The sequence below is a fragment of the Lissotriton vulgaris genome, chromosome 5, assembly GCF_964263255.1.
Source record: "Lissotriton vulgaris chromosome 5, aLisVul1.2, whole genome shotgun sequence".
NCBI lineage: Eukaryota > Metazoa > Chordata > Amphibia > Caudata > Salamandridae > Lissotriton > Lissotriton vulgaris.
Genome location: NC_141693.1, coordinates 550,953,526 through 551,097,704, shown reverse-complemented (window position 1 = coordinate 551,097,704; position 144,179 = coordinate 550,953,526). Strand labels below are relative to the sequence as shown.

The following is a 144,179-nucleotide window of genomic DNA, read 5'->3' as shown; positions in this document are numbered from 1 at the left end:
CCATTTTATGGGATATTTCAGCAACTTTGGAATCAGTACCACCTTTTGATAATTCCTTAATACATTTTTCACTCTCCTCAACCACTTTAGCAAGCTCGATTGCTACTTTGAGAGTGGGGTTCTTTGCGGCCCACAAGCGTTCCTGGATCTTTCTATTATTAGCCTGTACAACTAATTGGTCCCTAATATGTTCATCTTCCATTTGGCCAAAGTTGCATTTAACAGACAATTCGCGTAGGCGAGCAACAAAGTCATCTATACTTTCACCCTCAAGTTGTTTGTTTTTATAAAATCTATAACGTTGAAGGATTAGGTTTTCCTCTCTTCCGAATCTGTTCTCCAGCCTGGCAATGGCTTCTTTGAATTCATCCAAAGGTTGTGAAGTGGCAGAAAGAACTTGGGGTAAGTATTTAAAAAGTCGTTGCCCTTCTTTTCCTAATGTGGTCATCAATAGTGCTTTCTTTCTCTTGGCAGAGAAACCTTCTCCATCCAGGGCTTCAATATAGTCATTAAACATAATGATCCAGTCCTCCCAAGGAGTGGAAGGATTGCCTGGTTCACTCAGGAATTGTGGAGGAAGGGCGACATTTATGGATTGTGCCATGATGGTCTTGAACTTAAAGAAAACTTATCACTGACCACGGAGCACTGTGAGTCTAATGTAACATGTAATTGCAAGAGAATAGCTAAGATGAGAATTGAATGCTGTGGTCACGAACTTTAAAATGGATTCAGCACCATACACAAAATTAACTTTTAACCTGCTTGCCAAAATTTGTTAAAACAATGAATGTCTCACAGTAAATAACGAGCTTACTTCTATTGCTTGCCTCCTTGAGTATTGAAGTCTTTGAGATCTATTCACGGAATCGCCTCAGCGTTAAACTTTTCAGCGTTAAAACAATAAATGTGTCGCAGCAAATAACGAGCTTACTTGTATTGCCTGTTTCCTTGAGTACTGAAGTCTTTAAGGTCCATACACGAAATCGTCTCAGTGTTGGACTGCCGAAGGTAAACACAGGTTAACACGAACAAAGATGGCCGCTTGCGTATGACGTCATGGAGGTCACGTTAATGACCTCGCGTAGGCAACGCGTAGCGTCCAGAAGTTCAGTGTTCCTGTGAGCGCGCACGACGCTCAGACACTGCTCACGCTCTTGACACTGCTCGCGCTCAGAGTTCCTCGCGAGGCAGTTGACATGGCAACAGAAAGAACAGCATACGCACCGTTGTTGTTAGGCTCCGTTGCTAAGTGACGCTGCTTACGGCAACTGAAGAGGAAAAGGCAAAGAAACGCTGAAATAAGACTTCGGATCTGGAAATCTCGACGTCAAACAGCTGCGGAAGAGGTAGTCGACGGAAATACAAACGCTGCAACTCGTGAGTTCGTTGGGGAACGGGTCACTGTTTTTCCAGTCTTTTCTTTATCTGCAAACGAAATTGGAATGGCCAGATGCTCCCGTCCAGAAGTCGCCAAAATGTAGTAAATAATAAGAAGACTCCACATCCAGGGAAGTAGCAGGTAAGCAGTTTATTGCAGCAGATAGAAAAGTAACAGGACCGTTTCCCATCTGGCCAGGAAGTAACTGACACAGAATGGAATCATTAATAGTGACACAGAGAGAACTATGTTAACAGTCTAGAAGGTTGGAGCCAGGACAGGCAGGGAAAGGACAGATAGGAATAAGCTATGTACAACAGCCTCCCAGAAAATGCGCAATCTGCGAGGGCTATTTCAAGCTCAACATCGGACTACATAGAAAGCGTTGTGTGCACAATACACTGCTGTGACGGCCGCTTGTGCACCAAGAGCTCCTTCCTGTAAGGGCCTCTCTTGAACAGACACCGGCTGCATGGGCCGCTTTTGAACTGAAGCACGATTTACAAAAAGGGGGTGGTGATGAACAGAGTGTCTGAGTTAAACAGACCACTCTTACCCAGTCCAAAGATCAGGGCTTGATCCATCACCGTTATTTATCTCACTGCCCCATCCCAGCTCAGAACCTGGCTATATGCAAATCAGTCTGTCCCTGGCCCAGTGCATCATGGGAACAGGGCAGACTAAACTACCAAGCCAATACTTCACCAGAAAGGAGACAAGCTACCGGGGACCGGTTTCTGGCATTTCAGCCTTCTTCGGCCCGGCTTGCTTGAATCCTGATGGAGCAGTGAGAAAGGGACTCATGTCTGAGCATACCCTGCCACACCTATAGTGGCCAAAAACGATTTACAAAAAGGGGGTGGTGATGAACAGAGTGTCTGAGTTAAACAGACCACTCTTACCCAGTCCAAAGATCAGGGCTTGATCCATCACCGTTATTTATCTCACTGCCCCATCCCAGCTCAGAACCTGGCTATATGCAAATCAGTCTGTCCCTGGCCCAGTGCATCATGGGAACAGGGCAGACTAAACTACCAAGCCAATTCTTCACCAGAAAGGAGACAAGCTACCGGGGACCGGTTTCTGGCATTTCAGCCTTCTTCGGCCCGGCTTGCTTGAATCCTGATGGAGCAGTGAGAAAGGGACTCATGTCTGAGCATACCCTGCCACACCTATAGTGGCCAAAAACGATTTACAAAAAGGGGGTGGTGATGAACAGAGTGTCTGAGTTAAACAGACCACTCTTACCCAGTCCAAAGATCAGGGCTTGATCCATCACCGTTATTTATCTCACTGCCCCATCCCAGCTCAGAACCTGGCTATATGCAAATCAGTCTGTCCCTGGCCCAGTGCATCATGGGAACAGGGCAGACTAAACTACCAAGCCAATTCTTCACCAGAAAGGAGACAAGCTACCGGGGACCGGTTTCTGGCATTTCAGCCTTCTTCGGCCCGGCTTGCTTGAATCCTGATGGAGCAGTGAGAAAGGGACTCATGTCTGAGCATACCCTGCCACACCTATAGTGGCCAAAAACGATTTACAAAAAGGGGGTGGTGATGAACAGAGTGTCTGAGTTAAACAGACCACTCTTACCCAGTCCAAAGATCAGGGCTTGATCCATCACCGTTATTTATCTCACTGCCCCATCCCAGCTCAGAACCTGGCTATATGCAAATCAGTCTGTCCCTGGCCCAGTGCATCATGGGAACAGGGCAGACTAAACTACCAAGCCAATTCTTCACCAGAAAGGAGACAAGCTACCGGGGACCGGTTTCTGGCATTTCAGCCTTCTTCGGCCCGGCTTGCTTGAATCCTGATGGAGCAGTGAGAAAGGGACTCATGTCTGAGCATACCCTGCCACACCTATAGTGGCCAAAAACGATTTACAAAAAGGGGGTGGTGATGAACAGAGTGTCTGAGTTAAACAGACCACTCTTACCCAGTCCAAAGATCAGGGCTTGATCCATCACCGTTATTTATCTCACTGCCCCATCCCAGCTCAGAACCTGGCTATATGCAAATCAGTCTGTCCCTGGCCCAGTGCATCATGGGAACAGGGCAGACTAAACTACCAAGCCAATTCTTCACCAGAAAGGAGACAAGCTACCGGGGACCGGTTTCTGGCATTTCAGCCTTCTTCGGCCCGGCTTGCTTGAATCCTGATGGAGCAGTGAGAAAGGGACTCATGTCTGAGCATACCCTGCCACACCTATAGTGGCCAAAAACGATTTACAAAAAGGGGGTGGTGATGAACAGAGTGTCTGAGTTAAACAGACCACTCTTACCCAGTCCAAAGATCAGGGCTTGATCCATCACCGTTATTTATCTCACTGCCCCATCCCAGCTCAGAACCTGGCTATATGCAAATCAGTCTGTCCCTGGCCCAGTGCATCATGGGAACAGGGCAGACTAAACTACCAAGCCAATTCTTCACCAGAAAGGAGACAAGCTACCGGGGACCGGTTTCTGGCATTTCAGCCTTCTTCGGCCCGGCTTGCTTGAATCCTGATGGAGCAGTGAGAAAGGGACTCATGTCTGAGCATACCCTGCCACACCTATAGTGGCCAAAAACGATTTACAAAAAGGGGGTGGTGATGAACAGAGTGTCTGAGTTAAACAGACCACTCTTACCCAGTCCAAAGATCAGGGCTTGATCCATCACCGTTATTTATCTCACTGCCCCATCCCAGCTCAGAACCTGGCTATATGCAAATCAGTCTGTCCCTGGCCCAGTGCATCATGGGAACAGGGCAGACTAAACTACCAAGCCAATTCTTCACCAGAAAGGAGACAAGCTACCGGGGACCGGTTTCTGGCATTTCAGCCTTCTTCGGCCCGGCTTGCTTGAATCCTGATGGAGCAGTGAGAAAGGGACTCATGTCTGAGCATACCCTGCCACACCTATAGTGGCCAAAAACGATTTACAAAAAGGGGGTGGTGATGAACAGAGTGTCTGAGTTAAACAGACCACTCTTACCCAGTCCAAAGATCAGGGCTTGATCCATCACCGTTATTTATCTCACTGCCCCATCCCAGCTCAGAACCTGGCTATATGCAAATCAGTCTGTCCCTGGCCCAGTGCATCATGGGAACAGGGCAGACTAAACTACCAAGCCAATTCTTCACCAGAAAGGAGACAAGCTACCGGGGACCGGTTTCTGGCATTTCAGCCTTCTTCGGCCCGGCTTGCTTGAATCCTGATGGAGCAGTGAGAAAGGGACTCATGTCTGAGCATACCCTGCCACACCTATAGTGGCCAAAAACGATTTACAAAAAGGGGGTGGTGATGAACAGAGTGTCTGAGTTAAACAGACCACTCTTACCCAGTCCAAAGATCAGGGCTTGAAACTGGGATGGTGCAGTGAGCTAAAAAACGGTGTTGGATCTAGCCCTGATCTCTTGACTGGGTGAGAGCTTTCTGTTTAATTCAGAGACTCTGTCCCTCACCACCCCTTGTTGTTAAATATTTTTGTCCACCCTAAGCGTGGAAGGGTATTCTCAGATGTGAGACCCTTGCTCATTGCACCATCAGGATTCAAGCAAACCGGGCCGAAGACGGCTGTAATGCCAGAAACCGGTCCCCGGGAGCTTGTTTCCTTCCCAGTGTAAGAATTGGCTTTTGTAGTTTGGTTTGCCCTGTTCCCATCATGCACTGGGACAGGAACAGACTAATTTGCATACAGCCAGGTTCTGAAACTGGGATGGTGCAGTGAGCTAAAAAACGGTGTTGGATCTAGCCCTGATCTCTTGACTGGGTGAGAGCTTTCTGTTTAATTCAGAGACTCTGTCCCTCACCACCCCTTGTTGTTAAATATTTTTGTCCACCCTAAGCGTGGAAGGGTATTCTCAGATGTGAGACCCTTGCTCATTGCACCATCAGGATTCAAGCAAACCGGGCCGAAGACGGCTGTAATGCCAGAAACCGGTCCCCGGGAGCTTGTTTCCTTCCCAGTGTAAGAATTGGCTTTTGTAGTTTGGTTTGCCCTGTTCCCATCATGCACTGGGACAGGAACAGACTAATTTGCATACAGCCAGGTTCTGAAACTGGGATGGTGCAGTGAGCTAAAAAACGGTGTTGGATCTAGCCCTGATCTCTTGACTGGGTGAGAGCTTTCTGTTTAATTCAGAGACTCTGTCCCTCACCACCCCTTGTTGTTAAATATTTTTGTCCACCCTAAGCGTGGAAGGGTATTCTCAGATGTGAGACCCTTGCTCATTGCACCATCAGGATTCAAGCAAACCGGGCCGAAGACGGCTGTAATGCCAGAAACCGGTCCCCGGGAGCTTGTTTCCTTCCCAGTGTAAGAATTGGCTTTTGTAGTTTGGTTTGCCCTGTTCCCATCATGCACTGGGACAGGAACAGACTAATTTGCATACAGCCAGGTTCTGAAACTGGGATGGTGCAGTGAGCTAAAAAACGGTGTTGGATCTAGCCCTGATCTCTTGACTGGGTGAGAGCTTTCTGTTTAATTCAGAGACTCTGTCCCTCACCACCCCTTGTTGTTAAATATTTTTGTCCACCCTAAGCGTGGAAGGGTATTCTCAGATGTGAGACCCTTGCTCATTGCACCATCAGGATTCAAGCAAACCGGGCCGAAGACGGCTGTAATGCCAGAAACCGGTCCCCGGGAGCTTGTTTCCTTCCCAGTGTAAGAATTGGCTTTTGTAGTTTGGTTTGCCCTGTTCCCATCATGCACTGGGACAGGAACAGACTAATTTGCATACAGCCAGGTTCTGAAACTGGGATGGTGCAGTGAGCTAAAAAACGGTGTTGGATCTAGCCCTGATCTCTTGACTGGGTGAGAGCTTTCTGTTTAATTCAGAGACTCTGTCCCTCACCACCCCTTGTTGTTAAATATTTTTGTCCACCCTAAGCGTGGAAGGGTATTCTCAGATGTGAGACCCTTGCTCATTGCACCATCAGGATTCAAGCAAACCGGGCCGAAGACGGCTGTAATGCCAGAAACCGGTCCCCGGGAGCTTGTTTCCTTCCCAGTGTAAGAATTGGCTTTTGTAGTTTGGTTTGCCCTGTTCCCATCATGCACTGGGACAGGAACAGACTAATTTGCATACAGCCAGGTTCTGAAACTGGGATGGTGCAGTGAGCTAAAAAACGGTGTTGGATCTAGCCCTGATCTCTTGACTGGGTGAGAGCTTTCTGTTTAATTCAGAGACTCTGTCCCTCACCACCCCTTGTTGTTAAATATTTTTGTCCACCCTAAGCGTGGAAGGGTATTCTCAGATGTGAGACCCTTGCTCATTGCACCATCAGGATTCAAGCAAACCGGGCCGAAGACGGCTGTAATGCCAGAAACCGGTCCCCGGGAGCTTGTTTCCTTCCCAGTGTAAGAATTGGCTTTTGTAGTTTGGTTTGCCCTGTTCCCATCATGCACTGGGACAGGAACAGACTAATTTGCATACAGCCAGGTTCTGAAACTGGGATGGTGCAGTGAGCTAAAAAACGGTGTTGGATCTAGCCCTGATCTCTTGACTGGGTGAGAGCTTTCTGTTTAATTCAGAGACTCTGTCCCTCACCACCCCTTGTTGTTAAATATTTTTGTCCACCCTAAGCGTGGAAGGGTATTCTCAGATGTGAGACCCTTGCTCATTGCACCATCAGGATTCAAGCAAACCGGGCCGAAGACGGCTGTAATGCCAGAAACCGGTCCCCGGGAGCTTGTTTCCTTCCCAGTGTAAGAATTGGCTTTTGTAGTTTGGTTTGCCCTGTTCCCATCATGCACTGGGACAGGAACAGACTAATTTGCATACAGCCAGGTTCTGAAACTGGGATGGTGCAGTGAGCTAAAAAACGGTGTTGGATCTAGCCCTGATCTCTTGACTGGGTGAGAGCTTTCTGTTTAATTCAGAGACTCTGTCCCTCACCACCCCTTGTTGTTAAATATATTTGAACTGAAGCACAGCAGTAGATAAATGGTCAAATGCAGGTTAGCTTTTTTACTGAATAATTTATTCTTAATAAAACGGGGCCTCTTTTCCCAGATCCTCGCTCCTTCCCGCTCCTTATGTTTCCCATCCCTCACTTCTTTAGCTTTCTCCAAAACCATGACGTCGCTCAGATTCAAGTCTGCCCATCATTTTTATCCATGCTCTGTTCCCTTCTCTTCTTCTTTCACAATTCCTAATCTTTCATGCCTTCCCTCTCTCACTAACTACTCTGGTCCTAGGATTTTCCTCTCCCATCCCTAACTCCCCATTAGTGCACCCCCTGCAGTCATTCCCACAATCTTTATTCACGCCCGCACCTCCCAATCTGTCTTCATGTATCTTTTCTCTCTACCTCACCAATCACAACATTCATACTCATCTCTTTACCTTGCTTCTCTGTTTCCCTTTCTCTCTGTCTCTGTCTCACCTCTCTACTACATTCTGCCTCTCTCTCTCGGTCTCACTCACATATCTTTCTATCCCATCTCTCCTTATTTCATCTAATCTCTTCTACCTCACTCCTCTTTACCTCTCGTTTACCCTCTTTCTACATCCCTATGCTCCTCACCTACAAAACCAGCCCTGCTTTAACTCACCTCTGTATACCTCACCACTCACAATACACTTATCAGTGCCACCTCTGTCTACTTGCCTTTTGAATCTTTATCAGTCTTCCACCTGTCTCTTTACCACTTTCTAGGCTTCTCTCTACCCCTGTAACAGTTCTCTGTAATTCAACATCTGCAGTTTCCATTACAGCTTGCCGTATCTCGCCCCATCTGCCTCACCTCTCTCTCAAACTCATCTCTCTGTGGCCCACCTCTCTATTTGTATCTCTTTCCACTTTGTTTGGAGATTGTGCACTTTTTGGATACTGGAACCTGATGGTGTGGTGTTGTTTGTTCTTTTTTTATTTATTAAACTCTTCTCTTTTTATTTAAGTTTTTAAAATTTTGCACAACCTATTAGAAAGACAGTGTCGTTCGAGGGACAACTATTCCAATATGGCACACAATAACAATCTGTAGGTTCCAGGCCACTGTAGTGTGTGTTGGTAGTAGTGCGCTTTGGTGGAACATCATTGAGGTATACTCTCGCCAGGATCAGAGGGTGGGTCTGGTGACCATGCCGTGAACGCCTGGAAAGGCCCCTTTACAATATAGGACTTTGTGCGAGATACCAGTAGCAGCTGCTGCCAAAAGTCAGTGTCCGTGATCATGTGTAAACTTCCTGCATGTAGCTAGAAACCGACCTCTGTAAAACACTCTATACCTGCAGATTTCAAAGTGCTACATAAAAGTGCAAAACAATAAATAAAGCCATACATAAAACTGCTAAGCAATAAATAAAATAGATGTTCGTTAACAGCAGGAATTGACCGATCCCTTCCCACACACACACACAACCCCACATGCACACACAACCCCACACACACACAGCCCCACACACACACACAACCCCACACACACACACAACCCCACACACACACACAACCCCACACTCACACACACAACCCCCCACACACACAACCCCCCACACACACAACCTCCCCCTACACACACCCCCACACACACAAACCCCCCCCACACACAACCCCACACACACACCCAGACCCCTCACACCCATACCCCTCACACACACCCACACACACAACCCCCCACACACACGCAACCCCACACACATATTTATTTATTTATTTATTTTTGCGATGTATACAGCGCGTACAATTGCCCGTAGGCGTCTCGGCGCTAGAAACTTTGAATGTATTCCCGAGGTTAGGCGGGTAACTATTCTTGATCAAACAGCCAGGTCTTTATCTTTCTGCGGAAATGCATCAGGGATGGGCTGTCTTTGATGGAAGCTGACATGGAGTTCCATAACCTGGGAGATGCCACAAAGAAGCGTCTATCGCCCCAGTTAACTGTTTTTGTTCATGGTATTTGAAGGATTTTAAGGTTGTTAGATCGGAGCGATCTTATGGAGGACTGGTATCTGAGATGGGATTTCAGGAAATGTGGACCACAGTTGTGCAGTGCTTTCTAGAGTATGCGCAGCGCTTTAAACTTGATCCTGTTTCGAATCTTGAGCCAATGCAGGTCTCTTATAGTATCAGAGATTGTTGAGAACTTTGGGATTCCAGACAAGAGGTGGGCTGCAGCATTCTGGATGTCCTGCATTTTGTTGGTCACTCTTGCTTGGGCGTTGATGAATAAGCCGTTACAATAGTCAAGAGATGACAGCACGAGGGCGCTTACCAGCGTCTTACCTGCTGAGGTTGGTAGAAACGGCATGGTTTTCTTGATCAGCCTAAGTTTGTGATGGGCTGTTGCTGCTATTTTATTTGAGTGGGCCATGAAATTTAATTTATCGTCAAAAATCACCCCCAGATTTCTGACGGTGATGGCTGGTGTAGGTGGTGTTCCGTGCATAGGGGGCCACCAGGTGTTTGACCATCCGGGGGAGAGATGTCCAAATATGACGACCTCCGTTTTTTTCAACATTTAACTTTAGGCAGTTAGAGGCCATCCACTCACCGATCGCCCGCATGCCCTCTTGGAAGTTTTCAGCTACCTTGTCTCCATTCCCGTTGATGGCCAACACAAGGTGGGTGTCATCCGCGTACGAGGTAAGGCTCATCCCATAGGCCTTGATGACAGAGGCCAGGTCCGACACGTAGATATTGAATAGTGTCGGACTAAGGGATGAGCCTTGGGGAACCCCACACAGTAGTGACAGCTTGTGCGATTGGAAGGGCCCTAGTGTGACCACCTGTGATCTACCGGCCAAGAAGGAGGAAAGCAGATTTCTAGCCATGTGGCGGATGCCCAGGTTTTCGGCACGGTCGACCAGGATCTTGTGGTCGAGCGTGTCGAAGGCCGCCGACAGATCGAGCAGTACGAGTATTGCTGTACCTCCCTGGTCCCGGATCACTCTTATGTCCTCTGTAGCTTTTATTAAGGCAGTTTCGGTTCCGTGGAACTTGCGGAAACCAAATTGGGTGTTGTCCAGTAGTTGATGTTTTTCTATGAACTCTGAGAGTTGTGAGTTCATAGCCTTTTCCACTACCTTGGCTAAAAAGGGTAGACTGGCTATGGGGCGGTAGTTTTTTGGTTGGTCCTTGTCCAGATTAGCTTTCTTAAGTAGGGGTTTGACCAAGGTGTTTTTAACCCCACACACATACAACCCCACACTTATACAACCCCAAACGCACACAACTACACACACAACCCCACACACACAACCCCCCACACACAATAACACACACACAGCCCCCCACACACACCACGCACACACATAACCCCTGCCACACGAACATAACCCCATACAAACACCCACACACACACTCCACACACACAACTCCCCCACCCCCACACACCCCCCCCCCACACACAACCCCCCCACACACAACCCCCCCACACACACAACCACCCCCACACACACAACCACCCCCACACACACAACCCCACACAAACACAACACCCCCCCACACACACAAACATCTATCTATCTATGCAGATCCTCCAGCATTTCGCGATTTCGCGATTCTCAAACTAATCGCGAAATCAGCTGAAAAGCACGATGGCCGCGATATTGAACATTTTGGCAGCGAAAATGGACTCCGGCAGGCAGCAAAAAAGATGGTGACACCTTATTGGCTGTACGCGCACACATCACTACGTGGCGCTGTACAGCCGTAATAGCCGCCTGTTCACTCCTGTTGCACGCCTGTACTGCATTAGTGGATTTAGATCCATGCGCTTTGGAAGATGAGGCGAGTCTCCGAGAAAGCCGGGCAGTGTTTGAATTTCAGCCTGAGAAAGTGCTCTTTCCATTTGTATAAATAATGCCACATTTCGGAATCTTTACGGAGAGCGCTGGGCTCGGTACATGTACAATTACAACTCTTCCTCCCCCAGGAAGCTGAGTACTTGAAAGTTCTGTGGGGGCGTCTCCTACCCACCTGCCACCGAGCTCCCTGCAACACTTTGCTCTCCCCTCGTCGCTTGCTGAAGTAAAACCGTGACTTCAGCAAGCGGTTCTTGCCTTCTCTTAACTTTCCTTCAGTCGTCCCCACATTAAATGGATGAAAAATAGGAAAGGAACATTTTGTTGGGAAGGTCATCTTTCTCGGGCATTTTCTGTTCCGTCGGCAGGTTCAGGAAGGAAGGGGGCGGGCGGGGGGGGGGATTTGGGGCGGAGGAAGGTTTGTTGGTCAGTGGTCCGTGGAGCCCTATGTCCTCCCCATCCAAGCTTGCTGAAGGAAAATCGAAACTTCAGCGCAGCTCTTACCTTTCCTTCATTCATTGCCTTGTGAAATGGATCCAAAAAAGAAAGAAACATTTTGTTGGAAATATTGTCTTTCTCTGAAATATTCTGTTCGAGCTGCAGCCTCGGGACGGCAGAGGTACATAAATAAAAGATACAATTCAATACATGGAAAATAACTGCATCCAACTAGACATAGTGTTCGCAAAGTGACCAGTATTTTCTATCACATTCAAAGACAATTAGTGCCACTTTACAGAGTGGGCCAGTTAATAGCGCGGTCGTTTATAACTCTTTCCTGTAACAGCATTGTTGTCGGGTGAGGAGATGATGTCTCCATGGCCAAGGGTGTCTCCAACATCTCCATGGTCCGGGGTGTCCGTGAAGTCTTCATGGTCAGTGGGGTCTCTGACGTCTCCATGGTCAGGGGCGTCTCTGGGGTCTTCCTGTGCTATTGTGCTTGACTGAGCCTATGCTCCTGGAATGTTACCACAAAGGAGAATATAGCAAATAAACTCTAATACAGTTAATAATGCCTATTGCATAGTTAAATACTCTGCTAAATCAGTTTGCATAGATTTAAGGCTGAAAAGGAATGATTAACAGTAAAATAAAGTGCCACAATAATGCCTCAAAATTTTCATTTTTGTGCTGCTAAATTTCCATTTTTGTGCCGCTAAATTTGCAAATCTATGCCGCTATATCCTGGGGGGGTCTGTCTATGGCCCTCACTCTATCTATCTTATCGCCCTCTCTCTGTCACCCTCACTCTATCTATCTATCGCCCCCACTCTATCTATCGCCCTCACTATCACCCTCACTCTATCTCTTGCCCCCACTCTATCTATCTATCGCCCTCACTCTATCTATCTATGTATCTATCTATCTATCGACCTCACTCTATCTATCGCCCTCACTCTATCTATCGCCCTCACTCTATCTATCTATCTATCTATCTATCTATCTATCTATCTATCTATCTATCTATCTATCTATCTATCTATCTATCTATCTATCTATCTATCACCCTCACTCTATCTATCTATCCATCTATCACCCTCACTCTATCTATTGCCCTCACTCTATCTATCGCCCTCACTCTATCTATCGCCCTCACTCTATCTACCTATCGCCCTCACTCTATCTATCGCCCTAAGTCTATCTATCGCCCTCACTCTGTCTATCACCCTCACTCTATCTATCGCCCTCACTCTATCTATCGCCCTCACTCTATCGCCCTCACTCTATCTATCACCCTCATTCTATCTATCGCCCTCACTCTAATGCCCTAAGCTGATCTATCTCCCTCACCCTATCTATCACCCTCACTCTATCTATCTATCACCCTCACTCTATCTATCTATTGCCCTCACTCACTCTATCACCCTCACTCACTCTATCACCCTCACTCACTCTATCTATCGCCATCACTCACTCTATCTATTGCCATCACTCACTCTACCGCCATCACTCTATCTATCGATCGCCCTCACTCTATCTGACTATGGATCGCCCTCACTCTATCTGTCTATCTATCGCCCTCACTCTATCTATCTATCGCTCGCCCTCTATCTATCTATCTATCTATCTATCTATCTATCTATCTATCTATCTATCTATCTATCTATCTATCTATCTATCTATCTATCTATCTATCTATCTATCTATCTATCTATCTATCTATCTACCTCACTCTATCTATCTCCCTCTATCTATCTATCTATCTATCTATCGGCCTCCCTCTATCTATCTGTCACCCTCCCTCTATCTATCTATCGCACCTCACTCTATCTATCTATAGCTTCACTCAGCACCACCACAGCATCAATCTGTGCAACCATTCAACAACTGGTTCAAATATGTTCTCTCAATGTTTCAAGCTTTATTACAAATGTCACAAAAAGATGTTATTATTTCACTTCTGTTTTGGGATTTTCGTCACAATAAAATACATTGAACATAATCTTCACAAAAGTCATTTATAAAAGTTTAAGCTATTGCCATTATAAATTACAATAACTTTCATTTAAGTATTAATTATTTAAAAAAATTAAAAGCCATTTTTATTTGTAATATCAATACATCTAAGTCACGTAAATACAACACATATTGCAGTACAGATGCTATAGGTGTCACATTTGCGAAAGTTAAAACTATTGGCATTGTCAATGAGAAAGCTATTAATTTCGCTATTTTCAAAACCAACACATTAATACAAAAAATTGTCATTTACAATACCAGTAGCTCAAACTTTCCTGATGCGAGACCTATTGCATTGCAAATGCTTGTTCATATAAGTTCTGTAGATTCTGTACTGGGAGGTGGGTAGATGAGGGTGTGCAGGTTACTCTGTGTGTATGTGTGCATACATGTGTGCGCACATATGTGCATGTGTATATATGTGCACATTTTTGTGTGCGCGCATGTGTGTGTATGTGCATGTTTGTGTGTATGGGTGCACATTGTGTGTGTGCATGTGTGTGTCTATGTGTGCACGAGAATATGTGCATTTGTGTGTATATGTGTGCAAGTGTGTGTGTGTGTGCTGCTATCCTTGCAGTACTATTTCATTGTGAGAGAAAACCTTGAACTGCTGATGACATATTGTTCCTGTCCTGTATCTGCTTGTGACACTCAAGAAACCTTTAATCTGTACGAAAATGCAAACTATTGGTTTTGCCATTGTTTTCTTTTCTTGGTGCGATTCAGATTGCAAGCTGCCCCTTTCAGAGCCTAGGAATTTTGCGGCACTCTAAACATATTTATTATAGGACAGAAGAAAAGACGTTATGTGAGCTGGGAAACGCCCTTCACCCTCCAACGTATGATAGATACCTCCTCGGATGTCAGGCCTCGCAGCAAAGGAGGGACGTGGACACATTTCCCGTGATTTTTATAGGTACCTTCAGCTACCAGCTTGTCGTTAGCAGCGCTAAAAATAAGAAAGACGTCTCCCCGTTTGAAGTTCCCAATGTTCGAGTTGCTTCCACTTCAGCAGAGTGTAACGTGCTGAAACTGCAACAACTACCAGCATGCAGCCCTGGCCCGCCTGTGCCATGTAAACTAGAACTGCCAGCAAAGGCCGTATACAGAGAGACTATTGGGTACCTTCAATGTGACTTAAAATGGCCTTTCTTTGCGCCTGTATAATTTCCCAAAAATGATAGAGTCTGCTGGATCTCCTTCTGGGAGTTAAAAGAAAAGAGGTTAATATGTCTCCCCGAATAAATGTTTAAACACTGGCCATAAAAGACCAAGAAACAAATGGCAACAGTTACCAGTGAAAGGTGGGCTGAAAATACTTGACACGCTGAAGTATGAACGAGTGTACTAAAAGGAAGTTAAAGGCATCGTTAAGGAGTTAAGCCGTGATCTGGATTTAAAATAAGAAATGTGTTGTGCAATATGTTTGCGATCCTGTCCACAAGAAACAATTTGGCCCAGCGCAACTTAACGGGACCTCTTCCCCTTTAATTAGTTTCAGTTTCAATTCCTCCATTAGAAGGTCTCAAACAGTTCATGAAAAACGTAAACCGGTGAAGCAAATGTTTTAGAATTCAACAGAAAAGTAAAATGTAATTATACTACACTGATGGGACTATGGTGATTAACAAAAAAATGTGAATCACAATAGAAATACAATAAAAAAATGTGCTACTTTAGTTTAACAGAAATCATTTAACAGACGTTAGCATAATTGTTAAACCCCAGCTCTTATAAAATCAAGCATTTGCAATGCAATAGGTCTCGCATTACTGATATTTTGAGGTATTGGCGTTGCAAATAATAATGTAATGCCAACAGGGCCGGACTGGCCATAGCGGGCACCGGGCGTTTTCCCGGTAGGCCGCTAGGATGGGGACCGGTTTTGGGCCCCTGGGGAGCCGTTTTTGTTACCGGGGGTCTGCAATATCGGCTCCCAGTAACAAAATCGGACGAAACCGGCCCTTGCAAACTGCTCAGCTGCACTCCCCCTCACCCCAGGGGGAGGCAGCTGAGCAGTTTGCCAGGGCCGGTTTCTGTTCCCAGTCCGGCCCTGAATGCCAATAGCTCATACTTTCAGTAATGTGAGACCTAGTGCATTGCAAATGCTTGTGTAGTGAGCCAGGAACCAGCAATGTATGTCTCAGTGCAGTTCCGCAAGCAAAGGTTCCTAGTGAGCAAGGCACCATCACTGATTGTCTAGTTGGAGTATTGCCAGCTTCTCCTAGAGGTCCCTAGTGAGCAAGGCACCAGCACTGCATGTCTAGGTGCAGTACCGCAAGCTGCACCTAGAGGTTCCTAGTGAGTAAGGCATCAGCACTGCTTGTCTAGGTGCAGTACTGCAAGCTGCTACTAGAGGTCCCTAGTGAGCATCATAAACGTTTGGTCACATATGGTACACGATTTAGAAAAGGGGGTGGTGATGAACAGAGTGTCTGAGTTAAGCAGACCACTCTTACCCAGTCCAAAGATCAGGGCTTGATCCATCACCGTTATTTATCTCACTGCCCCATCCCAGCTCAGAACCTGGCTATATGCAAATCAGTCTGTCCCTGGCCCAGTGCATCATGGGAACAGGGCAGACTAAACTAACTAATTTGCATACAGCCAGGTTCTGAAACTGGGATGGTGCAGTGAGCTAAAAAACGGTGTTGGATCTAGCCCTGATCTCTTGACTGGGTGAGAGCTTTCTGCTTAATTCAGAGACTCTGTCCCTCACCACCCCTTGTTGTAAATATTTTTGTCCACCCTAAGCGTGGAAGGGTATTCTCAGATGTGAGACCCTTGCTCATTGCACCATCAGGATTCAAGCAAACCGGGCCGAAGACGGCTGTAATGCCAGAAACCGGTCCCCGGGAGCTTGTTTCCTTCCCAGTGTAAGAATTGGCTTTTGTAGTTTGGTTTGCCCTGTTCCCATCATGCACTGGGACAGGAACAGACTAATTTGCATACAGCCAGGTTCTGAAACTGGGATGGTGCAGTGAGCTAAAAAATGGTGTTGGATCTAGCCCTGATCTCTTGACTGGGTGAGAGCTTTCTGCTTAATTCAGAGACTCTGTCCCTCACCACCCCTTGTTGTAAATACACATATGGTACAGGCCCTCCTGTAGAAGATATGTTAAATCCACCCTACCCATAATGCATTGCATGCAAGACAGCACCACGAGTACATTAAAATAGCTATATCCATATATACAATTAGTAGCTTTGAAATGTGACTAAAGAATTTTTATAATAATTCCGGATTAGGTTGTACTCTATTTGGAGCTGATGAAGGGAAATTTAAAGAAGGTCTAATATGAATGTGAGTATTGCTAGCTCGTAAAGTAACCACTGCCAACCTAGTTTAGGACCAAGTAAGTGTCCTGTCGGAAGCTTTAAGAAAATAGTGCCTTGAGGCTGTAATTAAAATCTAGGGCACAACAACACATGCAATACGGGGTGTCCTCATGGGAGGTTACAAGAAGAGACAAGGCAGTACTATGGAGGGACTACTATGTCTAATGACCAATGAAAAGCCACCATTTACAAAGAACAGGGACAGGAGCCAATTAAAAAGATGGGCGGAAAGTAGGCTGAGCTTTATGCCCATATCCACAATACAGCATGTCTTGAAGAGACAGCGCAAGTGCTGCCTAGGCAAGACATAAAAACAAAAGGTAGGCTTCATTTTGTGTATGTTTGTGCTCTTTGACACAAACCGACTGACTGCGTACTGCAAGAATATACCAGGTTAGACATCTAAAATATTCACAACAAGGAATACAGTGGATTAAAAAAAACCTGTAAAGTGAATTGTTTATAGTGTGGCAGCCGGAGGCAAGAGGAAAATGAGGAGCAAGCTGCCAGTTTCTCCAAAAAAAAGAACGGATGGGGCACAGCCGCTATAGTTTAAGCGTGCCGTCCTTGTAATAAATAAATAATATAGATTAAAAGGGGCAAGTTGCGAGGAAAATAAAGACGCGAAGCCGGTATAGTTAAAGCATGCCACTCTGCCAAAATAAAAAAAATTACGTTGATGAAAAAGTGCAAGCAATGCATGTCGTGCATGCAGTAGGAGAATTATTATTAAAGAAAATAGTGCTCACAGACTAAATAAGACATACCATGTAACAACAGAAGTAAAAGAGCCAGTCCTCTAAGGAGGTTACAAATGTAGACAAGGTGGTACTAAGGAGGGACTAACCAGCCCATTAACGAATCAGAAGCCTACATTTGGAAAGGACAATGACACAAGCCAATGAACCATTTGGGCGGAGAGTGGGTGGAGCATCAAGTCCATACCTGAATACAGCATGACTCGCAGAGCAGCGCATGTGCTTCCCAGGCTCAACCTATAAACTCTCTTCCTAAAAGTTTCAATGCATTTTGATTCCCTCTCTGGAGGCGCAGTAGGTGATGCATTTGGATTTGACTTATTAGTGGAGACCTACTAAGCTCTCAGGAGTTGGGTGGTAAGTCAAAAGGCCAGATCACCTGGGGCAGGCCTATGATGCCTAGCTACCAGGCAACTTGCTGATTGTGCTGAACATAACTTAGACCAAGTCACCATTAAAGTTTTCATCATGGCTCCAATAAAAGGCTGCAAGCACTCTAGTATTGCAGGTCCAGGCTGGAAGATCACTGTCAATAGGTTTGTTTTTGTCACTATAGCAGGTAGTTGTAGTATTAACACTTCTGCTTCTCTATGTACTACTAAGGAAAAGGAGTCACTCTCCTCAGTAATGGGGCCCCGGTGGGGAGTCCAGCACTGTTCCAGGAGACGTTTAAGGTCCATCTGCATTTTGCAGATCTAGGTAAAAGCCACCATCAGTATAGTGAGGGAGTAAAAAAGTTATTTGCCTCCTCATCAATGTGTTCGTCATCGGGGACATTTTAACACCCTTCAACTATGGCCAAATCAGATCCAAACAAGGCTTCCAACCTCCAGCCTGGTGTTGAGCCGAGGGAGAGGCTATGGAAGTAGGGATTCTCCAAAGGTAGAGGCTCCATCTTGGTGATCTCATAATACGACATAGACCTGGTGCAATTTAACTAAGTTCTGGATCTGACACGGACATTGGGACCAGATCTCGGGCTGGCGCCACTGAAACTTTGAGAGGAAGCAAGGGCCAGAGTCTGCAAGCAGCTGGGCTGATGTGCTATGGGGTCAATTGGCTCAAGGTCCGAACAATCTGACAAAAGTCCAACTAGAGGCCCCTGAGACTCCATAGTCAAGTCAAGTCATAAAATTTGTATAGCGCACTACATACCCAGAGGGTTTCAAGGCGCTTAGGAAGGCGAGGAGGATTATTTGTCAAATAACCACGTTTTAAGCTGCTTTCTGAACGCTAGGTGGTTCTGGGTGAGGCGAAGGTAAGCGGGGAGTGAGTTCCAAGTTTTAGCGGCCAGGTAAGAAAAGGATCTGCCTCCCATGGTGGTCTTGTTGATGCGAGGTACAGTGGCGAAGGCTTGGCTGGAAGAGCGAAGTTGGCGGGAGGGGGTGTAGAAGGACAGTCGAGAGTTGAGGCAATCTGGTCCGATGTCGTAGAGTGATTTGTGTGCGTGGGTAAGCAGTCGGAAAGTGATCCTCTTATTGACGGGTAGCCAGTGGAGGTCTTTAAGGTGACCAGAGATGTGTTCGTTGCGTGGGATGTCTAATATCAACCTGGCTGAGGCATTTTGGATTCGTTGTAGTTTCTTCTGGAGTTTGGCGGTGGTACCTGCGTAGAGGGTGTTTCCGTAGTCCAGTCGGCTCGTGACTAGAGCGTGGGTGACTGTTTTCCTTGTTTCGGAGGGGATCCAGCGAAATGTTTTTCTGAGCATGCGAAGAATGTTAAAGCAGGAAGAGGATACGGCGCTGACTTGTCTGTTCATTGAGAGTGAAGAATCCAGGATGACGCCAAGGTTCCGTGCGTGGTCTGTCGGGATGGGTGCTTTTCCGAGGGCTTCCGGCCACCAGGAGTCGTCCCATGCAGAGGGGGATGTACCTAAGATGAGGACTTCTGTTTTGTCTGAGTTCAGTTTCAGACGGCTTTGTTTCATCCATTCGGCGACTTCTTTCATTCCTTCGTGTAAGTTAGTTTTGGCGGTGCTGGGGTCCTTGGTGAGAGAAAGGATCAGTTGAGTGTCATCCGCGTAAGAGATGATGTTGAGGTTGTGTTGGCGGGCGATGGCCGCGAGGGGGCTCATGTATACGTTGAAGAGGGTGGGACTGAGTGAGGATCCTTGAGGTACGCCGCAGATGACTTCAGAGGCCTCGGACTTGAATGGTGGGAGGCGGACTCTCTGGGTTCTTCCGGTGAGGAACGAGGTGATCCAATCAAGTGCTTTTCCTTGGATTCCGATGTTATTGAGGCGTTGTAGAAGGGTGCTGTGGCAGACTGTGTCGAAGGCAGCGGAGAGGTCGAGGAGGATGAGGGCGACTGTGTCACCATTGTCCAGTAGAGTTCGAATGTCGTCTGTTGCTGCGATGAGGGCGGTCTCAGTGCTGTGTTTGGCTCGGAAGCCAGATTGTGAGGGGTCGAGGGATTTGTTGGCTTCGAGGAAGGCGGCGAGCTGGTTGTTGACGGCTTTCTCGATGACTTTGGCCGGGAATGGAAGAAGCGAGATGGGGCGGTAGTTTTTGTGTTCGGTGGGGTCTGCTGTTGGTTTTTTCAGAAGGGCGGTGAGTTCAGCGTGTTTCCAGTCTTCTGGGAAGGTGGCGGAGTTGAAGGAGCAGTTGATGACGTCTCGGAGGTGCGGTGCTATGACGGAGTCAGCTTTGTTGAAGATGTGGTGAGGGCATGGGTCTGTGGGGGATCCAGAGTGGATGGAATTCATCAGGCGGATGGTGTCCTCAGTGGAGATTGGGTTCCAGGCGTTAAGGGTGTTTACGGGGGGAAGATGGTCAGCTGATGGTAGGGTGGGTTGGCTTCCGGGTTGGTTGTCAAAGCTGTTGTGGATGTCAGCAATCTTGTTGTGGAAAAAAGAGGCTAGGGAGTCGCAGAGGGTTTGAGAGGGGGTGATGTCGTTGGAGTTGGCCGATGGGTTGGAGAATTCCTTGACGATGTTGAAAAGTTCCTTGCTGTTGTGGGCGTTGTTGTCAAGTCGATCCTTGAATGCTGTTTTCTTGGCTTTTCGGATCAGTTGGTGGTGAGTGCGGGTGGCGCTTTTGAAGGCGTCCTTGTTGCTGGTGGATGGGTCTTTTTTCCAGGCCTTTTCAAGGGAGCGGCATAGTTTCTTGGACTTCTTGAGATCATCGTTGAACCATGAGGCCTTCTTGTTGCCAAGTTTGTGTTGACGTTTTTTCAGTGGTGCTAAGGAGTCGGCGGTGTTGGATAACCAAAGGGTGAGGTTGGAGGCGGCTTCGTTGGCGTTAGAAGAGAGGGCTGGGGAGGTGCGAAGGAGCGATGCGGAGATCTGATCCGTGGTGATTTTGTTCCAGTTTCTTTGTAGGGTTGGTTGGAGGTGGATGATGGGTTTCGGCTTGTTGTAGGTGAAGTGAACGCAGCTGTGGTCAGTCCAGAGGAGATCCGTAGTGTGGCTGAAGGAGATATGGTTGCTGGAGGTGAAGATGGGGTCGAGTGTCCTAAAAATATGCCAATCAGATTCTGAATCATCATGAACAGTTGCAGCCTGGCCTCCCTGAAGGTCTATATTGTTGATTAGTCGACACAGCTTTGGAACTCTGGGAGTGGCAGCATCAGCCTTTGAATAAACTATGAGTCAGACAGTGACGTTGGATCCTTGGCGTGTTAACTTCACAACATGTCCCAATTGTGAGAGAGGCAAGACAGAGAAGAATCCCACTTGGACTAAATGCGCTAGTGCCATAATTTGTCCTAGGACTTCATCTTTGACTTGCCCAAGCACAGTGACTTGAAGTGAGACCAGGATCTGACGCTGAATAGGCGATGGATCAGGTCTGCTGTTTGGAGTGTGACCTAATTCGATTTTTGTACTCTGGGACATATCGTGGTAACGCTCTTGTGTCCCTCAAATACATTTGGGAACATTTTTTTTTTTATTTCACAAAAGTTTTTTATTGAGAGAGATTGGTAATGATATGAACAGAACATATAATAGCAGATAAAGTCCGTGGTACAAGTACATAATAAATCAAGAAAGCGATGAAGTAACATAATATGAAGTAACATAACATGTGAAGGGGAGAAAGTAAATAAATAAATAAAGAAAAGTGACAATTAAGCATCATATCCATACAACACGAAGGCTTATGTCAGCAGGCAGTTAGATCAGCCATACAGCACAGTAGGGTAAAACACGTCCATCAATTAACACATTGAGAAGTTGATTGCGAAATCAGAGTTTAGATGTCTCACGGAGGTTTGAAGAGATCAAAGTAAGCGTCAAGTGAGGCCCATAATTTCCTATGTTGTGGTCGCCAGGGGTGAGAAGCAAGGGCAATGGTATCGGCACCCCTGAGATTAGATACCCAGTTGAGCCAATGGGGGAAAGAGGCTTTGGCTGTGTTTTTCCAGTTGGTCGTTATGATTTTAACCGCCGCTGTCAGTAGAAGATCAAGTAGGGCTTTGTCATTTTCATTTAAAGTGACAGCTTTGGAAGAACCCATAACTAGAGTAGCAAATTCTTTCGGGAGAGAAACGTGCAGGGCTTTGTTAACAAAGTCAAATATCCTGTCCCAGTATGTGGCAACCCGGGGGCATTTAAATATTAGGTGTTTAAGGTCTCCTCCCAATTCCAAGCAGTTCCAGCAGGAGTCATTATCTTTGATGTTGTGCAGGAAAAGTCTCCTGGGGGTCCAAAAGGCTTTGTGTAGGAGCCAGAATTTAGTTTGGGACAGAGTCGGGCTAATTTTGTGTCTTGTGGTCGATTCCCAAATTCTGGACCACTCGCTTTCAGATGTGGGAGTGGAAGAATACGATTCCCAGTAAGATTGTAATGCAGAGACCAGGTTAGAATTCTGTGGTCTGATCATTTTGTACATTCTGGATACCTGATGGCCAAGTCTATTAAGGGTGGATAAAAGGCCAGGGAGTGACGGGGATGTGTTGCCCAAGTTTGCTTTGGTTAGAGCGACCTTAACTTGTAGAAAATAGTAGAAGTCAATATTCTCGAGTTGGAATCTTCCCTGTAAGTCCTTGAATGCGAGTGGTGTTTGGCCCTCATAAAGTTGGTGAGGGAAGTGTATTCCCATCCTGATCCAAGAAGGATTATACAGCGGTTTTCCTCTGTATGTTATAGTGTTATTCTGCCAGAGAGATTCCCATTTTGAATTGCGAAATTGATGGGGTAGAGATTTACTTATATGGAGGAGGGAGTTCTTAGTGTTTTTAAATATGATACTAGAGTCAATGTTGGGACGCACTTTAATGGTAAGGAGGGCGGAGGGGTCAAGCCCTTCCACTAGGGATTTTTCTACGTGTAACCACACGGGTGTGTAATCAGACTGTGGTGTGAGCCAAACCGCGCCTTGCCTAGCCAGGAAGGCGGTCTGGTAAAGTCTAAAGTCGGCCAGATTGACACCTCCTAAGGAATTATCGAGTTGTAGCTTTTTCATGCTGAGCCTGGCTTTTTTTCCCTGCCAGAGGAAGGAGGAAATCACCTTATCTAGTTTAGAGTGGAAAACATTTGGGAACATTTATTACATGACTTTGAGTTATTCTCAGACACCATAGGCAGACATTGAGGGGATACATGATTTACATTTTCTTCTCGCAGTAGCAGCAAAGTATGAGGCATGTCATTTGCGGTGGAAACAATTTCCTTGCATACAATCAGTAAAAAGAATTTGGCATCTGTAAAAATCTGACAACTGGAGCAGATGTCAGAGACTATGGAAAGAATGGAACTGATGTAAGAGCACCGATGCAGCCCTTTTATGCAGCTCTGCGCCATCACTTCCAGAGGTGGTGCAAGGTTGCAAAGGAGGATTATGGTGCAATATTTTTGAAAAATCCTAGATCCACTCTGGTGCCTAGTTATATTGAAAAGGTGAAGAATCTGCAATTAGAAGTATCAGTCAGAATGGTATTCCAGTGTCAGCTCCTCTGCTAAGGCGGAGAAGAGTCACACCACTGCTTTGAAACAGTGAAAGAAAGGAAAAACAAATTGATAATAACTTGATGTTATTATCATTTTATCTCATCCTGCTGTGGCAGCTTGGCGGGTGGGGCGGGCTTCTCTGCTCACAGACCAGGGCAGGTTGAGGAGTGGTGGGCACACTGAAGTTTGCATGACGCTTTGGCTTGCCCGAGAAGGCACTTAGCATTTTCTCCACCCAGGCTGCATTACACTCTGGGTGGAGAACATGCCCATGCCCCCAGTCCCCGTCTGAGCTCCGATCCATGGCGCTCAGACAAATCACAACACTGCGTTGTGATTGGTTCAGGGGAGCCTGGATGTGCTTCCTGTTCAGCGATTTGGGCCTGACATGGAGGAGAGATGACATGGGAAAGACGCGGCAGGAAGTAAGTGTATTTTTCCTATTAATCTTTTTTTAGAACCCCTTATCCCTCCAGCCCCTGCCACCTCATATCCGTGCCAGCCACCACTGAGGTATTCCCTTCCATAACAGCAATATATGGACTCATCTTTTGCAGACTGAAATGGTTTTCCAATCCCTGAGGGCTGATTTTAACTTTGCCGCATGCTTAGGAATTAACCTGTGCAGCATATTAATACTATTTATAGCAGCACTGGTTCGTCTCTGGCTACCACTAGCACTGGTGTTTGGGGTATTACTGACGCCACTTGCCTACTTGTACAAGGGAATAGGGCCCAGATGTATGAAGAGCCTGGGTGCAAAAAAGTTGTTGCAAATTGCTCAATGATATTTGCAACCATTTTGTAATTTTGCAATGTGACCTACAAACTAGTAGGTTGCTTTGTAAACTCTCTAATCACAGAGGTCAGAGATCGTACTGACTAATGAATATTAGACATGTCGCCATTTGTGACTTTCTATGATTGGCAACAAACAGAGGGATGGTGGCATGCAAGGAACAGCTGACCACCATCCTTGTATTTGCTTTCCCAGATGTGAACTTTATATTTAAAGCAGCCCATACTACTTGAAAGAACTGGTTCAACTTTCAAATAATATATATTTCCCATTTGGGAACACATTGAAGAAGAAAGCAGTGGTTCTCTGGACCACTGCCGGCATCCCCCCTACCGGGCTCGCTAACTATCGACTAATCAATGGTTTGCGACCTCAATTGCAGTAACAAACCATCAATACATTTCATTGCAAATTGCAGTTAGGAAATCAAAACAAGTCGATAAACCTATTTGCGAATTGTAAAGGCTTTACCGAATTGCAAAATGGGTTTAGTAGATAGCAAAAGGCCATTTGAATCACATGGTTTGCAACCATAAAATGGCATTGAACATCAGGCCCCAGGTTCTAAATGCATTTGTTAGCTTTACCAACAATGATGGATTCAACCCAGATCTGTGAGTGGGGTAAGTGTCTGAAAAGTTTCAGCGCTCCTTCCATCATCTCCTTGTGTTTGCTTTGTTTGCCCTAAGTTGGCAGGGTATGCCCAGATGAGGCTCCCTTGCTCAATTTGCCACTGGATTCAAGCTAGCCTGTCTGAAGAGGGGTGTTACCATGCAACCGGTCCCAGGATGCTTGTTTCTGGTCCACGGAAGTCTTGGCTTGGCAGTTCAGGCTGGACTGTTGCCATGAGGCACAGGGTCAAGCCTGATTTGCATATAGATGTGTCTGAACTGGGGTGGCGAAGGGAGCTAAAGAACGATGATGGATTCAACCCAGATCTGTGACTGGGGGTGAGGGTCTGAAAAGTTTCAGCGCTCCATCCATCATCTCCTTGTGTTTACCACATACTACATCACATATTATGTGCCATGAGTAATTAGACCCTGGGTATTTTTTTGTGGATTTCTGTATGGTCTAATCTGGTGGCAAGTTTTAATTGTGAAATTTTGCAGGATTGTATGAAGACTGAACTTCTCTTGAAGCCTTGAAAAAGGTATTGGTGAAATGTGCCCAAGCAAAACATGTCTGATGTGTCCTTTACCTCCAATATGCAAATAAAATAAAATGTATATTTGAAAAGTCTTTCAAATCTCATGTGGATCATCAACCCATTTATTTGGAGAGTTCAGGAACAGTTCTTTGCCTCTAATATACTAATACAGTGTGTAAGAGAATATCGTTTTCCCTGTCAGAAAATTCCAATTATCCTTAAACAGTAGTGTATCTCCAAATTTTGGTAGTGATCAATTGGTTGATTGTCGGTTTTCTGCTGGGCATCACGCTGGTGAAAGTTACATGTGAGGTTAAAGCACAGCCATCTCTAAATGTCTCCTGGCAGGATGTAGGTCGGGTATTATAGGAGAAGCCTAGCATTGCATCGCCACTATGTAATTGTTACCCAGCATTCTTGAGGATGAAGGGGGATGCTGGCCATCCCATTTTCCCCTCATTTTCACCACTTGCACCTCCCAAGCATGATAATCCCTCAGAACTGTTACAGCATGGGGGATGGGTTTAAAAGATGACAGCTATTGTAATACCCTCTCTCTCCCTAAGGTCTCCAACCATGACTGCCTTTACATTTTTGCTTGAAAATTCTTAAGCTGAACAAGCTTGATGTGGGAATTTCTACATGGATTGGATATGTAGCCCATGTTTTCCCTTGCCCTATGACCCCAACGCATTATGGGGCAGGGGGAGTTTCATTTGTATTAGATTCAACCTCTACTGTAGAGGGCTAGACAGCTTGAGTTCATGATCAATGTGGAGGAATGAAGAGGGAGTGCATTTTGGAAGCCTCTTTAGTGGTTTCCCACTCTATACCAGCATCGCGGGCCTGGAAATCTAATACTACACAAAAATACAATAATAAAACCACTAAATCCGTAGTGGAGGTCTCTCATGCTAAACATTACTTAACTTAGTCCGATACTGAGGGGGCCTCACTGGCTGTATGGGAAATAAATATTTAAATATACAGGGTCAGTGAATGCATTAATCATTCACAGAGGGTGCATCATTCACCCTATATCCATCATAGCCACAGAGTCTCTATGGCAAATGAGAACGGAGACTGACTTCAGTTGCATTAACTAAGGATTTGGGCAAGGTGATTCCTAGGTCACTTCTCGCATCTTCCTATGGATTAGTGCCAGCCAAGAAGTTGAATGAAGTGAGCAAAGCCTACGGGCTGGTATAGAGGCTAACTATCCCTCCCTGTTTCGTGAGCGCCTCAGAGACCTAGCTAGGCACACCAGATCAGCCACAGCCAGGCCCGGACTGGCCATAGCGGGCACCGGGCAATCCCCCGGTGCGCCGCATGGTTGGGGGCCGGTTTTGGGGCCCTGGGGGCCGTTTTTGTTACAGGGCCGTTTTTGCAGCGTAGCTGCAAAATCGGCTCTGTAACAAAATCGGGCGAAAAACGGCCCCAGTGGGGAGGGGGGGGGGGGGGGGGGGCGGCCGAGCACTTTGCCAGGGCCGGTTGTGGTTCCCAGTCCGGCCCTGGCCACAGCTCCCATTACTGGACAACATAGTGGAGCCCCACCAATCTACTCCCTTACCGGTCAGATAGGACATCCTAAACTGGTATCCCGCTATGAGTTACCTAGTTACTGAGATGCTGCTGAAAAGATCGAAGGATCAGGGTTGCCCCCAGGGCCAGACTGGCTACCGGGTGTTATGGACTGCTGCTGACCTAAGGGCAGATTTTGTTAATGGGGATCTACGTATACTGAACGAAATTTGTTTTGCTTTAATTATTTTGAAGTCCACGCAGGTCTTCATGAACGAAATCAGCTCCCACTGCAGTGAACTCTGCATCCAGCTCGGCAGAATTCCAAAACACCCGGTAGTCAGTCTGGCCCTGGTTGCCCCAATGGAATCGGCCCAGAATATAGTTGAGGCAGCCAAGCACTCTGCCAGCCCTTGCGTTCCAGTGTTCTGTCCTGCCTCAGAAGCTACCTTTTTCTATACTGAGCCTCTCCTGAGACTGCATCAAAGTCCTGCACTGTGGAACACATCAATTCAGTGACTTCTCACAATTCCAACTCTTTAAACATTTTCTTCTCAAGTACGTACAGTCACTCATAGGAACGCTCCTTCAATCACCCCAGGTTGAGATTTTGTCAAACTATGCACTCCCCCCTAAATGATCATAGACACACCTACCACATACATGGACGAACACTTCTGTGGAAGAAAACTGGTAACCTATCACCGTAACAAGGGTTTTCACAGAGAAGAGGCAAAAAAATAATCACTTTTTTGTAGCAAAAAAACGGTATAGCACATTTGTAAGGAAAAGAGAAGCAAACGTCAGGGACTATTTCTTACAATAATGTGTTTTACTGGTTGAATCATAAAGTGCCCAAACATTTGATCACTGTCTCAGAAAATCTGCTGGGCCTGCAGTGGTCATTCACATAACAGGCTTTGATTCCCACTATTGACTCTTCAGCAGGAATCAACCCTATTTCACGATTTCTCCAATGGCCAGTCTTCCTCACCACCATTTTGCAATTGATCAGTGTTCCTCTGAGCCCTTCTGGGAAGCTCGGAGCTGCGTTCTTCAGTATTTTTTATTTTGAACGCAGTTAGACATCTTTCTGTTTTTAGTAGATGATGATTTCCTCAGTGATGATGAAGGTGATCACGGTCTTCTTCAGGCGCATTCACCACCTGTGAGTACACTAACTCAGCCTGTGCAGCGGAAGCTTCACCATCGCCTTCGACAAATGGGTGGTACAAACTGTCCCGGTCTTCTTCTGCCTCCTCGGAAACCGACCTCAGGTGGGCGAAAGGATCTTCAGCTACAGAGGGGACAAAATGAGTGCTTTCTAAATAAACAATCTCAGCGCCACGGCGAGGAAAAGACACAAGGGGAAAAATGAAAAAGCCCAACTCGTAAGTACCCAGATTAGGGTCCTCTGATAGACCATGCATTCCTATTAGAACACTGGAATGTTGGGAGGTCTGTTGAAGACAATGAAGTGGCTAAGGGGCCAATAGTGGCTGCTATAGACCTACTGCTCCAACATCCTCTCTTTCACCCAGTCTATTTTAGAACATTCTGCCCTCAGAGGGGGATATGCTCTAATACTCTTATAGCCCTTCTGAGTCGGGCTATAACGACTGTTAATGGTCCTCTCGCTCGTTGATGACCCTCACTTTGGCTTCAACCTATAAATTGGCAAAAATTAACAGTTATAGCCCTCAGAAACAGCTATAATTTCTATAATAGAACCCCCAAAGTTCCGATGGTTATCTTCCCAAATGTGTACAAACATTACACTGGCCATCTGCTCTGCGATCCAGCCAGTAGAAAGGCAGGTCAGAGCATAATTAAAACAGCTGTTTAGAGAATGAAAAACGAAATGTTGCTTTTCTTTCTTCTGCGCTGTTTTTCTAGTTGTATATTGACAAGGAGAAAAGAGATTTATGGCAACCTGTTTATTTTTTTGCACTCCTTGAGTATTATAGAAACGTTAGAATCGTTCTGCATGTTTTTACTGTGCCTTTTCTTTAAAAAACTAACCTGTATTAAACTGCTACAAATATTTTTTTACAGCCAATATTTTACCGCTTTTTTGATGTTTAATTTTTTACCATATATTCCATTTTTATTCTTCATGTTTGCAAGCATGCTTTCTCTTTCATATAAAGGAGCTATGTGCCAACGTTTAGATTGGTTTTGGGGAAAGGTGACAGTGTGACCATTCATTATAGAGAATAAAGTACCCCTGCCGTAAATGATTAGGCTATTGCAAGTCACCTCGGAGTTCCATAACCTGGTTTACAGCCTTGTTTCTCTATATTTAGTTATGGACCTCCTCGTTGACTTGCAATATCCTTTTAATGTATGGCGAGGGGTACTTTAACCTCTTTATAATTTTTACTACCTTGCTGTTCAATCCCATTCTTGGTGACAAGTATTACTTGTGCGACTGAATTTCATACTGTAAACTCAAACCTGCTTTCATCTTAATGTGGATATATTCTATCAATGTCCAAGTCTAAAGCTCTCCATGTGGCCTGTGCTACAGAAAAAAACGAAATAAATAAAAGGTATGAGGTTCGGTGTTCCCTGGTTTTTGGGAGAAGAGGGAACCATATATTGCTGGCTATTTTATTCTCTGTCTCAAGTGAGAAACAGGCAGCTCTCATTTACATCCACCCTTGAGATAATCCTTCCCAATGTAAATGGTTGACAGCTGAGCTAGGACCAGGAGAGTGACTTGAGTGGTAATTCAAGGAGGACATTTTGAGATTCTCAGCTTGCTATGTTTGGTTTACTATACATTTACCATTAAAGGTACCCAAACTAACTGCTATTCGCCGGAGCCTATTTGTGGGTGCGGGACCAAAGGATGGTCTGAGGGTGGTTAGGCTTGCGCTAGCTTTGCACCTTTTCCCTTCCGCAGAGCATTGGCGAAGATCAGCATCTGAGGATCAATGTCGTAGGTGATTTCCGCATCCTCGGGGGGCTCGATCTGAATGTCTCCGGGGCCACTGGAACACAAAAAGCACACAGCGTAACACTAAGCATATTAGAACCAAAATATTTCGTAATTAAAAAAATGTAGGGGCATATTATCAAGGGGGTTTATCTCTGCTTTTTTGGCTTTAAAAGCCAAGAAAGCAGAGATAAAATTATCTCCCTATTACCTAGCTGTCGCTAACACCAGTTAGCGACAGCTAGTAGGAGATAGCGACCATCTTGGGCCCCACTTTGCATGTCAGTGATATTTATCACTAATGACATGCAAAGTGGGCGTTCCAAGATGTTACCGACTGGAAACAGTCGCTACCATCGCTATCTCCTATTATCAACTTTTAGAGATATTCGCGCTAAGCGTGAATATCTCCAAAAGCTAACACCTGCCCTGAGCAGTTCTTAGCCATGTTATCCAATGGGAGGTGGATAACATGGCTAAGAGCATTTGCTCGGTAATGCATGAATATCGCTGACTTTTCAGCGATATTAATGCCTTGCAGCCGATTTTTATCGCATTTGCGATAAACCTTGGTAATACCAAGGTTTATCTGCGATAAACATCACCGCAGCTCAGCGGTAACTTTTTGTCTCTAACCAAGCAATAGCGATAATTATCGTTATTGCTTGGTAATATGCCCCGTAATTTGCTCTCATAGGTTCTCCACAATAATCAGGTTTCGGTTTACGGTGCTCTGCTGAGCTTGCAAAATCTTGAGATTTATCAGTGAGTATGGCCAGGCCTCATAGACTTTGTGCGTGTTTTTTTCTGAGCAGATAAAGCTTTATTCCCTTTCTCAAATATGGTACCCACACCACATGAGGTGCCGCTGGTTCTGCAATATAAATGAGGACGCATTGAGGCAGCCATACAGACAACTCTGACACCAGAGCAGCTTGAAGGAAATAATGAATGTGGTCAGTTTTTAAGGCCAATGTTCAATTTTTATTAATGACAAAAATTAATGACAGCTGAGATTAAACCACTTTCTTCTTAGGTCTAGCTTTACAGAGCTTAGCTATTCCGATGACCTCATATAGTCAGTTCTTTCAAAAGTACTGTAAGAAAAAGTTTATATATAGAGTGGGCTTTGTGTCAGACCCCTTAACCAGTGGCTCTCTGTTGTTTTTCATGACCTACCATGTTTTTATTGCATGTCTCTGTCAAGCCCATGGCATCCCATACATGGTTACACAATCTTATTAATGTTTCCAGCAGGTTTTGGTAATGGGACAACAATTAGTTGTGTGTTACGCTGTTTAAGTGTCATAATGTGTAGCTTGAAACAAAGAGCCACTGTTTGTTCTTAGGTTTGTTCCCTTTGCTTACAAGCAGACATTTTAACCCCTTCCTTGTGGCCCTAATTCTCCCGCGGTGCGGGGATTTAATTACGGGGCGTAACCTCTTGCGTGTTTAGGACTACGCCACGCTGGTCGTGTGCTCAGGACGGCCGGGGGCCGTCCGAACTCTGCCCGCTAATTGATTCTTCCGCACAGGTGGGGAATTTGCGCTGCACTGCGGAATCGACGGCGTTCGGACGGCCCCCGGCCCTCCTGAGAACACGCCCAGTGTGATGAAGACACAAGGGGTTAACTGCTGATTTATATCCGTCATAAAGATATATTTCTATTACCTACTTGTTGTAGCTTATTTTTCTGGTTGCCATGATAAAATGCTGTTGGTTTAATGGCTTTTTCACAAGTAAAGATATGCACAAGCGCAGGGTCTCCTAGAGGTGCATTGGCAAATATAATGGGACTGGCTAATAAGTTACAATGCTAGCGAGAGACATTGGATTTGCGAATTCTTGTTTAACTTTGCCCCATAATGTCACTGTCTTATTTAGGAGGTATATTTTCCTTTTTCTAATTTTGCACCAAATTTACTACTGACAGTGATATTGTGTGTTTTAAGTAAGTATGTTTTACATTTTTCTAACTATATCTTAGATGTCACCTTTTTATTAAACGACGTGGTTGAAGGAACTCTTTATCCACTGACATGAGTGTACACGACCATAGATACTGAATGTATGTACTGTATACACCGTGCACTGAATATGTACAGACATGCTCCCTCACACAGTTCAACGTGATTGTTGTTTGGGCTCGCTACATACTATTCATATGTAAATGTCGCCAGACAAATGCTAATCTGTATATGCCACTATCACATATGTAAATGGTAATCTTGATACGAAAAGCAAATAAAGAAATGTAAACAAACAAAATGAGTGTACTCGACCATGAAAACAGAAATTTCTCTTAGCAGGTACTTGTATTATGTGATTGCTTTCTCACAAACTGCTAGAGGAATCGTCTGCTGACTGAGTGAGTTACTGCTGCAGCAGTCATGAAGCTGTGTGATCTGGTGCCTGACCATGTACACTGAACACTGAAGCGAAATGTAAACACAAGTAATCTGAAAATTGTCTTCTTTGAATTAGTCAACCAGTGCTGTACAGGAGTGTAGTGTTTGTGGGCTGTGACAGTGCAAAGGCATGTAGGGTATCAGTTTGACGGAAATTAAGAAAACAGAATTTACAACCTAGAGGCCCAGATTTAAGATTTTGCAATGGTGCAAAGTCACACATCGTGATGCAAAGTAGCAAAGTCTTGCAAGTGCATTTACTTTTCGAGTAAAAGGTATATTGCACCAAAAGGTGCCTTTTCTCTCTTATTTTGCGCTGATTTGCACCACTTTGCATCAAGGAGGCTTTACTTTGGTCTTACTTTGGCAAAGCCCAATCTACAAAGATAGACATATTGGGTTTGCAGCAAAGAGTAATTTTATTTTATTTATTTTATGCGATTTTATATATCCTCCTTGAAGGAAAAAATGTTTGACTTCTCCAAACATTCCACACATTGCATGTGTGCGGTGCTGCACAGCACACGTACAATGTGCAGAATGTAGTAGAATTTGTCTAGGTACAGAATTTTGTACTGGAAGAACAAATCGGATTCTAGACATGTATAAACTTCAGCACCATGGTTCAAGTGCGTGTGTATGTGTGGGCGCGAGTGTGTGTGTGCGCGCCAGTACAGAGGGTGACATTAGATATTTTAGGCATATTAAAAGAAAAAAAGTTGTTCTGTGAGTTACCAGCTAAGCCTGTTAATGGTGTCAGTCTCCAAGACTGAGAGGGTGCTCCTCAAACACCCAATCATTTTTGCGTTCATAAAAGCTTAGCGTCATTCTTACACTTTCACTAAAGCAAGAACTAGTGGCAGAATTTAAAAAAATTGGCAGAAATTGAGGGTGTTTTTTTGGTTGTTCTTCCTGGAAGGAAAGGCTTTCAATGAGAGAACCATACTGGATTACCAGCTGCCATTGATCACAGTATGGAAAGTATTACCAGTATGAGTAAAAGATCTCTTGTGTATGTCATTGTAACCCTTGTCTTCAGTGAATAACGTCTCCCAAACGCTACCCAGCACAAGTGTAAATATGCATATATCCAGTGCTTAATTTGTAAAAAAAGAAGTGCAGGTGCTGAAAATTTTGCCAAGGAGGCCACCGCTCACGTCTTCCTCCGGTGAGGCTGACTTTCAACACTCCCACTGCCTCAGTCTCTATCTTCTAACCTTGATCTGTTGTCTGTCCCCTAAGTCTTTGCTCTAAGAGTCTATCCTCTCTCCTCTCTTATTGTTTTCTATCACCTTTGTCACACCCTGTATTTCTGATTTGCCCTCTATTAATTTTAGCCCTGCCCTTTTTCCTCTTCACTTTTATCCATGTCCTGCTTTCTCTCCCCTCGATCTTGGCTCTTTATGATCACTCTTCTATAAGTGATTAGCTGTGTCTCCATTTTATCATTTGTCTACTTTGTTTCCTCTGTCCTCCACATTCTTTCATTCTATCTTCTCTCTTCTTAATGCTCTCTTCTTCACATCATGGCTGCTTTATCTTTGTATCGATTTGCTCTCCTTTTCTTCTACTTAGCTCTGTCTTATCTATCCTGTTGTTTTTCTCCTCTTTACTCCTGCTCTCTCTGTCATCTATAACACTGCTGCTGCCTGTGACGCCTGTCGTTAGCCTGTACATGTCCCTGCTATTTTGAACTCTGCGCTTTCCTGTTGTCTTTCCTAAAGGAGCGGAAGATGACGTGTTTTACTTTCTTACCTACACTGAGTGCAAAAATAAAATGTACACCAAATGAAAATGCTTTTTTGCATATATTAATCAGTGTGGTATGACTGGGTTTATTGCGGAACAGGCGGCTGCTTGAGCACAGCAGGTCATGTCACTGCTAGTGCTGCCTGCAGTATGTCCAGGTATGGCGACGGTATCGGCATCCACTGCCCAGCTTGCTGTGATCGTGCCTGCAACAGCACATGCATTGTCCCCAGCAGTAATGCTGCCAATGCCGGTAAGTATGGCTGTGGTGCCTACTGGACTCACTCACGCTCAGCAATTACCATGCTGGGGTGCAGCGCACAGATTCTACAGGTGACGCCATGGCACAGAAATCTTGTGTTGGGCCACAGCCCCATCGAGCACATTGAGGATAGCAGCAATGCAAGGCTGCCGGATATGCTAATCTCTGGCTACGCAACAAGTGGGAAGTCCACACTTACTTTATTGTATTCTTCCTCAAGCGCCCTCACTCCCAAGTTCCAAATGCGCTCTTGCAGCTTCCTTGCCTCAACTCTGTCATGAGCCAGCCCCCAGCTACAAATATTCAATGGGAGGTTTAGGCTCAGGCAGTGGCAGGGTGCAGCAGACTAGCGGAATAGAATGCAAGTGTAGCATAGGGTTGAGACCCAGGCCTTAATGGAATTTCAAGCTTGAAGTCTTTGAGGCACCCTAATTCATCTCTAAACACTTTAGGAAATTGCATCTTGATGCGTGACAACAACTCAACATTAGAATCAACTTGGACAGAGTTGACAAGCTCTTTAAGTATTATTGGATTGGGACCACTGGGATCCAACATTATGTGAAGATCACCCTGGTGGAACCAACTGATTATACTATCACCCTTCTGAGAAACATAGATTTTGCCAACAGTATAACGACTTTTATACTCAATACGTCCTGTAAAGCATCCCATAAGAGGAATAAGTTTACCTCCATAAGCTAACGGACGAATGTCAGCTCTAGCTAATTGAGTCTTTTTGGATATCTTACCCAAATAAAAACTTCTAGAAATAATAGTTATTTTGGCACCAGAGTCAAAAAGAACATCCGTTGACTCACCCTCAATTTCAATGGTGTCAATAGGACAGTTTCTTTGATCAGCTGTGGATGTGACTTGAACAATAACTTGTCCACAGACAAAATCTTCTTCTAGACATTCATCTTCAACAAATTTTACAGAAGTGGAAGGGGTTTTACTTTTGCATAACATTGAAAAATGACCCTTCTTTTTGCATTTTGAACAAACAGCATTAAAAGCAGGACATTTCGTGTCATTCGCATAATGACCAATTTTGTCGCACCTGAAACATTTGGGTACAAAAGGTTTCTTTTTAGAATTTGAAGGGATGGTAGACCCAGAAGGTTTTTGTGAGTCAGGTACAGTTTTCTTAATAACGTGAACAGAGGGTTGTTTGTCTTTATTCAAGGTGTCAACACACTTTAGAGAATGTTCAACTCTTTTGGCTAGTTGTAGAACCTCATCTAAAGATGGTTCATCTTTTAACCAAAGTTCATCTCGAACCTTTTCAATATTACAACCAAATAGAATACATGACATCATACAGTGTGAATCAGAGAGGATGCTACAGCATGCCATAGTTTGTCGATGGCTTCTTGGATTTGTGATCAGTGTGATGACTAGAAGAAAGTGGGGCGACATGACACCCCACTACGGACGCACAGCCATCGTTCATGCATAAAGATGCAACATTTGTTCTAATTTCGTCAAAAGGATTTTTATTTTCATTTGTTCATAGTTTGTTTAAAGATCATTTTTTTAGCCAGTCACTCGGTGGAGGTATACACCTGTTACAACGCAACTTTTACAACTACCTACTATTACAACGCAACTTTTACAACGCATACCATTACAACGCATTGCGCTGGGGGGCGCTCTAGGATAGGGAATAAGTATAATTTACTATCCAACACCTTCCCTAGTGTCCACGGGGACTGGAGTTAGAATAGTAAATTATACTTACCACTATCCAGCACCTCAAAGCGCTATGCGTTGTAATGGTATGCGTTGTAATGGTCGCGTTGTAATAGTAGGTAGTTGTAATGGTATGCGTTGTAACATGGTACATCCCTCGGTGGACGCTTATGTTTGCACAATCCTTAATGCTGAAGAGATGCCGACGCTGGCTTTACTCCGCAGCATGGAGTATAACATAAGTATTCCTCCTCACGTTGCTTTAAATACCCAATGCATTTCAGGCCTTTTTAGGCCCGTCGTAAGGGGGTATCTATAAACATTAAAAACATAGTCATTAGCTGTGTTTGTTACTCGGATTATGTTTGCCACATTAAGCACATTAATAAAATTAAAAACGTACATGTATATAACAGGAGTGTACCCCCTAATCAATGTAATGCCCTCTAATTTCCTAAGTGTGTTACCGGTCGTTTCTGTACCTGCGCTAGAATCCGTTAACTCATACAAATTCTCGTGATGTTATTCCCTCACCAGTTAATACATTCCCCACGTAATCCAAGTTCTCCCCTTATTATACAAGCCTCTATCAAAAGCGAGCCAATACCTTAAACATTCTGGTCACTGCTTATTGTCCTGTCCGGAACCCTTCTGATAACATAACTCACTTGTTTTATTTAAGGCACCTGTAGTGTTTACCCGCCCATTCTACTCTATCCAATTACCATCCGCTAGTTCAATCGTACTACACAACCCATAGTGCCCTGCGCCTTTTAACATAATCCATTTGTAAGTGCTACACATTCTCAAATGCTCCCGCAGTGTGATGACATCATCACTAACGTGGTGGTACACAATCATGCCTGCCTGGACAGGTGTATGCCGGCCTGCCTATGAACATTTACCAGCCAGTCACCATGCTGGGCACGGGATGTAAGGAAAACCCTCCAGAATGTAGCAGCACACCTTATGCTTAGTCCTTTGCAGCCATCCCTTGATGTAGTCTTTACAAAGAGAATGCTTAGAGACCAATGGCTCTTATACTCGAGATCGCAAGATCTGGACAATTTGAGTGTGAAGAAATTGGCCAATTGGGTAAAGAGTGCATGGGAAAAAGAAGCTTGGTTCCCATATTTGGATTTTCTGCTCAATAAATGGTTAAGACACGAAATTCTAAGTGTTTGTGTTGGTATTGATCCTTGGAAGACGGAAGGAAAAATAAAGACAGCATTGATCCAACCAGATGGTATCTGTAAATGTGGCCTAGGAGTAAGAAATTATACCTTGCATATATTGCTTGATTGCACACTGATTTTAGCCAGATACGGAAAGTAATTTAATTCCAATATTTTTAAAATATAAGGTGAATTCATGTGTTCAAGCAGTTTGTCTTCTTACAGATATGTCATCCTTAGATATTACAATTGCTTTGGGGACATTTTTGAAAGCAACAAAAGACTATGTAAGGAAGAAATTAAAGGAGGGTCATTGATTTTAAATTCTTTTAGAGCTCTCCCAATAATAAGAATTTTATGGATTTACATTCTTGGAAATGGTGTTAATTGAATTATCGTTGTCGTAGGGGGTTATATCCCCTGGTATTTCCTTTGTAGGTGAAACTGTTTATTACATTTTTATAGAATTGATAATGTTATCACTATGAGGATCCTAATCATGTTTTATGTATGGTTTAAAGACTTTGGTCTAAATAAACATCATTTTATCTCTCTCTCTCAGTCACCATGCAATGTATGTCATTCTTTTTATTTTAAATTGAACAATTAATATTGAGACCACCACCTGTAGGTTTAGAAATTGTAGCCCCGGCCCTGTGAAAGAAGTGAGGGTGCTGAACACCTGAAAGCACCTGCTCTAATTAAGCACTGCAAACATCTGTGTGGTGTGTCTAGGAGTTCTTGGACATATTCAGCTTTAGTGAAGAGGAGATGCGCCTGGTTCATATTGACAATACAAGGTTTGATATTACATATTTTCTTAGGGGAGGTGTCTGCGCTGAAGGTGAAGACGATTAGATATCAGAAGAAGGATTTGAGCTGCAGGGCAAGATCACTGGATATTTGAAGTGGGAATTTAGCTGGTGAAAGATATAAATGGATCTCTGAAAAGGGGGCTGAACTGCAGGAAAAGATCTGGGACTCTGAAGAGGGACCAGATCTGAAGGGAAAGATCACTTGATCTCTGAAGAGGCACCAGATCAGCAGAAAAAGATTGGTTGATCTCAGAAAATGGACATGAGCTGCAGGACAATATAACTGGATCTCTGAAAAAAGTCTCACCTGCAGCACACAATCTGCTTCTCTGCAAAGGGATCTTGTAAGAAATTGGATCATTGTTTGAAAAAATCACAACCATTGTCATGGTAACCCTCAAAGTCACTAAATTAAAAATGAGTTCAACCCTTTACTATGTATGGCACAGAGGCCATACAGGCTTAACTTAGAACAATGTGTAAAAGATGTTCTGCAATATTAAACAGTATTAAAGTCAAAATGGAAAACAATAAAAATCCCAAACCAAATTATGAAAATAGAGTAAGAATAAATAAACAACGTATCACAAAAAAACGTTAGGGGCGCCATAGTTATGAATTTTAAAGTTTTAAGTAGGAATAGTCCGAAGAACCGTAAAGTGTGGTTAGAAGTCAATGTTCGCGGTTGATCATGACCTAGTCGTAATTTGATTGCGGCCGCGAAGAGCGCGGGCTGCATACACCAACCTGCTTCATCCTAGTCAAAGATTTTACCTTCTGATTTAGCCCTTTAAGTCCTAAACCACCACAGGACTACACTTCAAAAGGAGAGTCTTCCAGCAACCAGAGCGTGGATAAGCAAGAATTGTCTCGCCATCCTGTTCCTATCCTTTCAAGTGTGTTCTCAGTTTTATATGCAAACCCAGCAGACTCGTCAAGCAAGATTTGACACTTCAACAGAATTTGGCTTTGTAATGTCAAACAGAATGTTCACAGCTACCACCCTTCTGCTGAGCTTTGAGCTCAAAGTAGTCATCCCTGCCCATTCAGGTGGACCTGTCAAACACAGGGACCTATTGTACAGCTCCTGGGAGGAATTTCCCACCTCATTCACACCTATTCAAATGCTAAATACTGGCTGGCTAGAAGTTGGTGAGCAAATACAAATTAGCTTCCAGGCACCTCAGGCAGGGAAAAGGTAACTTTCTAAAAGTTACTTTTATTTAATATTTATGACAAATCTGATGCCACCAATGAACTGGACTTTTAATTATGATTAAAAATAGTCCTTTAATTTTTTTTTAGCTAATCCCATTCATGAGATAGGGTATTAGGATTTTAATAGGTAGTCTGGTTTCCTGCATTGGACATCTAAGCCTGTCACAATGAAAAATAGCTTTTAGGTGCTTATCACTGTATGGGTAGGTTAACATTAAGCAGCTCATTATGATGTTGGTTGGAATTACTTCAATTTTACAACAACAAGGGGCCCCAAATTAGTCAGCAGGGACCTCGGGGAACATACTTTTTTCATGCAACATTGGTCCCATGCATACAAGAAAGTTGAAAGGAATAAAATATAGACAGAGTCAATCTATATTAAGAGTGACATGTCCAGCCGGACAGTGGTCTTTCAAAGTTTACTCAATTTACATGTAGTTATATCACACAGAATACCTTCCACAAGTCAGCCAGTGTGGAACACAAGCCTGTGCCCAGCACTTACAGAACGGGTACAGAAGTTGAAAATAGAGAGCAAAGAAGGGCTTTATAAGGCAAAACACGTTTTTCTGTCATAAATGCAATTGTACAGAATATTGCAACAAAGCACCTTTAAAACACATAGTAATCACGTTTTTGTTTTCGGTACTTAAAGGTCGACGGCGTTTCGGACCCCTAGTAAATCACGGGGACCATCATCAGGACATTTTCAGTGAAAGCCTTAACAATAATTTAGCCTCTAAATGCCTAGAAGGGGGAAAAAGGAAATATATACATTTAATTACATGGACTAAGATTTCCAGAACAAGTGACTTGAAGTGACCAGTGTGCGGCGCGACTGTTGAACCTAGTGGAGTTCAAGGACAATGGTGAAGAAAAAGTGGCTCGAACGAGCATGCAAGTGAGGAATGAGGTAGTGCAGCTGATTCCAAGCGTTGACGACAGGGAGTCGTGAATCACACTATGCGTGAGGTCATGCTGCTAACAACCCGCAGATGTAATGGCTAGTGGTGACTGGTGAGCCGTTCCGTTAAGGGGGCGGGAGGATTTCATGAAGATGTGGAAGGCTGGTAAAAATTGCAGAAGTACAGCTAAGACCGTGCGCAGTCGGCACTGAGGCGATTTCGTGAATTATGCGGAAGTACATACTGCTGTGAACCCAAGGGTGTGTGGACTAGTAGTGCCCCATGCATGAAAACGATCTCGGTGTAGTCATAAAATTCGCAGTTGATGAGTTGGTGACAGTGCGCATGAGCCAGAAAATAAAATGCTGTGAGGGATACCATTATTGTGCGCTTAACGAAAAATCACGGGGGAATCAGGGACCATGTGAGCGACGCGGAAGCAGGCGATAATTGCCGAAAGGATCGTGCTTACCAGTGATCCTCAATAGGAAACGGCGGTGGAGGGATGGAATTAGCGGGCGCCCTAAAAAAAGGAAGAATAATTAAGTGATCGGGCTTACGCGGGGGGAATTGGAAAGGAATAGAAACCGGAGTTCCGGTTCTTACCACAGTCATGCGGGGGGTGCCGCGGTACACAATGGTATCCGTCGGCGGCCAGGGAAACCTAAAAGGGAATCCTAGGCATTAAAACTAGCCAGAAGCCTTAAACAGAGAGGTTCGCCTGTTACTCAGTAATCAAACTTACCGGGTGAGTCGGTTGGTAATCTCGCTTCCTGGCGTGCTCATGAGAGAGTAGAGAACCACTGAATATGAGTTGTGCCGATTGGTCAAAGACCATGTGGTAGACTAGGGCATAATAATAGAAGACGGACTACACTCACCGGCCATGTTGGAGGAGTGAAGTGCCAAGTGAAGGAAAAAAATAGGAGACGGACTATGCTCAACGGCCATATTGGGGGAGTGAAGTGCCCAGGAAGAGTGCAAGTGACATGTATCAAGGGGATTACAGGAGTGCAAGTAAAACATTTAAACATTACAATAAACAAGAAAGCTGACTCGGAGCCTAAGGCTAGATCAAGGCAGTCCATTCATCCTGCAGGTTGAGACCTGAGTTAAGACTGTCAGTCTTCAAAATCCATTTGAGCTCCTCTCTGTTCAATAGGCGGGTGAGGTCACCACCCCTGGGCGAAACGGTGATCTGAGAAATTACAGTCCAGCGAATGTCATTCTCCGTGTGTCCCTTGTCCAGAAAATGTTCAACCAAAGGGGCATTTGGTGTTTTACAGCGAATACGACTCCGGTGTTGGGATATCCTCAGCTTGATTTTCTGTTTGGTTTGGCCCACATATATCTTAAAATGAGCACGCCAGGAAGCAAGATTACCATCCGACTCACCCGGTAAGTTTGATTACTGAGTAACAGGCGAACCTCTCTGTTTAAGGCTTCTGGCTAGTTGTAATACCTAGGATTCCCTTTTAGGTTTCCCTGGCCGCCGACGGATACCATCGAGTACCGCGGCACCCCCCGACTGACTGTGGTAAGAACCGGAACTCCGGTTTCTATTCCTTTCCAATTCCCCCGCGTAAGCCCGATCACTTAATTATTCTTCCTTTATTTAGGGCGCCCGCTAATTCCATCCCTCCACCGCCGTTTCCTATTGAGGATCACTGGTAAGCATGATCCTTTCGGCAATTATCGCCTGCTTCTGCGTCGCTCACATGGTCCCTGATTCCCTCGTGATTTTTCGTTAAGCGCACAATAATGGTATCTCTCACAGCATTTTATTTTCTGGCTTATGCGCACTGTCACCAACTCGTCAACTGCGAATTTTATGACTACACCAAGATCGTTTTCGTGCATGTGGCACTACTAGTCCACACACTCGTGGGTTCACAGCAGTATTCACTTCTGCATAATTCACGAAATCGCCTCAGTGCCGACTACGCACGGTCTTAGCTGTACTTCTGCAATTTTTACCAGCCTTCCACATCTTCATGAAATCCTCCCGCCCCCTTAACGGAACGGCTCACCAGTCACCACTAGCCATGGCATCTGCGGGTTGTTAGCAGCATGATCTCACGCATAGTGTGATTCACGACTCCCTGCCGTCAATGCTTGGAATCAGCTGCACTACCGCATTCCTCACTTGCATGCTCGTTCGAGCCACTTTTTCTTCACCATTGTCCTTGAACTCCACTAGGTTCAACAGTCGGGCCGCACACTGGTCACTTCAAGTCACTTGTTATGGAAATCTTAGTCCATGTAATTAAATGTATATATTTCCTTTTCCCCCCTTCTAGGCATTTTGAGGCTAAATTATTGTTAAGGCTTTCACTGAAAATGTCCTGATGATGGTCCCCGTGATTTACTAGGGGTCCGAAACGCCATCGACCTTTAAGTACCGAAAACAAAAACGTGATTACTATGTGTTTTAAAGGTGCTTTGTTGAAATATTCTGTACAATTGCATTTATGACAGAAACACGTGTTTTGCCTTATAAAGCCCTTCTTTGCTCTCTATATTCACCTTCTGTACCTGTTCTGTAAGTGCTGGGCACAGGCTTGTGTTCCACACTGGCTGACTTGTGGAAGGTACTCTGTGTGATATAACTACATGTAAATTGAGTAAACTTTGAAAGACCACTGTCCGGCTGGACATGTCACTCTTAATATAGATTGACTGTCTATATTTTATTCCTTTCAACTTTCTTGTATGCATGGGACCAATGTTGCATGAAAAAAGGTTGGAATTACTTCAGCCCAACACCAACTCAGTCATGGGACCGACCGACACCCGGTCTGTGGTACGACAGCCTTATTTCATTGGACCGAACACTGTTAAGTCGCATGGTCCGTTTCCTCAATGGGAGCTCATATTACACAAGCTCTCATTGAGGAAAGGAAGGTGCAGGGATTAACAGGGCCCTGCTGGGGACCCCCAAACATGCTTACTGCAGACCGGCATGGAAACCATGTCAGAAACCGTGATCGTAATCTCACAGGCAGAAAGACCCGCCCTTGAGATCACCTGACGGTTTCCGACTGGTGGACGGGCTCTCCGAACCCGTCGGAAGCCAGCCTGAATGACCGTCCGGTTTCCTTTCCAACTGCCTCCAACGTAATGAGATAGTCAGAAAGGAAAATGATTGGCCGATAACGATTAGGCCCTAAAGGCTCCGACCACAGGTCGGAGCCTATACAGGCTGTATGGTAATCGGCCCCTTAATGTCTAAATGCTCTACTTTTAGATACCCTGCCGTACGGGCTATGAGGCCTAAATAGGGATGACTTATAAATATAAAAAAGGAAGGTTTTGACATGTCAAATTGCAGTCATTAAATTACCCCAGCAAGGCTTCAGTGGTAGGCCTGAAGCCATGTTTTACACTGTTACTATAGTGGATGTCACAATAGGTGCTACAATTCGCTAGTGGCATTTAATTTAAAGGGCCTGGGAACATATGGTACCATATACTAGTAATTTATAGGTAAGTTAAATATACCACAGCCACTTTACTGCTAGGTTGGCAGGGTTAAAGTGCACAGAATTCTAACACCAGCAAAGATAATAGAAGTGTGTGAAATTAGTGTCATTTGCTTCCAAGTAATTTTGCAAAATTACAGCAAAATAATAAGAAATTACCCATTGTAAAGCGAAATGCAAAAAATACAGGGTGACCAAGCATGAAAGGTGAATTTCCTACACAGGCAGGCCCCAGGCAAGAGCTAGGTAGACCAATCATCCCTTAACCATGTTTAAAGGGAGAACACGGGCACTTGACCACTCAGTGGTGTAACACAAAATAATAAAGCCCACCTACAGAATGTGATAAGGGGCCCCTGAGTCTCCCATATCTCACATATATCAATTGACCTTGGGCTGAATAGGGCCTCCTTAAAGAGTTGGGACCCCCAGGAGGGCTGGGTTTCCCCCTTGCCTCAGGGGCTGCATGAGCCTGCATTGTGTCCTTGTTACTACTTGTTATTAGGGTTAAAGTGCACAGAGCTCTAATGCCAGCAAAAATATAGGATCTAGCAAAAGGTGAAAAATACGGTGTGACCACACCAAATAGGCGAACTTCCTACATACCTGAGGTGTAGGACTTAAGAAAGATGAGCTCCATGATAAGTTATTGGAGCTCTGAAGGCCAGATAATACCTGGTCTTAGAATGATGATACGAGGAGAAGGTATTAATTTCACCTTGTATTTTGTTCTTTCTATGTGTGCTGCATTCTGCAGCATACATAGAAAGAGCAAATCACCATGAATCATTGTTTATGTGAAGAAAGGTGTCCTTTCCTGCACATAAGCAATCGACCCTGCAGAGCAGTCACCTTTGCAACATGGCGCAAGGGTGCCTGCGCTAGGCAGCCTTTTCAGTGCAAGCACTAGGAGAAATGCAGGGGTACGCCATATTTTTGTAAATACTGCGCATCCCTGCGATCAGAGCTGCGCATTGCCAAATTTGGCTAACACCACGCTGAAGCATTTTTTTTACATATGTCCCGTAGTGTGATGCAGTGCATGCACAATGAAAGCCTGTGCTGGGTGTATGTGTGCTTGCATCACATACAATACATGAAGGGTGAAGTGTTGTGCAGCGTGCACATGGTGAGTCAGTATGTTGGCAGTGTATGTATTTCCAGAAAGCACTTCCTGGTACAATACAGAAAAGCTACAGTACTGAGCAGTGTGTGCAGACTGAATATGTGTGTGTGTCTATATTACCACACTACATGACGGTAAGAGTCCTGGACAATAAGTGTGCTATGAATAAACTCTGAGTACACATTCGCCTGCAATGGCACATCATATGCAGGGCAGTGGGTTTCATTTGTGGAAGCCTAGGTCTGTCTGGTGAAGGCATGAGGAGGAGAAGAATCCCCCCAGATAGATTTGTGTATTGCTGCATTCCTGTGAACTGGGTGGGACACATACTGGAGGAAAGTAAGAAGAGACTCCCTCTTTTTCATTTCAAAGGTTGCTCTTTGATTCAGTAATAGATCACAAGGGGCCTTGACACATCTCAGGAAGGAGATTGGGCTGATAAAGATATCATAACAAGTAGGGCTGAGAGCCTGGAATTAGCCTTTTGCTGCACAGATCAATGTGGTTGATATCCAGGTTGTGAACTCTTGTCACTCCCATGGGTTGTGCTTTGGGTCAGCCAGCTTCCGAGTCTTGCATGCTGTGACAGACATCCTTTCAAGGAAAAAGAAAAGTGCACACTTTAAAAGAAACATAACCCCACCATAAAACTTCAAAGACTCAGACCCTAAATCATATTTTGGTGTAGGCAAAAGGTGTATGAAAAGTTATGGTTCAGACCAAAAAAACCTCTGTCATCTGCCAAGCAGCCAGGCAGGCTGTGTAAGGAGGGGAAGCTCTCAAAGACGTCTGCCTGTGACCAGGACTGGGGGACAAATGCCTGCTAGTCTCCCTGCTGGGTGAAGGGATATCACCGAGAAAAACCAAGATCCCCTGCTCTGGAGCATGGAGCACTAACACCTGCCTGCCTGCCAAAACCAGTGTGCCCTGTGAGAAAGAGGAGAGAGTGGTTGTATGACTTTACAACGCATGCATTCACACTGCATGCCTTTAACACGTATCCATTACCACACAATGCCTTTACCCTGCATTGCCATTACAGCGCAAGCCTTTTCTACACATGTGCCTTTACCAAGCATGCCTTTACAACACAAGGTAAGTATATATAAGGTAAGCGAAATCCCCTACGACGCCTTAACCCTAAAGACAACCTTACCACCCAATACCCCTACCTACTCCTGCACCCTAAAAACACCCTTCCCACCCCTAAATCATAAAAACACACTCACCACCCAATACAATTACCTACCCTTAAACCCTAAAAAACACCCTTACTAGCGAATACCCATACCCACCCCTAAACCCTAGAAACATCCTTTCCACCCAATATCTCTACCTCACTCTAATCCCTAAAAACACCATACCACCCTATACCCTTACCCACCACTAAACTTTAAAAATACCATTCCTAGCCAACACCACTAAACCTTGAAAAAAAACCTTACCACCCAATACCTCTACCCAACCCTATCCCACATATATATATATTGTTTTAGTGCCCTACTCACTATTTTTATATTTTGTTAGTGGTGTGCACGTAGATAAAAACTACAAGAGTGTGTTTTTCATGTTTATACACCATGTGACTCACAGAAGAGGTGGAGCATCACGTTAAAAAAATGTGTATAAATTTGTTGCTGACCAGGTGCGCAGTGTGTGACCAAGAGCACAAGTTGCTCGAAACGCGTAACCTGTGAGGTTTTAATAAATCTCCTTCACTGCAGCCTTTGGGTCCGTGTCTTCTTTTCCACAGCAGGAGTGTGCTGTTAGAAGATTTTGTTCATATATATATATATATATATATATATATATATATATATATATATATATATATATATATATATATATATATATATATATATATATATATATTACCTACTGGCGGTCGCCAGTAGGTATATATAGTTAGGATTTTTTCTCTATGTAACTTTTGAAAATTCTATGTCTAATAACTTTGGCGTTTGTGGACGGAATCGGCTGAAATTTTCAGGAAAATGGCACATTTTGTTTCTGATTTCTGATCAGCCCCTGAAAATTTGGGGGGGTTTCGTCACGGGGGGGCCGAGAAAAAAGGGGGGTCCCAAAACGCGTTTTTCCCATTCATTTTTCCATAGGGCGTTTGGCCTCACTTTTAGCGAACGGCTGAATGGATTTACACAAAACATGGCAAAATTGTAGGGACTGTTAGCCCGATGTGCCTTTGCTGGGTCTCAATATATGTGCTCCAGTGGATTTTGAGAAATTAACGTTTAAAAAAACAGATATATCTGTGACAGCGTCCCGGATAGCGCTCCAGTTCGCGTACTTTTCGCGTAACGGAGCTTTGCGAAGCGAACCTGATTGGCTCTCCGGTGTCTGTCAGCATTCTAAACAGTCCGGAACGGCCGCCATCTTGTCTCTCCGTAGGATCGAGAGACAAGAGGAGGAGAAAAACGAAGGGGGAATTTAATGAAAGGGGGCAAGGTAGACCCCTCTTGACCCCCTAGGAATGATGTTGGAGTTATTAAAGGGTCCCGTGGGGCAAATAAAAAAAATTTGATTTTTCGCAGTAGAAGCGCTTTCCGGTTCGCGAACCGGTAGCGAAACGGGAATTCACCATTTTGTGTTTCGGTTTAATTAAATTACAAGATGGAGAAAAAACAATGTGAGAAATGGGTATAAGGGGGTACGGGAGACGTATCCTGACCCCCTATGTTTTCTGAGGGTGGCTGAGGATGCTCATATATGTTGATACATGTCTTCCAGCGGCTGCACGTGAGCGTTTTTTTTTTGTTTTTTTTGCTGCGTGACGTCTGTTAACGTTCGATTCGAAGGAAATCAGGAAGTGTTGACCGCCATTTTGACACTGCGAGTAAATATATTGTTAAAAATAATTGTTATAAATTAATCCGTATTGATAAACATTGTCTGCGCCATCTTGCTTTTTTCCAATGGCACACTTTTGTCGTGCACGGCAGCCATTTTAGATGCCTTGACCAGACCCACTCTCTGCACGCCGCCGATCGTGACGTCTGTTAACGTTCGATTCGAAGGAAATCAGGAAGTGTTGACCGCCATTTTGACACTGCGAGTAAATATATTATTAAAAATAATTGTTATAAATTAATTCGTATTGATAAACATTGTCTGCGCCATCTTGCTTTTTTTCCAATGCCACACTTTTGACGTGCACAGCAGCCATTTTAGATGCCTTGACCAGACCCACTCTCTGCATGCCGCCGATCCTCAGCATGGCTCCCCACCCTCGCAAGCATCTCCCCCACGCACTGGTCACCCCCGCTCTCTGTCTTATGCATGGGCCATAAACCTCCCCCCATCTGCGCTGCTCTTCCCTGAGAATCACACCCTGTGCCCGCCCGACACCACCCTTTCACCCTATTCACTACCGCACCCTCTGACACTCCTCTTCCTCTGTGTCCGATTGTCCAGGCCGGTCCCAGTCTATAACCTAGCCCTGCGGATGTAGTTTATGGCCCCAGCTGTAAAGAATCACCCCTCTTCAAAGGAGTTACAGTAGATCAAGGCCCCGCCCCATGAGATCCGTCACAGCACACGCGTTCCTACTATCTGATAACGATCCTGTATTGTGATTGGGGAGGGGATTCTCACTGTAAGGGTGTGTGGGACCGAGCCTGAAGCGGAAGATTCCAGGGATGCCATTTTGTACATCAAAGTCTTCACAATTATGTGTCACATTAAAAATATATAGCACTCCAACAAAGTAGTAGGATTATAACACTTTAATAACTTATAAATATATACATCGCAACAAAAACAGTAAACACCTTAAAATGTTTTTATTAAAACAGAAGCAACAATGGTCAGTAGCGGTCTGTTGTGCGAATAGTTCCAAGGCAGCACAACGTGCTGAGTTCTGGATGGCACCCAGGTGAAGAACCATCCCTTCTTTAAACCCCATGGTGACCAACTATAGTTTATTCTCTATTTCGTTCCCTTGCCATAACAAAATAAAAGTCTTGGGTTATTTATGGAAGGGAAGACTTTTTGTTTCTTCCAATTTTTTTTAAAAACAAAGGTTTAAGGAAAGGCAACCCTTAATGTGCATGTTTTCCACAGAAATTTGCCTTTGAAAACTAGAGGCAATAAATAAGACCAAAATCTGTATTTTGTTTTTGGATACACATGTTATTTGTGTCTATGTATTTATTTTTATGCATGACTTTATATTGAATGGTTAAAATAACTTATGATGCAACTTAACAGGAAAGATCACAAACATTCCAATGAGTGCTATGTCCCAGGTTTTACATAAAGTAGTGTTTACCTAGAGTGGTGCTGTGTAGGACACTCTGAATGGAAATTAACCAGAACTATAGCCATCTACTTCCAATAATATACCTTTTATGCCCAAATTACGCAAAGATTTAGCTAATCTGCTAAAGGGGGGAGTCGCCATTTCTTTTGATAATTTATTCACCCATCCGTAGCCTCTCTAATCTCCATTACAATGTGTTTGTTGCTGTCGCTAGCTGATGAAAAAACTAAAGTGACAACTTCCTCATCCTTAATTTGTCTTTCTTTGTTCCTTAAGATGTCATCTGTGTCAACCTCTTCCGAGAATGCTGATGCGTTAGGGATTTCCTTGTGTTTCTTAATAGCATTGGTGTCTGCACACTTCTTTGTCAATTCTGTGAACATGACAGCTGCTTCATAGACAGACGATATCTTTGTTAAGTCATTAGTGTTAAGTGTGTCTGAAACTACAGTGCCCTTCTGTTTTACTTTCCTCAGACACTACAGAGTTTTGTGTGTTGTTCTTCTGAGCGACAATTATTCTAGAGGTTTCAGGTTCACTTGTTTTGTCCTGCAGTGAGTTAACAGCTTCAGAGACTTCATGTTTATTTGCTATGTCCTGCTGTGCGTCAACTGCTTCAGAGACGTCAGCCTCATTTGTTATGTTTGACTATATCCTGGACCTGCCCGGCCGCGCCCAAAATGGCGCCGGTATAAATGGGACTCGTAACTCCTTGTTGTGTACTGGTTGCCCAACCTTGATATCACGAGATACGTATGCACCGTATGCGCCCCTGGGTGCCGCACTGGTTTTGGTATCCTACAATGCTGCTCGGAAAAACGGCGTGGGGCGCCCCAGGGGGGGGGGGGGGGAGGCGGCGTGAACGGGCCTCCCCAGGTGGAGGCTCGTCTGTTGTAGTGGGGCGCCCCTTTAGCGTTTCACTTGCCATTCAGCGGTTTTCCGCCCGCTTTTGCTGCACTGTGCCTCGTCAGTAGCGGTCTGTTGTGCGAATAGTCCCAAGGCAGCAGAACGCGCTGAGATCTGGACGGCACCCAGGTGATGTCCAGTAAGTTGCCGCACTGGTTTTGGTATCCTACAATGCTGCTCCGAAAAACGTCGTGGGGCGCCCCGGGGAGGGGGGGAGGCGGCGTGAATGGGCCTCCCCAGGTGGAGGCTCGTCTGCTGTAGTGGGGCGCCCCTTTACCGTTTCAGTTGCCATTCCGCCCGCTTTTGCTACACTGTGCCTCTTCTGCCATTCAGCTGTTTACCGCCCGCTCTTGCGGCTACAGCGTCTCGCTCACCATGTAGTTGAGTTGCTCCCACTCTTGCGGTGCAGCGATAGGCGGCTGCCACAGGACTCTTAAAATGGCGGCCGGCTCTTCGGATTTGTGCCTGGTCCACTAAAATGGCCCTGGGACACCTTGGAACTCGGACGCTTGTCTGCTAGGGCTTGGGCTCCATTCTCGAAAGCATCCCCTCAGCCTTGAAGATTCTACAAAAGTCTCGGGGGCCCCCGACTCCCGCAGGCTTCCGGTGGGGAGCGGCAGCCATGATTGCTTGCGGAATGGCCACGACGGAGCTACGAGATGGTGGTGCTCTCTTGCTGACACCAGCTTTAGTCTGAAACATCCAGAAACACTGTAGACTATCAATTCAATGAGTTCCGGTGGAGCCCCAACGTGACCCGGTAGGGAAGAACTTGCCCTCCCCTTTTTTGAGTGATGGTTCTTGTTGACTGTCCCCTCTGTTGTCATCTAACGGAACCTTTTTTGATTGCCGAGTGAGAAAAAAAAAGGTGGGTCTTTCATCGTTTGGGAAAAAAAATTTTAATCCAATGAAAAGTGTTATTTTTACGTCATATGATCAAGCCTTCCATCATTAGGAAACCAAAAGTAAAATGAACCAATGAAAAGTTTTATTAACAAGTCACATGACCTGTTATGCTTACGTTACGCGCTGCGCGCCGCGCTCTGGATCGTTTCCGGGAAGCTGCGCCTTGCGCACCGGAGCACTTCCGGGTGCGCTAACGCGGCGCGTCATATGACGCATTTCGCGACTTGCAGTGTACGTCGAGGACTCAATGAGAATATAGCGTGGTTTGTCACGAAATAATAAATAAAGCACAAACTTGAGATAGATGACGTATAAGAAAGGGAATGTAGACAGGGGATCGCAGTATAATTAGCAAGGCAGAATCTGAGATGACTGCTTATTAAGACATAGTTTTATTTATAGATTGCAGCTACCAAGGAAGAAAGGAACCAAACTAGTTTGAAAAAGGCATCATTTACAAAATAAAGGACTGAGAAGTACATCCTCCCGTTTTAAAAATCAGGTCAGTTTATTTATGTAACTTCATGCAAAATATAGGTATACAATGGATATATAGAGCAATATGACTCAGTCTGCATTTACCCTGTTTAGGACGTCTCTCCAAAAAAGCCAAACAACGTAGTGCTTGCCTCACCTCTACAACTCAAGATAAGAAACTTTCCCTGAGTGAGGTACTCATGATATAACTCGGGGGTAAGAATGCTTTCTATGTTATTATATGCGCCCATTAGTTAAAGTAAGTTGTGAACAGAGGCCCCAACCCTTGCAATCTCTTTCTCCCTTTTAGATCTCCTTACTGAATTGACTGTGAAAATAAGCTTATTTACAAGAGAACCCAGATAGTTCAGGCTACTATCTTAACTGAAGGTGAGATTCTCTCTGCAAATAACATCTGTAGTAGGTGTTATGCCTTTATTTACCCCAGCAGTATTTATGCCATGCCCCAAGGTGATTGTTATACCTATCTGCAAACACCCAAGTCTTTGTACTTGACTCATCACCTTTCAAATTCATCAGGAGTCATACAAACCCGGATAATATAATATATTTCTGCACACTCAGCCACCCCAGATGCAATGTGGTGTTTCACAGCCTATGTAAAAATGTAATGATTGTATTAAGTGTTGGTGATTAAATCATATGTCCTTCTTATCTAGTTTAAGGCATGGGTATATTATATTTTGTTTGTAATTTCAGGTACCCTGCACACACGTAAGGAAGAGAGAGTAAATACTCTTTCTTGTCTGGTCCTGAGGAAGGTGGTCTCAACCCACCGAAACGCGCGTAGACCTGGCGTGGACAAGACACGAATAACATCTGTGTCACTCAAAACCTTAGAATCAGCCTTTTTGTTGGGATTGGAATAAATGTGGAAAATGTATGAATGTGTTAGTGTGATTGTTGGTTGATGCGTGGATGGCAGGGTTGTATTGTTTTTGTTTTATATTAAGGATTGAATTCTAACAACACTGTGAACATTATAATTGTAACTGAATTGAATTTAAAATGATATTTATGGACTTGAAGTATATACAAAAAAATGATTCAAAAAAGTAAAAAAATATATTTATCTTTTGATACTCTTTTTAAAAAAAGAAAATAAACAAAATATATAAAATGAAACTCTTGTTGTTGCTTCACCTATGCTTTACAGAAGGTAAATAAATTGACTTGATGCAATTAGCTATAGAAGTAGGAACTGGCCGAGGGGGGATTTTTTTGTATACCTATATTGCTGTTTCTCTCTCTTTCCCCTGGTCATCAATCTAAACACAGAGAGGGTCCCATTTTTTATGTTACTGCATTCACGGTTCTTTAACTGTGGGATTTTTTTGTTAAATATTTGTCATGTAATTAAGTTGATCTCTCAATTGTGATTATTTGGCTGTGAAATATCCGTGCATCGGACAGGTCTGTTTGTGCTTTGTTGGCCCCGTTAACTCAGTGTCTGTTCCAATACCTGTGCTCTCCAAATAACGTCCTGCAGAGATCTCAATATCATGGATAAACTTGAAACATTTGGGTTCTCCGATGAGGAGTTCACCTCCCTATTGGGTCTGGTAACGGATGGGAATAACACTGCCCCAACTACATTGGGAGATAACAGTGAGTGGCAAAATCTACTAAATTTAAAGAAAAAAATGAAACGTATAGAGTCACATGCATTTTACATGCTTGCATATCTTAAAGAAGGAGTTATACCATCTGGCCTTAGGGTTCGCAATGCCCCCGCCCTATTTATTGAGGTTCGCAAGTTTCTGGAGCGGTGGTCACTGATTTCAAACCGCTGCTCCAGAGACTGGATGATGTTAATCATAGAGACTGCGAAAGACTTATTAATAGCCCTCAGTAAAGAAATTCAAGAGTTAGAAGAAAAACTACAGACCTCTAGTGCTGTAGATGATGCCAAAAATAAACTTGAAAAGATACAATCAGAAATGAAAGATTTTGACACTTACCTGACCAATAAGAAAACCGAAAAACTAAAAAAAGATGTACGTTGGTTTGCGAAAGAAAAAATCTACCCTTATTTGAACCCCAACTATTATCAAGGAGGCAATCAATCAGGTTATAACCCCAACTTTGATAACACCTATAGAAGAAATTACACAAACTTCTCAGATACTGGTTCTTCTGACTCTGAGAATGACAATTACCAAGACTCAGGAAGGGGACGTTACAATGCCAGACCTCCCTTCAGAGGTAGACAAGGATTCCAAAATACCCACACCCAAAGTTTTTTATCGAGAGGCCCATACAGGGGGAAAAATGTGCACTGGCAACAAGACAGGGGAGGACACCAAATGATGAGCCCTCAACCTCAGCAACAATATGTAAAGACACGAAACCAGCAATATTGGTGGTAGCCCCAACTGACAAGACAAATGCAGATAAACTTATGGACACAATACCAATATATAACCTATCGTCTGTCCATCTTAACAATGAAGAAACATCACTTCTCAGTAGGGGGTTGTCCTTTGTACCCTGTACCCCCCTTAATAAGTTTAAACTCCATGAGGACTTGTTTGCATTCTTCAGAAAAGTTAGACTCAAGAAATATTTTGAGGATAGAGCAAAAGAAGAAGAAAATCTCAATCTATCGGGTTGCAAACCACCTTCCGTTTTCACACCTACCCTTGACATGGTAGGACCCGAAGTGCAAATTTTTGAGCGTAAAGTACTACAAGACATCACACGTCTTCTAACAGGTGTGAATAAATCTAGCTTTAATTTGTCAAAACAGGAAAACCTAGCCCTTAAAAACATCGAGAGAAATACAAATTTGATCATAAAACCATGTGATAAAGGCGGGGGTATTACTATTTTTGATAAAGAAGAATATAACAAAAAAATGCTAGACATGCTGATGGTTGAGGAGCACTACAGGCTGGCCCATCCCAGAGAGTTACAACGGCTTAGTACTACGATAAAAGAAGTCACTAACACTGCCTTTGAAGAGGGATTCATCTGTGAAGATGAGTTAATCTTCCTCAATAAAACTTGTCCAGTGATTCCAGCACTGTATGGTCTACCTAAGACCCATAAAAATCAAATCAGTCCACCTATGCGACCAATTATCTCTACGATTGGGTCCAATACGGAACCACTGTCCAAATACGTGGACAAGTTCTTATGCCCTTTAACACAAAAATATGAATCATTCATCCGGGATACAGGAGACATGATCACCAAAATAGAGGGGATGACCTTTGACATAACTACAGACATCCTAGTAACGCTTGACATTGAGGCTTTGTATACCAACATTCCTCAATGTCAAGCGTTGCAGGCAGTGTCATCCCTGCTACGTAGATATCCTGGGAATAGACCAGATGAGTTTATCTTACAGTGCCTGGAAATTGTACTTCTAAATAACTTTTTTGACTATGATGGTGCCCTCTACAAACAAGTGAAGGGCACCAGTATGGGGGCTTCTTGCGCTCCCAGCATAGCGAATGCCTACATGGGCGAGTGGGAGATAAGAAATATATACAATGAGGTCGCCCCCTTTTTTGAAAATGTCCGCCTATGGCGTCGATTTATTGACGACATTTTCTTCATTTGGCACGGGACGGAGGTCCTATTGCAGGAATATATAAGATGGTTAAATTCTAGTGACCCAAATCTGAGATTTACTTCTAACTACCATATAGATAAGGTAGAATTCTTGGACATAGAGATTAAGGTAAACAATGGAGCACTGGAGGTAAGTCTCTTTCGAAAACCAACTGCAAAAAATACAATCCTTCAATTCGGCAGTTTCCACCCACACTGCCAGAAGGATTCTATACCGTTCGGCGAATTCCTTCGAATACGCCGTAACTGCACTGATCTAATGGAATATCATCGTCATGGAGAAGCATTGAAATCTAGACTAATCAGCAGAGGTTACCCCCATCGACTGGTTAGGCAAGCTTTCAAAAGAGCGAAGTACTACGACCGTGACTCTCTTTTGAGTGGCACCAAACGGAAACCCACAGAGAGATTAACTTGTGTCATCAATCACTCATCGCTAAACTATAAGATCAAAAATATAATTAACAGAAACTGGAGTATATTGGAAACAGAAGAGAGTGAGACTTTTATCTCGAAACCGCTAGTGGCTTACAGAAGAAATAAAAACTTAAAGGACCACTTAGTCCATACTAGGAACAAACAGAGAATGGGCAATACACAGACATCCATAACAGGGCAGAATCCAATATTGGGTAACCATAGATGCGGATCATGCCATGCTTGTGATGCCGCAATCACAACTGATTCCATAAACTATAACAACTACAAAGTAACTCTAAGATCACTGACAAATTGCAGGAGTAGCAATGTCATTTACGCTATCCTGTGCCCATGTGATCTTGCCTATATTGGTGAGACAGGGAGAGAATTCCGCATTAGATTCAGCGAGCATAAGTCGGCAGTGAGATTGAAGAAGATTTCAGCACCTTTAGTGCAACACTGCATAGACCTGAATCACAATGAGACAGAATTGCGATGGTGCATCTTAGAAAAGGTACAACACAAAACAGGTCAGCCGATGGAATATACCCGTAGAAAACGGGAGAGTTTCTGGATTTTCCAATTTGATAGTGTACGTCGAGGACTCAATGAGAATATAGCGTGGTTTGTCACGAAACACCTATAAATTGGGCACTTTAAGTAAACAACATCGAGGATTGGATGAGAAACGCTGTTTAAAAAGAATCCAGTCTCCCTTGATTTTGTCCCTTAGTCATTGATTCTTCAGGTATGAACAGAATTGAACTCCATTTACAAATGGCGTCTACAAATACATTAGTAGTGTTAGTATATGGTCCATTATAAAGATATATACGTGTTAGACCTTATATTCGGACAAAAACTATTTCACACATTATAATAAAATATATAATGTGTTCTGACACTTTTTCATATTTCACCTTTTTTATTTCTGTCCGAAAAAACGCACTTGCTATATGAGAACACCGAGATAACACCGTTAAAATATGGCGACTGCACTTTAGGATCGAAAATGAGCTGTTAACTTGAATCACTTCCGGTTCACAGAACGCCAGTGTCACAAATCGCGCGTATTTGCGACTATTTAACTCAGGGGTTTGAGTAATCCTGGTCTACATCAATTCGCACGAGCGGCATGAGGCAAGACGACCGAACGGACTACAAATCACATCTCAGCAAGGTACGTTGAGCTGACAGCGCACATCGTAGGAGGCGAGTGCTGCCACTGTTAAGTAATCGTATTTCCTAGGGCTCGGCACCGGTAGCTAGTAGTTAAAATAGTTCTATACAATAGTTTAGTGTGAGCGTGGTACTACAGAGTAAGAATACTGCTGATAATAGTGTGTTTGACTTGCAGTTAGCTTTTACGGGATAGGACAATTGTCTTTGACTAGATCAGGCTGGCATTTAGTCCGTGACATTCACCTAATACTGCACACGGTAAACTTGGCAAATTATGTTCACTAGCTGGGGACTGATTACGATAAACTCGTATCTTTACTGCTGGCTGGCATGCGACTTTCTTAAATACATGCCAAACAAATAAAGCACAAACTTGAGATAGATGACGTATAAGAAAGGGAATGTAGACAGGGGATCGCAGTATAATTAGCAAGGCAGAATCTGAGATGACTGCTTATTAAGACATAGTTTTATTTATAGATTGCAGCTACCAAGGAAGAAAGGAACCAAACTAGTTTGAAAAAGGCATCATTTACAAAATAAAGGACTGAGAAGTACATCCTCCCGTTTTAAAAATCAGGTCAGTTTATTTATGTAACTTCATGCAAAATATAGGTATACAATGGATATATAGAGCAATATGACTCAGTCTGCATTTACCCTGTTTAGGACGTCTCTCCAAAAAAGCCAAACAACGTAGTGCTTGCCTCACCTCTACAACTCAAGATAAGAAACTTTCCCTGAGTGAGGTACTCATGATATAACTCGGGGGTAAGAATGCTTTCTATGTTATTATCTGCGCCCATTAGTTAAAGTAAGTTGTGAACAGAGGCCCCAACCCTTGCAATCTCTTTCTCCCTTTTAGATCTCCTTACTGAATTGACTGTGAAAATAAGCTTATTTACAAGAGAACCCAGATAGTTCAGGCTACTATCTTAACTGAAGGTGAGATTCTCTCTGCAAATAACATCTGTAGTAGGTGTTATGCCTTTATTTACCCCAGCAGTATTTATGCCATGCCCCAAGGTGATTGTTATACCTATCTGCAAACACCCAAGTCTTTGTACTTGACTCATCACCTTTCAAATTCATCAGGAGTCATACAAACCCGGATAATATAATATATTTCTGCACACTCAGCCACCCCAGATGCAATGTGGTGTTTCACAGCCTATGTAAAAATGTAATGATTGTATTAAGTGTTGGTGATTAAATCATATGTCCTTCTTGTCTAGTTTAAGGCATGGGTATATTATATTTTGTTTGTAATTTCAGGTACCCTGCACACACGTAAGGAAGAGAGAGTAAATACTCTTTCTTGTCTGGTCCTGAGGAAGGTGGTCTCAACCCACCGAAACGCGCGTAGACCTGGCGTGGACAAGACACGAATAACATCTGTGTCACTCAAAACCTTAGAATCAGCCTTTTTGTTGGGATTGGAATAAATGTGGAAAATGTATGAATGTGTTAGTGTGATTGTTGGTTGATGTGTGGATGGCAGGGTTGTATTGTTTTTGTTTTATATTAAGGATTGAATTCTAACAACACTGTGAACATTATAATTGTAACTGAATTGAATTTAAAATGATATTTATGGACTTGAAGTATATACAAAAAAATGATTCAAAAAAGTAAAAAAATATATTTATCTTTTGATACTCTTTTTAAAAAAAGAAAATAAACAAAATATATAAAATGAAACTCTTGTTGTTGCTTCACCTATGCTTTACAGAAGGTAAATAAATTGACTTGATGCAATTAGCTATAGAAGTAGGAACTGGCCGAGGGGGGATTTTTTTGTATACCTATATTGCTGTTTCTCTCTCTTTCCCCTGGTCATCAATCTAAACACAGAGAGGGTCCCATTTTTTATGTTACTGCATTCACGGTTCTTTAACTGTGGGATTTTTTTGTTAAATATTTGTCATGTAATTAAGTTGATCTCTCAATTGTGATTATTTGGCTGTGAAATATCCGTGCATCGGACAGGTCTGTTTGTGCTTTGTTGGCCCCGTTAACTCAGTGTCTGTTCCAATACCTGTGCTCTCCAAATAACGTCCTGCAGAGATCTCAATATCATGGATAAACTTGAAACATTTGGGTTCTCCGATGAGGAGTTCACCTCCCTATTGGGTCTGGTAACGGATGGGAATAACACTGCCCCAACTACATTGGGAGATAACAGTGAGTGGCAAAATCTACTAAATTTAAAGAAAAAAATGAAACGTATAGAGTCACATGCATTTTACATGCTTGCATATCTTAAAGAAGGAGTTATACCATCTGGCCTTAGGGTTCGCAATGCCCCCGCCCTATTTATTGAGGTTCGCAAGTTTCTGGAGCGGTGGTCACTGATTTCAAACCGCTGCTCCAGAGACTGGATGATGTTAATCATAGAGACTGCGAAAGACTTATTAATAGCCCTCAGTAAAGAAATTCAAGAGTTAGAAGAAAAACTACAGACCTCTAGTGCTGTAGATGATGCCAAAAATAAACTTGAAAAGATACAATCAGAAATGAAAGATTTTGACACTTACCTGACCAATAAGAAAACCGAAAAACTAAAAAAAGATGTACGTTGGTTTGCGAAAGAAAAAATCTACCCTTATTTGAACCCCAACTATTATCAAGGAGGCAATCAATCAGGTTATAACCCCAACTTTGATAACACCTATAGAAGAAATTACACAAACTTCTCAGATACTGGTTCTTCTGACTCTGAGAATGACAATTACCAAGACTCAGGAAGGGGACGTTACAATGCCAGACCTCCCTTCAGAGGTAGACAAGGATTCCAAAATACCCACACCCGAAGTTTTTTATCGAGAGGCCCATACAGGGGGAAAAATGTGCACTGGCAACAAGACAGGGGAGGACACCAAATGATGAGCCCTCAACCTCAGCAACAATATGTAAAGACACGAAACCAGCAATATTGGTGGTAGCCCCAACTGACAAGACAAATGCAGATAAACTTATGGACACAATACCAATATATAACCTATCGTCTGTCCATCTTAACAATGAAGAAACATCACTTCTCAGTAGGGGGTTGTCCTTTGTACCCTGTACCCCCCTTAATAAGTTTAAACTCCATGAGGACTTGTTTGCATTCTTCAGAAAAGTTAGACTCAAGAAATATTTTGAGGATAGAGCAAAAGAAGAAGAAAATCTCAATCTATCGGGTTGCAAACCACCTTCCGTTTTCACACCTACCCTTGACATGGTAGGACCCGAAGTGCAAATTTTTGAGCGTAAAGTACTACAAGACATCACACGTCTTCTAACAGGTGTGAATAAATCTAGCTTTAATTTGTCAAAACAGGAAAACCTAGCCCTTAAAAACATCGAGAGAAATACAAATTTGATCATAAAACCATGTGATAAAGGCGGGGGTATTACTATTTTTGATAAAGAAGAATATAACAAAAAAATGCTAGACATGCTGATGGTTGAGGAGCACTACAGGCTGGCCCATCCCAGAGAGTTACAACGGCTTAGTACTACGATAAAAGAAGTCACTAACACTGCCTTTGAAGAGGGATTCATCTGTGAAGATGAGTTAATCTTCCTCAATAAAACTTGTCCAGTGATTCCAGCACTGTATGGTCTACCTAAGACCCATAAAAATCAAATCAGTCCACCTATGCGACCAATTATCTCTACGATTGGGTCCAATACGGAACCACTGTCCAAATACGTGGACAAGTTCTTATGCCCTTTAACACAAAAATATGAATCATTCATCCGGGATACAGGAGACATGATCACCAAAATAGAGGGGATGACCTTTGACATAACTACAGACATCCTAGTAACGCTTGACATTGAGGCTTTGTATACCAACATTCCTCAATGTCAAGCGTTGCAGGCAGTGTCATCCCTGCTACGTAGATATCCTGGGAATAGACCAGATGAGTTTATCTTACAGTGCCTGGAAATTGTACTTCTAAATAACTTTTTTGACTATGATGGTGCCCTCTACAAACAAGTGAAGGGCACCAGTATGGGGGCTTCTTGCGCTCCCAGCATAGCGAATGCCTACATGGGCGAGTGGGAGATAAGAAATATATACAATGAGGTCGCCCCCTTTTTTGAAAATGTCCGCCTATGGCGTCGATTTATTGACGACATTTTCTTCATTTGGCACGGGACGGAGGTCCTATTGCAGGAATATATAAGATGGTTAAATTCTAGTGACCCAAATCTGAGATTTACTTCTAACTACCATATAGATAAGGTAGAATTCTTGGACATAGAGATTAAGGTAAACAATGGAGCACTGGAGGTAAGTCTCTTTCGAAAACCAACTGCAAAAAATACAATCCTTCAATTCGGCAGTTTCCACCCACACTGCCAGAAGGATTCTATACCGTTCGGCGAATTCCTTCGAATACGCCGTAACTGCACTGATCTAATGGAATATCATCGTCATGGAGAAGCATTGAAATCTAGACTAATCAGCAGAGGTTACCCCCATCGACTGGTTAGGCAAGCTTTCAAAAGAGCGAAGTACTACGACCGTGACTCTCTTTTGAGTGGCACCAAACGGAAACCCACAGAGAGATTAACTTGTGTCATCAATCACTCATCGCTAAACTATAAGATCAAAAATATAATTAACAGAAACTGGAGTATATTGGAAACAGAAGAGAGTGAGACTTTTATCTCGAAACCGCTAGTGGCTTACAGAAGAAATAAAAACTTAAAGGACCACTTAGTCCATACTAGGAACAAACAGAGAATGGGCAATACACAGACATCCATAACAGGGCAGAATCCAATATTGGGTAACCATAGATGCGGATCATGCCATGCTTGTGATGCCGCAATCACAACTGATTCCATAAACTATAACAACTACAAAGTAACTCTAAGATCACTGACAAATTGCAGGAGTAGCAATGTCATTTACGCTATCCTGTGCCCATGTGATCTTGCCTATATTGGTGAGACAGGGAGAGAATTCCGCATTAGATTCAGCGAGCATAAGTCGGCAGTGAGATTGAAGAAGATTTCAGCACCTTTAGTGCAACACTGCATAGACCTGAATCACAATGAGACAGAATTGCGATGGTGCATCTTAGAAAAGGTACAACACAAAACAGGTCAGCCGATGGAATATACCCGTAGAAAACGGGAGAGTTTCTGGATTTTCCAATTTGATAGTGTACGTCGAGGACTCAATGAGAATATAGCGTGGTTTGTCACGAAACACCTATAAATTGGGCACTTTAAGTAAACAACATCGAGGATTGGATGAGAAACGCTGTTTAAAAAGAATCCAGTCTCCCTTGATTTTGTCCCTTAGTCATTGATTCTTCAGGTATGAACAGAATTGAACTCCATTTACAAATGGCGTCTACAAATACATTAGTAGTGTTAGTATATGGTCCATTATAAAGATATATACGTGTTAGACCTTATATTCGGACAAAAACTATTTCACACATTATAATAAAATATATAATGTGTTCTGACACTTTTTCATATTTCACCTTTTTTATTTCTGTCCGAAAAAACGCACTTGCTATATGAGAACACCGAGATAACACCGTTAAAATATGGCGACTGCACTTTAGGATCGAAAATGAGCTGTTAACTTGAATCACTTCCGGTTCACAGAACGCCAGTGTCACAAATCGCGCGTATTTGCGACTATTTAACTCAGGGGTTTGAGTAATCCTGGTCTACATCAATTCGCACGAGCGGCATGAGGCAAGACGACCGAACGGACTACAAATCACATCTCAGCAAGGTACGTTGAGCTGACAGCGCACATCGTAGGAGGCGAGTGCTGCCACTGTTAAGTAATCGTATTTCCTAGGGCTCGGCACCGGTAGCTAGTAGTTAAAATAGTTCTATACAATAGTTTAGTGTGAGCGTGGTACTACAGAGTAAGAATACTGCTGATAATAGTGTGTTTGACTTGCAGTTAGCTTTTACGGGATAGGACAATTGTCTTTGACTAGATCAGGCTGGCATTTAGTCCGTGACATTCACCTAATACTGCACACGGTAAACTTGGCAAATTATGTTCACTAGCTGGGGACTGATTACGATAAACTCGTATCTTTACTGCTGGCTGGCATGCGACTTTCTTAAATACATGCCAAACAAATAAAGCACAAACTTGAGATAGATGACGTATAAGAAAGGGAATGTAGACAGGGGATCGCAGTATAATTAGCAAGGCAGAATCTGAGATGACTGCTTATTAAGACATAGTTTTATTTATAGATTGCAGCTACCAAGGAAGAAAGGAACCAAACTAGTTTGAAAAAGGCATCATTTACAAAATAAAGGACTGAGAAGTACATCCTCCCGTTTTAAAAATCAGGTCAGTTTATTTATGTAACTTCATGCAAAATATAGGTATACAATGGATATATAGAGCAATATGACTCAGTCTGCATTTACCCTGTTTAGGACGTCTCTCCAAAAAAGCCAAACAACGTAGTGCTTGCCTCACCTCTACAACTCAAGATAAGAAACTTTCCCTGAGTGAGGTACTCATGATATAACTCGGGGGTAAGAATGCTTTCTATGTTATTATCTGCGCCCATTAGTTAAAGTAAGTTGTGAACAGAGGCCCCAACCCTTGCAATCTCTTTCTCCCTTTTAGATCTCCTTACTGAATTGACTGTGAAAATAAGCTTATTTACAAGAGAACCCAGATAGTTCAGGCTACTATCTTAACTGAAGGTGAGATTCTCTCTGCAAATAACATCTGTAGTAGGTGTTATGCCTTTATTTACCCCAGCAGTATTTATGCCATGCCCCAAGGTGATTGTTATACCTATCTGCAAACACCCAAGTCTTTGTACTTGACTCATCACCTTTCAAATTCATCAGGAGTCATACAAACCCGGATAATATAATATATTTCTGCACACTCAGCCACCCCAGATGCAATGTGGTGTTTCACAGCCTATGTAAAAATGTAATGATTGTATTAAGTGTTGGTGATTAAATCATATGTCCTTCTTGTCTAGTTTAAGGCATGGGTATACTATATTTTGTTTGTAATTTCAGGTACCCTGCACACACGTAAGGAAGAGAGAGTAAATACTCTTTCTTGTCTGGTCCTGAGGAAGGTGGTCTCAACCCACCGAAACGCGCGTAGACCTGGCGTGGACAAGACACGAATAACATCTGTGTCACTCAAAACCTTAGAATCAGCCTTTTTGTTGGGATTGGAATAAATGTGGAAAATGTATGAATGTGTTAGTGTGATTGTTGGTTGATGTGTGGATGGCAGGGTTGTATTGTTTTTGTTTTATATTAAGGATTGAATTCTAACAACACTGTGAACATTATAATTGTAACTGAATTGAATTTAAAATGATATTTATGGACTTGAAGTATATACAAAAAAATGATTCAAAAAAGTAAAAAAATATATTTATCTTTTGATACTCTTTTTAAAAAAAGAAAATAAACAAAATATATAAAATGAAACTCTTGTTGTTGCTTCACCTATGCTTTACAGAAGGTAAATAAATTGACTTGATGCAATTAGCTATAGAAGTAGGAACTGGCCGAGGGGGGATTTTTTTGTATACCTATAGTCAAAATGTCTCCACCATCAGCGGTCGGAATACAACCCCTTTCAGCAGTCCAAAAAGTTCTGTTAAATGACAAGAGAAGGGACAGGCAACAAGAACAATCAGTCAAAGAGGGGAGGGCAAGTTCTTCTCTACCGGGTCACGTTGGGGCTCCACCGGAACTGATTGAATTGGTAGTCTACAGTGTTTCTGGATGTTTCAGATTGAAGCTGGCGTCAGCATGAGAGCACCCAATTCTAAAACAGTAAATGCTTGGATAACAATCAATCAAATGTAGAGGGTAGCAGGCACAACGGGTTACAATGGGGGCAAAGGCTTACGTTACCTACCCTTCACTATCTGCAAAGAGAGAATACTCCTAAAAGAAAAGAGGAGGGGGGGGGGCAGCGTTCAAAGCACATCAGCGTGCATAAATACGAAAATGTTTTTACCTACCACGTACTTGACATTTTACAGCTTTTGATATTTGCTATTAAAAAACCATTGAAATTCACTGAAAAAACCATAGGTTATAGACCATATATAGTTAGGAATTAGCATTTACAAAACCTTAATTTACTCGCACAAAACCATAGAAATTCGCATATATAGTTAGTTGCAATAACTATATATCGCGCACCCGCAATCCACTGCTGATGATGTCACATATTACATCATTTATGACATGGTCAGTGACATCACTGATGACATCACTGATGACATCATCCAGTGTTTGTATGTTTCTGTAAAGTTAAAATATGTCTTACATATTGAAGAATGAGTGGATGTATAAGTGTCTGGATGAAGGATTTAGTAGGTGCATGACTGACTGTATGAGAGAGTGATTAAATGTGTTTCACTGAGTGCATGGGTTAGTGACTAAACTGTCTTAATTTGTGCATCATTATGTCTGTTGTTCTGTAAACTGCTGCATGTGTTAATCAGTAGCTATATGAGTAACTATATGGGCTATTGATTGGTTGCCCAAGTATTTGTATGGGAGACTGAGTATGTGTGTGGGTGGCTGGGAGGTGTATGACTCTGTGCATAGATGTTTGAGCAGTTGATTCACTAGATGTATGGGTTCAAACGTGCATGTGGAAACAGCTGTATGGGCAGTTGACTGTGTGCATGAGTGTATTGGTGAGTGAATGGATATCTCAGTGCTACATGTCAAAGTAAGTACATATGTAAAACACAGTACATGTGAGAGTTGACATATATAAATAACTGAGCATAAGAGCCAGTGAATGTGAGAGTGGCTTTATGTATCATTGTGAACTTGTATCAGAGATTGTATAAGAGAGTAAATATGTGTTAGAATATGTTTGAATTAGTAAGGTGTGTATAACTGTATAGTTGAGGAAATGGAGGAGTGATTGATTCTTTTCATGACTGACTAGATGTGTGAGTAACTCCATGGATGAGTGACAATCTGTGAGTGTCTGTTTACACTGATTGTATCTAAGGTTATATTAGAGTCTGAAGAGGTTCATCGTATTATCACATGAATGATATTATCAGTGATGTGATCAGTAATGTCAAATGAGATGTCATCAGTGATGTCATCAGTGATGTCACTGACTGTTAGGCCTGGCACCTTGGCGTGAGTCTCCCTTCCACTTTTTGCTGATGTGCCTCCGATGTTTTGCTGGTTTTCCGATACTCAGGGCACTGCGCCACGGCTGACCCGTGCCGCAGTGCAAGTGCTCCCTACTGTAAATTGTACATGCGATTGGTATCCATGATTGGTTCATTGGATTTACTGTTAGTCCCTAGTAAAGTGCACTAGGAGTGCCGGGGCTTGTAGATGCCAATACTGGTTGCGCCACCCACCGAAGCAGCCATAAAGATGTGTCCGGGAACTGCGACCGCAGAACCCGCGTGCGGTCTCGTACCGTCACGCTAGCTGGGCAAGTGCACCCACTTGCCAGCCCCCGAACCTTCCCTTGACTACATATTAGTCACCCCTATGGTAGGCCTGCGGGCAGGGTGCGTTGTAGGTGCAAGGTAGGACAAGCCCTGAAGTGTGTGGCCGTCCTAGTAGTGACTTACACCCAAAACCGTATTTCACTATTGAAGGCTACCTGCTCCATTAGGACAGACTGAGCTGCTGGAGTTATTACACCCTATAATCCCAGCAGGCTCAATGAGCATGGTAGCGCGTCGTGTTTAGTCTGCCTGAACTCAGGATGATAAAATATTTCTTTTAGTAAAGTTTATTTTAGTATCCTGGGTTTGCAAATGCTACTTTTAGAAAGTTAGCATTTGCTTGCCTAACCATTTCAGCCCGCCTCTGCTGGTATGTGTATCTGACTGTCTGGGACGTGTGAGTGACAGGGCTGGGAGGATGACAGGTGGTGAATGCGCAGATTACACCTTAGTGGGAGGTAGGAGTGGCTCTTGACTCTGGATCTTGCTGTGCTCTGCCACCACAATGCTGGCTCCACCCTCCTGGGGAGCGTCGGATGATTCAGCCGACACCTGGCCCAGGAAGGGCGAAGCCCCATCAACAAGGTACTCTGGCTGCCCCTGTCCGCACAATGCTGGCTCCACCTCCTGTGGGGCATCTGATGCGCCTGCCCCTCACACTGAAAGCAGAAGCCGGAGTACACCCGCCAGGGTACTCAAGGACTGAGAGTGGCTATGCAAAGGCCCCCCTGGCCTGCGAGAACAAAAGAAATGCCATATAAAAGAAGGAGCCCTGCTCCTTGAAAATTAGATCCTGTTTGGGCTACAGAAGGAACTCTGCCCGACGAGAAGGACCGGGAAGGACAAGGAAGAGTGCTATCTCTTGCCTGTGTCTGGTGCCTTGCTGCCGAAGGAGAGGAAAAAGGAAAGACTACGAAAAGACTTTTGCTTTACAAGACTTTGTGCCGAACTCTGCTAAAAGATCTCCAAGGGCTTGAAACTGAACTTGCCCCCTGACCAGCGCCCCAGGACCAGTGGGCGCTACACCCTGAAGAAAGCAACTGCGTGTGCTGCTCCTCGTGGCAGTACCGACGGAGGAATCTCCTCCAAGGCAACGACATCCACCTGACCACCGTGACCGGGGCCCAGAGCAACAGCGAGAGCAAAGTGAGGACCAGCCGCCGCTGGCCTGAACACCGTGACCGCAACTGCACCGGGAGCCCGAGAGCAAAGCGAAGGAGGACCCGTCCGGTCCGAGCTCTCGAGTTGACTGCGCAACGAGCAGCCAATCCACTTGTAAAGACGGACAGTCGCCCTGTGAGAGTCCCCTAGGTCGGTACCTTGCCCGACAGCTCAGCTGTGGGCGCACAGCTGCACCGGCACTTGGCTGGGTACGTCCTGCACTTGAGGACCGTACTGCATCTTGCTGCCACCACGCAACCGCCGCCTCCAGGGTCGGAGCGGACGACGAGGAAAGGACCCTGCCGCCACAGAACACCGCTGCCCCGGATGACCCGTGAACTGCTCGGCTGAGAGCCGCAACAAACAGCAACCCCGGGAAGGCAACGCGACGTGGGACAGATCCCCTGGGTGCCCCCTGCTCCACAAGAACTTTGTTGAACTGGGCAGAAGGCCCTAAAGAACTCTTATTGCTAGAACGAACTGTGGCAACTTGAACTAAGTAACTTGGAACCGCTATTTGAAAGTCTGATAACTGTATTCATAAGCCTGCTTGAAGTCTATATAAAGATAAATATTTTTACAGAATACAGTCTGGTCTCATTGTGTGGTGGGTTGGTTGTGACGGTGTAATATTGCAAGTGTTTAACCCTATGTGCCCCAAAGATTAGCCTACGACTGCTTAAGCCACACTACCTAGAGGGTAAGCAGAGGTTGTCTGGAAGGTAACCCTCAGCCCTGACGAGGAAGAGGGAGTCCCTGCTTGTCGCTAGTGTTGCACTGCGCCAACTAGAGCCTCCCCCTTCCTACATTGGTGGCAGCGGTGGGATTTTTCGAATTTACACTTGCGGTATCTATACCTTAGCTTCCGACCATTGCACAGTGATTTCAGTCCAGTTACTTAGCCACAGACTTTGCTTTTTGCTGAAAGAAGATTCCGAGTGTGAGAACCATGCCGGGCACGAAGAGCCTGGATGGAGCGGAGTCCACGACCTCTGAGGTGTTGGAGGTGGAGTGGGACGCCGCAAAGCTAGGCAAATACTCAAAGACGGAGCTGAAGTTTTTCTGTAAGAAACTCAAAGTCCTGCACGCTGGTTGCAAGAATAAGCCAGAATTCTACAAGGCCCTGAAAGCCGGGATAGAGTCCAGAAAGGCCCCGGAGGATCAAGATGCCCTCGCGGAGCAAGATGCGACTGAAGAGCAGAATGCACCTATGGATCTGGTGGATCTCGAAAGGCAAGACAGCGTGCACAGCTTTGGTAAAGGCCTGTCGCCAGAGGAGCTGGCAGACAGGAAGGAAACAAGGAATCACGAAAGAAAGCTGGCAGAATTGAAAATCCAACTGGAGCTGGAAACAAAAAGAATGGCGCTGGAAGAGCGAAAGCACCAAATGGATTATGAAGTGAAAATGAGGGAGATAAGTCTCAAGGAGAGAGACTTGGATCGTCCTCCCTCTGGTGGCAGCACATCGCCAGTGCAGGTAGAGTCAAGAGTGCACATCCCGAAGGACGTAGTTAAGGAGTTCTTTAAGGGGGATGACATAGGACAGTGGTTTAGGGCATACGAGGTAGCCATGTCCTCCCACCGGGTCCCTGACAAGGATTGGGGAGCGGGGTTGTGGGGAAGGTTCCTTAGCGAAGGGCGAGATACCTTGCTAGATTTTCCCGTTGAGAAACAGAGATCCTATTCCCACATGAAAGAAGCTTTAATGCGCAGGTACGGGCTTACCCCTGAAATGTATAGACAGAAGTTTAGGGGATGTACTAAGCGGCCTGGGAATACGTATGTGGAGTATGTGACTTATTTTTGCAGAGCACTGGATGGTTGGGTGAAGGGTAGCAAAGTGAATGATTTTCAAGGTCTCTTTGATTTAATTGCATGGGAGCACTTGTCTGATCACTGTTTTCCTGAGTTACGCCAACACCTGATCAATAGCAAGCTGTCCAACCCGAGGAAGCTTGCTGAGGAGGCGGACCGCTGGCTCAGTACCAGGGTCCACAAGGGTCCCGTGGGAGACTCCGCCAAGAGTGGGCAGGGTCCCCAGCAGAAGAGTGGGGGGGACAAGGGGGGAAAACAGAAAGGGTTCCAAAAAGGCCCCCAAAGTAGTTCCCAGGGGAACCAGCAGCAAGGTTCTCAGCCTCCCCCACCCCCAAAGCAGAATGGGGCCCCGACAGGTAAACCTGTTCCAAAGGGGCCCTTCAATTGTTACAAATGTGGCGAGCCTGTGCACATATCCAGTGACCCCAAGTGTCGCCTGTTTGGAAAACGCGCACCCACTGGTGCTCCACCCCGTCAAGTGACTAGTGTTCACTTAGGAGAAGAAGTGATGGTCCCGGGGGGTGGAGATCCCGTTCAGATGACCCTAGTCTCGCTAGGAGACAGTGAGATGATCCCTACGAACTACCTGCCCTCTAACACTAAGAAATATGGGCAGATGGTGATCATCAATGGCAAGGAAGCTGAGGCTCTTCGAGACACAGGAGCCAGTGTGACTGCAGTGAGGCAGCACCTGGTGTCTCAAGAGCAGGTTGTACCCCATGCCTACTGTAGGGTTATCAACGCTGATAATTCTGAGAGTCAGTGTCCGATGGCTCAAGTTCCCTTCGAGTGGGGGGGGGGGTCTCTGGTACTCTGCAGGTCTGTGTAAGAAAAACCATGCCTGTTGACTGTTTGCTAGGGAATGACTTGGAGCACTCCCCTTGGGAAAAGGTGGAGAAAACGACTCACCTGCGGATGGTGGGTCTGCCTGACTGGGCGTGCGTGACCACCCGGTCAATGACAGCCAGTAGGGGTGATCAAGAGGTCCTGGGGCCTGAAGGAGAGGCCCAGGAACCGGCCTTAGGGAGAGGGCGCAGGGGGCGTGGGAAACCGGCTCCCACGGTCCAGGAGGAAGCAGACCTTGAGGGGGATGCCCTGGAGCCTACAGGGGAACAGATCGCCGAACTGGGGGACCTGCCTGAGCTGACCCATTGGCAGCAAGAAGGAGGGCCCTCCAGGGAGGAATTCTGCAAGGAGCAGAAAGAATGCCCCTCTCTCGTGGGTATGCGGCAGCAGGCTGCAGACCAGGCCAATGGTGTTCAGGCCAAAACACATTACGTGTACTGGGAGAACGACCTCCTGTATTCAGAGCCTAAGGCTGCTGAACCTGGGTCAGCCCGTGTGCTGGTGGTACCCCAGAAGTTCAGAGCCTTCCTACTTGGTCTGGCTCATGATGTGCCTTTAGCAGGACATTTGGGGATGGACAAGACCTATGACAGGCTTGTCACCCACTTTTACTGGCCCCAAATGCATAAGAGTTCAGACGCTCATTGCAGAACCTGTCCGACTTGCCAGGCAAGTGGGAAGACAGGAGGGAAGAACAAGGTTCCCCTCCAACCCTTCCCTGTGGTCGGTACGCCATTCCAGCGAGTGGGTATTGACATTGTTGGGCCTCTGGACCCCAAGACAGCCATGGGCAACAGGTTCATCCTGGTCTTGGTGGACCATGCCACCCGGTACCCTGAAGCCATCCCTCTGAGGACAGTGACGGCCCCCGTGGTGGGACGTGCACTGATGGGAATTTTCTCACGAGTAGGATTCCCTCTAGAGGTGGTGAGCGACAGGGGGACCAACTTCATATCCAAGTATATGAAGTCCCTTTGGCAAGAGTGTGGCGTAACGTATAAGTTCACCACGCCTTACCATCCCCAAGGTAACGGGTTGGTTGAAAGATTCAACCGAACCCTGAAGGGCATGATCATGGGCCTAGAAGGTCCGATGAGGCGTAAGAGGGACGTCCTCTTACCATGCCTACTCTTTGCATATCGCGAGGTACCCCAGAAGTCCCTAGGGTTCAGCCCCTTTGAGCTACTGTACGGTCACCCCGTGAGAGGACCACTGAGTTTGGTAAAGGAAGGCTGGGAGCAATCTCCCAGGAAACCTCCCCAGAATGTATATAGCTACATGCTGGCCTTCAGAAACCAGACCAGGCGCTTCAGACAACTTGCCGAGGCAAATCTGGAAGCCAGCCAGGAAGAGATGAAGCGGTGGTACGACCAGAATGCCACTCTAGTCGAGCTTCAGCCTGGACAAGAGGTGTATGTCCTGGCCCCAGTGGAGCCCTGTGCCCTTCAGGATAAGTGGACAGGCCCATTCGAGGTTGTGGAGCGCAAGAGCCCAGTGACATACTTGGTGGACATGAAGACGCCCAGGAACCCTTTGCGGGTCCTACATGTCAACCGCCTCAAGCCCCACTTGCGAAGGTCCGAAGTGGGCATGTTGTTGGCAACTGATGACGGAATGGAGGAGGAGTCGGAGCCTCTCCCTGACCTCTTAGTGGCCTGTGAGAAAGACGGGTCAGTGGATGGAGTTAACCTCTCACCCACCCTGACCCCCAAACAACAGGAAAACTGCCGCCAGTTGCTGGGGCAGTTTCCAGATCTGTTCTCCCTGGTTCCGAGTGTCACAGATTGGTGCGTCCATGACGTGGACACCGGAGACAGCTTACCTGTGAAGCATAAGGCTTACAGGGTAACTGACAGGGTCCGGGCCTGCATCAAGGAGGAGGTCTCCAAGATGCTTGCCCTGGGGGTGATTGAGTCTTCCAGCAGTCCTTGGTCCAGCCCCGTGGTCCTGGTCCCGAAGGCTGCTGCGCCGGGAGCCACACCCGAACTCCGGTTCTGTGTGGACTACAGAGGACTCAATTCAGTCACGAAGACTGACGCGCACCCCATCCCCAGAGCTGATGAGCTCATTGATCGGCTAGGGGCTGCTTGGTTCCTCAGTACGTTTGATTTGACGTCTGGGTACTGGCAGATCGCCTTGACCGACGGGGCAAAGGAGAGGTCGGCATTCTCTACACCAGATTGGCATTTCCAGTTCCGGGTTATGCCATTTGGGATGAAGAATGCCCCGGCCACCTTTCAGAGATTGGTCAACCAGGTGTTGGCTGGGCTGGACGAGTTCAGTGCCGCCTACCTGGATGACATTGCGGTGTTCAGTGGCACCTGGCCAGAACACCTGCGACACCTCTGGGAAGTGTTGATGGCTCTGCGCAGAGCAGGCCTCACAATCAAGGCAAGCAAGTGCCAGATTGGGCAGGGTTCAGTGGTGTACTTGGGACACCAAGTTGGGAGTGGCAAGGTAGCACCCTTGCAACCCAAAATTGAGACCATCCTGGCTTGGGAACCCCCCAAGACCCAGACTGCAGTGAGAGCCTTCCTGGGGCTCACTGGGTATTACAGGAGGTTTGTCAATGGCTATGGCACCATCGTGACCCCCTTGACAGAGCTGACTTCGAAGAAGCAGCCCAGGAATGTGATTTGGACTGACACCTGTCAGAAGGCTTTTGACACCCTGAAGACTGCCATGTGCACGGCGCCCGTGCTCCTGGCTCCTGATTTCTCCAAGGAATTCATAGTGCAAACAGACGCTTCAGAGCATGGTGTAGGGGCTGTTCTTTCACAGATGACTGAGGAGGGCTTTGACCAACCCGTAGCCTTCATAAGTAGGAGGTTACTTCCACGGGAAAGTAGGTGGAGTGCAATAGAGCGTGAAGCATTTGCTGTGGTCTGGGCGCTGAAGGAGCTAAGACCCTACCTGTTTGGGTCTCACTTCCGAGTTCAGACGGACCACAGGCCCCTCAGATGGTTGATGCAAATGAGGGGTGAGAACCCGAAACTGTTGAGGTGGTCCATTTCTCTACAGAGTATGGACTTTACGGTGGAACACCGCCCTGGCACCGATCACGCCAACGCTGACGGTCTGTCCAGATTTTTCCGCCTTAGTGATGTGGAACTCCCTGGGGAAGGGTAGTTCCCCCCACATTTCAGCTGGAGGGGACACATGTTAGACCTGGCACCTTGGCGTGAGTCTCCCTTCCACTTTTTGCTGATGTGCCTCCGATGTTTTGCTGGTTTTCCGATACTCAGGGCACTGCGCCACGGCTGACCCGTGCCGCAGTGCAAGTGCTCCCTACTGTAAATTGTACATGCGATTGGTATCCATGATTGGTTCATTGGATTTACTGTTAGTCCCTAGTAAAGTGCACTAGGAGTGCCGGGGCTTGTAGATGCCAATACTGCCGGTGGGCCTGCAGCGCTGGTTGCGCCACCCACCGAAGCAGCCGTAAAGATGTGTCCGGGAACTGCGACCGCAGAACCCGCGTGCGGTCTCGTACCGTCACGCTAGCTGGGCAAGTGCACCCACTTGCCAGCCCCCGAACCTTCCCTTGACTACATATTAGTCACCCCTATGGTAGGCCTGCGGGCAGGGTGCGTTGTAGGTGCAAGGTAGGACAAGCCCTGAAGTGTGTGGCCGTCCTAGTAGTGACTTACACCCAAAACCGTATTTCACTATTGAAGGCTACCTGCTCCATTAGGACAGACTGAGCTGCTGGAGTTATTACACCCTATAATCCCAGCAGGCTCAAGTAGCATGGTAGCACGTCGTGTTTAGTATGCCTGAACTCAGGATGATAAAATATTTCTTTTAGTAAAGTTTATTTTAGTATCCTGGGTTTGCAAATGCTACTTTTAGAAAGTTAGCATTTGCTTGCCTAACCATTTCAGCCCGCCTCTGCTGGTATGTGTATCTGACTGTCTGGGACGTGTGAGTGACAGGGCTGGGAGGATGACAGGTGGTGAATGCGCAGATTACACCTTAGTGGGAGGTAGGAGTGGCTCTTGACTCTGGATCTTGCTGTGCTCTGCCACCACAATGCTGGCTCGACCCTCCTGGGGAGCGTCGGATGATTCAGCCGACACCTGGCCCAGGAAGGGCGAAGCCCCATCAACAAGGTACTCTGGCTGCCCCTGTCCGCACAATGCTGGCTCCACCTCCTGTGGGGCGTCTGATGCGCCTGCCCCTCACACTGAAAGCAGAAGCCGGAGTACACCCGCCAGGGTACTCAAGGACTGAGAGTGGCTATGCAAAGGCCCCCCTGGCCTGCGAGAACAAAAGAAATGCCATATAAAAGAAGGAGCCCTGCTCCTTGAAAATTAGATCCTGTTTGGGCTACAGAAGGAACTCTGCCCGACGAGAAGGACCGGGAAGGACAAGGAAGAGGGCTGTCTCTTGCCTGTGTCTGGTGCCTTGCTGCCGAAGGAGAGGAAAAAGGAAAGACTACGAAAAGACTTTTGCTTTACAAGACTTTGTGCCGAACTCTGCTAAAAGATCTCCAAGGGCTTGAAACTGAACTTGCCCCCTGACCAGCGCCCCAGGACCAGTGGGCGCTACACCCTGAAGAAAGCAACTGCGTCTGCTGCTCCTCGTGGCAGTACCGACGGAGGAATCTCCTCCAAGGCAACGACATCCACCTGACCACCGTGACCGGGGCCCAGAGCAACAGCGAGAGCAAAGTGAGGACCAGCCGCCGCTGGCCCGAACACCGTGACCGCAACTGCACCGGGAGCCCGAGAGCAAAGCGAAGGAGGACCCGTCCGGTCCGAGCTCTCGAGTTGACTGCGCAACGAGCAGCCAATCCACTTGCAAAGACGGACAGTCGCCCTGTGAGAGTCCCCTAGGTCGGTACCTTGCCCGACAGCTCAGCTGTGGGCGCACAGCTGCACCGGCACTTGGCTGGGTACGTCCTGCACTTGAGGACCGTACTGCCACTTGCCGCCACCACGCAACCGCCGCCTCCAGGGTCGGAGCGGACGACGAGGAAAGGACCCTGCCGCCACAGAACACCGCTGCCCCGGATGACCCGTGAACTGCTCGGCTGAGAGCCGCAACGAACAGCGACCCTGGGAAGGCAACGCGACGTGGGACAGATCCCCTGGGAGCCGCCTGCTCCACAAGAACTTTATTGAACTGGGCAGAAGGCCCTAAAGAACTCTTATTGCTAGAACGAACTGTGGCAACTTGAACTAAGTAACTTGGAACCGCTATTTGAAAGTCTGATAACTGTATTCATAAGCCTGCTTGAAGTCTATATAAAGATATATATTTTTACAGAATACAGTCTGGTCTCATTGTGTGGTGGGTTGGTTGTGACGGTGTAATATTGCAAGTGTTTAACCCTATGTGCCCCAAAGATTAGCCTACGACTGCTTAAGCCACACTACCTAGAGGGTAAGCAGAGGTTGTCTGGAAGGTAACCCTCAGCCCTGACGAGGAAGAGGGAGTCCCTGCTTGTCGCTAGTGTTGCACTGCGCCAACTAGAGCCTCCCCCTTCCTACACTGACCATGCCATGAATGATGCAATATGTGACATCATCAGCAGTGGATTGCGGGTGCGCGATATATAGTTATTGCAACTAACTATATATGCGAATTTCTATGGTTTTGTGCGAGTAAATTAAGGTTTTGTAAATGCTAATTCCTAACTATATATGGTCTATAACCTATGTTTTTTTCAGTGAATATATATATATATATATTACCTACTGGCGGTCGCCAGTAGGTATATATAGTTAGGACCTAGTTACCATAGGAAATTCCGAACATTCTATTGGGAATAACTTTGGCGCCGATCGAGTGATCTTCCTGTAATTTTCCTTAAATTTGCCTGGCTGCGCTCCGCTCCTTCCCTGAAAGTTTCGGGGGGATTCGTCAAGCGGGGGCCGAGGAGAAAGTGGGGTCCCAAAACGTGTTTTCCTCAATGTTAATTTCCATAGGGACATTCTGACAAGGCTACAGCTCAAAAGGCTGAACGGAATTAAACCCGATTTGGCAAAATGGTACGGACTGATATGCAGCAGTGCCTTTTGTATATTTGGTGTAAATCCCTCCAGTAGTTCTTGAGAAAACTGAATTTGAAATTTTTCAAATGGCATTTTCTATGGGACCTTTAGACACGGCTACAGCCCGAACGGCTGAACGGAATTACACCAAACTTGGCAAAATGGTAGGGACAGGTATGCAGTAGTGCCTTTTCTATATTTGGTGAAAATCCCTCCAGTAGTTGTTGAGAAAATGAATTTGAGCAAATTATATATCTATATGCGCTCAACATTCTATTGGGAATAACTTTGGCGCCGATTGAGGAATCTGTGTGTAATTTTCCAGCATTTTGGCCAGCTCCGCTCCTTCCCTAAAAGTTTCGGGGGGATTCGTCAAGCGGGGGCCGAAAGGGGGGTCCCAAAATGTGTTTTCCCCATGTTCATTTCCATAGGGACCTTTAGACACGGCTACAGCCCGAACGGCTGAATGAAATTACACCAAACTAGGCAAAATGGTAGGGCCTGGTATGCAGATGCGCCTTTGCTATGTTTGGTGAAAATCCCTCCAGTAGTTCTTGAGAAAATTGAATTTGAAATTTTTCAAATGGCATTTTCTATGGGACCTTCAGACACGGCTACAGCCCGAACGGCTGAACGGAATTACACCAAGCTTGGCAAAATGGTAGGGACAGGTATGCAGTAGTGCCTTTTCTATATTTGGTGAAAATCCCTCCAGTAGTTGTTGAGAAAATTGAATTTGATCAAATTATATATCTATATGCGCTCACCTTATGCGCACCGTACGCGTACAGTACGCGTACAGTACGCGTACGTGTGCGTACCCTTACATTCGCGAGCGAGTTTCTGATAGGCTGGCAGTTGACTGTCAACATTCCAAACTGTCCAAACCACAAGAGAGCCCAAAACAAGAGTGAAAAACACGAAAAGGGGGCAGGGTAGAGACCCCCCCAACCCTCTAGCCCTTCTCAGGGGGTCCCAAAAGGACCTCCAAGGACAAAAAAAAAAAATTTAAATCGCGGGGTACGCGCACCGTACGCGTAGGGTACGTGCGCATACCCCGAGACTTAAAAAAAAACATTTTTTTTGCACTTGGTGGTCCTTCTGAGACCCCCTGAGAAGGGCTAGGGGGTTAGGGGGTCTCACCCCTGCCACTTTTTCGCATTTTCCACTCTTGTTTCGTGCTCTCTTGTGCCTCACTTCTCCTGAGAAACAAGATGGCTGCTCAGGTGGTCCCAGAAGGATAATAACATATATAAACGTTATCCGCTAATAGAATTAGCATTTACAAAACCTTTGAAATTTATTTTAAAAAAATATAGGTTTCAAGCCTGATATATTTAGGAATTAGCATTTAAAAAACCTTGCAAATTCACTGAAAAAACCATAGGTTTCAAGCCTTATATAGTTAGGAATTAGCATTTAAAAAGCCTTGCAAATTCACTTAAGAAACCATAGGTTTCAGGGCTTATATAGTTAGGAATTAGCATTTAAAAAACCTTGCAAATTCACTTAAAAATCCATAGGTTTCAGGCCTTATATAATTAGGAATTAGCATTTTAAAAACCTTGCAAATTTGTGTTTCTGAAACCTATGGTTTTTTAAGTGAATATATATATATATATTTTTTTTTTCACTGAAAAAACCATAGGATTCAGGCCTTATATAGTTAGGAATTAGCATTTAAAAAACCTTTAAAATTCACTCAAGGTGTATGTGATTGTCACGTGGATGATGTCATCAGTGATGTCATCAGTGATGTCATTTGAGATGTCATTGGTGATGTCACTGACCATGTCATGAATGATGTAATATGTGACATCATCAGCAGTGAATTGTGGGTGCGCGAAATATAGTTAGTACAACTAACTATATAGGAGTAATTTCAGTGGTTTTGTATGAGTGAAATGTCCAGCTAACTATAACACCCCTAAAACCTATAGTTTTTTTGAGTGAATTTTAAAGGTTTTTTAAATGCTAATTCCTAACTACATAAGGCCTGAAACATATGGTTTTTTCAGTGAATATATATATACACACATATATAAACATATATAATCTGCATATCTATATAAATACAAATATAAATGCATGCATACATATACATATATGCATACATATGCATGTTATTTACATGAAAGTTTGAAAAACACTAATAAAAGCAAAGCTAAAAAGCCACCTCATTACAAACAGAATGGCTTTAACTTAAACGAGGGCGAGATCTATTGTATTTTCAATGCTTGTTTACTTTGGTTCCATCAAGAAGGCATTCAGATGTGTCACACATTTGTCATAAATTCTGAATGTTAGCACTCTAGTTGCTCATTAAATCACTGTAGTAAAGCTACTGCTCAGCAGGTGTCAGATTTAAAAGGATACTCTTGCGTAACTGCACAGGAACAGAGATGCTAGCTCCCGAATCCACCCAAGACAACCACTCAGGGCTCTGATGAGACGAGCCTCTAAGTAATTACCAGGGAGGGAAGGGGGAAGTGGATAAAATAACAAACAAGAAGAGACTTTCTTGGCTGGTTCCGCTCTTCAGTCCGACCCGCAGACTGCTTCTGGCTTTGAACCCTGAAGGGAAAAAGTTCTGTTAACTTTGGCTCAAAACTATTTCTAACTCCTATAGCTAACTCCCATCTGTCCCTCACCTACCATTTACTTCCAAGAGTCTTGCCCTCTCTTCTGTCTTTACTTGGCACTGGATGAGACAGAATTCTCTGGTGTTTTACCTGCAATTCACAATAAGGGTTCTCTATTAGTTTTCCCTAATATATCTTTAATTAGGCTCTCTTTTTATTCCTATTTTAAAACTCTTGCACTCACTTATTTTTTGTCCTTCTGTGCTGTTATCCTAGGTGACTTTGCCTTGTTATCAAGCTCTCCTATAAGGTAATACACATTTCACATGGGTTAATATTTAGGTTCTATTTCCCTCTCTGAATTTACTCTGACTTACTTTTCTCTGTTCTGTCTTTTACTTGTCTGAATCTCTTTTTCTCTATCCTGTTATTTGTTGTATATGCTTTCCTCTTTTATTATTCTTGGCCTTTTCTGACTTTGTTTTCTTTCTATTTAGGCTTTATATTCGCAGGTCTCTGATGTTTAATCCAGTCCTGAGGTTTCTAGCTGCGATTTCTCTTATTTACAACTCTTGTCAAGGTGAGTATCTATAGTGCGCATTTACCGTTTTCTCTTTAAACAATGTGAAATTCAGTCACTTATCTCTAGTCTTTCCTTTGCAGGTTCTCCTCAAGCCGTCCGCTTCCACAGGGTTGCTCTTGTGGTCTCAAGAAGACGAGACGCGGCTTCCAGGATTGTCAGTTCAGCTGCCGTCTGAAGAGTTCTCTAGAATGACGCACACACACGACGGGGAATATCAGCGCGTAGCCCCAGAGAGCTTTTAGCTTTGAAGCAGACGCGCTGACTTTGAACTACGGTTCTTAACTAGGGTTTTCAGCAACAGAGAATTCCGTTCCTAACAGGCTTTAACTAATTTACGGACTTCTAGGGAAACGCCTCCACACTGGGTTCGGTTCTCAGTGAAGTGCGCAGATCTTAGTAGGCGGGCGCGCGCTTCACCTGAACTCGGCCGATGACAGGAACATAATCTAGGCAGACAACAACAACTCCAGTCTGGCGGCCAGTTTAGCAGCCATCTTGGAGTTCCAGAGTTGCATCTTCTGAGTCCAGTAATTTCCTCGAGGGCTCAATCTGGAACAATCACACATCTGATGAGTGATTACAGATAACTGGGGCTTTAGGGTCCTGACACCAGGGAAGTCTGCTGCTGGTATTCAAAGTGCATGTTTCAGTCTGCATGTCAGAATTTTTTTAATGAAATAGAAGAGGTATACTTGGGCTACATCTGGGTGATATTTGGGCTACATTTGGGCTCTTTTGTTTCTGGTGGCCATCTTGGGAGACTGCATGTCAGAATTGTTTTACGAAAGAGAAGAGGATTTGAGAAGTCACTCAAAATGTGCCCTAATTTTTCTTTCTGCAGCACTAATCATACTTTCTATGGCAAAATGAACCCCCTCATTTTGTTCCTTTTTAGATTAAATGTTTTCAGACTTACCACTTCATTCCAATCAAGATGGCTTCTGGTGTGCCATACTTTTGTCATAAGTAAGACTGTTAGCGCTCTAGTTGTTCTTTAGAACACTCTGGGACACTCTGTCATTGGGCTATACTTGGGCTACATCTGGGTGATATTTGGGCTACATTTAGGCTCTTTTGTCTCTGGTGGCCATCTTGGGAGACTGCATGTCAGACTTTTTTAATGAAATAGAAGAGGATTTGAGAAGTCACTCAAAATGTGCCCTAATTTTTCTTTCTGCAGCACTAATCATACTTTCTATGGCACAATATACCCCCTCATTTTGTTCCTTTTTAATTAAATGTTTTAAGAGTTACCACTTTATACCAATCAAGATGGCTTCAGGTGTGCCATACCTTTGTAATTAGTATGTCTGTTAGCGCTCTAGTTGTTCTTTAGAACACTCTGGGACATTCTGTCATTGGGCTATACTTGGGCTACATCTGGGTGATATTTGGGCTACATTTGGGCTCTTTTGTCTCTGGTGGCCATTTTGGGAGACTGCATGTCAGAATTTTTTAATGAAATAGAAGAGGATTTGAAAAGTCACTCAAAATGTGCCCTAATTTTTCTTTCTGCAGCACTAATAATACCTTCTATTGCATAATTTACCCCCTCATTTTGTTCCTTTTTAAATTAAATGTTTTAAGAGTTACCACTCTATTCCCATCACGATGGCTCCAGGTGTGCTATACCTTTGTAATAAGTAGGACTGTTAGCGCTCTAGTTGTACTTTAGAACACTCTGGGACATTCTGTCATTGGGCTATACTTGGGCTACATCTGGGTGATATTTGGGCTACAACCAATCAATAACCCATATAGTTACTCATATAGCTACTTATCAACACATGCAACAGTTTACAGAACAACAGACATAATGATGCACAAATTAAGACAGTTTAGTCACTAACCCATGCACTCAGTGAGACACATTTAATCACTCACTCATACAGTCAGTCATGCACCTACTAAATCCTTCATCCAGACACTTATACATCCACTCATTCTTCAATATGTAAGACATATTTTAACTTTACAGAAACATACAGTCGCTGGATGTTGTCATCAGTGATGTCATCAGTGATGTCATTTGAGATGTCATCAGTGATGTCATCAGTGATGTCACTGACCATGTCATGAATGATGTAATATGTGACATCATCAGCAGTGGATTGCGGGTGCGCGATATATAGTTAGTGCAACTAACTATATATGGAATTTCAATGGTTTTGTGTGAGTAAAATAAGGTTTTGTAAATGCAAATTCCTAACTATATATGGTCTATAACCTATGGTTTTTTCAGTGAATATATATATATATATATATATATATATATATTTTTTTTTTTTTCATTGAAAAAAAAACCAAAGGTTCCCCCGCAATGCATGCACTACTTATGACCTCACATATTATATTACTCATCACATGTGCTGTGACATCACTGATAAAATCTCAAATGACATCGCTAATTATATTATCCGATGATCGTGAGTGTCTTCTAAAAGTTTATGACTGTTAAACATATACACTAAGCTACTAAAAAAGTTTATTGAGTATACCTTGTGTACTGTAACATATATTATGTAAGTGGCTGTGTATCTGTGTGTGAGTGGGTGTGTGAGTGAGTGAGTGTATGAGTGAATGGCTGAGTGGGTGAGTGAGTGGCTGTTTGGGTGGCTGTATTGCTGAATGTGTGGGTGTGTGAGTCGCTGAATGGTTGGGTGAGTGGATGTGTGAGTTACTGTATGGCTGGCCCAGTGACTGTATGAGTGACTGGTGGTTTGAGTGGGTGTTTGGTTAAGTGAGTTGATGTGTAAGTGGCTGTATTGGAGAGTAGTGTCTGTGTGAGTCACTGTATGGGTGAATGAGCAGGTGTGTGAATGGTTGTATGGTTGTGTGAATGGGCATGTAAGTGGTTGTGTGGGTATGAGAGGATGTCTGAGTTGGATGGATGAGTGAGTGTCTGTTGAGAGGCTGTATGGGTGGATGAGTGAGTATGTGAGTGGCTGTATTGGTGTGTGAGTGTGTGTGTGAGTAGCTGTATGGGTAAGTGAGTGGCTGGGCGAATGAGTGGCTATGTGAGTTGGGGTATGAGTAAGTGAGTAAGCAGGTGGATAACTGGTTGCATGGGTGTATGAATGGGTGTATGAGCAGTGGTGTGGGTGTGTGAGTGGATATGTGAGGGGTTCTGTGGATGATGTCATCAGTGATGCGATTTGAGATGTTATCAATGATGTCACTGACCCTTCCATGAGTGATGTAATATGTGAGGTCATAAGCAATGCTTTGCGGGGGCAGAAGTTTAGTTAGGTCAGGTAACTATAATTGCTGAATTTCAGTGGTTTTGCATAAGTGAAATCTGAGTCTAAGTATAACATCCCTGTAACCTTTGGGTTTTTTCTGTGAATTTCTACAATTTTTTTAAACTACTATTTCCTCACTATACCATCCCTTTAACCTTTGTTTTTTTAGTGAATTTCTATGCTTTTTAATGTTATTTCCTACCTATAACGTCCCTCTAACTTTTTGTTCTTTTAGTGAATTTCAAAGTTTTTTTTAATTTTATTTCCTAACTGTTACCTTTGTAAGTGGGTGTGTGATTGATTTTATGGGTCTGTGGTTGTGTGCGTGAGTAGTTTTCTTAAGTGGGTGAGTGAGTGCTTGTACGGATCTGTGAGTGGGTTTATAAGTGGTTGTATGGTTTGTGAGTGGGTGTATTGGTGGCTGTATGGTGTGTGAGTGGCTGTATCAGTCAGGGACTGGGTGCATGAGTGCTGTATGGGTGTTTGAGTGGTTTTTTGGGTGTGTGCGTGGGTGTGTGTGTGTCTGTATAAGTCTAAGAGTTGCATACTACTAAGGTGGATCGGGAGGAGCCAAACAGGTGATGTTTCCAGGTGATTTGCACTTTTGCATATTAATAGTCATTTAAAGGGAGAACCATGGACTCTACTCTCACATGAGAGACCAAGAAAGAATCAGCTTGTCACAGTCACTACAGATTGCGCTCCGATAGATCAACTATGCATTCACTTTCGCAAAGAATTTCAGATCGTTATTCAATGTGGAACTGCCCAAAAAATTCTCTTGCTTTGCCTTTGGCAAGTCCAGTAAGTTCGGATCACTTGTCTTTTACAGAAGGAGCTTTAACTGGGGCACCTGCTATGTTTATATTTGTAAGTGATTCCCCTTGAGATTTAATTTCTGTGAAATGAGCATCAGGGCCAAAAAGGAACCTCAACTGCCTGTTTATCCAACAAGAGCCCACAGTTTTGCACAAAATGTCTACCCAACTGGAGTAGTTTCTACTGGGTAATTAGTAAGTCCTACTTAGTTGGGTAAATTTCTAGTGCATATTCAATACTACAGCTGCGTATGGACCAAGAGGAAATGTCTCCAAAGAACTTGTGTGCAATTCAGCAATGTGACTGTTCCTCGCGTGTCTTCATCCAGAAATCTGTGATAAAATGCATACAAGACTACAAAGAGGTGAATCTACAGTAAACAAGGTTATTTCCACATAGCTATATGAGGCAAGTGCTTCTTTGTTTGGTGGAGATGTCCTCATATTCTTTGACATCAAGAAAATGTTGCCAAAATCGGCAGGAATCTCACTAGGGGCCTTTTCAGGTCTGGTAGGTTAGTGGACTAATACATCCACTGCAGGGGTCTTTGTTCGACCTCATGATCACAAGTTCAAATCCCGACAGGTTCCCTCAGCCTTTCTTCCTTCTACGGTCAATAATATGAGTACCTTTGAGAAACAATAAACATCTGTGATTCATCAGCAAGATACTCTTCTGGGTGAAAGTGCACTTCACAAATACACATGTTATGTTATGTTTTTGTAAGGTATCCATCATCCTGGTAATAGGCAGAAAGACCTTTGCATACTGTTAAGGTGGATGGTGCAGGGCCAAATGGGCAGACCTTCAGGGGATTTTGCACCTTTGAATACTCATAGTCATTTAAATGAAGAACCAAGGACTCTGCACTCACCAGGAGATCTCAAGAAAGAACCCACTTGTCACAGTCACTACAGATTGGTCTCTGATAAGCCAACAATACATGATATGAATCGAAAAGTGGGTACTGTAACCACTGTTTACCTCTGGAGAGAGTTTACTCTATACCACACTGTCTGCAGACGGTGAAACTCTCATGAGAAATACACCACAGAGTATTAAAAAGTATCTACTAAGAACAGTGTAAACTTCATACAAAACTTGTTTAAAAAGACACTATTCGCTTAAAATAACCAAGGTTGAAGATGCTAAAGATCAAACTACCTGCTGCCTTCATACTGTGTGGCAAACTTTACAGATAGCTAATCTCCTGAAGCAAAACATGCATATGGACATAGGTTAGTACCTAGTGTTATGTTATGTAGAAATTGTCATGCTGATACAATTCTGCCTAATAATTCAAGGCTGCTTGCAATCCTTAGTATCTACTATGTAGAATCTTTGCCCTGTTGGAAAATGTTTCTACAGAGCCAAAAAACTTGTGAGGAGCATACTGGACAGAACTCGCCAACTGTCATCTGCACACAGAGTTACTCTTCTGTACAAAGATTTATAAAATGTTCAATATCTCTACACATCTATGATGCATTAGAAGGACATCCGTTTTGTAAAAGCTTACACCCAGTACCTGGTCACAGGCTGTACAAAATTAGGTAGATAAGTAATGCGGTAGCTGCCTGCCACTATGTAAACTAGAAAAACAAACTAGCAAACTAATTGGATAGTGTCATCAGTGATATAGGAAGTATGTCATTTGAGATGTCATCAGTGATTTAAATGATGTCATAGAACATGTCATGAGTGATGTAGTATGTGAGTTCATAAGCAGTGCATGGTGGGGGCTCAAGTTATAGTTAGCGTTGCTGACTATAACTGTGAACTTTTGTATTTTATTTTAGTTCAGAACGTTAATGTTGTCAATGACATATTCACCTGACTATAATGCTACTTTAACCTTTGTTTTTTTCAATGAATTTTTCTTTTTTTCTTTAAAAAAACAGATATTTCTGTCACACCTAACTATAACGTTACTTTAACCTTTAATTTTTTCTGTGAATTTCTAGTTTTTTTAAGGTAAAGTAATATGGTTTTTACTTGGCTTTCCCCTTGCCGCACACGCAGGTCCTCGCAAAACCCTTCTTAGGCCCAGGGTATCCCATCCTCTGGGTCGATACCATTAAAAATGGAGAGAGGGCCATGTGTCCAACCTCCTCGAGCCTCTTTAGGTCCTGGGGACGCATCTCCCAGAGCCTTAAATATTTTAAAGGTGTCGGGGGCCGCATGCCTACCCTCCCTGTGTCTCTTTTGGCAATGGGGACCTCATCACCCAGGGCTTTTTTTTCATTGAAGATGAGGGGGGCTGTGTTGCCCCTTTCCTCGAGCGTTATTAGGCCCTGGGGACCCATTTCCCCCAGGGCTTTTTTAAAATTAAGATGAGGGGGTCGCATGGCCCCTCTCCCGAGTTTTATTAGGCCCTGGGGACCCCATCCCCATGGCTTTTTTTCATGAAAGGCTAGGGGGCCTCATGGCTCAGGCTCCCTTGCCACCCCACTCTCCAGGGCCTTATTGTTCAAAATGGGAGGGGGGGGTCCGCACGGCCTACCTCACCATGCTCTTTTCTGCCCTGGGAACCCCATCCCCTGCATTATTTCAAGGTGGGTGTCCTGGTGCTCATCCAGGGCACCCACTACCCACAATGTTTGGGATTGAGGGTGGAGCCCCAGGGCCCTTCTGGCCCCATTGGGAACCATGCCTGCTGCGGGAGCTAGCATTTCTCCTGCTAGGAGGAAGCAGCTATTTATGCTGCTCCCTCCCGGCGGAGCAATCTCTTGATGTGTTTCCCTGCCAGCATCAGTGCAGGCAGGGAAACAGATCAAAAGTCTGCTCCCAGTAGGCAGGATCTTTTTTTAAACCTCCTGCCAGCTGGGAGCAGACTTTGTGTTTGCGCCAGTGTGGCTAGACATTCAAAAAAGCTTGCACCAGATAGGAGCAAAGGCAGGCTTTGCTGCCCACACCAGTGTGGCCAGGGAAACTGCTGTGTTCTGGGGATAGGCTCCCCGGGACATAGCTAGTGAGCCGGCCCGAGGGATGGGGTCCCCAGGTCATACAAGGTTCAGGGAGGGGAGCCGCATGGACCCCCTCCCTTGTAAAGAGTTTAGCAGCCCCACAGGATGGGTTCTCCGGGGTCTTCAATGACTCAGGGAGTGGGCTGTGCGACCCCACTCCCCTTTTTATAATATTTCAGCTCGGGGGTTGGCCTCCCCAGGGCCTGTGATGGCCCAGAGTGGGCCCCTCCCCTTTTTGGGTGAGGGGAGGGGCCCGGGGACAATAATGGCTAAGAGTGGGGGACATGCAGCCCCCTCCCCTGATTGAATACAGCTCCAGAGTGTGTCACCTCATAGCCTGTAACTGAACAATGCTGCCCTGGATACTATTTTGTTTTTGTTTGTTTCTGATCCCACAGGATCGTCGCAATTTTTGCAGATTTTTGGAGGGGCCCCAAGGTGATGGGTCTTCGTCCCCCATGGGCCTAGGGGGGCAGGGTATCGCTACCCTGTTCCTTTATATTATTTTTAATTTACTACTTCAGGACAGAGGACTAAGGGCCCGATGTAGGTGCCCTAATACAGGTCGGAAACGGCCGAATTCGGCCATTTCCGACCAGTATTACGGTTTGCAGATGTAGGGCATGCATTTACAGAATCGGTTTTTACCGATTCTGTATTTACCGATTCGGTAAAATTACCGAATCGGTAAATACAGACTCGGTAAAATACCGATTCTGTAAATGCAGATGTAGCTGGCACATGTCAGAGTGCCACAGGGCTTTAAGAATCAGTATTTTACCACCCAATCCAATTGGGTGGTAAAATACCGAATACAGGTGTGCATGCACATCTGTGCATGCACACCTGTGCAATGTGACACACAGACATGCCCTTAGGGCATGTCTGTGTGCCACATGGCACACAAGTCCGGAATTGGGGTGCAAGAGGGTGTCACTTTGACACCCCCTGCACCCTTGCAAAAATCGGTATTTACCGAATCGGTAAATACCGATTCGGTAATGATCATTGATTCCTATGAGCTGCAATGCCCATAGGAATCAATGGGCTTTACCGATTCGGTATTTACAGAATCGGTAAATACCGAATCTTAACGATTCGGTATTTACCGAATCTGAAATACCTACATTTCCCCCCTTCTAATTTACCACTTCTTAAATACCGAATCGGTATGATTCGGTATTTTAGAAGTGGTAAATTAGAATCACCTACATCGGGCCCTAAGTCCCCACGTCCTGTAATTGCTGCCAGCAACATTTTTCTGATGTTGCTGGCAGCCAGTCAGTGCACTCACTCCTGCCGGAGCCTTGTGGGAGCGAATTGAACCAAGGGAAAAAAAATCCCTGGGCCAATCTGAACGCTCCATTTTTAAAATAGTGCACCCGCGAGTATATCTCAAGCCTTGCGTGGGCCTGCCTGCTCAGTAATACAAATAATGTTCCCTTAATTCTAAAACACTACTGAACAGATTTACACCAAATTAAAAAAGCACAATCTGCGGAGAGTTGGAGGGAGTGAGGTCCTATGGGGAGCCCTGCTGAGAGGACTCTCCGAGTGAGTTGTGAGGGTACGGTCCTTACTCGTGTGCAGTGTCGGTTCAGCTACCACGTATGCCAGGAGGTGGCCATCATGGACTGAGCTGTGAGATAGCACTGTGTGGGACTTGTCAACCCCATATCGCCATGCTGCAGTGATCCCATATGCCAGGAGGGGCCACTAGTAAAGTTGCTACTTTGAGAGCGCTGAGACTCATAATCACTGTGTTAGACCTGTTTGCAGCAGAGGCATCTATGCCCATGCTGTAAAGTACTTTGGCAACCCACTATGCCAGGAGGGGATGCCGGTGCCAACATTGCTAAGAAGTTTTGGGCAATCATCCTTGGAAAAGACTAAGACTGCATTTGGCAGGTTGAGCCCACACAGCGAGAGAACTTACCTGATGTCCCCCTAAAGATTGCAGAGAATGTCATAGATGACATCCCACTCTTGCTTGGCTCCATTCAGGAGCTGAAGAAAGGTTTTACCCCTACTCCAATCCCTCCCCCCACTTGAAAAGGTCAACCTTATTGCAACTTTGCAAGCATGTTTCTGCTCCAAAAACTGGAGAGCTCCAGCATTGCAGCTCAGAGAGAGACCTTGTGCAACTGAGTGCTGCCTCTTGGGCCACAAGCAATCCAACTTCTCTGAGCAGGATAAAAAGTTGAAGGTGCTCACACTTAGGACACTAGCACCAACGCTGAATGTTTCCGTGCTATAGAAGCGGGTAATACTTGAACTGAGCCTATTGGTGCTACAACACCATTGACACTTTTGACTAATTCCTGAAGATTCGAAAGGGAACCCTTGAGTACGGACTAATAGTGAGCATTCCTTAGATGTGGCTACCAGTTATTGAGGAATAACCCTGAGCATGTTACAAGGAAGATGGTGGGACATGGATTAGCCTGACAACTACTAGAGGCCTGACTTCAAGGGGATTGTGTTGTTGCTTCTGAAGGTTGGTATTCTTTTGCATATGTGGAGTTAGAAATAAAAAACGTATTTTTCTTATAAAAATAAAGTATTTGGCTGGACATTGATTTATTGTTCGTACTGTTTGCACTTTGAGTTTTGAGTTGTGTTCACTTACCTGTATCTACACTCTCCCCCCTCCAACGCGAGGGAGCCTTTGACTGATCGTTCACAGCTACCTCTGAGAGTCAAGTGTAGAAGAGGTACTTGCCCCAGTTGCTCAGGATTCTTAGTATGTCAGGTGCTGGAAATCATGAGTAAATGGCCTCAACCACCATGGTTGGACCCAGTAGCCCCTGTGTGCTTCATGGCCCTATGAAAGTGGTTCTGGAAGGAGCTAAACCACTATGTTATGCTATGGTTATGGTGGTTGATTGGCACAGTATAGTTACCTTTGAGTTGCTATATTTAGTATAACAAATGTATTCTCTAGTAAGAAATAAGTGTGGTATGATTTTTCTTACATTCCTTTTTGGAATAGTAAATATACATATGTATCTCACCCGTATTATTTATAGTGATGGGATACACTAATGTCAAAATATAGTAGGATAAACAGGTGAAATGTGGATCCTTATTTTGGTTATTGGAAACAAGAAACAACAAATAACTGATCATAATTCAGGGAGTACAGAAGTTTTGTCCATTGTAAATATATATTATAATGTCATCCACTTCTTATATACAGGTGAAGAGTCATCATGTTCTTTGACACATACAAGAACTGTTTTAATATTGTTATTAGGTTGCATGCTATTTCTTAGGGCTTGATTTAGATTTCGGCAGACGGGTTACTCCGTCACAACAGTGAAGGATTGATATCCCATCCGCCGAAATAGGATATAACAGGATTTATATTTTGGGTTATCTGTCACAGTTGTGCTGAAGTACCCCATTTGCCAGGATCTAAATCAGGCCCTTAGTCTGAAGTAATCTTATAATCACAGGTAACTAAATTGTTATGTCAAGTAAAATTGTTTGTAAAAGTATGTTTTTCTTATCAAGTTTTTTATTTATTTGCGTATTATTGGTTTGTTTACAGCCCCAAAGAAGTTCTGCTTCATGTGATGAAATGCATTGGGTGGACATTGGATTTAATTGGAAAATATAATAAAAGGGGATTTAATGTAAATATATCAATGGTGTAGATGCAATTCTTTTATGAATTGAAGGAGTCGAAAAACCAGGACTTTGAACTAATTTGACATAGGAAAGTGGTTGCAATAGAAAATGCAGCCCCTCTATCAACAGAGACATACAAATGGGCCCATATGCATTTTATTGACCTATTTCACCTAATACGTAAAGTACACAGTACAACATAATTTAGGAACAGTGAAAGGGTCTCATATCTAGAAACACATTACTGATACATACCCTTTGGAATCCATAACAAAGGAACTGCCGGTCTCTCTTGGGAACTGAAATCAGTGAGACAAAAAGATTAATGTTAATTGAAGGAATCCACAGTGAACATGAATATAATATGTCCATGATGCAGGACCAGCATATCTGAACCACCGCCCCTCATTCCATGTACCTGCCAGACATCTTTGCTCTGCCCAATTAGCCCGGTACCCATCCCAAGGATCCTTCTCCTACCTTGCCGCCAAGGCCTAGAACACCCTGCCCCTCCACGTCAGGCAATCCCCGCCGCTGACCCAATTCAGGAAGGATCTCAAGACCTGGCTCTTCGATTGAACCTCCACACCCAGACGGATCAGCAACCCCTCCCAGCACCTTGAGTCAGTTGAGTAGCCAGGCTATACAAACTCCTGATTGATTGATATGCTTATATAAACATGCCAGATACAAAAGGTGCTTCTTTTCCCTGTGATACTCAGCCTGACATGTCAGTTTCCTACCTGTGATTGTGTGTTTCATCTATTTTGGCTTATCTTACTGGTTGTTCTGTATCTATGCAATGGATGCTATCCAACCGGGGTGCAAGTGTTTCATACAAAATGTATAAGTACGGCGTGCGAGCAGGTATCTGATCAATATGCTTCCCCTACAAAGCATGCTTTTTTGGAGGTGATAATTTTTTTAATGTTCTTGGCATTAAACCTCACCTGGACAGTACTCAGCCTTTTTAGATTTGGCTTGATAATGCCCAGGAACGACCTGTGTAGGTTAGACCAGTGAAGCAGGGTGGGGGGAGGGGACATGATAGACGATGATGAGGAAAAATTAAATAAATAATTAATTTTCCCTCAATGCTGTCTGTTGAGTCCTCCCCCCCCCCCCTAAGCTATTTCGAGTTGAAAGAATACGAGCCTATGGTGTGCTATGTGCAAATGTAAGCTAAGTGCCATATTCTCAGTTTGTCGGTCCTACAGCAGATGGTGTAACACGCCGTCCGCTGTAGGGCAGCCAAACCTGTGGTGCGACCGCCCCCCAGATTGTGGGTTTATTCCTGGACAGTTAGGGCGGTCATGCGACGGTCTGACTGAGGCGGTCTGTTAGGCTCATGTAAGAGCTAACAGGCAGACCGCCCCTCTCAGAGCACCACCTATACTTTCCTACATGGTGTGGCATACATGTCACACTGTGCTGGAACTGGGGGTGCAAATCGAGGGGGGCACTACATGTGCCCCCCCTCCATGCACCCCCAGGCGTAGAGGGTCCAGTTAGGGCCCCCTTTGTTGCCTCAGTGCCACCCTTTTCATGGCGATCTTATCACTTTGAAAAGGGTGGCAGTGAAGCAACTCGAAAGATGCTCAGTGGTGCTGCTGCAGCACTGCCAACATGTTAAAGCCTCAGACCACTGTGAGAATGTCACTGTATCCTTGATCCGCAGCAGTCGCAGCGGTCCAGTGGTGGTCCGACCGCCACACTGTTAATTCTGCGCATGAGCCCGCAGTGTGACGGTGGTAGGGCCGCTACCACTGGTTTGGCAGTCCTTTGGACCGGTGAACCCGTAATAGGGCCCTTAGTGATTTGCGGAGTGAGAGTGGTATGAAACTGTCATGCTTCTAGCATAGAAGTTTTGTTGTTTTACCACACATTCTACTCTCCAATACTCATCATACAACACCCGCAAGTTGGAATTAATTAAAAATTTATTTAAAGGTATAGTTCAGCACGTTGATGCCCTCATGCTCACAACTTGGCATGGAACAGTATAGGGTCATGTTAATTTCTGATAGTGCCAGTAGTGGTATTTACTGGCTCGATCTGGAACGCCAAGATGTGATGGACCACCCCATGTCGTGAGTTTTTCTCTTGCCCAATCTGTCAGCAGAAAGAAGGCAAAATCTGTGGGTGGGTGACTATCCAAACAAAAATGTAGAAACACCAAGTCATGAACATTGTTCACTGTTATTTTGTAATTGAAAGTAATTGACCACCCACCCCAGGACTGAAGATCCCCATGGTATCAGTAATTCCAGGGGGATACCAGGCTGGTTACCAGCCGACCTTTAAGAGGCCCTGTAGTTGGGAAAGCACTGCCACATCAACAGCACTTCTGTGCCAAACCCTTACACACTCTTAAATCATTTGAATACAATTACTTGTATCACACCATACCCTTATGCGTACAATAGCACATTTGTTTCAATAGATATTTATCTGGCTAGCAGTAATGTCTAGAACAAACTCTAGATAAGCCGGGCTGTGTTCATCTGACCACCCAATTTAATGAAAAGTGGAAAAGCCTATCGGCATACCCATTCATGCTTCAAACAAAAATACTGCAGGACTGACTGTCCCAGAATACAGTATGCTAGTGAGAAGTACTGATACTCTCTCATTATAAATATTGCAACTCTAATGAAAAATGCTGTTACAGTTCCTTTATAGTTAAAGAAGTGCAGATATTCGGCATCTGGCAGTACCTACCCATTAAAGGACTGTTCAAACACATAAAACACAACATAGACCTTTCTAAGAATTAAACTCAGCTCACATTCACATGAACCGACTTAAGTATATATTTAACTAATCCCTCCTAACCATACAAACAAGCATTGGCATAGCCAATATGTCTCGCTTTTGGGACTTTATAAGTGTTTAGCCATTCAACAGTTGCTGTTGCTGCACTAAGGATATTGTGCTGCATACCTAAATACTTATAAGGTCTCAAAAGCGAGACCTATTGGCTATGCCAATGCTTGTTTAAAGATGAGGCTGTTAGCAGCAAATTGCAGTTGACGGGTCCTCAAAAAAGAAAGAAAAATATATATAGTTTGAAACAAATAGATTGAGGAAGCAGGTAGTGGGACAACAGTGGAGAGGATGGTAGGGAACAAGCAGCACGAGGCAAAAGAGAAGCTTCGTTGAGATTGGAATGCTAAAAAACAACAAATATGAGTAGTACTGGAAGGGGAGGTGGAAGCAAAGGATGTGCTTCATCGGAAGGCAGGGCAACACAGCAGGGAATGGGGCATGCCAGATATTTTGACAAATATGAGTAGTACTGGAAGGGGAGGTGGAAGCAAAGGATGTGCTTCATCGGAAGGCAGGGCAACACAGCAGGGAATGGGGCATGCCAGAGGAAAACTGCATGCAGGGTATGATCTAGAAAACAAATGCACTCCTAGATTCCAGATCCTGGTTAAGTCTGTGCGAATACTACCAATGTGGTCATTAATGATAATTAAATTTAGCTACATAGTGCACACCACACAATAATCTATCTGTTGGGACTGCAACGATGGGTGCTATTAACGCAGAATTAACTAGGTAGCGAAAGCAACACTTTCATGAGGGCTAACTCACCCAAGGGTTGTTCTGTGCTGTGGAATCAGTTACCTTTTGAGAAATGTGGCACAACTGGCAAGCGAAGATGGACCCCCTGGAACTTACTGAACATGCATCTTAGGTTTCCTGCCATTTTCTTCCCACGATCCCAATTGGATTACTAATGACACATACGTTATTATGAAACCTCAAGTACAGATCTCTTCTTGATACAAGTCAGCCTCGATTTTTCCCTCCAGATAAAAACGGAGCAGACTCAATCATCTGTAATAGGATGACACACAGATGCATGGGATCGCTGAGGTTACTCAGCCAAATCCAAACAAATATTGCCAGTAGCCAAACCCAGAGACAAAGCACACCACTATAAAGCGGAATATGAAAATAATTGTGTTTGGCTAGGCATGCAGACAACTTTTTGATCCAGCCGTGTGCCCATCTGCGGTGGGCTTGTGGGTGTTTAAGGTACTGTGTGAAGCACACAGTACCTTCACTATCCCAGCATCCTTGTTAGCCGGAATGATTTCAAAAATGCGCTGGGAGTGGCTCATTCGTCGGCCACTCTGGTTGTAGTTTACTGGTGAAATGCCCCCCGTGCCCCACTAAGGGGCCTGCTCTGGCACATCCCGAATCAAGTCACCCAGCTGCCTCAGTGTGCCAACCAAAAGAGAATTTTGCATGGGGCGTCTGAAAACAAATGCATAAAGCTGATACTATACCGTACATTATTAATATTATTTTTAATTCAAAAGCCCAAAATGTTTGCAGCGCTCAATGAAAGCTTGGGAGTACCAGGACCAACAGAAGTGAAACGGTGTATTAGTTCACTGAGCCTCAAGATTCTGCTCTTGGCTTGTAATTTAAACTGTGCTGCTGTGAAGTCAAATTCTCCTTCCACACAAATCTGTGTAAATGTCAAACATGTTGTATAAAGAAGTGGACCTGTATTAATTTTTCTTTTTATAGGGCAAACTACTCCAACTTCGGCGGTTCGCATCCGTGTAAATAATGTACGCATGGCACACACGTTCGCTAGGAAGGATGAGGGCAGAGTGGCTTTCAGCCGAGCATGGACCCTGTGGCTTACAGAATACGCATGGCTCTTTAGCGAACACTTAACTTGCTGAGATATTTTATTTACCGAGTCCAAACCGAACTTGGAAGTTGCCTGGTCCATCACAGAGGCAATGAGACAACCACTTATGATCCCAGGCAGCAGAGGGCGGCATTGCAGCAAGATGTTTTAGGTGACAGCAAGTGAAAGGTAAAGTATTACAAGAAGTGCAAGCAAAAAGTGGACGCGAGTGGGGCACTCACGCGCGATGGGAAAAGTGAAAGTAAGCTGGCGAGTGGTGTGTGATGTGCGCGCACCATGACGAGAGACGAAAGCCATATAGTGCCTCTGCTCGTCATTGTGCACGTAACCACACACTCGTCGCCAGCCAAGCTGTAGCAGCACTTTTTTAAAAGCCCACAGACAAAATGTCTCCCCAGAGCAGCGCATGCGCTGACTCAGCGAGACCTAAAAACTAAACACAAACGCACACAAACAACCGACTGATGGAAATCAAAGAAATATACGATAAAGGAGCATAGTTTAAGCAAATACTACAGGTGCCATCCAAATGCTAGAACACTCCATACAAATGCTGATTACTTAACTTAGCGGCCATTTCACAAAAGCATTTATGAGCATGTGAATTAATGCTCCATTGGTACTATTCCACATACTTGTAAAATGCCTTTGTGAATCGGCCCCTTAGTTTACTCTTTTAGATTAAGCATATGGACGCCCAGGCTCTGCTGGAGAAGGGTAGCACTGTGCGAGCTATTCTGGTTTGTTTACAACATACTGAAAACCAGTGCTAATTCTGTTTCAAGGGATGGAGGATGCAAGATCAATCAGGAACCTCTGATGAGCACATCACTTGTTTCAAAGCCCTGGATGCTTCCAGAATATCTCTGAGCGCTGGTTATCTGAGAGAAGGTCTGACCTGTGTGGAGCGCTTCCCAAAGGCAGTCACTTATGAAAGACCGGAAGTGCAGGACTGGCATGTGACTGACTTAGCCCCTCTGCCCTCGAGTGTTAAGCCGGTCTACTGCATGGTAAGCGATGCAGCTGTCTTTTAGGCTCGGTCTCATTTTAGGACTGTCTCACATCGATGTCATCTGTATGGAAGCTGTTCGCCATGTCTTCTTGACCATCAAACCTCAAGCCATGTTCCATTCTGTCTAAACACACACGAGATGGCGCTAGCGTGGTCACCAATGGTAGTACTATTAAGATGTACCTGTGGCATGGCCGACATGGCTTCCATGAACTGGAGGAGTAGCAGACAGCTAACGACGCTGGTTATCCTGCAAGAAGGCAGAAGACACAGGATGAAGGTGTAAACTTCATACAACAGAAGTCTGCATCAGCGAATATGAACAAGATATTTAAAACATCAAAAGAACGATTAGGTAGCTGGTCCTCTCAATGATTGAGCTAGAGAAAATGTCTTCTGATTCCAGTTGCCTCATGAAACTGGTTTCTAATGCCACATATATACATTCTTGTGTGTTTCTTATCTCTTGCTTAATCATTACTTAACCAGTTCAACTACCTCATGTTTATTTTGAGTGTCATGTATAGTGATGGAGCAAAGATGTTATCTTTCATCCATTTAGGACAGCTTTTACACAGAAATAATTTGTGACACCTTTACGTGATAATGACAAAAAATGTGTTAGCCTCCATGTATCAAGAAACACACCAATGAAGGTCTGATTTAGATACTGCGTCGTAAAAGCATGCGGAATGTTAGTAGCTTTCCGATAACACAATACAGTAAATAAGTTGACGTGAAATATGACATTCTAGTAACATGTGATCTTATGCTTAGATAAATGTAAATAAAATGATAAGACTGAAAATTTCTATGCAAGAATAAACATTGCTTCATGTGTTAGATACCCATAATAGCCTTAGAATGTGTAAGGTGAGCACTGACATTGACAAGCACCGATAACAGGAATGGCATTTGTTAAAGAAGGGCATGAGAGAGAAGTAGTGTGAGGAAGAGAGAGAGAGAGACGACATAAGTAAATGAACGTAGTAGAAATGTTAGACGTAAATTGTCAATCAAAATACAAAAATACACATTGAATCATGATATCGATATTTATACCAAACGATCACACGTCGCGTGGGGCCATACTATGCTTTAAAGTTGCCCCCATTGTCTAATTGTGTCTTTTTCGGTCTTGCCTAGCGTTGCAGCATATGCGCTGCTCCTTGCGAGATCTATTTGCGTTGGTTTTCTGTCGGGCTTCTTTGGAAGTGGGGTGGAAGCTCCACCCATACCTTCCCATGCTTTTTATTGGTGCGCGTCATAAACGCTCGCTTTCTTACTGGAAGTGAGGCTTCTATGTTCCCTCCCTTTCTCTGTTTTTCCTCTCCCACTCAGACTGGAGATTTTGCAGGGAGTGACATGTTTACCTGTTTCACATATACTTTTAGTGGCAACAGCAGCCAAGCTGTATTCTTTTGGATAAACAGTGGTGTAATGTTTTAACCCGTTGGCTGCTTCGAAAGTTCTGCTCCAGTGCTGAACGTTCGAAAAACGGGTGTGGCAGCGTCGGCCAACTGACGTGCGCAGCACTACCAAGGTAGTGCTCGCGACGACCATTGGCCGACGGCAACAGCCAACGGGTTAAAATACAGCACTCATGGTGCATTTTTACAATTATGTTTTACATTGGTGGTGCAATGTTTTAAAGTACGGCACTCACGCCGTTGTTGCAATCAGAAAATTCGGCACTCATGGCGTTGTTGCAATCAGGGAATTTTTTGGGTAAACAGTGGTGAAATATTTTATAATGCAGCACTCTTGACGTGTTTTTACAATTACATTTACATCGGTGGTGCAATGTTTTAAAATATGGCACTCACGGCATTGTTGCAATCACAAAATACGACACTCACGGCGTTGTTGCAATCAGCGGCGCAACGTTGCTCACAGACATGTTTTGCAGTTTTATCCCGCAAAACAGCGGTGTGACATGTTTTCCTGTTTGCACATATACTTTTAGTGGCAATAGCAGCCAAGCTGCATTTTTTGGGTGAACAGTGGTGCGATGTTTTAAAATACAGCACTCATGGCTCGTTTTTACAAATATGTTTTACATCAGTGGTACGATGTTTTCAAGTACGGCACTCACGGTGTTGTTGTAATCAGGAAATACGGCACTTATGGCGTTGTTGCAATTAAAAAAATAGGGGGGTGGGATGCACACCATATCTCACAATAGTTTTGCAAGATTAAATTGTAAACTGGCCGTGTGTCATGCCCAAATGACACGATTTAGACTACAACCACAATAAACGGGGAGACCTTTCCCCCCAACCAGTGCACAGCAAAGTTGTGCCGTTAGGTGTATTCTACTCCTTTGATCACTCCTTTTTTGACAGTTTGTGTCCATATGCATTGCGCGTTTTTCTGACTGCTTTTCTCATTCAAGTCCACAAGTGGGGATTTCGCGCCATTTTCTTGTCCCAAACATGCCCATCCGGACCTCAATAAAGAACATGACTGAAGCGCTGTTTCATAAAAAGCAGCGTTTATTCAAATAAAACCTGATGCATTTTGGGCATGAAATTGCCCTTCGTCAGGGGTCACTGAAACATGAACAAATAAAACCACAATCAGTGCATTGTAATTTTACGATGCATCACAAGCCACTTGAAATTATCCAAATCCCATATTGCCTAATCACATTGTTTTTCCAAATTGAATCATATGTTGAAACATGCGTGCCCTTTAGTTATTCGCTGGTTATTTTTATAGTCAGAATCATATTTACTTTTTCTGTTTAGTTGCTATTTTCATCTAGGCTTAAAGCTGCACAAAACGAATCCCCACCATTATGCCACAGTTCAAACCAAACTTTTACTATCAATGAAGTTACCCCTCTTATCTACGACCTTTTGTACTGGTATGTTTCCTGCCCAGAACTTTCACCTGAACTGTTTCACACACTATATCTCAGCATTCTATCATACCTGCAACAAACGCTGCCAGGCTTCCGACCTTCTCAGTATAGCAATAAATGTTTGAAAAAACCTTCTCTCATGCATCTTTTTAACCGGACTTCTTTTCTACTGCTCCTCCCAAATTCACCCGTGCCTACTACATATCCCGCAGCTTACATCCTGTCTTTAGTTGTTGCAATTAGTGCATTTTTTCGGAAAACAGTGGTGCGATATTTTATAAAGTAGTACTCATGGCGCGTTTTTACAATTATATTTACCATCGGTGGTGCAATGTTTTAAAATAGGGCACTCGTGGCTTTGTTGCAATCAGTGGCGCAACATTGCTCACAAACCTGTGTTGCACTTTTATCTCACAAAACCGCGGTGCTGCGTTCTGCTTTACTATAGCTCTCCATAGCGCATGTTGTTTATACAACCTCAGCGTTTTCTTTTATACTTGTCATTAGCATATACATTTCGAAGCAGCAGGGCGTTCTATTTGTTATGTTGTTGTGTGGCTTTTAGGTAGCGTCTATGCTGTGGTATTCCACTAACAGCTCCCAGTGGATTCTACATTAATCAATATAACCGTGCTTTCTTTGTCAAAGCCATATTCGACTTCCATTTTGGAGCCGAGCTGTTTACAAACTCGTCTCCCTTTCTGAAAACACTGCTTACAAGTGTTTTGCAGAAGTTTTCTCTACTTTGCTTTCATAGTGCAATGTCCTCTGTAGGATAGATAGATAGATAGATAGATAGATAGATAGATAGATAGATAGATAGATAGATAGATAGATAGATAGATAGATAGATAGATAGATAGATAGATTTATTGAACAGTTAATAAAAACTCACAGTATTCAAAACTTCCATTGTTAAAAAAAGGTTTAAGCCTTATTTACATTTATAGTGTAAAGAAAAGAAGGTGATTACACTCTATAGGATCATAAAAGTCTCAATTGCGTTTTGGTATAGACTGTTTATAAAATTGTAAGATCAATGTGCCCCGTTTTTCCTGGCGTGGTTGTAATTTAGCAAGTGACTAGGCGGGCTGAGCGATAGAGGTACTGTTGCTTTAGGTGAGCCATGTGGCTATCTCGCGAGTCGTCTAGCAACTATATCAAAATATTTTGTTAGTCTACAGTTTAACTGAATCTCATCGGGATTAAAGCACAGCATCACAGCCTGCCTACAACTAGTTATTCCCTTTTGGTTCCATAGAACTCAAAATAAGGAACGCCTTATGTCCATCAGGTTTGGGCAGATGCAGATTATGTGCATTAAGTCCTCTTTCCCTGCTCTGCAAAGTCGGCAAAGATGTTCTTCTCCGTCCCTTTTCCAAGGTGCCAGATGCGGTAATATTGGTAGGATGCCGAGGCGCAAGTTTAAAAATGTATTTTTTGTCATCTGTGTTAGGCCCTTTTTCACGTATTCCTGCGGCTTCAGAGCGTTATAGTCTGTCAGCACTGTTGATCCATGAGCCCTCTTGGCCAGGGTTTCTTTGTCATCTATAGATGATATCATTTTGGTTACTTTTGTTACCACTTTTTTAAACTTTTGATGTCTGTGGATGACTCCCAGAGATTTGTTAGTCCCAAGATCTCCAATGATTCTTTTAGGTACTTCCTAGCGGGTGAGTTCTCTCGGGTAGAGAATTCAGTCCAGAGTTGGGCATTTAATGATCCTTGCTCAGCACCTCTGATTTTTCGCCAGCTTTTTATATAGGCACCTCTCTCTCCACCGTTTGTCCCTGTAGACCGAATTTGAGGCGGATTTGAGCAGGCGAGACGTAATTAGGCAGATGGAAAATTGCCCTGTATGGTCGACTGATAGTTTTGTCTAGAGCTGTGGCGTCTTTCCCTTGCATGGGTTGGCTACTGTATGTGAGCTTGGGCTGTAAACGTGCTCTTATCACCTGTAGAAGGGGGTCCAGTGACCGGTCAGGGAGAACTTTTTCAAGGGCTTCATTGAAAGATAGAATGTTGTGCCCTTCCGATGGATAGCCTCTAGTTTGTGTTTAAACGAACCTCTACTGTCTAAGAGTACGCCTAAGTATTTGTAAGTGGCTACGTGGTCTAGCCTCTGTCCGTCCAGGAACCATGCGAGTTTCTTTGTTTTGTTCTAGTTCACTGACATGACTTTTGATTTGTTTAAATTGATCTTTAATGCATTATTTATTGTGAATTTGTTGGTTGTGTCCAGGGGATGTTGGAGTCCAATGAGAGACCGACTAATTAGGACCAGGTCGTCTGCATATAAGAGGTTTGAAAGCGAGAAGTCGCCCAGCCGCGGAGCAAGCAATTTGGTTTTCTCCAATTCACCCGGGAAATCTGCGAGAAAAATGTTAAACAGCATGGGGCTAGGACGCATCCTTGTTTCAAACCTTTGGTGGTTTTGATTTGCCTTGAAAGGTGCGTTCCAGAGCCCAGTTTGATCTTGACCCAAGTATTGGTGTGTAATAATATTAGCTGCTGTAGAAGTGGCCCTGGAATGCCCCATTTTTTTAGCTTCTGCCAGAGTTTACGGCGGTCTACATGGTCAAACGCAGCGCTATAATCTATAAAACATAGGAATAGCGAGCTCTTGGGTGTTTTACCGCATCTGTCAGAAGAGTTAGAGCCATGATGTTGGTTATTGTGTTATAGGGTTGCCCAGGATGTTAGTTCCTCCAAGATAAGTCCCTCGTAGTACTTTGCCTCTGTATTGATTAGGGCAATAAGTCGATAGTTGCTTGGATTGCTCCTTTCGCCCTGTTTATAAATCGGACTTGTTATAGAACCTCTCCAGGATGATGACTTATTGCTGTTTCCCTGATTTCCTGGAAGACTGGCGCCAGTGTGTCGCTCCAAAAGTTGGCGTCTTGCTTGTACATTATCGACAGGATTCCATTGGGGCCGGGAGCACCCTCTAATTTGCCTTTTAAATTTGTGGCTTGGTATCTGCAGAGGCAAGATGGCGGCCGCGGCGCGGGCTGTGTGAGCAGCTCAGTCCCTTGCTCCGGACCTTGGGAAGAGAATCAATACCTTTAGCCGCTCTAGGCATTTCAACATAGATGCGCGCCTGAAAAAATCTACCTACATTGACAAACGTGGCGAAGACTCCGTAACCAACAAGCAGAATAAAAGCAAAAAGCAAGTTCATCTGTATCTGCCGCGAGTGCTTTCCCGGCGTTTGGGGCGGAGTCTCTCGTTCTCTGTGAACACCTGAACTGACCCTCGGCTGCTTTGTGTATCCAGTCCGGATGGTTTGAGGATTTCTCCTTCTCCGTTTACTAAGAGCCCCAATCTGGCGGCTCCCTGTTTTTTTGTTTGGTCTACATCGAGGGGTTGTCCTCGGGCGTGGAGGAGCACAGGTAGCGGCTCGAAGAAGGATGCCGTAGAAAGTAACCACACTCAGCGGTAAAACAAAAGAGCAGCCCATTGCAGTGGAGAATAACGAAAACGCCGCAGGAGAAATGGGTGAGAAAGGGGAGAGTGTCACTCGAAATGATCCGAGTGCAACTCAGAGAAAGGGGGGTGAACGGATGACAAAACAATGGTTACATACTCTCCCAGCATTTTTTGAGAGACAGATGTCTAAAAATGCTTTGCCACAGTCTGCAGGAGGGGTTGAGACTCTCTTGCATAAAGCAAATACAGTGAATATACTACCTGGTGAAACTTCCCCCTCTCGCAATGTAGTAGTACCGGATACCACAGCTAATGTATCAACTATTAACTTGGAACAATTGAAAGAACAGGGAAATGTGGTTTTGAATTATACGAGTGCAGAGAGGGGAATTATGGGTGATGGAGTTCCTGTTAGTCCCCTCAAGGAAGTAATGACCGTAAGTTTGGATAATCTTGTATCTGAGATAGATTCATTGGCACTAACTGAGGGTGTTTCCTCACAGGACTTGACAGGATCTCAAGAAATAGGCGACAATTTTTATTCTTTGTCTGATCCTTCGTCAGAGCACTAATCTAAGCAAAGATTGGATTGATTACCAGGAAGGTAGTAGCATGGAAGACGAACTTAGATTAAACATGGTCTCACCAAACTCAGCTGTTTCCACTATTAAAAAAGTGGGAAAAAGAGGGTCTTGGCGCGCCAAATCTTAGAAAGAGCTTCCTGAAGGCATGTCTTCACAGAATACGATGGGGGAGGTAGTATCTGAACCAGAACTAGAGTTGTCAGAAACTCTAAGGACTGATGCCGAAAGGAGTCCAAATGTGCAGAGTCTGCCCCAAGAGATAACTTTGTCTACAATCTACAATACTATGATAGATCACAGAGCAGAAATGAAAGCAGAAAACACGTGCACACAGGCAACATGTAGCAAAGTGAAGAACGCTGTCAGGCGCGTGATTAAAATTTGCTCTGAAACAGCTGTTAGAGTTATGGAAGCAGAGTCCAGAATCTCCGCATTAGAGGATGATGTGGCTGCCCAAAAACTCGAACTCTATTAAAGCGCATTGCGATGATCTCAGTCTCAAATTATCCAAATTGGAGAATCAAGCATGCAGGAATAACTTGCGCATTTTAGGTATTCCTGAGAAAAAAGAGGAACCTGACATTCAGAAATTCGTCTGTGAACTTTTTGCCGAAGCTTTTCCAGAATTGACTCTTGGGACTGGTCAATGGAAATACAAAGAGCCCACAGGTTTCCGTTCATAGTTAGGAAACCCCGGTAAGGAGAAGAAGATCGTCCAAGAGCTATTCTTGAGTGTTTTAATAACTTCCTAGCAAGCGAAGCGGTATATGCATTAGCTAGGCCTGACAAAAAGAAATCGGCTAAAAATTGTAATTTTTTCGTTAGGCCAGATTTCTGTCAGGCAACGGTATCTAAACGTTGGCATCTTCGTCAGCTTATACCGGGTTTCCAAGGTAAAGAGGCAACGGTATATCTCCAGAATCCGTCAAAGCTCAAAGTCATAGTAAAGGGTCAGACTAGGTTCTTCTTTTCTGAGACTGAGGCTAAAGAATTTTTGGTGTCTTTATAGACACGGATGGCTTAATTAATATTAATATTACTATTAGAAGTATTCGTTTTCTTGCTTTTCCTGTACGTGTTGGTGGTTTTTTTGGGGGTTTTTTTGCCGCGGGGAATCCGTAACATGGAAAATATTCTCTCCATAATTTGCAGGGGCTGTTAGTTCCTGGGCTTCATATGTTGGGTTGGGTGGGGAGGGTGGGTTGGGTGGGGAGGGTGGGTAGGGCGGGAAGGGTGATGGGTAAGGGGTTCTGGGGGGGGGGGTAGAAAAAAATAAAATGACATTTGTGGCCTGATCCTAACCGCGGTTGCTGCTTGGTCTTTTTCCTTACTGTTTGAGGTTGGTTTGAGGCTTCTTGTTACTACCTCATCTGGATTTGCGGGCTTGCGCGGGGGTGATATCATTATGTAGTCGTTATATGCCTCATGTTTGTTTTTTCCAGTTTTGTTAGTGCTTGGATGCATTTCGATTAACCTAGTTCTACCTCAGTGTGGATCCCCCTCTAGGTTTTTAACATTGAAGTGGTTTGATAAGTAATTTGCCCATTCAGGTTCAGATATGTTTGAGTTGATGCCTTTGTGGCCTGGCCATTGGAAGCTGTGGATTGTTTTCCAAATACTAGCGCTGTTCTTCTGTTTCGAGTCGCACACACTTTTTGCCCAAAGATCATCGTTCAAGTACCTTTTCCTTTCCCAGGTCTTCTTCTTTAGCTGTGCCTTTAGGGTTTGTAGCTCTTTTTGCAGAGCTTCATTATTTGATTGTTTTCGGAGCTGCCTAAGGATCTGGTTTATTTCCCATTTTAGGTTTTTTATCTCTGGTGTAATTACCTTACTGAATGTGTTACACGGCATATTCCCTTTTCGGGTTTTTTGCTCTGTGGTGTGTGTAGTTCCGAGTTCCGTTACAAATTCTTCCCAAGCCTCTAATGGGTTCTTTGTCGAACTTGTTATCTGGTGCAAGATTGTTTTTGCATTGATTGTTAATTCTACTACTTTAACAGTCTTGCATCTTATTTGTCTGTAGTTAGTGGTGTACTCTGTGCCAATATTTCTCCTTACATCCGCGTTGTTCCCGCAGGTGACGCCTAGTTTCACTTCTAGTGGCAAATGGTCACTTTGGCTGTTCTCTCCAACCTTGAACGAGCTTATTATTTCAAACAGCGGTAGTGTTGCAAGGGTAAAGTCGAGATGAGAAGACGTGGTTGAGGAGAAATATGTTGATTCTGGCAGTGTATCCTCTATAAATCGTCCGTTTAGTACTCTCAAGTTTAGCTGCTCGAGGTCTTTCAGTAGTTGATTTGAGCATTTTGTTTCCTTGTTTGGAGAGGCTATGGATTGGTTAGGTATTCCACACGCGATGTCCATTTCTAGGGATATTTCATCACCTGATTTCTCTCCAAAGAGGTGAAGGTTAAAATCACCTGCTAGGAGTATGGTCTCCATTTCCCTTTCCTCCATGAGTCTTACCAATTCGCTAACGAGTTCTATTGCCCCTTTTTGTCTCTGCTTCAGGTGTTGTATGTGTTTATGATGTATAGTGGTTGAGTCTCCTGATTATTTCCGATTGTTATTGCTAGTACCTGTATCGCACTAGGGGGAGTGATATTTACATTGATTTCTTCCATTGTTTCCGATTGTTAGTATTGAGGCGAGTGACGCCAGGCCACCTGAGCTGTGACCCTAGGAAGAACCTCTGGTTGCTGGGTGAGTTTGAGTTGTAAATCCTTGTAGGGGTATTTCTTTCTCTTCCCAGGTTTCCTGGAGTAGGATCAGATCAAATGATTTTAAATAGTTTGATGTTTCTGGGTACTCCAGTTTGTCAGAGAGACCATTGATGTTCCAAATGCATATTTTAATATAGGAGGTAGGAGGAAATGCTCCTCAATCAGCGGCGCAACGTTGCTCACAAACATGTTTTGCAACTTTATCTCGCAAAAACAGCAGCGCTGCATTCTTCTCGATACCATAGCTCTCCATAGCACATGTCGTTTATACAACCTCAGCGTTTTATTTTATACCCACCATCCCACACAACTTCAGCGTTTTCTTTTATACCTGGCATTAACATCAGCTGCGGCCCGTGGAGGGAGTTCCGAGGGGCAGACCGGCGGGGCTGGGGAGGAGCAGGGTGGGAGGTGGTAAAAACCGGAATATGGATGATTGCAGGTAAGTAAACAATTACATTAATAAAACAAATTTCCTTGTGCGCCCAGCATTGCAAAATGTGATGCATGGTGAGCTACGAAATTCGTTTTATTAATTTCATTGTTTACTTACCTGCAATCATCCATATTCCGGTATTTGCCACCCCCACCCTGCCCCTCCCCCGCCCCGCCTGTCTGCCCCACTGAACTCCCTCCATGGGCCGTGGCTGATTAACATATACATTTCGAAACAGCAGCGCGTTTTATTTGTTTTCTTACTGTATGGCTTTTAGGTAGCGGTTATGCTGTGGTAACCCGCTTACAGCTACCACTAGGGTGTACAAAGCCCTCATAGCTGTGCGTGTACTGGATCCGCCAGTGTAGTGAGATCTTGTCCAAAGGTGTATGGTGGCTGGTTGTTTTTTATTTTGTTTTGTTGTGCAGTTTTATATAGCGAAAAACTCCCCCCAAAAGTAGTGCAAGCTTTACAGGAGAACTAGTTACACTGCACAAGAACACATTAACTAATTTGCCCAGTCTCACAGGATAGTGAGCTAACGTCCTAACTTGTACCTGGTTTTCTAGCTTTCTGCTCGCAGCTCTGGGCATTTTGCCACATCCTGATGCTTTAGGGAGATTACCTACTGTTGTGTTGTGTGCCTATGATCCGTTTTTGCACAGTCCTATTACAGAGAGGGCTACTGTGTCCTAATGTTTTCTGTAATGCGCCACAGTGATGCAACGCATCAGATGTTGGTGTGGGGGGCTCTGGGGACACAGCTATCAATCCACATTATTGCTACCTTTGCTAATACTACAAATGCTATTATGTCACAGCAACTATTCATTGCAATACTCAAACACTACACACTACTGCTACATACACCTCTTGCCAACAGCACTAACTGAACATAAATTATAATACCTATACTTACTCCACACATACATACAGCTCTTTATCTGTCAAATACATTCACTACACAACAAACAAAAACATGAAGCAAAATTGTGTCACAATTCCAATAACTAACTCTAACTGAAGCGAGACCTGTTGCATTGCAAATGATTGTTTACACACGGAGGGAGTCGCAGTGGGTCTCCCGGAGGATACTTTCGACTTAGGCACCAAAAGCGAGCTCTGCCACTGCAGTCTACGTTATCGTATAATCCGATATTTTTTATAGGGCACGAAGCGCTCACAAAGCCAGCTAATGAACCAGGAGTAACCAGACCGCACGTGTGATCTTCGGCACTTTCCGACATCATAACAATATTCTCCTGAGCTTTTCATACATCTAAAAGCCTGACCCAGCCCCCGCGCCGACTATCACTCCAGGAGTGAGCGGTAAGTACGTAGAAGATACTAAACTATGAAGAGAGGAAGGAGTCACGTCAACTTCAGAAATGAGAAATAGCCGTCGCCACACATTAAAGTCAGGCCTACCAAGAGCCACGAAATCTTCAAGCTCGAGGTGGCATCCTTCACCCAGAGCAACGCTACTTTTAAATCATATTTTATTGGATTCTTAACTTAGCAGGAGACAAAATCTACACAAATGTACTACACTATTACATAAGAATACATCAAAAATAGTAAAGCAACAAACACCAGTAAAGATACAATTATGTTCTGATTCTTAGGCCCATCGTAGGCATAAACGACAAAGGGCTAGGGTGGGAAGGGAGAGAGAAAAATAAATGAATATTTACACGTTACAAATAGTATAAACATATATACATTTGCAACTACTAATAGGTAAATATACGGTGGCAAAGAAAGGTCCACTATTAGTAGCCTTTATGGACCTGTCCTCGGCCTTCGACCGAGTAAATAGGTCGAAGCTGTGGTCCATGCTCTTAACTTGTGGAGTAGACAAAAACATCGTCTATTTCCTAGCTGACCTGCACAGGGATTTATCTGCAACGGTGAGGTATGACCAACAGGGTAACTGTACGGAAGACATACCCATATCTAATGGAGTTAGGCAGGGGTGTATCTTGGCGCCCTGCTTTTTACATTATATATTAATAACCTAGATATGGCCCTAATTGCCTCCTGTAAAGATATTCCTAGTGCAGGGAAACACTTGATTCCCGCACTTTTATATGCGGATGATGCCGCCCTCCTAGCAAGGACGGCAGTGGGACTTCAGTTAATGTTAAATTCTTTCTCTGTCTTTATGAAATCATTAGATTTGAGTGTAAATTTTGCAAAATCGCACATAATGGCTATCGGACAGAAATCCCCAAAGGTCAAAACGTTTTATTGCGAGGGACATATATTAACCAGGGTGACCTCATTCCCTTATCTGGGTGTACTATTTGACGATCAAGGATCCTGGGTAACCCAAATCACAGCGAAAAAAATCGTATTGATAAGGGCTACCCTGGCTGTACTAGGTTTTGCCAGAAAGTTAGGAGCTAGGCCAATGAAGGCCCTTATCCAAATATACAGAGCCAAATGTATTTCACTAGCTATGTATGGGGCCAAGCTGTGGGGCATACAAAATACTAAGAACATACAGACAGTTGAAGAAAGGCTTTTAAAGAACCTTTTATCTGTCCCTAAGACAACTGCTAATTACATTGTCCATCAGGAGCTTGGAATTGGCTTTGTTGAAGATGCTATTGCTGCGGCACCTCTTTTGAAATGGATAGCCACCTGGTTAAATCCTGATTAATGCTTAACCACACCATTCTGAAAGACTGCATGTCCCTCGACCGCGGGCTGAGTATACCCTGGCTCAAATACATTCAGAAGCTTGCAGGTAAACTGGGTCGACCAGAATTATATCACTCCCCAGAAACCTTAGTGAAGGGAGATATAAAATGGTCTAAGGAAATGTACTTGCGCATAGCCACCATGGATAGGGAACAGAGAGAGCTGGTAAAGGTGACAGTAAGGGCCCACGAGCTATGTAAAACAACACTATCCATGGAACCGTATCCAGGCTATGTCACAAACAATAACCATTGTTTCTTATTGACTAGATTCAGATTTAACCAATTACCTTTTCTTCTTGGCGAACAGAAAGGTTGGAAGAGGGCAGACGACCTTGGCCCTTGTACTTGCGATAATTTTTCGCAACAAGACACTATACACTTCCTCTTTTTCTGTGAACACCTTATTGTCATTAGGAAACGTTTTATTCTCCCAATTCTAAGGAATACGAGCTTTGTGCAAATGAGACCAGCCCTTCTCCATTTGCAAATGTTGACTGATGTCTGGGAAACTTTTAACATTGCTAATTTTTTATCAGCCGCTGTAAGAATCTTGAGAAAATTAACTTAAACACTATATCATGTACATTTCCTTTTTAACCCCTTCCATGCTGGTGACGAACCCCAGCCGTCATGCACTACAGTGCTCGTGTGCTGATGACGGCTGGGGTTCGTCATGGCCCGCCCGTTTTCGGCCGGCGGCCGCACACGGGAAAAATCGCGGCCGCACGGACATCGTGTCTAAAATGAAATTGTTTTTACTGGTTTTATTTATTGATTTTATACATATTTATGAGTCGTGATTGTGTTGAATGGATTAGGTACTTACAACTGTTTATATATACTGTTTTTCTTGCTTTTATGGTTTGCTCATAAACCGAATAAAGATATTTGACTGACTGACTGAGTATAAACATATATAGAAACATAATAATAACAATAGCACGTCTATTATTATTCTTCTTATTATTATTATTAAAAAAACAATTGATAATAGCAATAATAATATTATTATAACAATAGCAGAGAACATAAATGTATTGGTATAACTCATTGAATTTCTTCCATATTCAACTCTACATACTCATTCGATGTTTATTGAAAAACATCACCTTCTCACAGGTAGATCCAAGGCTACGTTTGAAAATAACGAAACACTTACTCATATTTTTACAGCACTAATCTCACTTAGTGCACAGTGCTAAGAGGTACTTTGGGTGTTCGAGCGCTATCAGAGGCCAACCAGCGGTATACCGAAAGATACTTTACTTCCTCTGCTCTGCGCAGCAGCCTTTATTCATATCTAGAGCCGCATTAGATCTCACGATCTGGTGTGTGATAAAGCGTACACGTTTCATCTCTTACCTTATGGCCAGGATGTGTTGACACGCAACGCACTTTCAAACAGGCGTGAGATGACATTCATTGCTAATGCCTCGCGCCTCGCACACACCTGCTCATAATTGCTTCCTTCACGGTGTAAAATACAAACAGTCCATGCAGGGCACGGCAGTACGGGCACAGCATACTTGCAAGTAGAATGTCGCGAACACTGTGCTCACGCATTTGTCAACTCTTCCTCCCCTAACCATTGTTGGTTTAAAAAACCCAAAAGATATTCAGACTGAGGCGACAGATACCTGTGACGCAGCAAAATCGACTTAGGCCCAAATTCCTTGGTTCAGCAGTAGAAAGCAACGATATACTGGGGTACAGTGAGCCTCGCACACTCCGAGGCCCCAGTGCCACTGCAGCTGTTACACTACTGATGATAGGTGCGCCCCTGTATTATACCGTACCTCTTCATTATGACGGCCCCTCAGCTGGCGCCAATCTTCCGGCCTGGGACGCTGCTGTACGAAAGACCTTTTCACTCTCCTCGGATAGGCCCACAGCACGCTCCCGTGACTGGCCTCGCGACTGCTGTTCCTTGTTGCAATTCACGGCTATAAACCGGGACTGAAGTTCAGGAGCTGGGTAAGTGCGTGGAACTTTAGCCTCTAGGATAAGGGTCTGCAGAGGCAGCAGAACAACACGTCACATAACGCTGCCATTAACCACTCCTGCTCCCTGTGACTCATGACTAGAGGTGGCCGTGGGTTCACAGGGGCTCTCCGTGATTTGTGTAATCCTTTCTATTGTAGTCACAGATATGGCCAGGAGCAAGAGTGATAAATATTTTAGGGTGTGCACCGTTGACTAAACCCTAACAGCCTCATGACTATTTAATGCAAGCAGATGTGTCTTGATGTAAGGACCCCCCCTCTTTCTCTTTTTGCTCTCAACATTTCCTATCTCTTTGCCTCCTTACTACAAGGTGGAGCACAAACGTAATTCTCAACAAAGCCTATCTAAAGTAAAGTAAGCCTTATGTAACCACGAAGGCGCCAATGACAACGTCAGAACCCTTGCAATACTTTATTTTTGTACTGTATAAAAACATGTCTTAAAATCTTTGAAATAAAAAAAACGATTACTTCCCCATTTCTTCAAGTCCTGATGGAATGATGTACACTTTTCACGCAACCTATGACCCTACTCGCAGGCAGGTCGCTACCCACGCTTCTGCACGGCTCTGCCTGCATTGTTTTTGCCTAATCTTGTATTTTTCCCCTGTGCCTAACTTTCTTTCTTGCCCAGACTTGTTTTTATTCCCCTGTGCCTGTACCTGCTTTCTTGCCCAGACTTGTTTTTATTCCCCTGTGCCTGCACTTGCTTTCTTGCCCAGACTTGTTTTTATTCCCCTGTACCTAACTTGCTTTCTTGCCCAGACTTGTTTTTATTCCTCTGTGCCTGTACTTGTTTTCTTGCCTAAACTTGTTTTTCCTTCCTGTGCCCAGTTCTCCCATGGCCTGCCCATTTTCCCGCCTCTGCATCCCTTTGGCCCCACCCACCTTCAATCCCATTCGCCGCCCCGCATCCCAGCTGCTCCTCCCTCCCACATCTCCTCATATGGAAGCCGCTATGCGCAGCGGGCGCGCCGCTGGCGCACCTAAGGCAAGCCCGTCTGTGCCCGTCCGTGCCTGGACCGCTCCCAGCGCCAGGACCCCTGGACACCACGAACGCCACGACGCCCGACACCGCTACGATGCCAGAACCCTCCACGCACTCAACACCGGACGATCACACACCTGCTCCCTGGCCGCCCCGAAGCGCACCCACGGAGCTTTCACCTGCCGGAACTGCAGCTTCACAAGCCTCTGCCCCACCATGCTGCCGACCAGGAATGAACCCAACCACCTCAGATGCATCCTTCTCAACACCCGCTCCGCCCGAAAACATGCTGTTGAACTCTGGGACCTACTCGACTCAACCTCCCTAGACGTCGCCTTCCTGACGGAGACCTGGCTGAACCCCGCCTCGGCACCCGACATAACCATAGCCGTCCTGGAAGGCTACAAGATCACCCGCAAGGACCGCACCAACAGAGCGGGAGGAGGAATTGCCATCGTCCTCATCTACAGACCGCCCGGACCCCGACCACAGTTCAGCGACTCCATCGCCGACTTCGTCAGCACACACGCCCTCGCCTCCATGGACTACATCCTCCTCGGGGACCTGAACTTCCACCTCGAGAACAATGACGACACCAACTCCACCACCCTGATCGACAACCTAGCCAACCTCGGACTCAGACAACTCATCAAAACACCCACCCAATCCGCCGGTCACATGCTTGACCCCATCTTCTCCGCAAGCCCCCACTTCTCCTTCAACCATACCACCGAACTCCACTGGACCGGCCACCGCTGCATCCACTTCACCTTCAAGAAACCCACCACGCACCACCGCACCCAACAGATGCCTCACTGCTGCTGGAGCAAAGTCACCACCCTCGCCCAGAGCCCAACCGCCGACCATACAGACCCCGTTACCGCCGCCCACAACCTCAGACAGTGGATCAACGACTGCGCCAACACCCTCGCCCCGATCAAGAAACCCTCCAACAATCATACCAACAAGAAAGCCAGCTGGTTCACTGAAGACCTCCGGGCCTCCAAGCAAACCTGCCGAAAGCTGGAGAAGATCTGGCTCTGTGAACGAACACCGGACAGCCACGCCGCCCACAAGAATGCCACCCGCAAACACCATCACCTCATCAGATCCGCCAAAAGGGCCTCCTTCAAAGACTGCCTAGACAACAACGCGCACAACAGCAAAGAGCTCTTCAACATCGTGAAGGAACCCTCCAACCCCAGCTCCAACACCAACGACATCCCACCCTCGCACAACCTGTGCGACTCGTTGGCCACCTTCTTCCACCGCAAGATCACAGACATCCACGACAGTTTCAACGCCACGACCGCCCCGAAAACCAATGAGACCTCCGCCCCCACGACCACCATCCGCACCAACCGCCTGCTCTACTGGACCAACATCAACGACGATGGCACCATCAAAATCATGAACACCATCCACTCCGGGTCTCCGTCAGATCCATGCCCACACCACATCTTCAACAAAGCCAGCACATCCATCGCACCCCATCTCCGGAAAGTCATCAACACCTCCTTCGAGACAGCAACCTTCCCGGAGAGCTGGAAGCACGCCGAGATAAACGCCTTACTCAAGAAACCCAAGGCGGACCCCAAGGACCTCAAGAACTTCCGGCCCATCTCCCTGCTCCCGGCAAAGGTCATCGAGAAGACCGTCAACGAACAACTGACCCGCTACCTCGAGCAGAACAACATCCTGGACTCTTCCCAGTCCGGGTTCCGCAGCAACCACAGCACCGAGACTGCCCTCATCGCCGCCACCGATGACATCAAGTCCCTGCTGGACAACGGAGAAACGGCGGCCCTCATCCTCCTGGACCTGTCAGCCGCCTTCGACACGGTCTGTCACCATACACTATGAACACGCCTCTACAACGCTGGGATCCAAGAGAAGGCCCTGGACTGGATCACCTGCTTCCTCTCCGGCAGAACACAGAGCGTCCGCCTTCCCCCCTTCTGCTCCAAAGCCACAAGATCATCTGCGGCGTACCCCAGGGCTCATCCCTCAGCCCAACTCTGTTTAACATATACATGGCACCGCTTGCCCACGTTGCCCATCGGCATGACCTCAACATCCTCTCCTACGCCGATGACACCCAGCTGATACTCTCCCTCACCAAGGACCCCCACACCGCCAAAACCAACCTTCACGAAGGAATGAAGACCGTTGCTGTATGGATGAGGAACAGCCGACTGAAGCTGAACTCGGACAAGACGGAGGTCCTCATCCTCGGATCCAACCCTTCGGCCTGGGACGACTCCTGGTGGCCGACCGCATTAGGTCAGCTTCTACACCCCACCTGCCAGCTCCGCTCCGCCGACCTCGCTACAGTCCCCTGCTTCTGAAGAGCGACCTCAGGCAGCATATCGTTCTCCCACCTCGCCACAAAGACCTGGAACACCCTCCCTATCCACCTATGGCAGACCCAAGACCTGCTGACCTTCAGAAAACTCCTCAAGACCTGGCTTTTCGAGCAGTAGCAGCATTCCTCAGCCCAGCGCCTTGAGACCCTCACGGGTGAGTAGTGCGCTGTACAAATGATATGATTGATTGATTGATTGATCCTTTAATCACAATTTGTGTGCAAACTCCCAGTCGCACTTTTGAAGCCGGATACATTTAGGATGCAGTAAGAGTACAGGCAGGGAAATTATGAACTTTGATTAGATCTTCCTGCCATGATCACTACACTAGTATTAACTAGAGGCATGGAAGTATCGATGTGTATCAGAGGTGTGCTCAACGGACTGCCAAAGCAGAAAACACAAACCACAGAGTATGACTTTAGTAGCACTTTAACAACACACCTCATAAAACCAGAGAACTGGAGGTTGTCTATTCTAAAGCAAAAATGTGCATGCTTATATGAGGATGAAAAAAGACCTGGGCCCATATTTACTAGGCCTTTGTGTTGTCCTTGTGTTGTGCAAAGTGACACAAAGGCTTAGGTAAAATTTATAAAGCAGCGCAAGGGGTGTTTTGCACCAACATGTGTGTCTTTGTAAAGAAATGTAATGCAATACAGCAGCTTGCATTGCACTAAATTTCGTAGTGGTAAAATCAGCCAACCTGGGGTATTGTGCAAAAATGGCACACCAACTGCACCATGGTGTACATGGAGAAATATGTTATTTCTCCATGTTATGTATTCTGCATCGCGCATAGAAAGATGAAATTGCCTCTTAGGATTGTTTTTGTACAGGAAATGTACAGCAAACAGAATCCTACCTATAACGTATGCACCCTTGCACTATGGTACAAGGGTGCCTGCTTTAGCAGTAGGCAGCCTCAAGTGCGCCAGTGCAGGTGTAGGGCTGAAGAGAACCACTTCTTTGTAGATATGACACTTTTCAGCAGTCCCATTCACTTTACACAGCGCAGCAACTGTGCTTGCTGACCTTCGTTGCATGAAGTTGTATCATATGCCCACCGGTCTAAAGGCTCAGCTGCTAACCTTTCATCTCTTAATCCCAGTTTTTACAGTTGACCAAAAATCGAGTGGCTCTGGGGGATTTACTCTTCCAATTGTCTCAAGTTTTAAAATTGTGTATAGAGGTGTGATGTGAAAATAATTGTGCTACCTAATACTGTCCCAGTTCCCACTCGCCATCACATTTTGGTGCCAACTAGCCCATGCAAACGTGCACAATATTTTGTAAGTACACCACCTCGCGCCCGCCCATGACTGAAATAAGAATATTCTCTATAAAACATACAGCGGCTCCTTGCCATGTTCAAGATATATTAAATACTCTAAATACATACATACATAAATATGTAAGTAAATAAAAATATTAGGTGACAAGTTTTCATGAATAATTTATTGGCGTCAGGATAAAGAGTAAATGAGACAATGCGATTGGAGGAAATGCCGACTGAAGAGTCCCACCAACTATCTCCTTAAGGATTGGTTGATGATATGGCTCATCTTTTGGAGGCAATCCTGCCAGAGAGAGGCTATAAGAGTAGTGTTCAGCTAGGCGACCCAATGTTGGGATGCGCATTAGCAGACGTTAAAGCTGTAAGCTACAACCCTATCAGAGACTCATTTCAGAAGTGTAAATATATCACACAGCCTGAGGCAGGGTCTGGGCAGGTGTTCTGGGGCCCTCATCAAGCTAACCTCAAAATTGCTAACGTGGAGAGTCAGAATGCACACAACCCATGAATTCCATACAAGCACATCAATCATTTCAGACATGATCCCATCCCATGCCTCCACTGAAACCTACCAGGCACATTGGTGCAGCGATCTGTGTCACAGAACCACTACAAATGTGAGAACCTGAAGCATGGCATAAGGAGGAAGCCACTACAAGCATCAAGCCTTAACTCTATTTATTGAGGAACAGTGTGCGCTGGTCATTTCAGTAATAATATCATGCCTATTTATATAGAACAGGGCAGAGGATGTGGCACCCAACTTTTGAGCTTGGAAACCAGGTTCAAGTCTCGGAGTCTGCTCAACATCCTGTGATTCTGGGCAAATAACCTAATCTCTCTGTGTCCCAAAAATTAATGTGTCTTTCTGTAATGTAACTGTTGCTCATGTAAAGCACTCCAATACCTTCGGGCAGAGTTTACGCAACATAAAACTGCAGAAGAAACAACAACAACTTGCCTCCCTTTTAGTTTAAGGCTTGTTGTCAGGTTTACAGGGCCATTTGCCACAGCTGTTCAATCTGTCACTGTCAGAAGAGGCACCAGTCAGGTGAAGCTAGAGCCATCTAGAGCGCTCAAATCAGTGTGAAGGGGAGAGCAGAACAATGGGCCTCTCCTCCCCTGGTTGGGTAGTACAAGACAACGATGGTATGAAACAAGACAGGGAGAAATTCAGCTCATTGGCTTAGGGGAACAGCATTTTTATTTTTAAGGTCGTTTAGTTCTCGATCATTTGCAGCTCTGGGTCCATACTGTTCCACAGCCTGGGAACCAGGTATTTAAATGACCTTCCACCCCATCTAGATACCTTGATTCTGGAGGTGTTTATCAGAAAATGTGATCCTGATCTGAGATGGTGACATGGTGAGTACTGGGAGATCAGACCTCTTACCAGTGCGGGGCCTTTCCCGTCCATAGCTCTGTGGGCCAGACAGAGGGACTTGAATTTGATCCTGGCCTGGACCGGAAGTCAGTGTAGCTCCCTAATGGAAGCTCTTACTGACTGACGCCTGGGTATCTTCAGAAGCAGTCGGGCAGCTGCATTCTGTACTACTTTCAGTCTGTCTGTAACATATTTGGGGGAGCCCAGGTATAAGGAGTTACCGTAGTCAAGCCTTGATACCACCAAGGCTTGAACCACTGTCTTCGTTGAGTTTTCTGGGAGTAGGCTTAATATTTTCCTGATCATTCGGAGCATCCCAAAACAGGTGTTCACCTGTTTTTTTTGCTTGGATCTCCATCGTTAGGTTCTGGTCCAGCCACATCCCCAGATTTTTAATGGAGGTTTTAGGGGGGGCACCCCATTTTGCTGGCCAGGAGACTTCTGAGTGTGGGCTGAAGTTGCTGCCCAGGATCATAAGCTTGGTTTTATCCCCATTCAGCTTAAGGCTGCAGTCGGGCATACATGAACCAATCTTTTCCAGGCAAGGGTCCAGTTGCCTATGGTCTGCGTTGATGGAGTCAGAGTTTGAGACCACGAGTTGTGTGTCATCGGCATATGACACAATGAAAAGACCAAACTCCTGTACTATGTGAGCTAGTGGGCTCAGATATATATTAAAGAGGGTCGGGCTCAAGGAAGATCCCTGAGAACCCCCCATGGGGCTGAAAGGGAGTCTGAAAAGATTTCGACCTCCATACATTGGAAAGACCCAGAGTTCAGGAAAGAGGCCAACCATTTATTGGCTGTCCCTCTAATTCCAATAACCTTGAGCCTATTGACCACCACAGCATGGTCTACCGTATCGAAGGCCGCGATTAGATCTAGTAGCACAATTGCGCCAGCTCTTCCCTGATCTAAGATGCTTTTTAGCTTTTCGGCGTCAACCAGTAAGGTGGACTCTGTGCTGTGTTTTGGTCGAAATCCCATCTGTGTCTGATGTATGACACCCTTTTGTTCTAGAAATTGTGAGATAGTCCTATTCATGTGTTTCTCCATGATCTTGCCCAAGATGGGTAATAGTGGGATCGGGTAGTAGTTTGCCAGAGAGGCGGGGTCGAGTTGGTGTTTCTTCAGTAGGGGTTTTACAATGGCATGCTTCCACTCTTTGGGTACTGTGACACTTTCGAGGGATAGGGAGATGAGGTGGGAGAGTTGAATTTGGACACCTTTTCCCCCTTGAACAAGAATATGAGGTGGCGCCGGGTCTAGAGGGGACCCTGATTTAATTTCCTGTAGCAAGGACCCAACCTGTTCCTCACTCAGTTTGGAAAAAGTGAGTAGGACGGGGGTGGAGGGTAGTGACTATTCTGCATTCTTGGGAGGTTCAAGGGAGGTGTTGGAGTCTTTGGTGGATGTAGATGTCAGGCTAATGTTAGGGTGGAGTGAGTAAAAAATATTTTGAACCTGCTTTTGAAGAATGAGGCTAGCTCATTGCATCTCTCTTTTGAGCATTGGGAGATGTTTTCACCTGAGTTGATTGTAGAGAGGGACTTCACAATTTTAAACAGCTCCTTTGAAGAGTTGGAGGACTTCTCAATTTTTTCTTCGAAAAAGGCAGCTTGGGCTTTCCTAATATCCTTATGGTATTCCTGGATAGCTAATGGTAAACACCCTAAATATCGAATCTAAAATATAGACTGCCCAGAAATTTGAATTAAGAATATAGACAGCCCAGAATATGGAATTACCAAAATATAGACAGCCCAGAATATCGAATTTGGGGTAGAAAATATTGATTTCAATAATATCGAATTTAAAATATCGATTTCCATAATATCGATTTTTTTAGTGTTATGTATGGTAGTATATGTGTAAAATTATGGATTAATTTTGTAATGTATGTTTAAGTTTTTTAAAAGTAATGAATGTTATGTAATTTAATTTTTGCTTAATTTAATTCCGTAGCGGGTTGTGGGTTTATAGGGAAATAGGGTGGGAAGTCATTTAATTATAGTAAATTAAATATTAATTTTTATTTAGATGTATTGATAATTATTTGATAATTAATTATTAATTGGTAATACATTTTTATTAATTGGAAAATAATTTCTATTAATTGGTAATTTTATTTTATTAATTGGTAATTACTTTTTATTAATTGATTAATTGATAATTATGTTAATTGTATTATTTATTTTAAGCAGGTTGTGGGTTTATAGGGGAATAGGGTGGGAAGTAATTTAATTGTAATAAAGTAAATATTTATTTTCATTTAAATGTATTGATAATTTATTGATAATTAAATATTAATTGGTAATTATTTTTATTAATTGATTAATTGATAATTATTTTAATTGTACTATTTATTTGGAGTGGGTTGTGGGTTTATAGGGGAATAGGGTGGGAAGTAATTTATTTGTAATAAAGTAAATATTTATTTTTATTTATATGTATTGATAATTAATTGATAATTATTTATTAATTGGTAATTATATTTTATTAATTGGTAATGAATGTTTTTAATTGGTAATTAATTTGTATTGTTTGGTAAATATTTTTTAATAATTTTTTATTGGTATTGATAATTAGTTTAATCTTCTTTTAATATTAAATCATTACTTACCCTACAGTTGCACTCACGGGAGTGGGAATAGTAATGTTTACCCTCCTGCTTTCCAACGCTTTCCCTACTGTTGCACTCACTGGAGTGTAAATAGTAATTTTAACTCTCCCGCTATCCAACTCTTTCCCTGGCTGTTGCACTCACTGGAGTGGGAATAGTAATTTTTACCCTCCCGCTACCCAACGTTTTCCCTACTGTTGCACTTTCTGGAGTGGGAATAATAATTTTTACCCTCCCACTATCCAACGCTTTACCTACTGTTGCACTCTTTGGAGTGGGAATAGTCATTTTTACCCCTACGCTATCCAACGTTTTCCCTACTGTTGCACTCACTGGAGTGGGAATAGTAATTTTTATCCCTACGCTATCCAATGCTTTCCCTACTGTTGCACTCACTGGAGTGGGAATAGTAGTTTTTACCCTCTCGCTATCCAACTCTTTCCCTACTGTTGCCCTCTTTGGAGTGGGAATAGTAATTTTTACCTCTAAGCTATCCAATGTTTTCCCTACTGTTGCACTCACTGGAGTGGAAGTAACTTTTACCCCTATGCTATTCAACATTTTCCCTACTGTTGCACTCACTGGAGTGGGAATAGTAATTTTTACCCCTACGCTATGCAACGCTTTCCCTACTGTTGCACTCTCTGGAGTGGGAATAGTAAATTTTACCCTCCCGCTATCCAACGCTTTCCCTAATGTTGCACTCTTTGAAGTGGGAATAGTAATTTTTACCCCTACGCTATCCGTTTTCCCTACTGTTGCACTTACTGGGGTGGGAATAGTAATTGTTACCCCAACGCTATCCAATGCTTTCCCTACTGTTGCATTCACTGGAGTGGGAACAGTAATTTATACACTCTCACTATCCAACAAAATCTCTACTTTTTTCATATTACATTTATTATTTTTACATTTTAAGCTTTTTTACATTATTTTAAGTATGTTTTATTTAATTGTTTTTAATATTTAATTACCTTTATATTTATTTTTTCAATACATTAAAAAAATTCGATATTTTAGTTAACTATATTTTAGCATTCTATATTTTGGATTCGATATTTTAGTACTTACCTGTTTGTAGATAGGGATTCTATATTCTGTACTTCGATATTTCGGAGTCGATATTTTGGGCATTCTATATTATGTCACTCGATATTTAGTCACTGATCATAACTGATTTGTAGGCTATTTTGAGCTTGAGGTCATATGATTTTCTCCAGCTTTGTTCCAGCTTTTTACAGCTTTCTTTTGAGCGACCAGCTCAGGGCTGAACCAGGACGATCTGTTGGTGTTTTTTTACTTTATTGGACCTGGCTTCCTGAAGTTCCGGTCTATGGATCCGTTTATCCAGGATGTCCAATATTTGTGGGCTTCTTCTAAATCTTTTGATTCTGGTGGGGAGGATGACTGAAGGTCTGCAACCCAGGCTTCGGGCCGGGCTTGGCCATTTACATCCCAGTACAGAGCTTACGTTTTTGGGCTCTGCGGTATTCGGTTTTAGAAACCGGATTGGAATGAAGAAATGGTCTGTCCATGGCACACATATGGGGGCCAATGATTCCAGTCAGGGTTCGTTTGAAAAAATAGGATCCAGAATGTGGTCCTTTTTGGTGGGTGGGCAGGTCTGCCATTTATGTAAGCTGTAGTGCATCGAAATCGGCTAGACATCTCACTGTCGAAGGATTACTGACATTGTCCAAGTGGATGTTGAAGTCACCTAGAACAGTAAAGGCGCTTTTCCCTATTATCTTTCTAGCCAAAATGTCTGGGGCGGCTTCTAAGAACGGTGTACAAGTCCCTGGTGGTCTGTAGATAAGGCAGCCTGAAAAGGAGCATGAGGGGTGGGGGACAGTCTGAAAGCAAAGGCCTCACATTTAGCTATATTGAGGGGATGATGACACAGGCTAGATGTGATTTGCAAATGATAGCGATGCCCCCTCCTATTGTACCTGCTCTATCAAGGCGATAGATTTCAAAGCCCTAGGGAAGGGCATTTACAATGTTTGGGATAGAGCTTTCTCGGAGCCAGGTTTCCGTCTGAAATAGAGTCGCCAGCTCTTCCTCCTCCATTAGGAGCCTAATCTCGATTGCATGTTTTGGGAGGGATCTGCAGTTGATTAGTCTCATCTTCCAATAATTGATGTAGTCTGTCTTTTCCCCTGCACCCTTTCTCTGCTGCAGCCCAGTCTTGGCTGTGAATCCACAGACAATAGGAATGGGTTGGGCCACACCCCAAGAAACTGGTGGCACTGCAATGGCTCTTTTTCCCCTCATTTGGGTCTAGGCCTCAGAGCAGTCTGTGGGCTGTTTCCTCTTTACTTTAGCTCGAAGAAGAACTGAAGACCTGTCTTATTAGCAGGTACTTCACTTTTCGGGGCCTTATTTAAACATGTGCTCATGGCGGATAAAGGCCTCATCGTGATTATCAGACCACGGTAACACCACATATCCAATGATTTAATCAGGGCATTTGGATTCCTGAACGGAACCCACGTTTCCTGGTCCATCTCTGGAGGGGGGCAGTGGGGGGGGGGGGGGTGGGGACTGGTACTAGGTGTGATATTCTCCCTGCTCCCGTTCACTGTTAGTTCCTCCTCAGGGGCTTCAGAGCCCAGCATTGCCACATGTGAAGCGCCACACACTGCTGTGACTCTTTAGCCACACTGCTATTTGACTCACCAGTGTTCAGAAAAACACAACTTATGTGTTTTCATAAACACTGCCAGTGTGCAGGTCGGCCCACTCCGCCTCTGCTCCAAGCTTGAAGACAGAAGGAGGAGGAGAAGGGGCAGAGGACCTGAGCAACGATCCGTCTGTAGAGCGTTAGCACTTTCCTTTCCACACATTTAGGGTCCATAAAGCGCTATCTGATGAATCAAAACGCATGACTAAGAACAAGCATTAAATCACTGCACTTAAAAACATGAAGCACGTTTGCCTCCTCAAGGAAGAGAGAGTGGTTATGTTTTCAAACCATAAAGATTTATTACAGATTAAAATTGTGATGGATTCAAAATCATCCAATCAATAATTAATACATGAATACATGTAGCAATTAAGAAGTTCAAATAAATCAAAGTTATACAAGAGGACAAATTAATATATAGTTGTCTCGAAGAAAAAGGTTAAGTAAATCAGTTCTACGGTAGAGAGAGTACCTTACTCTCTTCTAAGCTGTCTCAAGGGAGGACAAAAGCCTCTTCTGGAAGCTTCTACACTAGCTTAAAATACAAAGGGGCATATTATCAAGGACCGGTGTTAAAATTATCGCTGTTTTATCGGCAGGAAACTGTCGATAAAACGGCGATAATGGGCTTGATAATACGTCCTTGTTAATTCCCATAGAAGCCCATGTTATCCTCAGAACATGGGCTTCTATGGGAATTAACAAGGGCGTATTATCAAGCCCATTATCGCCATTTTATCTGCAGTTTCCTGCCGATAAAACGGTGATAATTTTAACACCAGTCCTTGATAATATGCCCCATAGTTCTAACATTTGCTACACCTACACATGGTTCATATAAAACGCTCCAATCAGGTTAAAGCATACGGATACAATCTGAAGCTCATTAGTTTCTTAGAACCCTCTACAATACTGCTTTTCTAAACATCCTTCAAACTTGCAGTACTAATATACATTGGACTAGCCTGTACTCTGCAGGTGTAATGAAGCAACGAATTAAAACATTCTGCAGTTATCACATAAACTAAAACATTTCACATGAGAAAGAAAACAAAGATGCATCGCATTTCGTAATTATGAATTCAGCTTCTCCTAGAAATAAACATCTAGATGTTTATGAAACAAAATGGCTTCCAAAAGTTAGACATTTTAAAATAAGACCTACTTTAGCTATGGTCAATCTAAACATTAATAACACACAGTTAATATATTTGCATGTTCACACATAGGGGGTCATTAGGATGACGGGCGGACTTGTCCGCCCGCCATCCCATCGGGGGAAGGGACCGCCCGCCATAAGGGCGGGGTCCCTTGGGGGATATTAGGATGCGCCCGCCACAGTGGAGGGCGCATTATGCATGTTTGACATTGCAGCGGGCGGTGTTTACACCAGCACCCGCCGCAATGTTAAAGAAGCATATAATGCATTTGCATACACAAAGCGGCAGGCACCGCGCGGAGCCTGCAGCATTGTGTATGCAAATGCAGGGGTGAACCACAGGTACCCCCATGTGCACCCCCACCTCGCCTTCACCATGGGGGACTGCAATGGGCCCCCAAAGTGAAGACCGCATTCCTTTCCTTGGCGGCATTGAAAATGGCCCATCCTAATATGGCAGGCGGTGTCTGATAGAAACCGCCACCATAGAAACCCTTTTCCGCACTGGTCGCAAGGCGACCGGTGCGGAAAAGCGGCGGACGGTCTTTCCCTCCGCCGCGGACCCCCCAGCCATACTAATATGGCGGGGGTCATTCCGAGACGGGTGGCAGGCGGATTTCCCCCGCCAGGCCATCGTTGGCTACCGCTGGCCTTGCGGGGGCAATCCGCCGGCCATCCCAATGGGCCCCATAATGTCAATAAAATGCAAAACATTTAATACAGAAAATACCCTTTCAGAGTGTTTTTTAAAAACACAGTACTCTATATAAGAATATCTGGATTGTGCATGTGCGGATCATAGTAAACTACTTTCCCCCCACACAGGCACAATTGATTTAATTCAGCAGACATACTGTGCATGCCTTAGGCAGCACAGTATATCTGCCAAAATGTGTCTGTCAGGGCACATATCAGTGCATCCCTGAGGCCAATGACGAGAACACAGAGAAGCAGGGCCAGCTTCTTATGGGGCTGTTCTTCTAGTCCTATCAAGAAGGCGGGAGAAGGCTTGAGGTGGGTCTTCCTCTTAATCCTGGCCCTGTTGCTCTGTCTGGCTCCTTGTTTGGAATCATACATTACTGTTTACAATGCCCGGGACTGGATTTCTGGTCTAGTTCTGCCAGGGTGGCTTTGATTTGCCAGCAAAGGAAGAAAGGCAGTTAAAAAACCAGGGTTGTTTCTCTCTGCATGTGTGACTTAAAGTGTGTTTGTGAGTGATTGAGAGAAAATGAGATTGAGTGAGAGGTGTGTTTATATAGCGTTTGAGAGTGTCAATGAGAGTAAAAGAGTATGAGAATCAATGAGTGAGTGTGAGCATAAATAAGTGAAAGGCGGGCAAGGGGTGAGTAAAGCAATGAGAGAGTTACAATGAGTGGGCGAGGTGGCAATTATGAGACGGAGTGAGTCAGGGGTGCCACTATAAATAATGCAGCAGGTGCAGTTACACCACGGTCCACCGGCCTGAGGAACCTATTTAAACCTATTTATTGAAGCAGACATCCTGTACTTCAGCCTTCAGGAGATTAAATCGGAGTCCCAGGATGCCAATAGTTGTGAATGAGGGTCAGTTATTGTGAAACCAGTGGCGGCTGGTGATCCCTGAAAGTGTTGTGGCAGAATGAGGGTCAGTTATTGTGAAACCAGTGGCGGCTGGTGATCCCTGAAAGTGTTGTGCCATTTTTTGTCATTGGTACCCCATTATGCCAAGAATTATATAAATATGTCCGCACACAAGGCAAATTTGAAAACAATGAGGTGAAACCGTGGCAACTATTATGCCACAACATTTTCAGGGATCACCAGCCGCCACTGGTTTTATCCCAATGTCCTAGGAATCCCTCAGGGTCCATATTGTAAGATGGGGGTCATTTCTCCAACCCTTGTTATTACCAATATCCACAGTATGACACCAGCAGTATCAGTAGCTCCAGGGAGAGATACAGAGCTATTTTCATCCTGTTCATATTAGGGCCTTGGAAATGGATTTATAGTGGCAGAGCTGCTGATCTTGTGCTGGGATTGGGGAAGTGATGAGGATGATCATTTCCTTCTTTATATATCATTAGTGCTATTTTCTTTTACATGGGTATTCTTTGGTATACTCTGAAAAAAAAGCTATTTTACCCATTTCTCGGTCAGGTTCATGCTATATTACATTTGAAAACACATACTATCATCGGACCAATGTAAATAGTGCATCGATGTTAAAACATATATATATACTAGCAGCCCGCCCCAACGTTGTCCGGGGGCAATGAGGCTTTAGGGCCAACCGCCCGCCCAGGCCCCCGCCCGCCCCGACATTGTCCGTGTCGCGGAGCCACCTTCTGACCCCAGCCCCCTCCCGCCCCGACATTTTACGTGTCCCTTTGCCTTACCTAAGCTGGCGCTCCTGACTTCACCGTCGCTCCTCGCCGCTCGTCACGGCTCCTCTCCGCCTTTCCGCCGCTCCTCCCGCCTATCCGCTGCTCATGTCCGCTTCTTCCCCTTATCATCATGCACGTCGCGGCCAGCGCTACGTCGCAGCCAGCGCTACGTCGCGGCCGGCGCTACTTCTAGGGGACTACTTTTTTTTTTTAAGTTACATTTTTTAATTTACGTTTAATTTTTATTTTATATAGCCTATGTCCATCTGCACACCCTGACATTTTCAACGATGTATCGGGTGTGTGGATTGGCGCTGTGGTTCCCGAGTTTACCTGGCTCAAAGGTTTGTGTTCTCTCTTTATAATAGTAGTATAGATATATATTCAAGCTCTAGGGTGCCCTCAGGCGAGGCAGCACTGCAGCAGCGGCTTTCGGCAGGTAAAGCACACCTCAACACTCCGATAATTGTCTTCAGCTCTCAAGTCTGGAGTTCTTCAGCCTGACACGTTTCTGAACCTATCGCTCGTCATCAGAGGCTTGACGTGAGTGCATCCGTTCTGACACTCCCACCATTTATACTCAATGGCCCTCAGATGGGCGCGCAATGTCTTGTGGGATTTGCAGTCCGTATTTATTCCCTGGATGGGTGCTCGAATTTACAGCTCATACAATACAATTCAAAAGCCCCGGATGGGCCCCAGGATGCGAAGCGTCCATTGATCCCTTTAGCCGCTGCTTCACATGTGGGCTCGGTAGCATTTGAACCCGTGACCTCCATTATGGGGTGGTGTAAGCCTCTGCGGCTGGGCTGCTGCGTAAATATTCAAACTCTAGGGTGCCCTCAGGCGAGGCAGCACTGCAGCAGCGGCTTTCGGCGGGTAAAGCACACCTCAACACTCCGGTAATTGTCTTCAGCTCTCAAGTCTGGAGCTCTTCAGCCTGACGCGTTTCTGAGCCTATCGCTCGTCATCAGAGGCTTGACGTGAGTGCATCTGTTCTGACACTCCCACCATTTATACTCAATGGCCCTCAGATAGGCGCGCAATGTCTTGTGGGATTTGCAGTCCGTATTTATTCCCTGGATGGGTGCTCGAATTTACAGCTGCTACAATACAATTTAAAAGCCCCGGATGGGCCCCAGGATGCGAAGCGTCCATTGATCCCTTGACCCCTATATATATATATATATATATTATTTTAGCAATATAGAACATCCTGAACACAGGTCTAAGCAGAAGCAGTGTGCTTCATAGACAACATGGTTATTGCAATAGGAGTACCTCAAACATATGACTAGACAGAAATATATGTAATTAAACCAGTTTGTGATGGGCACAGTAATATGGAACTGGAAAAGCATTAGCCAGCACACTGTAATTATTCTTTATTATAAACATCACACATACATATTTACAATGTGAGGCACAAGGAAAGAAAGTGATTTGCCGGTGCCAAAGCTGGCTTTAAAAGGCAATCCTTCAGGTTTCAAGGTCAACAACATAACCATTGAACCACTGATTAATTGTGTGATGGTTTCTGAAAACTCATATGCCTCGATTCAAATGCAACTTTGCTGAATAGGAAATGTGAGGATGAAAATTCACATCTGTACTGAGTTTTGATGCAGAAAATGACATGGTCAGCGGACCCCCTCCAGCTAGCTTCTTCTCCAACCTTGGAGGAATAAATATGGTTCCCTTACAGTTCAGAACTTTTTGAGAGTTTCCTCTGTGTTTTGGCACCCAGCCGACAGGTCTTGCAATGCACAGCAAGCCTTTTCTCCCCTGCAATATTTGTACTTTTCCTGAAGCAATAGAAGGAGAAACAACCCGACTGAGTGGGATTTAAACATTTTTGGGTGCGCATACTGCAATTGGCAGTGGGCTCATATCCAAATGCCCCTAACTGATCAGCAGGATGCTTGTTTCTGGTTCAGGGAAGACCTGGCTTGGCAGGTCGGGCTGGACTGTTCCCATGAGGCACAGGGTCAATACTGATTTGCATATTGCTGGGTTTGAACTGAGGTGGCAAAGTGAGCTAAAGAATGATGATGGATTCAACCCAGATCTGTGACTGTGGGTGAGTGTTTCAGCGCTCCATCCACCATCTCCTTGGGTTTGCTTTGATAAGAGCACTGGGCATCTCTGGGTCAAGTTCCTTGTACAGAATATGAAGCGGGTTTAAATGTCCTTTCTCGCCTCTTCCATAACCTATCCATAACTCTGACAATCCTTGATTGATGAACATTGCAATAAATCTAAGTAGCATAATAAGAACATCTGTGTCATTTGACAGCACAATGACTTGATTGGAACCATTTCGAACAGCCCACTCAACATGTGGCACAACACAAAGGTCAGCTTCCTTTGATTTGCTGTTAAGTTCTTGAACAATATGGACAATACCTTTTGAATATATCTCTGTAGTCACCAACTCCTCATTGACAATCATTCTGCTTGCAATAATTGGAAATTCATTGTTCACTGAAGCTTTAGCAATGTTTTAGCGAGTTAACTTCTCCAAGTTAATTTAGTTCGATGTTTGTGACCAGAATTTATCAAGTTGCACAGGTATAGCTGTCAAATTTTTGATGCAGGCAAAATCAATTGTTCCACTTTTAGACATTTATCTGATTGTTTCCAATCTTCGACAGATAATTCAAGATAACTGTCAAAGACAATGTGCAGTTCTTTCAAGGTGCAAACTGACTTTGATATCTGTAGTACAGTCTGAATGACCTCTCTGAAGTTTTGCATGGATGAAATCATGACCATTCGCAATTGTGTTATATAGTCTACAACTTTAGCAGTTTTCAATGAGGAAACCATTTCCAATAGAAATTCTTAAGGTGAAAGTTTTTTTCTAGCTCTTGTACACGTTTGTGCTTCACCAGTTTTGCTGTAGTATCTCCATGAAATAATGTCTTTGTTGGAAGAAGATCAGGTGACAGAATGTCCTTGATAAATTCACCCTTTTCTTTTGCTACATCCATCTCTCTATATGCTTGCGAAAGTTTTTTTTTTGTAACTTGTTTTGTTGTGGCTTGTTGGATGAAACTCTTACTATGGCAATTAAAGTGTGGAAGTTTAGCTTTAATGATTAAGCTAATCAACTTTTTGTCTTTCAATACAAATCTCTCCTGCTTCAGCTCTGCGTATAGTTTCGATCCATATTCCAGGACATCTAGTAGACTTGTCTTTATATCATTATTCACATATTATTTGGTCACAAAGTTGTGTAGTCGCAAGGGCTCAGTCATTTCAAAGGGCTTTCGTTGCTGCTGCATGAAATGAAGAAGACTGTTAACATGTTTATTAAAACGTTCCCTGCTCTTTCTCACAAGTTCATGGTGAGGGATGGCCCATTAATTTTGGTCCATCAATTTTGAATTTGTCGTCTCTCTGAAAATATTGCAAATAGAAAGGACTTCATGTTAAACTAGCTACCATTGTGCAACATATTCACTTTTATGTGTCTGACCAACAATTCCCTTGGAGCATTTCTGTGATCTCTGGATCATCTGCTCCAGTTTCATATTTGGGGTCACAGCATTGAACCTTCCCTCTCTGTCTTTCACCACAAAATGTTTTTAGATACATTTTCTTTAGAGGTATGGTTTTTCCATCTCTAGCTTCTTCACTCATTCCAAATACCAGGACTCATATCTCAGGTAGTTGATCGAATTTGAGAAACACAGTAATCAGCGACTCCACAGCTCCCAATCACCTTCTGAACCAGCATGTGGCAAGTTTTTCACTACAGCTATCATGTGTAAAACATTTCCCTAGTACTTGCAAAGTTCTGATTTTTCTCCACATTCTTCGACAAACTTTGCAAACTTGGTTTTCTGATTTTGAACTGAGTGTATTGAACATCGTCTGGCTTTGCATCATGTCTTTTGAATGAAGTGCACCCTGTGCCATGTTCACTATTGAGATAAGATAGGCAAACATAATCTGTCATTCTTGCTCCAGAAAGCATTCCAGCACTTTGTTTTTATAGCCTCAGGTATGATGAGCATACCTTGTAATGAATGAAAAAAATTAGTTCCGCTCAATACTGACTGGATAGTTTTGCTTCGAAAGATTTTAGAATCTATCAGTGCATCGTCTCATACTTAGGTTCTTTTTATCAGAGTTCCCTTTTGAACCAGAATCTTTTGCACCTTTGTCTCTGGTAATTACTAGCGCAGGGGAGGAATATTTAATTTTCAAGCTCTATAAGACCTGCATGAAACTAGTACCAACCAGGGATGCCAAAATCTGCGAGACCTGGGAACGTGCCCTAGGGCATCCTATAGAAGATTCCCGATGGTCCTTCTGCTGTACTCAAACAAAGGAAGTCTCCCTGAACAGCCGTCATAAACTGATTCCTTTTAAATTCCTGTGGAGAGCCTATATGTCCCCCTCCAAATTTAACTCAATTGACCCATCTAGGTCACATAGCTGCCCCAAATGCGGTGCACATCACGCTGACTTGACCTGGAACTGTGAGAAAATTAAGGGGTTCTGGAGATCAGTATACATAATCCTCTTTAAGATGACACATTTGGACCTTCTCCCAACTCCCGAAGTGGCCCTATTAGGCTATGTCCGGAATATTCCCAAGGCATTGCGCTGCTGCACCCTTATTTCACTGCTACTTGCTAAGCGAGAGATTGCGCTGCATTGGGGAGACAAATTTACACCCACCACCAAAGAATGGTTGAACAGTCTTGTTTATTGTAATACTTATGAGGAATTGTTTGCATCTACGCTTCCAACAATGTCGAGGCCCAGAGACATTTTGAACCCCTTCAAGGATTACCTAAAGGAACTTGGGTCTGCTGTTTCATCCCAGCCTCCTCCAGGGGTGGTCCCGACCGGGGTAGGCTGATCCGGTCCCCCTATGCAGCCTCTCACCACGAGAGGTCATTGATATGCCACTCAGAAGGCAGTTAGGTAATTAAACATTGTATTGCATCGCTACTATGCTTGTATCTCACTTGATTTGTAAATTGGTACCGGACTATAATGTACCTTATTCCACTGTATGTCCTATTGAAAACTTGCTCTGTTTATTGTATGATGACAATGGAGACACAATCTACATTGTGGTAAACTGTAGATTTTTTTTTAAATAAAGTACAAAAATAAATAAAAATAAGTGCATTGTCTCCGCCACATCCACTGAGATACCTTCCTGCACACCACAACACAACTTTTGTCATGTGGAAAACACCCATCATTGGATAAAGATCATCAAATTCTACTGGATTCCTCATAAAAATGTAAGCTACAATACGGAAAACACCTTCAACAAAGAAAATTCACAGGTTAGGCTGGTCTTCAAGCTGAGCATGCACATTTTTTAATTATTTTAGAACTGTGTATATTGCCATGTAGTCTGTGACTGGAGATGGTATTGCTGGTAAACCCCAACCTTCTTTAGTGGCACAGTATTATGGGAGATAAGAGCATGTATTCCATCCCAAGGAGGAAGTAGATTTTTCTTCATCCTCAGTCCGCACCGAATAAGCGATATAATAAATTCAGTTATATCAGCTTTGCAGACCGCAGCATCAAGTAGAAGATTCATGTCCTCAGCCACTTTGAAACTTTCTTGTAGAATGGAACGTGTTGATGGCTTGTATTGATTTTGCACACGTTGGAATGGCAGTTGGGTTATAAATTTGCAGCTTTGTTTGTTTATGCCTACAGATGACACAACTTGTTTTCCAGCAGCTACTTCATTGGTATAGTATTGGTAAAGCATCATAGCAGTATCATGTGTGCTGGATATTCCAGACAAAGAAGAGCGGTTGAATTCACAAGATTTTACAGCATGAGCTGCTAACAATTTACTACTCCGTACTATGTCATTATAATTTGTTGATACACCAAACATATTCATTGAAGTGATTAGCTCTCTACTTTTGCACTTGTCATAGATTGTGTGTGCAGTCAACATATGTAGTGGAGTTTTCTTTTTGTTGAAATGCAATTCTTATAACATGATTTGAAAAAGTCAGTATATTTGCACAGCATAAACCTGTCAGTTCATAGGAGTGTCTTTTGCTTCTTCGTTTATATCTTCAAAGCCATCATCAATGTTGTCGAACTCAAGAACTTTAGTTTGTAACAGTTTTGCTTTGCTGATATTACACAATGATATAAAACATGTTAAGACAACATCAGGTATTCATGTTGACTCCCATGATTTGCGGATTTCGGGGCATCACAAAATTTGTCAATAAGTCCAAAATCAAAATCTTTCAGGACGTTTCCTAAAATGGTTCCTGGTAATTTCACTGCATCCTGTCATCTTATTTTGACAGCAAGAGCTTCAGGAGTCAAATCAGCTGAGAACACCTCAAGTGGCTCACTCTTTTTGTTAGACTGGCAAAAATGAATTCTGTAACTGTACATTCTCACCAGAAAAATATGAATTTCATTATTATGGATTACTACAATGTCATCAATGTTGACGATTATTTATCTGAGCTCACTGATTGTAAGCCCGTAGCCAGCACTCAAGAGTGGCTTTAAAATTTAATTTGCTTTTTTAAAGAGTGCACACTATACTGAAGGTTGGCTGTTAAGTTGCTGCTGAAAGCTCATTGTGCATTCATATTTTCAAATGTATGCATGCATGCAGGTTGGGCGGGCATACAAATCCACTGCAAATACATTCACCTCACTGTTTAGATCAGCTACTTGACTAAAAACTTCATCTTGGAAGGAACTTGCTGCAGATAAAAACATGTTTGCCCTTTGAGACTCATATATGCTGTACTTTGTTCTTTCGTCAATCCCTTTGGCCCTTGTTCTGTCTAAACGACAGATAACACATTGAAGATCCTTTGCTTTCTGGTCAGTTGTTGGAGGTTGACGAGGGGTAGTGATCGTTCTTCTAAGTGGATGGCTATTGGCTTTGGTTGTCGCTTTCTCAGAAGACTCGGATTCTTGTTGTAATTCACTAGTTTCTGCTATTTTTTGACAACTTTTTTCCAGGTTTTCTCCATTTTGTATATGGCTTGTAGCACATGTTGTTACAATGATAAAATATTTGATCCTTTTTACCCATCAGTTGCAATCTTTTGAGAACAGGGGGTAAAGATCCTCTGCTACCATCTGCTTCGTTCATATTTACAAATTTGAATCAATGGAAAACATGAAATAGAAATAACTTTAAAATGAATTACCAATATGTAAGAAAGTGGCTCTATATATACTGGACCAAAGTAAGGTACAGTTTGTATAGAGTCCACAGTCCCCAGAGGTATGACAGAGGCTAAAGTTAGATATAACCTTACTCTCTAAAGTGGTAGCTTGGTTGAGCAGTAAACCAGTATCAGAGGACAGTGTAAAGCATTTGTTTTACATACTCAGTCAGCAAATGGTGTCACACACTCAAGAACTGAACTCTAGGCCAATTGTTTTGTCTCAAAATATATAGCTGTTTTATTTTAGAACCAACAAGGTATCAAAATATACTTTCTCAGAATGAGTTACTTTATGGATTACTTTTCTAACCACAGGACTGGATCCTAGATTCAGTCCTGGGACATCTCCTATAAACAGTTAAGTAAAAGCGTTTTGGTTACAGTGGTGATTTTTAAGGAATATTATTGTATTTTAAAAGTTGACACTTAGAAACTTTTTCACCTAAAATCATCAATGTTATCCTATGGGAGGAAATTCACTTAGCAGATAAGTAGTGTTATTGTTACTTTTTCTTACTCAGGGTTGGATCCTAGATCCAGCCCTGGTGCATCTCCTGTAAACAATTGAAAACATGTGTTTAAGCCATACAGGCAATTTCTAAGGAATATTTGTAGTTTTTGAAAATCGTCACTTAGAAACTTTTCTGGTGAAAACCATGCAATGGATTCCCACGGAAGGAAATTCAAGTTACTGGTAAGTACGGTTAAAATTAGTCAGTGCTGGGCTAAAAGACGCAGCACTGGGTTATCTCCGGATAATAGCTGAGTAAATCGGAATTCGTTGTTCGGCTGATTTTAGAATAATATTTTAAAGTTTCAAAACTCCACACTTAGAAGAATTTCCAAGTGAAACCAGTCAATGTTACCTTACGGAAGAAAAGTGAGTTATCGGCTTTTGGGTAAGTAGTCGACTGGCAGAGTTAAGGTTCTGGGCATAGACTCAGAGGTCTCCCAGAGTCAGGTAGGTACAGTTGGTACATCCTAAGCGGCACAGGGGCAGCTGGGTGCAGAGGTAGTTAGGCCCAATGTTATCGCATGAGAGCCAGCGGGCCTTCGGTTGGTGGCTGCTGGCAAGCAGGCCACGCAGCTGTGGGAGCTGGGCTCCTGGTCACTTGCTCAGGGCAAATGGGGGAGTAGGTTAGGACAAAGGTTGCACTGGCAGGGGCACTCGGGCGGCTGGTTGCAGGGTGCTTTTGAGCCATTGGGCGTTCAATGTTATTCAAAGGAGATCTTTGGCGATGAACAAAGGCTGCAGGTTCGGGACAGAGATTCTTCAGGAGCGACCAACACTTTGAGAGGTAAGTTTGGATCTTGGAGGATAGGTAGGCACCCAGGAGTGGGGCACAGGGGGCCGTGGGGCGCCAGGTGCAGGGGTGTCTTTTGACGTCGGGAAATCTTACCCTCTGCTGGTCGCGGTTGGAGGGGTCCCTTGCTGTTAGGCTGCAGGCGTTGTCTGTGTCATCGAGAAGGGTCCTTGGGCACTGGATTCCAAGTCACAATCACCGGGGGGACGTCCTCAGGGTCTTTACCCTCTCAGGCACCGTCCGGGCTTGGCGGGTGCAGAGTGTGCTGGATTCGCGGTTCCTGGCTGGCACCAGGGGTACTGCTGTTTGAGCAGAACCACTGCTCATGGGAGTCCCAGTCTTTAAGAGGTTCAAGGCAGACAGGTCCTCTGGGGTTTTCGAGGTTGCTGTCCGCAGGAGACGTCGGGATTTAGGAGGAGCAGGTTCAAGGATCAACAGGCCTGTAGGGCTGGGGCCAATTCAGTTGGTGTCGTCCTCTTGTTAGCAGCTGCACAGCAGGTCTTCTTCCTCTTGATTATCTTTCTTGTTTTCAAATCGGGATTTGAGGAAGGTAGGTTCAGGGTGCCCCTAAATACTGAATTTTGGGGCGTTACAGGTAGGGCAAGGGCAGGGACAAATAGGTCCCTGTCCTGGTGTGAGTAGACCCCCTATCCTGCTTCTCTCCTGTGGGAGGGGGGTAGGAGCCTTTCTTTGATTGAGCAGGGCTCCCCATCCTCAAGATGGCCGGAGCCCGGAGTTGTGCTTCACCTCGCCTCTTCCACCTGAGGGGTGGAGTTGGCACAGGCTGGCACACCCCCTTTCCTTACGTAGGGTTTCCCGTTAGTCTTCTCACTAGAGTGTGGTCAGAACCGGTGGGGGCAGTTGCTGAGTACAGCAAGTGGCCTGGAGAGGCTCACAAAGGTGGCATGCCTTTGAAGCTTCCCCTGCCCATCCTGGGGTAGGAGACCCAGCACCTCGCCCAGGATGTGCATTGTTGCAGGCCCAGGAGAGCGGAGGGCTCTCTACCCAGGGGTCCAGCAACATGTCTGCTGTATGGCAGCCTAGGAATCCTCTAAGGCAGGATGTGGATTGTAGGTTAGGTTTCAGAGGGCATCTCTAAGATGCCCCTGTAGTGCATTTTACATTAAATCCCACACTGGCATCAGCGTGGTTTTAATATGCTGAGAAGTTTGATATCAAACTTGTCAGTCTTCAGTGTAGCCACTATGGTGCTGTGGAGTTTGTAATGACAATATCCAAGCACCATATACTCTTTAATGGCATCACTGCACTTACAGTGCCCAGGAATGGCCCTGGGTACTGTAGGGGCACAGGGCTCATGCACCTATGCCCACACCACTGGCATAGTGCACCCAGCTAGAGGGGTGACTGAGGTATTCCAGGGCAGTGGGTTTGTGGGCATGGCACACAGGGATGTGTGCCATGTCGACTCTCTGTTTAGTCCTGCACCAAGTCACTCAGCCTGCAAAGGCAGTGTGTGGTGTCAAGGTACAGGGCCCCTAAGGGTGGCACAATAAGTGCTGCAGCCCTTAGGGGTCTACTCTGGTCACAGTGCCCTGGGTACCTAGAGTACCATTTACCAGGGGCTGACCTGTGGCCAGAGATGCCAATTGGGTTTAGGTTTCAACACAGTTTTAGGGAAGAAACACAGGCCCTGGGTACCTAGTTGGCAGGAACCCAGGGCACACTCAGTCAAAGTACATCAGCCATTCAGCAAAAAGTGGGGGCATACCATGCAAGAAAGATGGCACTTTCTCACACAATATGATGGCTAACACATCATTATAGAGTCGCCATTTTGGAAAATGGTGTAAGGGTTGCTCTGAAGAGTTATTTTCTGCCTCTATAAGACTACTTGACCCTCAAAACCTATGTTTTGACATAAAAAAAGTATATAGGTCTCATGGTTGCTCAAATATTACATCTTCACTGCAACACATCTGCCATTTTTTAAAATGTCATAACAAAAAATTCGGCTTGGATTAGCAATGTCTACCCAAGCTAAATTGCATCTCTAATGATACAAAAAACACAAATCAAAAGCAAAAATCTCTGAACAACATTTATTTTATGGGTCCAGGGCTAGAATGATACATACCTTACAGTGGGTTACAGTTATAGTAATTAAACATGGGTGTTTGCATCAGTAGATGTGTGTAGGTGTTACCATAAAACAGCTACAGCAGTTGGACATACACAGTTAAAGCATTGATTTAGATGATGAGGTCATATAACAAAGGTAGTTCAGATTGCCGTGGAGAGAGTACTTCTGTCTAGTTGAGGGTGATTGTTGGACCTGATACTCTTCAGGTAGTGTTTCCCTAAACTTTTTGCTTTTTCCTCCTTGATTTTATTGATTCTCTTGTAGTGGCCTTAGGACTTTGGGAACTTTCCCCACTGTAATTGCAGCGTGAATGTGCATGCACACTTTCTACACATGTTAGGCAGTGGTGCTTACCTGATAATTTGAAACATGTGTCCAACTTGCCATTGCAGACCAGTGTGCACTCTTGCACATATGGCGTTTCATAACTTGTTTCCAGCCTGACTACTGCCTTCTAATCAGTCCTGCTACCTACCGCCACCTGTTTCTCTGGGACCCTGACTAAGTGTGACTTTAGTTGCGTGTGGCCTAGTATTAGGGGGAAGGGCTGGTTATCTTCCATCTGTGGGTGTAGGATAGTCGGGTGAACTGGAGGAAGGAAGGAGGCTTGGGCAGGGGCAGGAGGTCTGCAGTGTGCTCTAAAATGACCTGCGGGGCATCAGTTACACCGCATTACAGTGTTGAGTGCGTATGTGTGCTAGCTCATTCTGTACGGACCAGTCTGCTATCTGTTGCACCGTATATTGGTGCAGAGTAAGTGTGTGTGTGGGAGTGATGGTCTGCGGACCTCTTGTGATTCACAACTCTGGCTTGCTGTGTTGTCTTACACGTTGTTTTATTGTCATAAGAACACTTCAGTTTACATTAGTTTTACCCGTGCGGCCTCAGCCCGTATTATAATTCTTTATAAGTACATATTTCTGATATTGTTGTGACTTGGAGTGCACTCTATAACTGCGTGGTATTGAATTATAAGAATTACTAGGGTGAACCTGTGTCTGACAACGTGTTTCACCTCATAAGGGTGATGGGGGCGGTTAGAATAGTATCTTTCTCAAGTGTGCATGCCATTGATGTCATTTAAACACAGCTGGCCTAGGCCTAGTACTGCTAGTAATATTTCCAAGTGTGATTTATGCCCTGAAATACATGATGTTTATGTTTTGTTGATTATTGTGTGTGTTGAATACAAAAGTTATTTACATAGATCATGTGTTAAGTCTCTTTTGTGACACTCAGTGTATTCATTGTGGGTGAGTGCTGTGCCAATGCTTTACACATTGCTATGTGATAAGCCTGACTGCTCAGTGCCAAGCTACACAAGGGTGAGCGCAGGTTATAAAGTATGTGTAATCACCTGCACCTGATGGGAGTGGAAGGTTCCGCCTGGCTCTGGCATCGATCAGCCAACCAGAAAGTGCTAGTTCCAACAGTGATTACCCAAGATGTCAGTCAAATAGGAGGAGCTTGATGTCCTTTTTGATTCTTTATGAGTGTTTTTGAAAGCAGGTCAATGTCTTCCAGGGATGAGATTTTCATGTATATTTGGGTGTGGTTGGCGTATAAGTGGAAGAGAATTTCTGATAATCACACATAGTGGTTCTAGGTGGAGGTTAAAGAGGATTGTGATTGCTGACTGGTCTCGAGAACGAGTTGCCTATTGCCACAATTTGGGAATGGTTTGATAGATATGTGGAGAACCAATTGAGAACTGTGCCTCCGCATCCCTGTATTGTTCTAGAGTACGAAGGAGGTCCAGATGGTTGACAGTGTCGAATTCAGTGCATAAATCCAAGCGGACCAGGAGGCAGGATTTACCGGAGTCGATGAGTCTAAGCGAGTCATCGACTATCTGGTAGTTTGCAGTTTCTGTAGTGTGATCCTGGCAGAAACCTGATTGGAGAGTGTCTCAAGGTTGTTTGTTCAGATGTGTGAAGTGAGTTGGAACGCTACGCAACTTTCAATGACTTTGCCTAAAAATGGGACTATGGAGGCTGGGCGGTAGTTGTTCAATTTCTGTGGATCAAGAGGCGGTTTTTAAAGAGAGAAAAGATTTGCCCCACTTTAGTCGTTCTGGAAAAATGCCCTGTTTGAGAGAGAAGTTAGCCATGGTGGGCATATCTCATCTCTCCTTTCTTCTGCTGTGAATGAAGTCATAATTCATTGTGTTTGTACCTCAGGGAGGTTCCTATGCGAGTTACTCACTTGAACCCACAGCAATAACTGACAGTGGCGGCTGACATCTACTGAGGGTCAGGAGTCGGAAAACAACAGAAAAAAAAGGAAAAAGAAATGCACTTACCGATCCTCACTCTGACCTCGCCTGCTGCTGGGGCTGCAGTGCAGGCCTCAGCAAACTCCCTCAACCAATCCAGGACTGCTCATATGCTGTTAATCAGCATGTGAGCAGGGCCCTTATTGGTGAGAGTGGCCTCTGTCACTACTCCCGAGGGTACTGGATGCCTGCACTTGCTCTCAACCTAGCTGTCTTAAGACAGTTGGGTTGAGAAGTTTAAAGTGCACATGTGTGGCTGGCTGTGAGAAAGTGCCCTCTTTCTGCATGGTATGCCCCCACTTTTTGCTGAAATGCTGATGCTCTTTGACTGAGTGTGAGGGGGGTTCCTGCTAATCAGGTACCCAGGGTCTATGTTCATTCCCAAGAATTGCATTGAAGCCTAAACCCAATTGGTATCTCTGGACACACGTCAGTCCCTGGTAAATGGTACAACAGGTACCCAGAGACTGTGACCAGAGAAGGCCTCTAAGGGTTGCATCACTTATTGTGCCACCCTTAGAGGTCCTGTACCCTGACACTCACTAACTGCCTTTGCAGGCTACGTGTCTTGGTGCAGAACAAAGTGAAGAGTCGACATGGGACACATCCCTGTGTGCCATGCCCACAAACCACTGCCCTGGCATAGATCAGTCAACTGTCTATCTGGGTGCCCTATGCCAGTGGTGAGGGTACAGGTGTATGAGCCCTGTACCCCTACAGTGCCCAAGTCCATTCTAGGGCACTGTAAGTGCAGTACTGCCATTATGGTGCGGGGAGTTTGTCATAATGAACTCCACAGCACCATAATGGCTACATTAAAAACTGGGAAGTTTGGTATCAAACTTCTCAGCACATTGAACCTACACTGATGCCAGTGTGGGATTTAATGTAAAATGCACGACAGAGGGAATTTTAGAGATGCCCCCTGAAACTCGACCAGCTTCTAGTGACCTGACTGGGTGGCTACTTAGGCTGCACCAACCGACATGTTTGTGGACCCCTGGATCGAGATCCCTCTGCTCTCTGGGGCCTGAAACAATGCACATCCTGGGATGAGGTGCCAAGCCTCCTCCCCCAGGATGGGCAGGGTTCACGAAGGGGAAGCTTCAAAGGCATGCCACCTTTGTGGGACTCCCCAGACCATTTGCTGCTTTCAGCAAACTGGTTCCCACTGGTTCTAGCCCCCACTTTGGGTGGGAGAACTGGTGGGAAAAACAAGTGAGGGAAAGAGGTGTGCCCACCTCTGCCAACTCCACCCCTCAGGTGGGGGAGGCGAGGTGAAGCACAACTCTAAGTCCCCGCCATCTTGAGGATGGGGGACCCAACCAACCAGGGACAGGCTCCTGCCCCCCCCACTGGAGGGTGGCACGATAGGGGGTATACTCACCCCAAGGAAGGGACCCAGTGGTCCCTGCCCTTTACCTACCTGTAACATCCCATAATCTAGTATTTAGGGGGCACCCTGAACCTTGCTTCGGCAGATCCTGAATTGAAATAAGAAATGAAGAAGAAGGACTGAACAACCGTGCATCTAGCTAACAAGAGGACGACGCCCACTGACTTGGCCCCAGCCCTACAGGCCTGTCTCCCCTTGAACCTGCTCCTGAAAAATTCTGGTGTGTCCTGCAGCCAGCAACCCCGAAAACCCAGGAGGACCTGCCTGCATTCACTTCCAATGACTGCTTCTCCTGCGAACACCGGATTTGTTCAAACAGCAACCTCTGGCAGCAGCCAGAAACTGTGAATCCAGCACACTCTGCACCCGCCGAACCTGGCCCGAGCTCAAGTGGAAAAAAACACCACAAGGAGGTTACCCAGGCAATCCTGACCCAAGATCTGGCGACCCCTGACCTGTCTCAAGCCTCCAGTGGACGCCTGCAGTCTAAATCCAGAAGGCCCCCCTAACTGCGACCAGGAGCTGGTGAGAAGTTCTGACCCCAAAAGGCACCCCTGCACCCGACGCCCCACAGCCTTGTGTGCCCAAACCAACGGTGCCTAACCAACCCTTAACTTCCCAACTTACCTCTCAAAATGGTCATTGCACCCAGAAGTCCTTTGTCTCCCTGCCTGCAGTGCTTTTGCAAACCTGAGGTTCTCCATAGAAAACAACAGGGCGCCCGACGTCGAAACAACACCCTGCACCAGTCCGCCCTAGTGCCGCTGAGGGTGCACCTTTTGTGTTACTTAGTTTCCCCATTTGCCCTGACCTAAACCCTAGGAGCTTTGCTCCCATAACCCAGTGAACTGCTTGCCAGCAGCCACCAACAGGATGCCCCCTATCCCCCCTTTGGGCCTCAACACTCTGCCCCCGACCACCCTAGTGTCGCTGAGGGTGTAATAAGAGTGCATCATGGACCCTGGGGGACCCCTGAGTCTAACCCCAGAACCTTATTTACCACAGGCTATAACTTACCTGTGTACTGATAACCTGTTTTCCCTCCATAGGATAACATTGACAATTTTCTTCCAAAAAGTTTCTAAGGGTGGAGTTTGGAAGCCTAAAAATATTTTTTTTTTAAATCGCACGAATAACCAAAAAGTATTTACTTACCTGTTTGCACGAAATGTCCCAGTGCTTAATCTAGGTATCCAGCACTGAGTTAGAAAAGTAACGTAAAAAGTAACTTACCTGTAATTTACTGAAAACGCCGATTCATTTCAATGTACTGTAAGTGTTGCAACCCACTGCATCCCCTGTAAATCAAACAAAGTACAATTCCAATTGCATTTTCAAACTGTCCTGCTATACTAAAACAATTGGTCTTGAGTTCAGTCCTTGAGTGTGTGAATTCTTTTGCTGACTGAATGTGTACATCAAATGCTTAACACTGTCCTCTGATACTGACTTACTGCTCGACCACTGGACCACAAATAGAGAGTAAGGTTCTGTCTAACTTTAACCTCTGCTTACCTCTGGGGTCACCTGGACTCCATACGCACTATACCTCATTTTGGTGTAGAATATATAGAGCCAGTTTTCTACACTGGCCGTCAAAAGACAGCTGGCCAAAGACACATGCACACTTTAAACCAGTGTAAAAGGCAGGCCTCTGCCCACCACTCCTCCCTGCTCACTGAAAAGTCCCCTCCCCGTTCTGATGCTCGGTTCAGCACGGGAAAATAAAAAATAAAATCGTTATGAATTATCATTTTACTTTTTTATCTTGGGGGATATGGGGGCACGTAAGTGGGGCTACGCTCCTCTGCTCCAATGAAGGAGCCGCCCCTGGTTCCATTAACTGCCTCCATGTATAGGCCTAGTAAATGGAGACGGTCACTTGCTGAGGGAGAAACGTTTATGTATCCAAGTTTTATAAGCAATGTTACACCATCTGATTACTGTTTGTGTCATTCTGCCAGTGATGAAAATAGAGGTAAAGTACACCACGTAAGCAGCTTTGGCTGCCTCCGAAAGTGGATCACAGGGCCAGGCTTGAGGAGCTATTTGATACAATGTCCTGGGTGTCCTTTTGTGTTCAAAATGCTATGGAGTACGCTTGCGTTTTTCCATAAATGCACCTATCCCTTTCAATTCAGAGAACAAAAACTAGCGCCCTTGCGAAATTTGAAAATCCCAGGTGTGTTTTAGGATGCGAAGGTAGAACAAAATAATTTGAAATCACTCCGGAACACTACACTTCTGGGGCCTCATTTATGAGGCTGTGCGTCACTTTTACGCCGCTGGTGGGTCACTTATTGTGATGCACTAGCTGCGTAAAAAATGCGCCTTATTGCGCCATATTTACAAAGTTACGCATCTAGGTTGATGCGTTACTTTGTAAACCCCTGCGCCACATTATACCTGCGCCAGGTATAATGTATGCAAGGGTGGGCGTATTGACGCAAGGAAGGGTCGTAGAAGTGACGCAGTGAAATCTATGAGATTTCACGGCATCACTTTTAGGACGCCGTTGCTTCAAAATCTTGCGCAAGACTGCGCAGGCCCTTTCACATGGGGCTTGCCCCATGTGAAAGGACGCATTGCTGGAGTTGCGTCACTTTTGTGACAAACTCCAGCAATGCGTCACTTTTGCGCTTACAGATACGTCAGAAATACTGACATATCTGTAACTCCTTGCGACATGATGCATCATACGTTAAATATGATGCATCAGGAATGTCGCAAGGAGGGCGCACTGAGAAGTGACGCATCACTGCTTTCACGCAGCGATGCATCATTTCTCATAAATGAGTCCCCAGAATTGCAACACTTTAGTGCTCTATTTCAAGTTCAAAGGCCCTGTAGCAATATTGTATATGAGGAATGATCACTAAAAAGAGTTAGACCCTTTTAAGAAATTACTTCTTTTTAAAGGCACCAACAGCAAAAATTGTTGGAGTATTTCGCGAAAACATAAAGTCTGCTAGGGCGAAACACCTTAGTATTTTCCTGTAGTGCAGATTTTTAATAGAGCATCAAAAAACAAGTTAATTTGATTTCTCAATGGAAGGTGGAAACTATGCTCCAAAATGCAGAGTAGAATGGTTTGAACTGAATTAAGTATCTAGGTCACTGACAGAAAAGCAAGCCGCCCATAATTTGTGTGCCACAGGATACCATTCCCAAAATCTTCGCACTTTAAAAAAAAATGGGACTTTGGTGTAGTCGATGGCCACTCAGAAAAAAAAAATCCCTGGCACATTCAACACTAAGCATCCTGTTTGCAGGGTCTGACTAGGACCGAAATTATGCCTGGGTAACAATATAAAAGTGCCTCCCCGATTAGTGAAACAGATAGCTAAAAAAGAGGTTCACATTTTCAGATCGGGGCACTTTTGAACTTGAACAGTCAAGCTGTGTAGATGTTTAGCAGAGTACAGGAGGCTGTATGCCTTTGTACTGTAGACAATGTTTGTGGTAATATACAGGAAAACAATTTTACAAATCTCCCCTCCAGAACAAACAACCATTTTCAATGCAATAGGTCTAGCATTTGAGAGAGTTTAAGGTATTGGCATTGTAAATGACAATGCCTTTTATTTATGTGTTCTTAAAACCCACACACATATAAAAGGCATTGTTATTTATAATGCCAATTGGTCAAACTCTCGCAAATGTGAGACCACTTAAATGGTGGTCTTGCCTCTTTCTTTAGACCCTGTTCGCCGTGTTCAGGTTACAGAGAGCAGTGTCTAAAGAAAGGGCTGCGGCCAACATTAAAGTGAAAGCGTGGTTTGGGGCTCTTTCACCCCCCCCCCAAAAAAAAGAATAAAAAAAGGTTCTGTAGCGCGGCCGCTAAAGTTAACGCAAACCGCGCTGGAAAATTAAAATAATAAAAAAGGGCGCCCACTATGGTTAAAGCAGACTACGCTGCCAATCAAATAAATAAATAAATAAGCCCTTCCGTTATAGTTAAAGGACCTGCAGCCATTACAAATCAGGCAGTGTGCAGCTTTGAAGTAAATGACGTCGTGTGTGGAATAGTGGAAGATCATTAAAGAAAATAGTGCTCACAGACTAGATAAAGCAGACCATGTAACAACCCAAGTATAAAGTCTGGTCCTTACGGAGGTTACAAATGCAGAAAAAGGCGCTACCAAGTAGGGACTACTAAACCCATTTATCAATCAAAAGCAACGATTTTGAAAGGACAGTAACAGGCGGCAATTAAAAAGATGGGCGGGAAATGGGCGGATCTTCTATTCCATGCCTCACCGCAGCATGCTTCGCAGATCAGCATGTGTGTTGTCCAGGCTCAAGCTAAAAACAGGCCAATACCTAAATAGAAAAAAAAGAACCAAACTCTGAAGTGTCAGACCAGTCCTTCTGGCCCTGCCATATTGCCATATAGGCGAGTCCGCCACTGCCTGCATGTAAACACCTAACACATATGTTGTAATATTAAAATGTGTCTGGTGGTCATATCTGGACAGGGCCAGATGCTCAGAAGATTTACTTTTCAATCGGGGCCAGACTGGGACCCAAAACCGGCCCTGGCAAAGTGCTTGGCCAGTCCCCCAGGGGTTTGGGGGTGCAGCCGAGCTGTTTACCAGGGCCGGTTTCTGCCTATTTTGTTACAGTGTCCGATATTGCAGCTATGCCCAGTGCCCTCAATGGCCAGTCCTGCCATGTTTTTAATGTGGTACAGGAGTGGGCATAAGATGATGAATTCCCATTTGATACGGGTATTTCATTGGTCATGTAGCTCAGTGCCACCAATAGTAGATTACTCACAGTTTCTATTTTTATATAGTGCAAACTCACTCCAAAGCACAGGAGCACTTTACATAAACACCAGAATACATTACACAAGTTGATACTTTTTAGCACAGG

At 44.5% G+C, this 144,179-nt stretch overlaps 1 protein-coding gene across 1 annotated transcript; it reads right to left on the bottom strand.

The window, feature by feature from the left end:
- Positions 1–27,845: 27,845 nt before the first annotated feature.
- PRAP1 (proline rich acidic protein 1) lies at positions 27,846–110,221 on the bottom strand. The gene is made up of 5 exons (XM_086922009.1): positions 109,942–110,221; positions 95,583–95,649; positions 89,965–90,008; positions 29,927–30,030; positions 27,846–28,331 (listed from the first exon to the last, which is right to left on the bottom strand). The coding sequence occupies exons 1-5, from the start codon at positions 109,947–109,949 to the stop codon at positions 28,153–28,155; spliced, it is 402 nt and encodes a 133-aa protein (XP_086778135.1). The 5' UTR covers positions 109,950–110,221; the 3' UTR covers positions 27,846–28,152.
- Positions 110,222–144,179: the final 33,958 nt, after the last annotated feature.

What these genes read in the sequence shown, in the direction of transcription:
- PRAP1 (XM_086922009.1), bottom strand. An exon ending in CCATGTCGGCCATGCCACAG is followed by an intron (nt 90,009 to 95,582) that starts GTACATCTTAAT and finishes CACTGATTTCAG; the next exon opens with TTCCCAAGAGAGACCGGCAG. An exon ending in TTTGTTATGGATTCCAAAGG is followed by an intron (nt 30,031 to 89,964) that starts GTATGTATCAGT and finishes TTTGTGTTCCAG; the next exon opens with TGGCCCCGGAGACATTCAGA.